Source organism: Lemur catta, chromosome 11, assembly GCF_020740605.2.
Source record: "Lemur catta isolate mLemCat1 chromosome 11, mLemCat1.pri, whole genome shotgun sequence".
Lineage (NCBI taxonomy): Eukaryota > Metazoa > Chordata > Mammalia > Primates > Lemuridae > Lemur > Lemur catta.
In genome coordinates this window covers 39398481-39532320 of record NC_059138.1, presented here as the reverse complement: position 1 = coordinate 39532320, position 133840 = coordinate 39398481, and the positions used below count along the sequence as shown (strand labels likewise).

The following is a 133840-nucleotide window of genomic DNA, read 5'->3' as shown; positions in this document are numbered from 1 at the left end:
GTTTGTTTCTCACTCCCTCACATCTCTGGCAGTCAGCAGGCTTCCGACTGCTGGAGAGCCTTTCTACCCTCATGAGCCCAAAAGCTGCTGCTGACAGTGATCTGGGAGCTTCTTGAGGACAAAGGACCAGCCTGCGGCCCCCGTGCAGCAATTCCTGTCACCACAGACCTGAGCTGAGATGGCAGGTGCCATATTGCTTCTCCACACACTGTACACCATTGTCCTCCCCAGCGGGCATCAGACCCTCAGTTTTCATCTTGTTCATCCTCACACAAACATTTCCCAACTCCAGCCCAGACTTCAGGAGCCACAAGAGCCAGTGGGTCTTGGGGAATCTGCATGACCCCAGACCCTAGGGGGCTGGGTGGGCTGCCTTCTGGAGAGAGGGACAGAGAAAACCAGAGTGCTAGCTTTCCTCCAATCCAACTCTTTTCCTTCCCTTCACCTCCCCCACCTGTGGCTGCTGAGAGATGATTGAGCCAGGGGTCTCAGGAGCTGCTGCTTCCCACCTGTTGGGGCATAGCCCACACCAGGGCTTCCACAGGGAAAGAGGCTCAAACTTTTCCTCTTAAAGACCTGCAGAGGACTAAGGGGTGCTCAGACTGTGAGCTTCCTGCTCGCTGGCCCTCCCGGGTGCCGCTTGCCTGTCTGCTCCATGAGAAGAGAATACACCCTGAAGCAGAGGGACATCAAACCTGCTTGAGCACCCCATGGGCAACTCAGGACCAGCATGCTTCTCCTTGGCATGGTCGGAGATTGATCTTTGGGGGCCCAGGGACAGGCCCTCAAACCAGATCCTGTACCCCCAGGACTCAATTGCATTGCTCGGGGGCACAGAGGGGAGATTTGTGAACTAATCTCAGAAGATGAGTGAGCCCTTGTGGTCAGAACCAAAAAGAGAATGCAGTATGGGTCCCAGGCACAGCACACTCATGGAGCACTCCTTCCCCCACAGGAAGGCCATGCTCTTAGCCCAGGGCCAGATGTGGGACAGAGAAGCTTCCAGCTCCTCAAAGCACCATTACAAAGGAGCTCAGCTAGTTTGAGCTCCTGTCTTCTGGCAGACACTGGAGGGGGACTGCAAAGCAGGGTAAGGGGTAGAAGAGTAAAACTTGCTCCTGACAACTACATTATGAATCTCAGATGGCCCCTACCTCCACAAGCATACTTGCTGGCTGAGTGAGGACACCTCAGCCTGTCCCTGGCAGCTTTCCCCAGAAGGCTGGACAGTCCCACTCAGCCTTACTCCCTCACCCGCCTCTGCTGTGGTGGCGAATAAGGACTCACCTGGATGTTCCAGGGTCCCATCCACCACCTGGGGCATTTGAGTGCTTCTCCTAACAGGCCAGGGCCAGTCACAGGTCCCCAAAATGACACTGCAACTTGTTCCTTTTGGCAAGCGCCACCTATTGGCAGGGAGGTCAATTTGCAGAGCCCTTTATAACATTACTGACTCAATTATACAGGGTGTGGTTGATTCTTACCCCTAATCACCACCTGCTGTTTCAGAGATTAAACTGGTCATGCCAATATAATTCACACTGTTAAGACCACAATGCTGGGGAAAGAGAAAGGATTTCAAAGACCTCTATCCTCCCTCATCAAAGACAGGTGATCTGCCCACACACATAGCTAGCTAACCACTGCTACAGCCTACAAACAACTAGCAACTGAGAAAACCACCACACCAAGAATCTCTATAACCAAGACGTCCATCCAGAACCTAGATCACCATCAAAGCACCCACAAGCAAAGCCAAAGGTTCTTACCCAACATATGCTACACACACTCCTTTATAAGTGAAGGATGTAAAAAGCCCCATCTAAACAAAAAATCTAAAAACAAAGAGTGACAGCTGCCCCAGAAGTGAAGGAATCAGTGAAAGAACTCTGGAAGTATGAAAAATCACAGTGAAAGGATACCTGCAAAAGAGAGCACCAGCATTCTAGCAGTGGATCCCAACCAAAATGGCAATATTGAAATGACAGATAAAGAATTCCAAATACAGATTGTAAGGAAGTTCAATGAAAACCTAGAAAAAATGGAAAACCAATTCAAAGAAATCAGAAAAACAATTCAGGAAATGAATTAAAAATTTACTAAAGATATTGACATATAAAAAAAATACCAAATAGAACTTCTGGAAATGAAAAATTCATTTAAGGAAATACAAAATACAGTGGAAAGTTTTAAGAATAGACTAGACCAGGCAGAAGAAAGAATCTCAGAGCTTGAAGACAACTCTTTCCAAATAAGTCAGTCAGTCAAAAATAAAGAACAGAGAATTAGGAAGAATGAACAAAGCCTACAAGAAATATGGCATTATGTAAAACAGCCAAATATAAGAATCATAGGCTTTGCTGATGATATGATCTTATACCTAGAAAACCCCAAAAGTTCCATAGAAAGACTTCTGGAATTGATAAATAAATTCAGCGAAGCCTCAGGTTACAAAACCAATGTACACAAATCGGTAGCATGCCTATACACCAATAACAGTCAAGCTGAGGGTCAAATCAAAAAGTCAGTATCATTCACAATAACAACAAAGAAAATAAAATACCTAGGAACCTATTTAATCAAGAAAGTAAAAATATCTCTACAAGCAGATCTATGAAACACTGAGGAAAGAAATTGCAGAAGACACAAACAAATGGAAAAACATATCATGCTCATGGATAGGTGGAATCAACATTGTTAAAATGTCCATACTACCCAAAGTGCTTTAAAGATTCAATGCAATCCCCATCAACATACGAATGTTATATTTTACAAATCTAGAAAAAAAATAATTCTATGCTTTGTTTGGAACCAGACAAGAGCCCAAATAGCCAAAGCAATCTTAAGCAAAAAGATTATGAAAATCTGGAGGCATCACATTATCAGACTTAGACCAATGGAACAGAACAGAGAACCCAGATATAAAACCATCCACATTCAGCCAACTGATCTTTGACAAAGCAGACAACAATATACACTGGGGAAAAGAAGCCCTATTCAATAAATGGTGCTGGGAACATCGGATAGCCACATGCAGAAGAATGAAATAGGATCCATATCTCCCACCACTCACAAAAATTAATTCAAGATGGATAAAAGACTTAAATGTAAAGCATGAATCTATAAGAATTCTAGAAGAAAGTGTTGGAAAAACTCTTCTAGATCTCAACCTTGGCAAAGAATTTATGAAGAAGACCCCAGTGGCAATCACAGGAACAATAAAAATAAATAAATTGGAATTGATTAAATCAGAAAGCTTCTTTACAGCTAAGGAAATAATCAACAGAGCAAACAGACAACCTATAGAATTGGAAGAAAAATCACAAGCTATATATCTGATAAAGGGCTAATAACCAGACTCTACAAAGAAACTCAAGCAAATCAGCAAGAAAAAGAAAAAAAACATTAAAAATGGGCAAAAGACATGAACAGAAGCCTTTCAAAAGAAGATAGAAAATTGGCCAACAAACATGAAAAAATCATCAGGGAAATGCAAATTAAAACCACTATTAGATATCACCTTACCCCAATTAGAATGGCTTTTATTTAAAAGACCAAAAACAATAGATGCTGGTGTGGATGCAGAGAGATAGTAACCCTTATACACTGTTGGTGAGACTGCAAATTAGTACAACCTCTATGGAAAACAGTATGGAGATTCCTTAAAGAACTAAAAGTAGATCTAACATTTGATCTAGCAATCCCACTACTGGGGATCTACCCAAAGAAAAAGAACACATTTTATCAAAAAGACACCTGCACTTGAATGTTTATTGCAGTACAATTCACAATTGCAAAGATGTGGAATCAACCCACATCAATTCATGCCCATCAATTCATGAGTGTATTAACAAAATGTGGTATCTGTACACTATGGAATACTACTCAGCCACGAAGAAGAATGAATTAAGGCCTTTGCAACAGTTTGGATGGAACTGGAGGCTATTATCCTAAGTGAAATATCTAAAGAATAGAAAAACAAATACCACATGTACTCACTATTAAACTTGAACTAACAGAGGAGCACACATGTGCAGAGAGGAAAGTAAAACTCAGTGGAAATCAAGCAGGGGGGGTGGGGGAGGAGGGGATTAGCGAAAACCTACCTAACGGGTACAATGAACACTATCTGGGTAATGCGCACAGTTATAACCATGACTCAAGCATTACAAAAGCCATCCATGTAGCCAAAAACATTTGTACCCCTGTAATATTTTGAAACAATACAAAAATAAAGAAAAGAAAAGAAAAGAAAAGAAAAGAAAAGAAAAGAAAAGAAAAGAAAAGAAAAGAAAAGAAAAGAAAAGGAAAGAAAAAGAGTAGTCCTTACATGTCTGGGTTTAAAAAAAAAAGAGTAGTCTTGCTGAAGGCCTGCTCATCTATGCTTGGTCTTTACTTTTAACAAACTCAAAGTCTTTTATAACAGAGAGGTGATGCTTTCCTTAAAATATTGGAAAACAACACTCAGTACAAATCCACCTTCCAGTACTACTGCTAACTAAATGAATATAAGCTCAAGCATAAAACCTTAGGACTAAAACAAATTGAGCAATCTGATGACAGGCCATCAAATTGGCATTCCTATGCTGAGCAGCTTACTTCTATCTTAAAGTAATTGAATACTGTGTACTGTGTTTCCAATGCCTGTCTAATACACAATTACCATAATAGGGTCACTTGGTCCTCTGGCTGCACTGTGACAAACACATCTGATGAGCTTGTGGGAAAATGTTCACAAGCACCATCAGTCATTGTCTGGAAATTTATGATTCACGTATAAGATCAGCAGTCTGGTGCACACTGATTATTTTACTGCTGAGCTGCACCATCTGTCTCAACACAGAAATATTAAAGATTTTTTAAATAATGTTGCTGGATCATCTTTTTAGAGGCCTTATCAGTGGCCTTCCAACCCCTTTTGACTAAAGCAAAATTGATATGAGAGCGTTAGCCAGTCAGTCCCAGAAATTAAAGGGCTCATTACAAATAAATATCTTACCCATTAAAAAATAAGTTTTTACTAACAGTTTTAGAAAGGGCAAAAAAAAAGTATGCTCCACAATATCTGAAGATTAAATTATACATGCTCATACCTACTCTTCTTATAGTTAAGAATATAAAGTGTAGATTATGAATGCAGGTGGGCTGCCTTGTTAAAATAAACTACTATTTATTCAAAGTATGGCCTGCGAGCTATGCTTAGCTACAGCGGCAGAGAATTTGCTTACCAAATACTCATGTGTTCTCTCTATAGTAGTGTCTTTAAAACTCATGCAAGGCACAACATTCTTTGGGTATGTATTTTCTAAAGATCAGCCTACACCTTCATTACGTATTTCCCATTCACCTCTCAGTTAGGTTAGAGCCAGGTGAGTAGATTTGCCAATGGTCTCTGAATGCATCCCTTTCGGGATCAGGCAAGTAGGAGCTGGTACGCTGTCTCCATCACACTCTACCCCGGTGGGGGGCAACCTTGGAGAGCGTGCGTTCCAGATGTCATAGAAGATGGAGGTCTGCCTGGCTAATATTGGGCTGTGACGAGAGTGAGAAATAAACTTTTATCGTGTTAAGCCCCGGAGATTTTTGGGTTGTCTGTCACAATTAATTACTCTGAATAATGCAGCCACAAATATCAGATGGCATTGAGATTTCTCACTACTGAGGACAAATCTCATTTTCACTACCAAATTGGGCATAAATCAGGAAAGAAGTTTTTCTCTTATCAAAGGAGGAAAAGAATTCTGTAGCTATTGCCTTTTAAAATGACACTGGTCACAAGGTTCCTTGGGTATTTATTTCTAAAGATCAGCCTATACCTTAATTATGTTGATGGTGTGCAAAATAAAGACTTCTGCCCATGTATTGTTATTTTGGTCTTATTAGTAGGCTGGAAGGACAACATCTAATTCCCGTACTACCTGTCCCAATGAGCCCCACATGGTGGTGAGCCACCTGTCCTACAAGAGCTTTAATGTCAAATACCTCCTTGATCCATTTTGGAGGGGGTGCATTATATTAACTGCCTGGACTCAAATGCATTGTGGAGAGGGTGGCCAGGAAAGAAGGGGAAAGGAACCCAAGCTTTTTAAACAAGTTTCCGTCATGAGCTATCTGCCCATGAAGAACGACTTTTATGGGGAAATCTCATTGTTATTCCAGAAGGCATCTGTCACATTATCTTAGCCACAATAGGTGAAGCACAGTGAAGCAATCATTTGTGAGAAGTCCTTGGCCATGAGCTACATTTGGTGACCCAGAATTGATTACAGCATTGTGAAGGTTGGAAAAGACTATGGTGTGTATAAGAATACTGCCTGTACCTCATTAAAAGAAATCATCTTCAGTGAGACATGACCAAGAAGTTTTGGTCAGGAACATATGTCAACTTCCTATACCTACTCTAGGTGGAGACATCTCTATTTAAAAAAATGTCTCAAAATGTTTTTCCATTATGAACTGAATTTCTGTGTCTTCTTTTCTTCCCTGAGGCAGGCTTACTACTGCATTAGGGTAGACAAAAGGAGATCCCTGCCTCTGTGTGCATGGAGGACACAGCAATGAATAGGGAATCAGCAGTTTTACCAGGCTCTAGGGGGACTACACAGGGTAGGCTTCGGTCCTAGTAAAGGGAGCTCCATTAGCATAACACTCCTGGACCCTCTCACCTTTTTTTTTTTTTTTTTGCATTTTATTTATTTATTTCAGGATATTATGGGGGTACAAACATTTTGGTTACATGTTATGACCCTTCTCACCCTTTCTTCATCCTCAGGAAAGAAGGACTCTCTTATCTGACTAGTTACTTTAGGAGCAGGGACTGGGACTCTGTAACTTAGTCCATCCTTCCCCTCTTCTGTCTTTAAGATTTGTCTGGTTGGGGAGAGTGTGCGCTTTGGTCCTCTCTCAGCCACAAGGGAAGCTTAGTGGTAAAGACTCCGTCCCTGCAGGGGAGGCTCCAGGTTTCCTGTGCTGCCTGTGATGATGGGTGGTTAAATTGGCTAAATTCTGGTATTTAGCATTAGGAGGTTCTCATCACACCCCTAAATTACTTGCTCCAATTCAACATTAATCAGCAACAATGAGGATACTTTTACCTTCATCTGCTTGACTCCTGTCTCTCAGTTCAGAACTTGGCATGGGGTGAAGGGTGGGCCAACCCAGGCCAGAAATCCACCATCCCAACTATGGGAGTTTGTCTAGCAGACAGTTTAAAAAGTCCCAAATGGGCTGAGAGAGAGAGAGAGAGAGAGAGGAGTTTTGTATGAAGACACAAGGATGTTTCACTGAACTGAAAGCAAAAACAATCTGTTGGAACTCCAGGGGGAACTGAAGTAGGAAACGCGAAGCTAGCTGGATTTGCTCCACCTCTTGCCTTGACATCTCTGTGTGCTTTTTCCATTCTTCTCTTTCTCTGCAGACAAGCTTTCTCTGCTTCTCCAGACCACACGGGGTTTTGTCAGAGGCAGGGCTGGGGTTCTGATTCAATCAATTGTGGTCATGGTGGGAGAGAATCATATAGAGCAATGTATCTCTTGTGTCAAAAGATCAATAATGCAGGGACGGTATCAGCTAAGAGTAAGAAATGGGAAATGGCTGCATGAGGTTTGGGGACTAAGAAGACAGTGTAAAATAGCTGGATGAGGGAGAGAGACTGGAAATTAAGTAAAATAGGATTGGTAGTCTGTGCTGAGGGCACCTGTGAGATTTGTGGTCCTCTATTTAGAGTGAGATCAATTGTCTGAGCTGCAAATGTTTTCCCAGTCACAAACTGCTGATGTCAGACACAGCCTATACAGAGGTTGAGTTTAACCTGCTTTCTTGTCAGGGGAGTAAATCAGAGGAAGCTGTTGATGGTATAAAAAAGGTAGTTATTAGAGAGATGGATGATGAACTACAAGCTGAAGGAAAGTGAGGTGTATGAGGCGGGTGACGGGCAGTGGAAATGTGGTGGAATCAATGGTGTGAAGGTATGAAGGGGACAAAGTTATAAACTATCATTCTACATTGTGGTTTGGTTCATGAGTTGCTTGTACAGTTTTTGGGTGTTTTTCTTTGCCTTGCTTTTGGCCAAGAAAATAAGCATGATTTTTTCACTATATCACTTATGACTTCCAGCTTCTTATTTATTCCGTCTATTGCATGGAACCTATTCTTAAATACATTCCTAATAGGAGCCCCCTGGCTTGCTCTTCTAATTCAGGCCAATTGCTTTTTCTAGGTTTGTTACAGAATTCTCCTCCTGGAATTTCTTTTTAGTGTGCACCTGAGTTAGTGCCACCATTTCCTGCATCCTGCAGCTCTGTCTGCATTACTTTTTATCTTATTTTGTCAAAAGAAAATTCTTTAGAAGGAATATTTTACATGTAACTTTTCTGAGATGTTATATCTATTGATATCTATCTATCTATTTATCGTTATGTTATCATCACTGTTGATTGATAATTTGGCTAGGTGTAGAATTCTAGCTTGAAAATTGTTTTCCTTGGAATTTTGAAGGCATTGCTTCAAGCCAAATTTTTATTCCTTTATAAAGTGATGTCTTTTTCTTCCATAGAAATATTTAGGATATTTTCTGTATCCTTGGAGTTCTAAAATTCACAATATTTTGCTATTTGTGGATTTTTTTTTTTTTTACTCACCTTACTCAAAGTTTGGTGAGTAAATTCAATTTTAATTTAAAATAATCTAGTTCATATTAATTCTAATTTCAATATTCTATAGAAACTTTTCCCCAATACATACCCTTTTCTTCCTTGAGCTATTATTGTCATAAAAATTACAGCTTTACCTGTTAATAAGCCCATCAACATAGTTTTATAATTATGGTTTTAGACAGTTATCTTTTAAAACAGGAGAAGAAAAAAGTTATGAAAAAAGGTAATTTTAATCAAAAGATTTATGTCTCTCTTTAGTTCTGGGAAATTTTCTTTGGTTATTTCTTCAATAATATCCTTTAATTTTTTCCTGTTTCTTTTTTAAGAAGTACAACTAGTGAGATTTGCTGTCTCTTTGTATATTTGCTCTGTTATCCCAACTCTTCTATTATTTCATCAAGAATATTTTTAATTTCCAGGAGCCCTTGGTTCTCTGTTCCTTTTTCATAGTATCCTGTTCTTAATTTATGGATAAATTACATTTGATTAATTTAAATAGTTCCTTGGACAAAACTCCACAGGTAAAAGAATGTATAGTGATGAGTAATCTCTCTCTCCCCAGTTCCCAGCCCTAGAGACAACCTTGTTATTAATCTCTTATGGATCCTTTCAAAGATATTTCATGCATGAACACATACACACACATTTCAGTTTAGCTTTTCTTTTTCTAATGCCCCTATCGTTCCTAAATTACCTCATATTCATTGGGGATCAGATATTTTCTTTATCTTGGACTTTCCATTTCATCATTCTTATTTTACCCACATTTACATTGTTGTCCATTCCAATGTAAAAAGGGACTAGATTACTTTTTCTAGGTATTAGATATAGATTTTCTCCTGATGTGTATGTTAGTAGGTTTTCTTGCTCTTTCTTACCCTTGAGTATAGAAGCTGCCTATTTATGTGTGGCAATGGTGATGGAGAAGGAGTGGAGGGAGTCAACACACAGTATTTATTTTAGAATAAGTGGTGGAGAGTTGGTCTGTATATTGGGCAGATGAATGAATGGAGAGGCCAGAATCTACCCAGCAGCCCTAATCCTCATCAGACAGTTTGTTCTGTCTTCCATTTCCAATTAATGCCTCATTTTCCATCTCCCTGCTCACTCCCGCAATCCACCCCTGCCAACTTCAAGTCCAGAGTCCCTCTGGGGTTTCCCTGGCAGCTTGGCTTTCCCCACACTATAGTCCTTTTTTGCATTTACCCAGGATTATTCAGGACTACGGCTTCCACCAGTTCACAGTAGTTACCAATGTCTCTCATCTGCTGATGGTTCCCCTAGGACATTGTCCTTGCAAAAAGTTTTGGGCATTGGTAGGTAATCTAATGCAAGTACTCCAGACTACCCTTTTATCACATTTGCTTAGTAATTTAAAAAGATATCCCATGGTGGGCAGGAACTTTTCTATGAAGGATTTTATTTTATTTTACTTTTTGAGACAGAGTCTCATTCTGTCACCTAGGCTAGAGTGCACTGGCATCATCATAGCTCACTGAAACCTCAAACTCCTGGGCTCAAGCAATCCTCCTTCTTCAGCCTCCCAAGTAGTTGTGACTACAGGCATGTGCCACCATGCCTGGCTAATTTTTTTTATCTTTTGTAGAGATGGGGTCTTGCTCTTGTTCAGGCTGATCTCAAACTCCTAACCTCCAGCAATTCTCCTGAAGGGTATTTTTTAATGAAAGAAGATTGCCACTGTCTTGCAGGTTTGAAGGAATGATTTTGGGGATCCCTAGGACAGGAGAGAGAGAGGAAATGCTATTTTTACTCATTTATTCTTACATATTCCCCCACTTTCCATCTGTAGGATTGGTATTTCTATGAGAGACATCTGGCAGGGCTTCCCATTAATAGAAACAACAAGGAATATGAGCTGCAGTTATTATTTCTTCCTTAAAAATACAGCATCTTGCAATGGTTGCAGTACCGTGGATATTATCATGGCTTTATCTCCCTGGGATAATTTCTCATTTTCTATTTTGAGCTACATCATTCTCTTCTTCTGATAGAAGGACCTTCACTCATTTTACTTCCAACAACACTATAGAATTAGAAGGAACAAACTTCAGAAGTTCCAAAACAGATGATTAACAGTAATGCTGTGGCCTTATTAAGTAAGGGAGATCACGCTGTTTACCCATTCACACCTGCTTATTGATTTAATGTTTTGTGAATTTAGCTCTCTTCAGTCTCAGCTGATGTGTGGGGGCATATACCAACCAGACTGATATTTATGCCATAAGTGAGAAATAACTTGATAATTTATGAGTGGTGAAACCCAAAGTCAAACAGGTTTTCCCTCAGGAAAGAAAAAAACACATGCAGCACATTTCAGACAACTCGATTCTTTGGCTCTTTCATTTTAAGGAAGAACACACTTACTTAGGGTTGGGGGAGGGAGAAGTATGCACGTTGGTCAGCCCACATTTTCCTCTCTGAACTAGCTCTGAAAGAAATACATCTTAGTAATGGAGTTTTTTTCCTTGCTTTTTCTTTGCATCTGTGCAGAGGTTGGGCCCACACTGAGGACATCCTGGGAATCAATGCCCACCGCGGGATGTCCAGGGGCGACACTAAGTGACTGGCCCACGGAAATGCCCTGCTGAGGGCATAACTAGGAAAGTAGGTTTGTGCAATGTCTGATATGAGCACCTCCCTCTCTTCTATGCCTCTGTGGTTGACAAAACAGTTCTGTTTGCTTTTTGCTTTTAAACAATGGAAACAGATTTTGATTACAAAGGGGCAAAGTTCCAGTGGAGAGAAGGGTATATAAGTTTGGGGAAGATAGGTTAGGGGAAGAGTTGCTTGAATGTCCTCTTGGAAAGACATCCAAACACATATTGTACGCGTGCGTGCGCACACACACACACACACACACACACACACATACACACACACAGAGGCTCACACAGATACTCATTCTCATGTACACAGGCTCAGAGATGAGGATGGGGAATACTAAAGCCAAAAATTGAGGAGACAGCCAGTCAGTCTCTCCCCCTCCCCCTTATGTTCCTCACTCTCCTCACGTTTGCAGACACCTACAGAGCACCAAGGGCACCCCCACATGAATCCCTCAGAGACCGTGGGCTTTGATGCAAGACAGAAACTACTGTTGTTTAGTTTTGCCAGTGGCTTTAATAGAGGAGGGAAAGAATTGGAAATCAGGAAGTTAACTCAAAAGTTGAAGGTAGAAAAAAAGGGAAAACACACAGGATGCCACCCAGCATCCGCTGGTCCATAGCAATTCCAAAACACAACGAGGCACCTGCTGTTAGTTTCTTAATTAAAGCCCAATACTGCTCCTTGGGAACAATGCTCTTTTGTTCTTGGTTCTTTGTTCAAATTGACAGTGTTTCAGCAGAACACTGGTGAAAATATTCTCTTAAATATTCTGTGGATTCTCAATGAATCGTATTAAGGTTTGGTCCTTTTAGGAAAGGACTTTTAAGAATGCCACAACCTCAAATCCTTTCAGGTAAGCTCTCTTCTCCCTTGAGGTCCTTGTGAAGCTGCCGTGTGACAACCCCTCCAAATTCTAAGAAGCCCCATTGCTTAACAGAGAGGCTGTGAGGCATACCCGTAAGATTCTTAGAAGGACTTAGAAGAGTCTGTGAGGTTCCATCTTAAATCATTCCGAGGTCTTAACAAAGAATCTTACAGGCCCACCCTGGATTTAATATTTGCCTGGAAGCCATTTGTTAATTGGAGAATATTTTGCCAATTTTAAGAGACTGAGATAAGAAACACTTTTATTTTCAAATATAAATTCCTGGTTTCTTTATATTTCCTCTAAAGTTTGCTTGCAAATTGAATAGTTGCTGTGTTAGCTTTCTATTTCTGTGTAACAAATTATCACAAACTTAGCAGCTTAAAGCAAATACAAATAAATGTATTATCTCATTGTTTCTGTGGATCAGGAGTCCAGCATGTTTTAGCTGGATCTTCTGTTCAGGGTCTCACAAGGTTGAAAGCACAGTGTCAGCCACCTGCAGCCCCATCTGGAGGCTCAAAGATCTGCTTCCAAGCTCCCTCAGGCTGACAGCAGAGATCATGTCCTTGGACTGTATAACTGAGGCCCCTATTTCTTGCTGCTCTCCTCATCTCGTAGAGGACACTCTCAGGTCCTTGCCATGGCCCCCCTTCATAGGCCCTTCAAATCTCTTCACAAAATGGGACCAGTCCCTTTTAAGGACTCACATGATTGGGTCAAGCCCACCTAGGATAATCCCCTTTTGATAAATCAAAGTTAATGATTAAAGATTTTAATCACATCTGCAAAATCCCTTCTGCCATATAACATAGTCTAATCACAGTTACAACACCAGGGGGTTGAGTTGGTACGGGCCATGTTAGAATTCTGCCTACAACAGTTCCTTTTTTGATAGGGTCTCACTCTGTCCTCCAGGGTGGAGTGCAGTGGCATCGTCATAGCTCACTGTAACCTCAAATTCCTGGACTCAAGCGATCCTCCTGCCTCAGCCTCCCAGGTAGCTGGGACTATAGGCACAGGCGACAACACCAGGCTAATTTTTAAAATTTTTTATAGAGATGGGGTCTTACTATTGCCCAGGCTGGTCTCCAACTGCTGGCCTCAAGTGATCCTCCCACCTCAGCCTCCCAGAGTGCTGGGATCACAGGTGTGAGCCACCACAGCCAGCTGACAGTTCCTTTTGGATTCATTTCTCTTCTCCCATTCTACTACAGGCAGCTAAGAGATCCCAGGCAGCACCATCCATGTTCTACACGGGCACTTCCTTTGCTAGATCATTAGTTTATTATATTTTCTATATTTTACATTCTGCTACTATTTAAGGGCCCCCTTTTCTCCAGCTTCAATAATATTTTCCTTCAGGCCCTTACAGCTTCCCTGGGGCCTTTTGGGCTTCCACTAACACTATTCTCAAGGCCCTTTAAGTTTTCTCTAGCATTCTCCTTGTGTCCCTTCCAGCTTCCACCATCTCTCTGTTCCAAAGGCCAATGATACAGTTTAGTTTTTCCTATGGGACCAGCACCAACATCCGCATATATCCCACTATGCAGCAAGCCACTCTAAAACTTAGTGACTTCAAACAGCAACAATCATTTTTTAGTTTCCAAATCTGTCAGAATTCCAGGCACAAGTCTGTGTTTACTGAGCCAATTACTCTGATAAGAAGATGACATTGCCCTGTTAGGTGACAAATTCTCTGGGGTAGTTCTCCTTTTTAGCTATGGAAGATCAGTTGTTTGGACCAAACTCCCCACTGAGAACTAGAGAAGCTGGAACACACACACATATACAGGCACACATGCACACACATACACACCAAGGGAGTTAAGAATGTGGGGAAAATATCTTAGGGAGAGGAAGAAAGCCCCCAAAAGTGAGTCTGGCATTTGGTGCCACTCTCCTTAGAAGAGAAATGGAATTCTTATAAGCAGTAGCTGAGAAGCCAAGCAGAACTTTCAGCAGAAACTAAAGTTCAGGCCTTGCCAAAGTGAAGGAATCCAGGTCTAGGGGCAAGTTGGGATACACACTAGGAGTAAAGGTAAACTGGAAATAGACCAGCCTCCCTAGACACTGAAATCCAACTTTGAATCATTTTAATTCCTGATTGTAAGGTAATCCGGAGGCCCTAGCTCAATGCCCACTTACAGAAGTAAAAGAAAATTCTCTCTGAAGGAAAATGAAATTATCCAGAGCTTCAATTTCCTCTCTTTTTTTCATATCCAGTGGCTGGTATCCAATAAGAAACATTACATTTGGGTATTTGAGAAGAGAAGACTTAACTGAAAACTGAGATAATTAAATATATGGCAGATATTTATTATTTTATCTGATAGTTATCACACATGAACTTTAAGATCATATGTTCAAGGAACTAAAAGAACAAAATAGAGAATTTCAGCAGAGACATTGACATTTAAAAAGAATGACACAGATATGCTAGTTGGTAAACCATAGTATTAATAATAACTGATATTAAGTATTCAATGATTAACACACTTGATCTAATTGTCATATGTAGAACAGTGCATCCAACTGCACAATCATTTAGTAAAATTCAATATATGCTAGTCTATAAGCTACTTTACCAAAATGTCATAAGATTAAAATTAAAGAGTACCATTCTACTAAGCGAAGTATCCCAAGAATGGAAAAATAAGCACCACATGTACTCACCATCAGATTGGTTTCACTGATCATCACCTAAGAGCACATTTAGGAAGAACATTGATCGGGTGTCGGGCAGATGTGTGGGGGGAGGGATGGGTGTACACATACATAATGAGTGCGATGCGCACTGTCTAGGAGATGGACACGTTTGAAGCTCTGATTCGGGGGTGGGGGGCAAGGGCAATATACGTAACCTAAACTTTTGTACCCCCACAATATGCTGAAATAAGAATAAAAAAAAAAAAAGAAAGTATATTCTCTGACCACAGTGGAATTAAACTAGACATCAATAACAACATCCCAAAAAAAAACTAGAAAATTCACGTATGCTTCAAAATTAAGCAACATACTTCTAAATAATCCATGTGATCCAGAAGAAATGATAATGGAAATTAGAATATACTTAAACTGAATAATAATAAAAATAGTAAGTACTAAATCTTATGTGATTAAACTAAAGCAGTGCTTAGAGGGAAATAGACTTTAACATATATAACATGTATAAGAAAAATAAAGGGGCTTAAAATCAGTGATCCTAGTATACATTTCAAGGAATGGAAAGATATTTAAATGGTCAATAAACATATGAAAAGCTACACAATGTTATTAGCAATTGGGGAAACATACACACTAGAACTCCAGTGAAATACCACTACCCACCCACCAGGATGGCTAAAATTTAAAAAAATTGACAATATCAAGAGTTGATAGACCGAGCGCGGTGGCTCACACCTGTAGTCTTAGCACTCTGGGAGGCCAAGGCGGGTGGATTGCTCGAGGTCAGGAGTTCGAGACCAGCCTGAGCAAGAGCAAGACCCTGTCTCTACCAAAAATAGAAAGAAGTTATATGGACATCTAAAAATATATATAGAAAAAAATTAGCCAGGCATGGTGGCACATGCCTGTAGTCCCAGCTACTCGGGAGGCTGAGGCAGAAGGATTGCTTGAACCCAGGAGTTTGAGGTTGCTGTGAGCTAGGCTGACACCACGGCACTCTGGCCAGGGTGACAGAGCGAGACTCTGTCTCAAAAAAAAAAAAAAGAGTTGATAAATATGTGGGAAACAATGGAACTCTCACTCACTACTGGTGAGAGTAAAATTGGTGCAACCATTCTGGGAAACTGTTTGACAGTATCGAATATTACATGTATTAATTCATGTGTCTTATGACCCAACTACTCCTCTCCAAGGTTTATACTGAAGAAAAATGCTTATAAATATGAACCAAATGTACAAGAATATTCATGGCACCATTATTTTTAATAGCTAAAAATTTTAAAAAATCATAAAAACCAAAGTTCCACTAACTGCGAAATGATAAATACTATATGTAATATTATTATATAAAGGAAGAACATGTAGCAATAACAATGAATGTGCTATTGCCACACATCATGGATAAACCTCATGAATAGAATAAGTCAAACCCCTCAAACACAGTATGATTCCATTTATATAAAGTTCAAAAACAGGTTAAAATAATCATGGGCAGTTATCTTTGGGTAGTATGGAGGAAGTGGAGACTGGAGGGTGGGGTCTTTCCCCAGATTTATGGAGTTTCAACCCACACATAGATCAATCAGTAATCAGCTGAAGGCTTGGGGAATCTTCTGCTAATCTCTAGAGCTTTCCCTGTCTAATTTCCTTCTCTCTGATATTCTACTCCACAAATTCTAGCCACCTTAGCCTCCTGGAAGCCCACAGTGAGACCACTATGGTCTGGATGTTTATGTCTCTCCAAAATTCTTCTGTTGACATTTAACCCCGAAGGTGATGGTATTAAGAGGGCCTTTGGGAGGTGACTAGGTCACCTCTGATTAGGTAATCCCCTGGTGAATGGGATTAGTCACCTTATAAAAGAGGCTCGAGGGAGCCCTTTGCCCCTTCTACCACATGAAGATGCAGGAAGAAGGTACCGTCTGTGAGCAACAGGCCCTCACTAGACATTGAAACTGTTGGTGCCTCAATCTTAGACTTCCCAGCGTCCAGGACTGTGAGAAATAAATTTCTGTTGTGCATAAATTATCCAGTCTAAGATATTTTGTTACAACAGCAGGAATGGACAGAGACAGAGACACTTAGGCTGTGTGGGCCCCTTCCTGAGCAGAGGTCTGGACTAGCCATCAGGCAGTAGCTGGGGAATTGAAGGGCTCACCTCATTTGCCTGCCTTGTTTCACAGATCTCAGTCTCACATGGCCTGTTAGCCAATGTCCAAAAACCATAGTTTGATACCTTTTCCCCAGTTTTCTAGTTGGTTATGGCAGGATGACTATATTAAAAGTGCAAATATTTGGTTCCCATTCCTGGAAATTCTGATTCACTAAGTCCAAGGTGAGGCCCAGGCATCAGCATTTTGAAAAAATATGTAAAGGTGATTCTGCAATGCATTTCTTTAGTTGCCTACAACTAAAAAGAGGCCATTGCCACCAATTGACAGGCCTATATTTCTCTATTTGCAATATTGATGGTTACATTTAGACACATACAATTAGCATATATTATCACTTCAGTTATTACATGTTTGTATTAACTATAAAACATATAGTTATTTTAACTATACTGAGCATTGTGAACCTATGAATTTGAATTCTAAAGTGAACATAAATTTATCATTTCAAGGTACAAAGTCAAGTTGACTTGGTGTGCATGCCTAATTTAAGAAAATAATGTCAGATATCCCTACACAAATGACACCTCTGTTCATGGATTTTAAAGATATATTGGTCTTTTAAGAAAATTGCTGAGCCTACTTGCATCTGGGTTCTGTAATCTGTAGCAGAGTTTTTAGATTATGCAAACACTCACACACCATAATTTGCATCACGTGTATTTTTTTTTAATATTACAACAGCATAGCTAATATTTATTGAGCACTTATGTGCCAGGTACTGAACTAAATTCTTTATATTGATTATATCTTTTGAAACTCCAAGCCAACATAAATTGTAGGCCTTGTCATTAGTTCTTTTAGTAGAGGTTGGTATCTTGCTAAATGTTAGGCAACAAAAAGATGTCAGAGCCACAAATCAGCTCAAGATTTTGTGATTCCAAACTCTGCACTCACATTACCTGTGCTATAAAATCCATGTAGAATCGGGAAATACTTATTTCTAAATATTTTGAAATAAGAAAGTGAAACAATGAAAGAATTTTGGTCAAACTTTCTTTTCATGAATTAATAAGATTTGTAAATAAATCTCCTTTACGGAAAGAAGTAGAGTAAAAAATTTGCAAATGCGAATTTTTCTAATGATAACCCCTTTCCCTCAGGTAAGCAATGACCTTTCAAGTCAATATTTACTATGATTGATTGAAATTTAAACATACAGTAAGTTCAACTGAAAAAGGAAGCTTTGCTGTATCAAGGAACTTTGATGCAGATAAAGAGGAAAATGATTAATCCTGGGGGAGTCAGAACTTTGATCCCATGTTTACCCTCAGGTGAGTGGCAGCAGACACATGGCCAAAGAAGAGTCATTAAAATGAATCAGTGACTTCAGGAATCCCTTGGATCAATACATAGTTTTCACCATGTTTGTAAAAGCTCTTTGTCTCTGTGCAAACTGGATGGGTTCTGTTCAGACATCTCCCAATACCACATGTTCTCTGCTCATTAAAGCCATAAAGGCTGAACTCAAAATAGTTCAGCCATCAGGTAATGTATTATTCCATCTCCAAAATAAATGTTTCTTTTATTAACTTTCACTAAAAACACTAAGGCAGTCTGTGCATAATGTGCTTCAGAGATTACCATTAAAAAGAAAGAGCCGGGGATAGTTTTCCATTACTTCCAGATTTGTTTGTTTGTTTTAAAGATATACTACTTTCCTCTTGCTTGTGCTTCCACACTCAGAAGCGTTTGCCTGTTGCATAAAAACACAGTTATAGCAACTTGGGTTAATGAACTGCACGTGAATATAAATGGTGTCCAAGTTTCTGGAGTGAACATTTAGCGTTGTTCATCTTCTCCATCTCTTACAGCAATTGCAAAGTGAGAGTTACACCAGCCTGGAGGTCTAATGAGCACCTGTTTCATTTACTCGAGCTGCTGCAAAAATTGCTTTTGCAAAAAAGATGAGAAATAATAAACAAGCTCCTCTTCCCAGAGGCATAGTAGCTTATCCATAGCTATCACTTCATAAACAGATTCAATTCAATTCTCATCTCCTGGCATCTCAGAGGAAAGCAGTACCTGCTCTGGAAACAGGAAACACAGACTCTGGCCCAAACTTCTTGGCTTTGGATCCCAACACAAGCCCCTACTAGCTGTGTAATCTTGGGCAAGTCACTGAACCATCCTGTGCCTCATTTCCTTATCTGGAAGGTGAGAAGAAGAATAATATTTAATTTTTAGGGTTGTTGTGAGGATGAGTAGTCATTTTTAAAATAAAATTCAGGTATTATTTGACTATTCCCATGGTCATTGCATGGATAAATTCTCCCAAATATATATCAGTCTAATTTGCAATAGGATAGACAGCATCTGGTAGAGTTAAGAAATCTCTAGATTAACATATCTGCAATATGTCCTAGCTAATTCCATCCTGCCTCAAGATCCTTTACAAATCACTCCTTCATGTAGACTCTTCCATGACTAGCCTTGACCAAAAGGACATCATATATATTCCTCCAAATTCCCCAAAATACCCTAACTGCTGCTTGGCTCACCCTTGTGGATTCAACATACTGGCTTGTATTCTGAACTATACTTCTTTTTATTTATGAATTGTCTTCCTAACAAGACTGTGAGAGACTATGTTTAATTTCCTCCTTTGATTCCTTCCTTATACTTATCAATAGCAGCAGCAGCAACAACAATAATAATACCTCCTCCTTTGATCTCTTCAGCTAAGGCAATCTCCCAAAAGGGCTGACAGCTGAAGGCCATCTGCTGGTAGGACTCCCAACAGATAAATCCTTCATTCGTGAAGTTCTGGTTGGTGAGCTTCCACTATAATATTCAAGTTATTATAGTAGTAGGTATAATAAGCATAGAAGGTAGCACCAGATTTCCCGCATTTGGGCAAAAATTCCCTCTCTGCCCCTTTGTGATAGTGTTGAGTACAGACTTTCCTAGGGGAATAGATGGGATGATCTCTGAAAACTGACCTTGTTTATTATCAGCCCCTAAACAATGGCAGGTGAGGGGCTTCCCTGGGCAAGCAATGATGGTCCTGGCAAATCAGAACACCATTTTGAGAAAAAGATACGCATCTGTGGGAGCAACCATGTCAATTACAAGTCTAGGGAATGCCACTTATGGTTCCCTTCCCCAAACCAGACCCAAGAGAAGCTGAAGAAGAGCTCAGCACTGGCTTGGCAACTTAAAAAATTTTTAAAACTAGGAGAAACTCTTTGAAATATAGAAGGTAGTTGGGTCTGGGGGCGGGGGTAGAAGATGAGGTGTACTCTACAGCCCTGAAGAGGCTGGCAGAGAATTTTGTAGTTGTGTTCTTTTGTCCCCCCAGTATTGCTCTGGGCAGATCACTGCCTGGTCTGCTACAACTACAGGATCAGAGGAGAATATACTGGAAGCTTTGAAAGCTGCAGAGGTAAAGAACAAATTATAAAAGTATAGATGGACTGGCGGGCACCTGAGCATCCCACACCTCCTCAACGCCCCCTATAGTTTAATTGGTGACAATATCCTTGGATAAAACTTTTCTTGGGAAGAGGGACTGAACTCTGGAGGTGGAGAAGATGGATGCAGAGGTGGCCTAATCCTGGATTTCAACACAAGGGCCTCTCCGCCATGAGGCAGTCAGCCAAAATCACTTGGTACAGCACTCTCCATCTCCTAACTCACCTGGGGAGGCACCGGCTAGGGCTGGAGAAGATTTCGCCCCCTCCCCAGGCAGACATTACTAGCTAAGGGTACTATTCAGGGTCCCAGTGGGAAAGGGTGGCACACTCAAACTGACAATTTGAGGAGATTTTAATAAGGTTATTTATATTATGCAGGCAACTTGTTGCAGTATCTAAGTGTTAGTAACAGGTCTGATGGGGAAAGGTGAGGTAGGCATTATGACAATCGAAAGAAGAAAGTCATTTGGGGAAGGCTGTCTTCATTCGAATTCTGATCTTCAGTCAAGGACACAGCTGACAGCATAGGGAGAGAAATGAGAGAATAAAGACTCCTGACCTCACATTCTTCCCTCCCAACATTCTCCTCCTGGGCCTCCCTCGTGGCTGAACCCAGAGAGCAAGGGAGCCTATTGCTGTTGGTACAGGCCAGCTTCCAGGAGCACCGAGCAAGATGGGGAAGAGTGGAGAGGGCATCTCAAGGGTGGGCAGAAGACCTCCAAAACACCAGGTTAGCTGATCATCTCAAGGGACAAATAATGAGACATCTTGTGAGCAGAGATACTATATTGTAAAATGAAGATAAATAATGGAAAACTCGCACCCAAAATAAGCAAAATTAAATAAACAGACACACACTTAAATAAAACTCAGACATAAAAGGAGAAATATTAGAAAGATAAAGCAGAAAAAAGCAATTATGAAAAATAACTGATAGAACATCTGCAATGGAAAATAATACAACAATGGGTTTAGTAGCAGAACAGGTACAGTCAAAGAACAAATTAGTGACCTTGAAGATTAGGTCAAGAAACTCTTCTAAAAGGCGTTGGAAGAGGATAAAAAAATAAAGAGAATGAAAGAGTTATGAGAGAAAGGTCTGCATTGATCTGGTGAGAGCCCCACATGCCGATAAAAACTTAATGGAAACAAAACATGTTTTAAGATGTAATGACCAAGACTCTTCCAGAATTGAAGACACATCCAAGATTCCAGAATGGCATGATTTATAGTGCTTAATAGGGCACAGGAAAAAACAAAAAACAAACAAACAAACAACACCCTAAACATATTATAGTGAAATTTTAAAACATCAAAGAAAATCAGATTTTGCAACAGCAAAACCACTAGGAGACATATATATTTTTAAAGTACTGAAGGAAAACAACTTTCAACCTTGAATTCTATAATTAACTAATCTTTCATTTAAATATAAGAATGGGATATGTAAATGAGGATCCTTCCAGGATTTTGAAATTGTGAGCCGATAAAGAAGCAGTCAATCCCTTAGCAATGTTAGAAGGTGTAAGAATTAAGCCTAAGTTAAAATCAGAAGCTGTTACATACCATGAGAAGGAAGTCTGTCTGCAGTGAGTGGCAAATTAGGCTGCTCTCAGAAGGAGGCAGGAATGCAAAGCAATGAACATGTCCTGAGGACAATTAAGTCCTGATTCCAGAGGTCCTGAACATTAGGTGCACCTGGGACCTTCCCACAGTTTTAGTTGTCCAACCTTTCCTTGGGTTTCAGTAAGTTGCCTCTCTGCCTAAGTAAGTTTATCACTGGCAACCACACTAATATACTTTAACACTGTAAAGTTTATTGTGAATAACAAATAAACTTAAGTTATCAAAAAGAAAATAGAACTAAGAGCTAACATTTATGGAGGCCGTCTTAGTCTGTTTTGTGTTGCTGTAAAGGAATACCCTAGGCTGGATAATTGAAAGAGAAAAGAGGTTTGTTTGGCTCAGGATTTTGCAGACTGTACAAGAAGCATGGCACCAGTACCTGCTTTGGGTGAGGGGCTAGACTGCTTCCACTCATTGCAGAGGCTGAAGGGGAGCAGGTGCCACATGGAAAGAGGAAGGAAGCAAGTGAGAGAGGGGAGGGAGGTGCCAGGCTCTTTTACCAATCAGTTATCATGAGAACTAACAGAGTGAGAACTCACCCATTACCTTGAGAACAGCACCAAGCCATTCACGGGGGATCTCCTCCCATGACCCAAATCCCTCCTATTAGGCCCCATCTCCAACACTGGGGATCAAATTTCAACATGGGATTTGGAGGGGACGAATGTTCAAACTGTATCAGAGGCCTTACTCTTTGTCAGACACCATTTTTAAGTGCTTTATGTGTCTTAACTCACAACAATCTTACAAAGTAGGTGCTATTATTCTCATTTTATAGATGAAGAAATGGAAGCACATAAAGGCTAAGGAATATATTCAAGGTCACAGAGCTAGTGTGACCTTGAATAAGTTAGCAACGTCAGTGTTCTTAATCATTGCACTCAATTGCCTTATGTTGGGCAAAACACTACCTGTGTGTAACATATTTATTATTATTCGGAAGAAACTGACATAGGAAGTTGCCATGTTATTGTGATTAAGTAACTATTCTGAGATGTGGATTTCCTTTACATAGCAATGTCTCATATAGAAACTTTTAAGAATGATTTGATATTTTTAACCTATGATTTCAGTTTTCTGCCTCTAAATACCTGTATTTATTACCTGAATCCAAATTAACTCGTGTAGTGACCCCAAAAATCATGGATAACTGATCACAGTATTTTGGATTATACAGCCACAGAGTTGCAAACATTGTCTCTCTCTGTATGCTTCCAGTGAAAAAAATGTTCATATCCTGATGTTTTTATTATCGGGAGAGTCGGTAAATGATCTACACAGAGTTCACACTTGAGCCTTTGGTTTTGACAGAATATGATCACATCATCTGAAATATATGTGGGGTCTGCTATTGCAGCTGTAAATCAAAAAGACAACATTTGTTCTGCCTCATTCTCCTTGTAAAAGTATCTCTAAATTCATGTTAAACTCATAAGCCACTTTCTCGAGATGATTAGAAAATCGGATTCTGGTGAATCACAAAGCTTACCCAATTTATCCCCAGCAGAGATTGGAAAGTTATGCATTAAATCTTTCCTGTCCTTCCTTTTAGCCCTCCCTGCTGAAGGATGTGTCAACTTCTTGATAAAGGAAGCACTCAAGAGAGAGGCTTTTTCCTCGGGGATGTTCTGTCCCATGTCTGATTTCCTACAGAGTGTTAATTATTGGTGGAAACCTGTTAGATGGAGTTTGTGCATTGGGCATCTTTGTACAAGGAACAGGAAAAGAAATTACCACTTCGTTTCACATAAATATCACATAGTCACCAAGAAGGCAAGAACAGTGCCAACTTCAGATATGAACGGGTGGCTCCCAGGGAGCATGCTGGCTGTAGATAGAAGTTAAGTTGGGTGCTGAGATGGGGAGGAAACCAACCTAACTAGAAAATACCTTTCCTTTATGAAGGATAATACCTGAAATCCCATGATATGAGTTTCACTCTTTTGTTTAAGACTTTCCTAGGTTATCAAATTGTAGTTAACCTAAGGAAAAGAGACATTTTAAATCTTACCAATTGTTTGTATCTTATTGTGAATGAGTTGCAGACCCTGTCCTGTGAGTCCATTTTAGGAATGGAAAGAAGAATGAGAACAACTCCAGGAAGAAGAGACGAGGGGCAGGAACTTAGAACAAACCCAAGCTGTCCAAGTCTTGCCTTGCAGTGCCATCTCTGACCTGTTTTGTTTGTTTGTTTGTTTCAGAGACAGGGTCTCACTCTGTCACTCAGGCTGGAGTGCAGTGGCCCGATCACAGCTCACTGTAATCTCGAACTCCTGCATTCAAGTGAGCCTCCCACCTCCTGAAGAGGTGGCACGTGCCACCATGTCTGGCTATTTTTAAAACTTTTTGTAGGAGACAGGGCCTTACTATGGTGCTCAGGCTGGTCTTGAACTCCAGGCCTCAAGCAATCTTCCTGCCTTGGCCTCACAAAACACTGGGATTAGAGGTATGAGCACCTGGCTGTTTGTTTTACAACTACCCGATATGTATATCTGAAGGTAGATATTGGTTATATGGGCCTCAATTAGCCTGTTAGAGAAGAGGCAATTCTTCAATGAAACAAGCCATTCCTGCTGTAACTGAAAATATTAATATAACTATGGGCTGCAGCTATAGAAAATTTTCTTAATTCTACCTTCCTCTGTGATCTCATAATACCCAATACACATCCCTTCAGTGGCACTTGCAATATTATAATGATCTGTTTATGCCTATTTTCCTCAAGAGTTTGAAACTTCCTTAAGTGCTGGGATCAAGTCTTACTCATCCCAGTAACCCCAATACCTGACATATGGTAGGATACATAGTTACCACTCAATGAGCACCTGTGATGCCAGGTGGGGTGGAGTGGCGAGCAAGACAGATGGACTCTTGCTCTCATAGAGCTTACAGGCAATGCCAGTGAGCGCGTGGGTAGATGGGAGAAGCAGTGATTGGATGTACCCTTGTGTGTTCATGTGTTGCAGATGCTGCTAAGACATTACAAGGTCTATGAGGCCCTTCTTACTTCTTGAAAGGGGTAAAAATTTGTTGAAAACTTCCCTTTGTCATACCAATAAAGGTTCCACGGAGACCAAAAGCTTCTCCCTCTGGGAGAAAGCTCTGTGGTTGGATAGGCCAGAAGGAGGCTGCCAGGGGTAGATGGCCCGGCAGGATGACAGAGTTCAGGACAACCAGTCCCCCAGGGCTTGAGCACCAAGATAGCCTCTTCATCAGTGGTAAGGAGGTTTGCCCACACAATATTTCACCTAAACTCTCTGTATTCTCACCAGTTCCTGACTCAGTAAGCTCATCATTCCTATATTCAAGACATCTACTACTTATGTGCTGTTCCTCTCAACAATCCCATGATGTGTATTTCTAGCTAAGTCTGATGTTTCTGTTTTTACTCTTGGAAGAGTAAAAATGCCCGGATGCATTTTTTCCTCTAGAAGCTTGGAAAACAAAGTTAGCAGCCATCCAAAATAATAAGTGTTAACTATTTGTCATCTAATGCTAAGTGACTCTGAAATTTTTCTAAAAAGAATTTGAATTGGACAGTAAAACATGTCTTAAATTTATAAAATAAAAGAATGAGGGTGGAAATTTGATTCATCCTAAAATAGTGGTTTTGCATTTGCTACAATTTATTGGTGATAGACACTTCAAGCTCTAAAAATGCAGAGTTTTAAAATAGTAATCATTAACATCTGTGTAGCATTTTACAAATTGATTCTCACAACCAACCCATAAGGGAGCTTAGAAGGGTATTCACTATGTGACAAATGACGAAACTTTAGGGAACTTAATATTTTTGTTTGAAATTTATGTTATGAAAAATTTCAAATACAGTAAAGTTGAACAAAAAGAACACTGGACACTCAGGAGCCCATCATCTTAATTGAACTTTGTCAATATTTTGCTAACTTTGCTTTATACATTTATAGAAAATATTTTTTTGCTGAATCATTTAAAAATAATAAAGGAAATATCACTCAAATATATATGCCATGTGAAGTTTGCCAGCTGCAAAATCTCTTTGGAGAATGTCTATTCAAATCCTTTGTTCATCTTAAAATTAGGTTATTTGTCTTTTTATTGTTGAGTTGTAAGAGTACTTCATATATTCTGGATATCAAACCCTTATCAGATATGTGATTTGCAAATATTTTTCCCATTCTGTTAGTTGCATGACATTTTCACTTTATTGATGCTATCCTTTGAGACACAAAAGTTTTTAATTTTGATGAAGGTCAATTATTTTTTCTTTTGTGATTTGTTCTTTTGGTGTCATATCTAAGAAATAATTGTCTAATCCAAGGTCATGAAGATTTACCCCTTTGTTTTCTTCTAATAGTTTTAGAGTTTTAGCTCTTACATTTATGTCTATGATCAATTTTGAATTAATTTTTCTATATAGTGTAAAGTAGGGTCCAACTTCATTCTTTTGCACATGGATATCCAATTATTCCTGCACCATTTGTTGAAAAGATAATTCTTTTCTAATTGAATCCTTGGAGCTTTTACCAAAATCAGTTGACCATAAATGTATGGATTTATTTCTGGGCTTTCAATTCTATTCCATTGATTTCTATGTCTATTCTTATGCCATTTTTATCCTAGTTTTGATTACTGTAGCTTTGCAGTAAGTTTTGAAATTGGAAAGTGTGTGTTCTCCAACTTTGCTCTCTTCTTTTTCAAGATTGTTTTGGCTATTCTGGGGGGCCTGTATTTCCATGGAAATTTTAAAATCAACTTGTCAACTTCTGCAAAACAGACAGCTAGGATTTTGATAAGATTGTGTTTAATTTTTTTTTAACTTACAAAAAGTGACATGGGTGATAGCCAATAAGCTTTTCTAAGGAAAGAGGTTTTGCAAGGACAATCACTTTTAACTATTTTAATTGTTCCAAAGGACTAAATGTAGGGTATCTATTATCATTTTTAAATAACTTCATTCATTTTGAAGTTATTTAATTAAATACATGCAAAACTGAATTGCAAATACATTAAATACATGCAAAACTGAATTTTAAAGGGTGTTCATGAATAAAGATGTGTACTGTCAAGTAATCTACAGTACTCTTACCAAGAACCAGTGTTCTTCAATCAGCAACTTTTTTTAAAAGATAATTTTGCAAAAGGCTTTTTTCCTTTTGAAGAAATCTGATTGCTAATTATTAAAAAGAGTGCTACATAGCTCTAAGAACTAAGAAAGTGAGGAACAGATTGAAAGATGAATTTTCAGTGAATGAAAATTCAAAAAGCAATAACCACACTTCAATCTGTTGGTGTAAGCTCTTAAATGCCTCTTTATAGAAGTCTGATTGCTTAGGATTTCAGTTAGTGATACTGTCAAAGAAAAATATTCCAAAATGCTTCCTCTTCTGAGTTTGTGTGCCTAACCTTTGCAAAGGATTTGTTTTTCCTCACCGTTCTTTCTCCTCAAAGCCTCCTCATCACTTACCTCTACTTCCTCTTCATGGAGTGCTTCCCTTTCTTTTTCTTTTGGAATTTCATGTTTGGATTTTAAAAAGTATCTGAAAATACATTGTTACTTAAATAATTGATTTTCTTACATCAAGGTCACTGCTGACTCTTTCTACACCAAGCTCTTGGGTAACATCCTGAAAAAGTGGCTGGGGAGTGTATGGATCAACTCAGGTGAGTGTGCCTATGTATATCGAGATGTGATACTATCCACTTGTCCGCTGGCTCTACACCAACACAGATGTAGGTGCAAAATTTCCTAATGAATTTTTTTGGTACTTCTTAGACAAATTCATCTTCAATAAGACTTAAGATTGAGTAGACAAATTTTTCTATATGGCAAATACTATATAATAAAGGAAATATTACTCAAATATATATGCCATGTGAAGTTTGCCAGTTCCAAAATCTCTGTAAATAACCATTCTATAGATTACGTAAGGAAAATTTTAATCCCACAGTGGCAACTTTCAATCACTCAGTTTGCTCTGTCCACTGTCAGAGAATCTATTAATGTGTTCAGAGAAGGAAACTAATTTTAAAACAATTGTATATGTGTGGCCGGGCGCGGTGGCTCACGCCTGTAATCCTAGCTCTCTGGGAGGCCGAGGCGGGTGGATCACTCAAGGTCAGGAGTTTGAGACCAGCCTGAGCGAGACCCCGTCTCTACTAAAAATAGAAATAAAAATTATCTGGACAACTAAAAATATATATGGAAAAAATTAGCCGGGCATGGTGGCGCATGCCTGTAGTCCCAGCTACTCGGGAGGCTGAGGCAGGAGGATCGCTTAAGCCCAGGAGTTTGAGGTTGCTGTGAGCTAGGCTGCCGCCACGACACTCACTCTAGCCCGGGCAACAAAGTGAGACTCTGTCTCAAAAAAAAAAACAAAACAAAAACACGATTGTATATGAAATGTAAATAGTAAAGTAAATCTAAGAAAAATGAAGTAGCATTTCCCAAAACAAATACAAGTGATTTTTTTCTTGTCCATTATTTTGAATTCTCTGATCCATTTGTCTCCTATGTATTATCCTAAATTACCAAAAGTTCAACATATGCAGAGTTAATGTGTTTGGGCTTTTTTTAAAAGGTAACATTTTAAGACAAACACCCCCACCCCACCCCCCACAACCACACAGTTACATTCAGTATCACTGGTGTTACTGAAAGATTTAATCTGCTAGTTAGGTATAGTTTCTGAGAATACCTGGGCTCTCCTTGCCACAAAATTCTTGTGGATAATTATTACAATAAAGTATACCTTCCAAAGAATTGGGATTTTTAAGCCTTTCATATTTTTAAATTTGCAATTTGGTATTATTAAAGAGTACACTCTATGACAGAACCTCTGAAACTTTTTTTGGTTCTGACCCACACGAAAAATACATTTTACCTTGCAACTCACTACACACACATAGGGGTGTGTGTGTGAAATAACACAAGTTTTATGAAATAATACTTACCCTTACCACATGTAATGCATGCTGATATTTTCATTATTTTTCTTTTACCTTTTTTTCCCCCCCTCTTCTTTGGGCCCCACCTGTGGGCCTCCCTGCAGGCTGCTGCCAGGAACTGGGGGCAGCAGCAGAAACAGAGGCGAGGCCAGTAGTGCTATTGATCTGGCCTTACAGTGGGGAGCCGGCCTCGGGTACCCCCACTAAGACTGCAGATCCCGCCTATATCCACCACCCCACCACCAGAAGCCAAGGGTCAGACAGCACTGAGTCGCATTCACCTTAGTCTCTCTTCAGCTGGCCATTTTCTATCTCTTTCATTTTGTAAAAATGCTGGGTAATCCACCCCGCTGATTTCACAAGTCAGTAATGGTCCCCAACCTGCAGTTTGATAAACACTGTTGAGGGAAAGATAGTCTTATCAGAGCAGAGTAATGCAAGCACAGGGTCTCAGTTTGTCACCCGATAACCCTAGCTTTGACTCAGCTGCTACCCCACCTTCAGTGATCTCTAAGCCTTGTATTCCTTTCTGTTTTCCCTCTTCTGTGATAGTCTCTGATGCCACCTACCATAGATAAATACCTAATGCAAACAGATAAGACAGCAAACCTGTAGCATCAGTCACAGCCTTTTAAGAAATCCTCATCTTGAATAACAACCTATAAAATTGGTGATTATGTAATCAGCAATCAAGAGAAGGGCAAATATTGACAGAAATAGTCCCATGAGAGTAAAACACATATAGCATTAACATTTCACAATCTTCCTCTCTTTAGAATTGTTTTTTATCCCATCCTCTCTAACATCAATTTTTGCTCAGTGGGTAGAATACGGTTGCCTTCTTTGCCCTAATGTCTGCTTTCTTTCCCATAAAGTTGCTTTTCTGTTAGACTCATGGCAGCCTTCCATGCATCCTCTCCCCATCCTTCTCCAGCGCTCTCTGAATAATGGAAGCTCTTTTATTCAATCCAGGGCACTAGCTCTCACTTGACTCCTCACCCACTAATCAATCACTCATTGGCCAAGGATTCCCAGTAAACTCTGGCTCCCCTTCCTCCCCTTCCTCCCCTGCCAGGACATCTTTTCAGCTTTCACCAAACAAAGGCACATGCTTACATAGCCAACATAGACGAGAATAACACAAAACACAGAGGGATTTTTTAAAAAGTGTTTATTTCATTGCAGATAATATAGGATTCTATTGGGTAGATATTATTCACTGTATCTACCCAGCATAAGATAAGACTTTTATTTAATTTACCTGGGAATTAGGTGAAATTAATTGAGCAACAGGAAATTCCCTGCCCCTGCTCTGGCTAGAGGAAAATTTCCTTGTCCTGGTCTTTCTGTTTAACTGTGCATATGTGGAACTTGCTAGTGACATTGTGCCATTTTTAATCTTCCATCTTATCACTTGTGGATTTTGTTAATTACTTTTCCTTTCCTACAACGAATCTTTCTTTTATGCCCAAACTACATAAGAATTAAACTTCTAACCTAGAGTGGAGAACTATATTATCAACCTCCATTCAAAACATTGTTTCGGCATCTACTATATCATCTTTTGGAAGCTGTATTTTATTATGTCATTCCATCTAAAAAATATTGGTTAGCTAACCTTTAATATCAGGTGGACAAAGTTCACATAGAGAAATAATCTGTTTCACTCTTTTTTCTTTGTTGTTTTTTCCATGATTTTAACTAATAGATATCTATATGTAATTTTTTTCCTATTATTATATAAAGGTATAAAGATAGAGGTGAAAATCAACTATTATTCTGCCACCTAGACATAACCACTGAAAACACTTTGGTATATATTCATGGAAACTTTTTGTATATATGTATATATGTCACACACACATCAATGCAATATTTTAGGAAATCTCAAAAGCAGTTGCCTTTGGGTGACTGCAGTAGGTATAATTTTTTTTTCAACCTCTTCGTTTCTTTTAGAGACAGCGTCTTTCTCTGTTGCCCAGGCCGGAGTGCAGTGGCATAATCATAGCTCACTGCAGCCTCAAACTCCTGGGCTCAATAATTCTCCCACCTCAGCCTCCAGAGTAGCTAGGACTACAGGAATGTGCCTCCATGCCTGGCTAATTTTTTTTATTTTTTGTAGAGATTGGGTCTTGCTATGTCACCTAGGCTGGTCTCAAACTCCTGGCCTCAAGCGATCCTCCCGCCTTGGCCTCCCAAAGTACTGAAATTACAGGCGTGAGACCCAGAGCCTAACTCTTTTCTACTTCTTTACATCTTTCTCTGCTTCCCACATTTTAAATAATGTCCATGCATTGGTTGTAACTCACAATAAAGGTAAGTCAAAAACTAAAAAGACTAACCAAGAAGCCATGGTAAGAAGAGAGGTCATTTGGCTGGCAGGGCAGAGGATGGTGGGGTAGGTAGGATGCTGGAGTGTGGGGAAGGAGTGCTGGTGGGGTTGGGGATTGTCTGCAGAGGAAGGAAGTTCCAACTAATCATACCTAGTTCTCAGTTCCTGCTATTGTTCCCTCAGAACTTTCACACCTTGGAGCACCTTCATAGTCACTTTCAAATATATGTTTATATTTTCCAAGACTTCACTAAGAGATGATTAAAAACAAAAAACACCTAGATCTTTTGCCAGTATCAAGAATTGAGGAATAATTTATAAGTATTTCCTTAACTTCTGCTGTTTGGATTATTATGAAAAATCCCACTCATAGATAGGATGTAGGTGGCAGGAAGGATGTGATTATTATCTGTGTTCTCATTGTCAGATGCAGAGAGGAAGACGTATGCACATCTCTGCAGAGGTAGGACTGCCTCCCCATAGACCACTATTTCAATGCAACTCTGTTAAATTACACTCCTTCACCAATCCCAGGAAACTCCCTTCTTTCCCTAATGAAGCATTTATCACCATCTCCACGCTGAATCTACAGCCCATTCCCTCTCCTGCACCTTCATATCTTTGCCCCATCCATCTCTTCCCTTTGTTTTACTTTGGGAGGGAGGCTTGTTATATATTGCCTGTATAATGCTTTAATCATGGATTATGGGTTGCTTTACAGCTCCCTGAATGCCTTGGCAAGGTCTCTACATAAATAAAATTATTATTATTAAAGTCAATTAATCAAAGGCACAATTCACTTTTCAGCATCTGACATTCCAAACACTTACAGATGCAGAAGTCTTTTTGTTCATCTCCAGTGTAGCAACATTTTGAGGAATCAATAATATAGAACTTGGTACTATAGATTTCTTTAATTAGATTGTAATTTGTATGTACTAATGTACAGATGCATTGACCTCTTAAGGTTCAGTTGTTGATCAGCAGTGAAATAAGATATACTACTGAGTAATTATGTTTAGGAAGTGCGGGTGAGGCTTATCATATAATTTGCAAGCTATTTTAATTCATACTCAACAAAAGAAAAGAAGGGAGAAGCAGCTCCCTGTATAATTAGAATCTCTCGTCCACCTCAATTTCTTTTGATAGGTTCTCTGTCTGGAGTAGCTAATTATTTGATTTTTTTTTTCTTTTAGTAAACTTTTTATTGAAGCACACATAATACTCATACAGAAAAGAGCACAAATCATAAGCGTACAGCTCCATAATTTTCACCAAGGAAACAAACAAAAAAGGACCTCCCAGATCAAGCCACAGAACATTACCATTCCTCAGAGGCCCTCTCATGTCACCTCTCATTTATTACCCCTACGCAAAAGTTATCCTGACTCCTACCCCCAGATTAGCTTTGCCTGTTTTGGAACTTTCTATACATGCAGTCACACAGGATGTATTCTTCTGTGTCTGCCCAGTGATTTGTTTTTTATGGGACTTAGGGTTTGTTAATTTATTATCTACTGAGTACCTGCCATGAGGCAGGAATCATATTAAGAGCAGGGACTACAAAGAGCTGGTGGAGACGATCTACACCCTTGATCATCTTTTATTCCAGGAAGGAGGACAGACATGTAAACAGATGGGGTCAAATAAATGTTAGAGGTTCTGTGAAGAAAGACAGTGGGGCTCTAGGGAGATAACGCTCAGTCCCACTGGGGCTTAGCAGGTGGGTTGAAAGAAAGACTTATACATCCACCCTGATATCTATTATCTATCTTAAAATTCTCTAAGGACTTAAAAAAAAAAGGATAGGAAGGTACAGAGTTGTTGGGACCAAATTATTCTGGAGAGGCTTCCTGGGATGTTGCTGGGACTCTCCTTCCCCTTCCCTTTCAGTTCATTTCCATTCTTCTTCTCTTTTATAGTTTTTCCACACCCTTGACCTCTTCTACTTCCCCTTCTCTCAGCACTCTTTTTCCCTTTCCCCTCCTTCTTGGTCTCCCTCCCACCAGACTCTGCAGGTGCTCCCCACTCCTGACTGGTCCTTGATTCCAGAGTGAGAAGAGACAGGAGATCGAAGCCTCTACAGTCGCGCTGCCCACATGGTCTGCCTACTCACCCTCCCACTTGAATTTTCTTAGGGTTAGACGGCCTACGGCACTCCTGGGGGCTGAGGGCGAGGGCTGAGCAGGTGAAAAGGATCGACAAAAGGAAGGTAGGTGTGGGTGGAGGATGAACAGAGGGGATGAGCAAAACCATTTCAATCAATTCTCCTTGGCGTCCCACTTTGAGTCCTGCGGTCAATTGAGTTTGGCTGATTTAATATTTATTGTGTTCCTGTACCATTGCCAAGAACTATTCAATTTCAGATGTTGAGGTGGGATGGACATGGTTTTGTTTTGTTTTGGCTCCAGCAAATCCATCTTTCTCTCTCAAAACCCAAAAGGTGGTTGGAGTGATTGCTCGTCCGCTGAGAGGATGCTGTTCCTGCATCTCCTGCCAGGGGGGTGCTCTCTGTTCAGTATCAATAGGAGACCATTTAAAACACCAGCAAGGGATCTGGACCTCCTGCTTCATCATTATGCCAGGAATCCCCAGCCTTTATTTCTTTCTCATCTGGTTCCAACAGGGTGGTTTTTGTCTCTTACCCCACTGGCTTCTAAATTAGAGACTTGGCTGAACATGAACTGGCTGAAGTTCAATCCAGACAAGATGAATGCCCAGGGTTGGTAAACTATAGAAATTAGAATAGATAGCCCTTTTTCATGGGATTTTCCACATGGGGATGTGGAGTTTCAAGGGACACAATGTGACTATCATTTGGCAAGTGTTAGGTTACACCAAGAGGCAGAGTGGTGAGATGGTGAACATCCAAGAGCTTCAGATCAACAATCTGAGTTTAGATCCTGGCTACATCAACTAGCTGGATGACCTTGAAGGCTGTTCACCAATCTGTCGTTTGGGGTCGTAACGCAGGCTTCAAAGATGGAATCAGTGAGATCATGCATGAGGAGGGCTTGGTACAGCGCTTGGCACAGCTCCCTCCGTGAACTGTATCTTTATAGCTTCTGGATGGGATTCTGTCTTAAAACCAGAGGATCCTCTAGGGAAAATGCAGAAGTTTGTCAGTGTCAGGGCCCTGTGATAAAAGGCATTTGGGGGTCAGATTTCAGAAGGGGCATGGTTGAAACAAAAATTGTGCTCTCTAGTTTGCAGGCTGACCAACAGATCTTATGGAGTGCCAGGTCAAAAGCCTATTGGTCCCACTGATTCTTCAACAGGTGGTACCTGTGTGAGGATCTTCTGGTATCAATGACCCATTGCCAGGGCCTGGACCCTGAATGATAGAGAGGCTGGCTGCAAGTTCGTTTAGAGACCTAAGGCGTTTATTGCTAAATACAAGGAAAGCTTCATTTATGTTTTCTGGAAGCTCCTGAAGAAGTATCTCTGTATGCTTCTTCGAGCTGGCAAGTCCAATAAAATCAGAAATAACAACATACCCAACATGAAAGCTCAAATATCCATGTCCCATTCAAAGGTAAAAAACACTGAATAAGAATCAATATCAGGCAGATATTGATATAGGTGTATAATAGATGGTAAGTGATGACAGGGTGCTCAGGTTATTTGCTGATTAATAACTCAAAAGATGTATGGGACAATTACCTGCTTGTATCTTGTGTGCAAATGAAAGTATAATATCCTTTTCATGCCATGGCGTAACACATTTATTTAGAGCCTGTTTTGTACCTGGAGGCATGCCTTGTGCTGGAATTAGAGACAGGAAAATACACAGCCTGTCCCAAGGGTGGCCACAATCCACTGTCCAATTCCAGGCTACTCAATGTAGTTTTCACACACAATACAAAAGTTTCTCTGAGAAAGTAATTTCTGAAGTTATCTTGGTAGAAAATAAGATGTGAGACCAATTTGTTCCTCTTTTTCTCTTATGTGCTACCTCCAATGGACCAGGAAATCCTGTTACCTCTATCATGAAAACGTAACTAGACCCTACCCAGCATCTCACCACCTCTCCTCCTACCAGCCGAGACCATGCCACCACCATCTCTCACTGGGGATAGCCTCCTAACCGGTCCCCCAATGTACTCTGAACACAGCAGTCCCAGTGATCCTTCTAAAGAGTGCCACCCCTCTACTCAAGACTCCATGCTCCCTCAGAGTAATAGCCCAAGTCCTTACAATGGCCTTGGAGGCCCCAAGACCTCTAGGCTCCCATTCCTGCCCTGGTCCCATCTCCTCCCAGCTGTCCTTCCCGGCTCTGCTCTACTTCACTGGCTGCCTTGCTGCCCTCAGACGCCCAGCCTCCCAGCGATGCTACCCTGGGGCCTTTGCAGTTCTCTCCTGGGGCCTTTGCAGCAGTTCTCGCCGCCTGGACCACTCTTCCTTCTTAAAGCCCCGTGACTAGCCCCCCATGATCTTCCAACTTTCATTCAGCTGTCACCTTCTCAGTGAGGCTTACCCTTACCACAGCATTTTAAGCCAACACACACACAATCACACACTCTGACTCCTGCACTCTGGTACTCCTAACGTTTGCATTTCTATCATTGACTTCCTGCTCTATGTTTGTGTAATTTACTTTATTATTATGCTTATTGTTTATTCTTTGTCTCCTCCCACTAGGATGTAAACTCCATTTTTGTTGTTTTAGTCCCTAGTCTTTTCTAATCACCTGGAATATTTAACGGCATATATTTATTAAATGAATAAATTTATCACATAATAGGATAGGAAGATATCTTAGAAATAATCTGACCTCCGACCTCATATCTCAGATTTTTCAGAATATATCTAATACACAAACTGAGGACAATTTATTCTTTGATGCTCTGAGTTCAGCTTGGTTAAGAGTGCACAGATTTATTTATAAAGTTCAATTCAACTTTGAATAGTGCTTCTAAAATCATCTGTGGTGAAGTACATTTTTTTAAAAAAAATTCTTATCTGCAATGGTGCAAGACTTTAATTCATTACAATAATGATGAATTTCTAGGAAAATAAAATTTAAAAATATAATAGACAAAATTATTAAATTGATAATAAAATATAATGTATTATTAAGTTCAACAGAAATATAACTACTCTGTCAAATTGCTATAAAAATTTGGAACACTTACTTTTACTTTCTATTCTTATGGCATGGTGGGCAAGTAATGACAGCTGGAGAAACCTGCTTTGAGGGGCATCGGTCTCGACTTGGCTTCAGAGTTCGCTGTTCTCTCCCACCCTTACCAGACTCCCAGCATCTCCACCCTGTTGTGCCCTCAGTTTAACAAGGTTGCCCTATGCTCTTTGCTAATTGTGCCATCCATGATTTCTTTCCTGAGAAGGCCTCCAGAGACTTTCTATGTTCCAGTTGTATAGAAGCCCAGCGAGTTGCCCTTTGGAGTAGGCGGATAAAACCATACCTTTCCAAAGCCATTTATTCTTCTGTTGAAGAACAGTAAGGCCACTGTTTGTAGTTTAGCTTATATTTTATTATGCTCATTGTTATTAATAATTTGTTATTTAATATAATTTATTAACATTATACATATTTCTTAAAAAGCAACATGCTTCATAGAGTTTATATGTATGATACCTAGGGACATCTAAAAATAAATCTGAAATTTTATCAATATATATGAATGCAGTGGGCAATGTATTTCTCTTATTCACAGCAATTGAGTCTAATGCTGGATACAGTAACAATAAGGATTGTATCCATAAAAAAGATGTGCCCATTTAGTGTTTTGGGGGAGAGAGTTGAAATATAAGTTGAAAAATAAAAAAAGAAATAAATTCATATTTCTCTAGACATTTAAAAAATATGATACATGCAACAGAGTTCACATTTTAGGGTGATGTAATTTTTCCTCTTAACAATACAATGATTGAGTTTTTGTAATGTTACCAGACATTTGTTTTCAGTTTATGTACAGGATTCTCCATGGAGATACATCCATAACATGAAGGCATCCAATATAGAAAATGACATGCAATGCCTTTATTCTTCCAGTTTAATTAATGCTGTGACAACCACTTGGCAGAGACTGCAGTGGAGAGGAGGCCTCTGTAGGGAACTGAAGGTTATAAGCAGTAAGGAAACTGTCAAACTGTTACTGGGACCCAACATATCAAAACCCAAATCTTTCTTTGCAGCGTCACTGGAGATAAATTCCAAGGAGAACAAGCAACCTAAAAAATCGAGTTGTTTAGTTTAACAAAAAGAAAGTTTATAATGGTAGAAGTCATAATCTTCAAATGCAATTTGAATTCTAGAAAATGGTTTCTCGTCTTTAGAAAAAAATAATATCCTAAAGTTACCCAAGCTATATGTATTCTTAATTCCTCATGTGCTTTGCTTGAGGAATTCAAGTGATTTACCGAGCTCCAAGTCTGCACTGGGTACAACGGAGTGAGCCAGGGGACACAAAATGCCCAAATCATCAGATACAGAACAGGTGGGTGATGAGAAGGACTAGGGGAAAACTAAAACTCTTAGGGCCAGAGAGTGAAGTGGGGCGCCATTGCAGTTGGGGGATCAGGGAAGGCCTCTCTGGCGTTTGGGCTGAGACCTAAGCAAAGGGAGTGAATGAGCCACCAAGAAACGAGTGTTCCAAGCCAGGGGAGAGTGAGTGCCAAGGACTGAAGCAGAAGCCTGTTTGCTGGGCTTGAGGAGGAGCAAGAGACCAGTGTGGTGGAGCAGAGGGAGCAGGTGGAAGGTGGCAGGGGGGTTGGGGGGAGTGAGCGAGCTAGCTAAGAGCCCACTGTGTAGGGCCTCGTGAGAGATCTCAATTCTATGAAACCAAGGCCCCCTTTATATAACAAATATTTCCTAATGGCCATTTTAGTCTCTTGTACTAAAATTTGTAGATAATTTAACCTTTACCCATAGTTTAAAAAAATTACTATAGTGCCCTAACTCTAGGAAGAAATAGAAGATCTGCAATAAAATAAGTATTTCTCAGCAATACCAGAAAATACAGTGAATTAGTAGGATGCTTGCACTTCTACGTAAAATAACTGTAAATATGACAATGGACTGATACAGGTGTGTTGCTAATTTAAATAGTGTAATGTTAAGCAGAGCATGATGGCACATGCCTGTAGTCCCAGCTACTCAGGAGGCTGAGGTGGGAGGATGGCTCATGCCCAGGAGTTCAAGGCTGTAGTGTACCATGATCACACCTGTGAACAGCCACTGCACTCCAGCCTGGGCAACATGGAGACACCCTGTATCTTAAAAAAAAAAAAAAAAAGGCATAATGTTGCTGTCAGTGTTGAGATTTTCTACAACGGTGACTAGCACTCGAAGAGTTTTGAATAAAACAAAGTATAAGCATCCCTTGAGGTGTACCATAGTTGTATTCTTCGACAATTAGTAAAATCTTATAAAAATTAGTTTGTGTTTATGTGTAAAATGGAGTGAGGATCTTGGCTTAGGTCATAATTAACAGATTTCAGGAGGACTTTCAAAAGTCTAGCTGGACACAAGACGATTTTGCATCGTGTGAAGCTGTCCTGAGCATCGTGCGACAGCTGGCATTCCCAGCCCTGCCCAGGAAATGCCGGGAGCACCTTCGCGGACAGTATCGTCTTGGACAACCATTGCGATTGTCTGTGACCATGACAGACTTTGGGTTTTATGAGAAGGTGTTGGGAAGTTTAGTGCATTTCTATAGACCAGTGCTGTCCCACAGAGCTTTACATGATGATGAAAATGTTCTGTATCTACCCTGTCCAATAAAGTAGCTGCTAGCTACATATTGCTATTAAGCAATTGAAATGTGGCTAGTGAAACTAAGGAACTGAATTTCGAATTTCATTTCATTTCAATTTATTTAAATTTAGGTACATGTGGCTAGTGGCTGCCATGTGGGACAAGGCAGCTATAGACTGGAAGTATAGATGCCTAACAGTTTTTTCTCTTGTAGTTGTCCCCCACCTTTGCCTTCATTGTCATTTCTTTCTGATTCTGCTGACTTACCCACATTTGAAAAGATAACTCCTTGGAAACGCTGGACTTGGAGCATCACACCAACACTTACTTAAGGCCTAACCAAGTAACACATGAATTCCCCACGTGTGGTCACAGCTGTGCTAGACCCCCTCTCAGTCGCTGATGCCCAGTACCTCTTACCCAACACTGGGCTAACAGTGAGCTGGGGCAGCTACCCAGAAAACAGAATGCCTGAAGGCAGAAGTGCATCCCACCTATAAACGGAATTACCTGAGGGACCACAGTGGCCCAGGAACTTGAACTTTAGAAGACAAAGTTGTGGCACAGTGAGGACTGAGCTGGGAGAAGAAATAATAGGGCAAATGAAAAAGGGTTAAAGGGGCCAAGAGAGGATGCAGGAATGATACAAGAGAACAGTTCAACCTGGGGCAGAGAGGACTTAAAGCAACAGGACAGTAGGAGCAAATCCAGGGGACAAAGTCACCTTGCTTCAGGAGTGCTGGAATCCCACTTAGGTGAGGCTCCCCTGCCAACCAGACCCTGCCCTACTCTCCCTGGGGAAGAAAGCATTCCTTGCCCCCCCCCAGGCCTTGCTTGTTATTTTCCCTTAAAATGTTGACAGTTCTTCAGTGCCCAGGCCACAGGTCACCATCTCCCTCAGTACTTCCCATTCCTCTGCCCTGTGTGCCTCTGTCACAGCCCTCACCCCAACCGGGTGCAACGAGCCTCCCCTGACTCCCTAGGGGATGTGACCTTCCCCACTCCTGAACCGCCTCTGCACTTCCTTGGTCATGAAACAATGTGGTGTGTGCATCGTTGTCCTGTCTTCTTCGCTAGGTGAAGCTCCTGCAGGCAAGGACAGGGCCCCACTCATCTGCATATCCCCTGCACAGTGCCTGGCTAAGGGAGGTGCCCGACGAACATGGGTGTATGGGAAACCTAGTTACTTTTCTCTTAAGAAAGAGAGTCCCCATGTGTTAGGCATAATAATGGCCTCCTAAAGATGACCACATCCTATTCCCCCAAATGTGTGACTGTTGTTTCACGTGGAAACCTTGAATACATGGCAGCCACTGGTTGTCCTCCAAGGACCCTTATAACTAAATGGACTGTGAGAAACAAGACATATGCAGCAAGGTTCTAGGGCACAGGTGTCCAGCCCAGGCAGCATAGTAGAACTCCAAGTCCTGAGCTCTGCCCCTAGAGCTCCTAATTCAGTCTCAGTATCATTTTCTTTTAACCCTTCAGATAATTCTGTTTTGTAGTCAAGACTGAGAACCACTCTTCTAGGACAGCACTTCTTAAATCTTAATGTGCACATGAATCAAGTGTGTATCTTGTTAAAACATAGATTTTGATTCAGAAGGTTAGGAGTGGGTCTGCGTTTTCCATTTATCACCAGCTCCCAGGTGATGCTGAAGCTGTGATAAACCACACTTTGGGGTTCTGGGGTTCTAGGGGAAGATAAGTCAATCAAGAACATGGTCTGGCACCTTTCATGGTATATGGAGGGCACAAAAGGAAAATGAGACGTAGTCTCAGATTTCTGCTTGATACAACCCAGAGCACGTAGGGTCAAGCAAAGAGCACTAGGAGCCAAGGACTGGTCACTAAGGAAGACAGAAAAGGACTGGAGACTGGACAAGGGCAGCAGTCATGAGGCTGGTCTAACCCCTTCCAGTAGGGTCACAGTTCTCTGGCCAACAGCTCCTTAGGAGCCAGGACACATACTTGTAGCCAGGTATCTCTTTTTAAAAATTTTGCTCCATTTGTCATTCCCTGCTGCGGCTACTACAAATATTTGCCATTCTCTAGACCTCGTCTACCCACGTCTTCTCCAGGCCCAGCAGCTGAGAATGCTCAGCCTTTCACTTCATGCAAACCTAGCTACATCCACAGGCATCCTTCACACAGCTCTGCTCCAGTGGAAGACAAGGCCCCCTCTTCTGCCCCAGGCTAACCCCTGCCTGTCTTCTGGCACTGTCTTTTTCAAAACATTGTCGACAACTCTGGTTGGTTACAACCAGCATTTTCATTTTTCATTTTGATTTTATATGGTCTATGTTACCTTGTTTTCTAAATAGTATTTAAATATTAATAATACTTGGTATTAACTTCATTATTTTGTATTAATATAATATTTGGTATTAACTTTAGTATTACTTATTATTGTAAATAGTAAGGGAAAGCAAAGCTTTGTTTAAATTATGTGTATGCATGTGTGTACTGAGTCATGTTATAAAATGCCTTTCTTACTACAGGTTGCTAAGAGTTTGAAAAATACCTTCCTAAAGCCCATCTCCTTCAGTATCGTGCCCCATCTATTTTTATTTCTCTGTCCTCTATCTTCTTCCTCTCCTATGCATGTAAACACATTCAATCTTCCCTGACTTTGAAGAGATTAGCTTTCTCCCACCCTGCATTTTTCTGCATAGCTTCTACACTACTGTATTAGTTTCCTAGGGCTGCTGTAACAATACACCACGAATTGGATGACTTCAACAATAGAAATTTATTGTCTTACAGTTCTTAAGGCTACAAGTCTGAAATCAAGGTGTTGGCAGGGTGGGTTCCTTCTGAGGTCTCTGGGGGAGAATCTGTTCCAGGCTTCTCTCCTTGACTTGCAGATGGCCACCTTCATGTTCACCGGGCGTTCTCCCTGAATGCATTTCTGTGTCCAAGTTTCCTCCTTTTATAAGGATGTGAGTCATGTTGGATTTGGGGCCACCCTAATGACCTCATATCAGCTAATTATATCTGCAAAGACCGTATTTCCAAATAACATCACAATCTGAGGTACTGAAGGTTAGGACTTCAGCGTATGACTTTTTGGGAAACACAATTCAATCCGTAACAATTACCTTCTCTCAGAGTCAAGATTCTGGAATGTGAAACCCCTAACATTTACTATCTATTTCCTTATCTGGGATTCACCCTTCAAGTCATTGCAATCTGTTTTCTACCCAACCTGAACTCCAGTGGAATGCTCTTAATAAAGTCATTTAAGCTAATTGTCAAGTGTGATAAATAAGTTTTACCTTATCTACTTTATTAATCTTTGTGATTTGACAGAGTTTATACTCTTTCCAGTGGAAACTTTCTTCATTGGCATCGATGATGCAAACTTCTCTGGTGTCGACCTTGGCCTTCTTCTCTTTTCACTATCGCTTTTTCTAGGCTCTCGTCCATGGTCAGGGCTTCAGCTGCCACCCATAACCAATGACTCTCAAATCTACCTCTCGTTCAGAATTTCTCCGAAGATCCTCACATCTTAGAGATGACTGACTGTTGTAGGGACAAGCCTATAACTTAGGTAGAATAATCTTGAGCAATACAAAATAATAAATCATGAAGTCCTAAATCATTTGATAAAGTCAGATGGTTTTCTGGCCTTTTCACCTAACAAGGATGGCGCTATCACTGATTTTTCAAAATAGTTATTATTTTCCACTGGCTTGCTTTAATTGTATGTCTTGTTTAGGTTTCTGTGAGTATAAACAACTATTAAGTAAGTATTCTCATTTCAAAAATTCTTCATCAAACAATGAGCCAGAAATATAGTTACCTCTTTACCTGATGTGAGAATAGGTAGAGGAAAATTCTGAAGGAATAGGAATCAACTGGAATAATTACATGTCCTCCATACAAAACTCCACAGCCCCGCCCCAGGCATAACCTTCTTAGGCAGCTACTATGCCACCGTATAAGGCCAATTACCTGTTTCCCAGCACCCAGCACTACTTTGGCATTACAGTTTCCTAGGGCTTCTTTCATTTAACAAATAAATATTCAGTAGAACTTGGTTACAAAGATATTATCTATAAGTGACATCCCTGAATTCATCAAGGGCATGGCTCGATGATCCTTAAAGTAAGTGACTCTGTCAGATGGAAAAATACTCCATGCTGGTGCCATCACTTGTTTGTTTTTTAATCCTCATCTTGGTTGTTATTTGTTTGTATTGGTTATTTTATATATATATTCTTCTGTCCTGCCAATTATAATTTAATTTTACTACCACTGACATTGATTTCCAACCAGAATAATTATCAAATGTCATGAATGCTATGAAGCATATTTACAAACCTAGTTGACATGTGAGTCTTAACCTAAACCTCAACCCTCACTGTTCAGTGTGGTATTGTTGAACTGTCCTTTTATGGGCTTAATATTGTCATCAATATACTTTCAGATGTATTAATTTATAAGAAATAGTTTGGGAAAAGCTTTTTTCTGGAGTATTTTATTTTAACATAGACATCTAACAATTCTTCTTGTTCATTAAGTTTGTGAATCTACAGATACAAGGCTATGATAATCTGGAAATAATTTTCAAACCCTTACTGTGTTCTTAGTAAGTCCATTGCATTGTCTCGCCGTCACAAGTCATAGATTTTTAAAGTAGTATGTTATGCTCAATGCATTGTCTTCCTCTCACTGTCAGCATTTAAAAGTCAGGTTCCCATGACAACTGAACCCCACAGGGTCCCCACCGGCTGCTCATGACTTATGAAAGACTGAACACCCAGCTGAGATTGATTGCAGGGTTTCAAGCTTCAGCCACAGCCCCTCTCCATGACCCAAGAACATTTCCAGTGGGGAAGAAGACATAGGCCTGGCTTACACCAGTCAGTACTGCCTGCCTCTTCCCCACACATGAACTTCCTTGGTGGTCCTCCCTCTCTGAGCTAATCAAGGGCAAGCCTTCAAAGGAGAAACAGACCAGCTCCTTACCACAAACATTTTGTGGCCCCTTGGAATACTGTACAGTGTAGTTATGTTGATAATGCATTTGGCAAAGGTAAACTAAGAGACCCTGAATTTGTGTTTGTGGTTCTATGTTCCCACTAAGTAGGATTCCAAGGTTGTTCTCAAAGATTCAACCTAGGATGTATGCTGTTTCTAAAGGACATGGTATTGAAAACACACTGATCAACCTAGCTTTACCAAAATTGTAGCCATGATATAATAGAGTAAAATATAGCTTTGGTTTGAATCCTGGCTCCACATCTTACTTAGCTGGGCCTTGGAGATACCTCTTAAGCCCACCAAGCTTCACCCACCTCATTCATAAAAAGGATGGCTACTATCTTCCTTGCAGTGCTGATGAAAATGTAGCAGGATTTTTAAAAGTGGGGAATTTAAATCTAGAGTTTTCTTTCTCCTTCTTTTTGCCTTTTCTGTTATGTTAAAAAATAATTCCTTTTAATTTTGATAGATTTAGGGGTATAAGTGGTGTTTGGTTACATGGATGAATTGTATAGTGGTGATGTCTGGGTTTTAGTGCACCCGTCACCCGAAGAGTGTACATTACACTTGATAGGTAGTTTTTCTTCCTTCACCCTCCTCCCATCCTTCCCTCTTCGGAGTCTCCAACGCCCACTGTACCACTCCGTATGCCTCTGCATACCCATAGCTTAGCTCCCACTTGTAAAGGAGAATATGTGGTATTTAGTTTTCTATTCCTGGGTTACTTCACTTAGGATAATGGTCTCCAGTTCCATCCTAGTTGCAGTGAAAGACATTATTTCACTCTTTTTTATGGTTGAGTAGTATATTCATGGTATATATACACCACATTTTCTTTAATCACTCCTCAGATGACGGACACTTAAATTCATTCCATATCTTTGCAATTGTGAATTGTGCTGTGATACATGAGTGCATGTGCCTTTTTGATATAATGACTTCTTATCCTTTAGATACCCAGTAGTGGGACTGCTGAATTGAATGTTACATCTACTTTTAGTTCTTTGAGGACTCTCCATACTGATCTCCATAGAGGTTGTACTAATTTACATTCCCACCAACATTGTATAAATGTTCCATTTTCACTGCATCTGCACCAACAGCTGTTGTTTTTTGACTTTTTGGTAATGGCCATTCTGACTGGGATAAGATGGAATCTCATTGTGGGCATCTTTTCATATGCTAATTACCCACTTAGAAATTCTATGCATGATGTGTCTCTTAAAGTTCTTGGCTGTTTTAAAAATTGGGTTGACTTTTTATTATTAATATAGGTGTTATATATTCTGCATACCATGTTCTTTGTCAGATGTATGTAACACAAAAATCATCTCCCAGTCTGACTTGCTTTTTCACTCTCTTGATAGCTTTGATAAATATGACTTCCTAAATATAACTTTGTCCAATTTATCACTCTTTTCCTTTATGAGTTAGTACTTGTGGAAAAAAAATTTTGCCTACACCAAAGTCATAAAGATACTTTCCCTTGTTTCTTCCCCAAGGATCTTCATTGTCTTTACCTTCCTCATTTAGGTCAATAATACATATAGAATTATTTTTGTATATGGTGTGAGAGAGAGGTCAAGATTTGCTCCAGTTTTTTTTTTTTTTAAAGATCATTCTTTCAAAATGAATTGCATTAGTACCCATGTCATCAATCGGGTGGGTGTATATGGGTGGATTTATTACTGGACTCTCTATTTCATTCTGTTGTTGTACATATCTATATCAGTACCACACCACCCTGATTACTGTAGCTTTATAATAAGCTTTGGAATTAGACAGTGTCAGTCTTCCAATTTTATTTTCCTTTTTCAAAATTATTTTGTTAATTTTAGTATCTTTACTTTCCATATAAAATTTCAAATCACTTTGTCAATTCCTACAAAAAACCTGTTGGGATTTTGATTGGGATGACACTGACTAGGTAAATCAGTTTGGAAATAATTAACATTGTAACAATATTGAGTCTTCCAGTTCATGAATATTTATATTTAAGTCTTTGAAAATTTCTCTCAGAAATGGTTTGTGATTTTTTTTCAGGTACTGCACTGTCTTTTGATACCTATTCATTTTTATGCATCTGTAAATTTTTGTTTGTTTGTTTGTTTGTTTGTTTTGAAGACAGGGTCTCACTCTATCACCCAGGCTGGAGTGCAGTGACATGATCATAGCTTACTGCAGCCTCAAACTCCTGGCCTCAAGTGATCCTCCTGCCTCAGCCTCCCAAGTAGCTGAGATTACAGGCATGTGCTACCACGCCTGGCTAATTTTTTTCATCTTCTTAGAGGTGGGCTCGTACTATGTTGCCAAGGCTGGTTTCAAATTCCTGGCCTCAAGCAATTCTCCCACCTTGGCCTCTGAAAGTGCTGGGATTATAGGTATGAGCCACTACACTCAGCCTCTGTAAATATTTTTATTTCATTTTCCAATTGTTTGTTGCTATTATAGGGAAACACAATATTGATTCTAATATTACATTTGTATGTTCTCTTGGATTTTGTACATATACAAAGACATCTTATTCTTGATTTCTAATCTTTAAGCCTTTAATTTCTTTTTCTTGCCTTATTGTTCAATGTTGGTATTATTTCCTCCTTACATGTTTAGCAGAATATACTAGTGAAACCATTTGATCTTGGAATGTACTTTGTTGGAGGGAGTATCTATGAAATGCATTTCTTCAATAGATATTAATTACATTGTTTTTCCTTATTTCTTCTTGTGCCAGTTTTGTGATTTTTAATGAGTTTGTTCAGTTCATCCAAGTTGTTGAATGTATTGGCATTATGTTTTCATGATATGCTCTTATCTTTTTAATGTACGCGGAGTCTATAGTGCTGTCCCCACTTTCATTTCTGATACTACAGGTTTGTGTTTTTCCTTTTTTCTCCATTAGTCTTGCTGGTGGTTTATCAATTTTCATAATTTTTTTCAAAGATTCTATTTGGCTTCTGTTGATTTTTCTCTATTTCTCATTTGCTTACTATTTTATTTATTTCTACTCTTTATTATGTCTTTCTGCTTACTTAGCTTATTCTTCTTTTCCAGCTTCTTGAAAGTTTAGATCATTGATTTAAAATCTTCTTTTTAGTTATATAAACTTAAAGGTTTAAATCTTTCTCTAAGCACTACTTTAGCTAAATCCCTTGAATTTTGTATTTTTAATTTAAAATATTTTCTAATTTCCATTGTGATTTATTTTTTGACCTATAGATTTAGAAGGTTTTGATTAGTGTCCAAACTGGGTGTTTCTAGTTACCTTTCTATTATTGCTTTCTAGTTTAATTCTACAGTGGGCAGAAAACATAGATATTACGATTGCAACAATTTGAAATTTGTGAGACTCACTGTGTTCTATTTTGGTGAATATTCCATATGTACTTGAAAGGAATGTGCATTCTGTAGCTATTGAATATATTACTCTATAAACTTCAATTAGGTCAGATTGGTTAAATGTTTTATTTAAATCTTCTATAAATTTACTGATTTGTGTATGTTAGTGTGTGTATGCTTGTTCTATTAGCTACTGACAGAAGGATGCACAAACCAAACCATTACTGTAGATTTTGGATTATTTTATCTACCTTTATTTATAATGAAATGTCCCTTTTTAAATCTCTTGGCTTAAAGGAAGTTTACCTTGATGTAAATAGAGCTAGACTACCTCTTTTAAATTAGTGTCTTCACGATATATCTCTTTCCAACATTCTATCTGTGCCTTTTTACTTAAATGGTGTTTCTTATAAATTGCATATAGTTGAGTCTTTCTTTAAAAATCAATCATAATGAGATATAATTTACATACAGTGAAATTCATCCATTTTGGGTGTACAGTTCTTCAAATTTTGACAAATGCATAGTCATTTAACTTCTGTCACAATCAAGATATAGGACATTTCAACCTGTACAAAAAAGTTCCGTCATGACCCTTTGTAGTCCATCCAATTGCTCTATCCCCAGGACTTGGCAACAATCTCCTTTTTGTCCCTGTAACTTTGCCTTTTTCAAAGTGTCACACAAATGGAATCATACGGCACAAATCTGGCCTTTTCCCACTTAGCATAATGCATTTGAGTTTCATCCATATTGCTGCACATATTAGTGGTCTGTTCCTTTTTATTGCTTAGTAGTAGATTCCATTGTATGAATGTACCCAGTTTGTTGATCTGTTCACCATTTGATGGGTTGTTTGCATGTTTTTGCTATTATGATTAAACATTCAAGTGCAGTTTCTGTTTTGTGGACAGAGGTTTTCATCTCTCTTGGATAAAATCTTAGACATAGAATTGCTGCGTTGTATGGTAAATGTATGTTTAACTTTTTAAGAAACTGACAAACTTTTCCAAAGTGGCTGTAAAATTTGGCATCCCCACCAACATCAACAACATTAAGAGAGTTCAGGTTGCTCTGCATTCTTGTCAGACCTTGATATTGTCAATTTGTTACTGTCTGTTTGCTTTCTTTAGCCATTTTTATAGGTGTGCAGTGGTATCTCACTGTGGTTTTAATTTGCATTTTCCTGCTGATTAATGATGTTAAGTATCTTTCATGTGTTTATTTGGCATCTTTATATCTTTTTTAATAAGGTATCTGTTGAAATCTTTTATCAAATTTTTAATGGGTTATTATTGAATTGTGTGAGTTCTTTACAAATTCTTTATAAATTTAGCCTGTGTATTTTGCTAATATGTCCCCGAGTTTGTGGCTTGTCTTTTCATTTTCTTAAGTGCTTTTGAAGAAGAAAAAATTTAATTTTGATGAAGAACATAATTTTTTTCCTCACATGGTTTGTGCTTTTGTATCTCACAAGGAATTGGTTCTTTTCAGTTATGAAATGTATGAGCATAGAACCATTTATAATATTCCTTTTTATCCCTTTAACATCTGTGGGGTCAGTGGGTTATTTCCTATCATTCCTTATACTGGCAATTTGTGTTTTCTTTCTTTTTTCTTGGTTAGCTTTACTAGAGATTTATCAATTTTATTGATCTTTTTGAAGAATCAGCTTTTGGTTTTACTATTTTTTTTCTCCTGTTTTGGTTTTAATTTTATTAATTTCTACTCAAAGATTTATTATTCTCTTCCTTCTCCTTGAATTTGCTCTTCTTTCTCTAGTTTCTTAAGGAAGGAACTTAGGTTGAGTTTAGACTTGCATTTACTACTGTGACCCATGCACTTTTCTCCTGCTATTTTCCCCTTTTTAAAAAAAATTTATTTTCGAAGATTTTTAATTTTTTTAATTTTTAAATTTATTTTTTTATTTTTATTTTTTTGGAGACAAAGTCTCACTCTCACCCCAGCTACAGTTCAGTGGCATCATCAGAGCTCACTGCAACCTCAAACTCCTGGGCTCAAGTGATCCTCCTGTCTTAGCCTCCTGAGTAGCTGGGACTACAGGCTCATGCCAGGAAGCATGGCTAATTTTTCTATTTTTTGTAAAGATGGTGTCTTGCTCTTGCTTAGGCTGGTCTCAAACTCCTGAGATCAAGCAATCTTTCCACCTCGGCCTCCTAGTGTGCTAGGATTACAGGCGTGAGCCACTGTGCCCGGCCAATTCTTTTTTTTTTTTTTTTTTGAGACAGAGTGTCGCTTTGTTGCTCTGGCTAAAGTGAGTGCCGTGGCTTCAGCCTAGCTCACAGCAACCTCAAACTCCTGGGCTTAAGCGATCCTACTGCCTCAGCCTCCCGAGTAGCTGGGACTACAGGCATGCGCCACCATGCCTGGCTAATTTTTTCTATATATATTTTAGTTGTCCAGATAATTTCTTTCTATTTTTAGTAGAGACGGGGTCTCGCTCTTGCTCAGGCTGGTCTCGAACTCCTGACCTCGAGCAATCCACCCGCCTCAGCCTCCCAGAGTGCTAGGATTACAGGCGTGAGCCACCGTGCCCGGCCAATTCTTTTATTTTTTTAAATTATTTTATTTTATTTTTTTTAGAGACGAGGTCTTACTATGTTGCCCAGGCTGGATTCAAACTTATGGGCTCCAGTGATCCTCCTGCCTCAGCCTCCTGAGTAGCTGGGACTACAGACTACACTGTGCTTAGCATTTTCCTTTATCTTAATACTGCAAGGGCCATTTGAAATTTTACTATTAAAATTTAGTGTTAGTATTTGAAGTTTTAGTATTTAAAAAAAGAAATCCCAATTGTATCACAAATCCCATCTCCCCATAGAAAAGATTACGAAAAGTCTTTATAATTTAGAAGCAACTCTCCAGGAAGGCAGTCCACCTTCTAGAGGGGCTCTGAGTACTCCTGTGCAAGAGCTCAGCCCTTTCCAGTGAACAGGGGAAGTTTTCTAACCCAGAGGAGCCAGCGATTTATGTATACATTTCCCTTACGTACGATATTTCCATTTACGTACTGACAACTCCCAAGTTTTTATCTCCAGCCTGCTTATACACTTAGACGTCTATCTAACTGTGTACTTGACATCCACTTAGATAGTCTTAGTCCTTTCATGCTGCCATAAGAAAATACCTGACACTGGGTAATTTATAAACAGAAACTTACTGCTCATAGTTCTGGAGGCTGGAAAGTCCAAGATTAATGTGCTAGCAGATTGAGTCTCTGGCAAGGGCTGCTCTCTGCTTTCAAGATGGCTCTTTGTTGCTGCATCCTCCAGAGGGGAGGAGAGCTATGTCCTCAAGTGACGGAAGGCACAGAAGGGCAAAACAACAAAAGGGATGAATGCTGTGTTCTCACATGGCACAAGAGATGGAAGGGCAAAAAGGGATGAACAGCTCCCTCACACCTCTTTTATAAAGTCACTAATCCACTCATGAGGGGAGAGCCCTCATGAACTAATCACCTCTTAATACTATCACATTGGTGATTATGTTTCAACACATAAAGTTTGGGAGGACACATATATTCAAACTATAGTAGATATCTCATAGAAATCTCCAACTTACTATGCTTATACCTGAACCTCTTATACTATCCCTCTTACCCCCCAAATTTTTCCTCCAATCTTCCTCATCTCAGCTAGGGTCAACGCTACCCTTCCAGATGACCAAGTTAAAAACCCTGATGTCATCCTTCACTTTTACAACTGATAATTAATTAGCAAGTCCTGTGGATGTTTCTTTCAAATTATATCAAGAATCTGATAATTTCTCACCACCTCCACTGCTAACCTTATCTGAACCACCATTATTTGTCACCTATATTATTTTAATAATCTTCTAACTGATCTTCCTGTTTCCTCCCTTGGCTGCTACAGCCTATTCTCAATATAGCATTCAGTAATCCTTTACAAAAATCTAAGCTGGATCACATGACTTTTCTGCTCAAGTCTCTCCAGTGCTCCTCAACTTACACAGACTAAGGACCAAGGTCCTTCAATACCCTGCAAGGCCACATGGGACCTAGCCCCCAACACCTCTTTGACCCTACCACAATTGCCCTGCTTGTTTTGTTCTAACTATATCGATCTTCTTGCAGCCAGGGCTCCTGTGCTTTGGAAGAACAGAGGAAAGATATTTGGGGAAAGTGGGGGACGTGTGGGCAACAAGCAATCTCTGCCATACCAATTCAGATTTTGAGATCACATAAAATATATTCCATCTGTATCCCATAGTAACATTTTCAACCTAATATGTTCTGTGTGGTGGTTTAAAGCATGTCTACAAATTCTTTGACACTCCTTTCATCAAGAGGTGGGTCTATTCCCATCGTTTTAAATACAGGTGGGTCTTTATCACTGCCTTGACAAACACAATGCTGCAAAAGTGACGCTATGTGACTTCTGAGGTTAGATAAGGCCATGCAGCACCTGCTGGTTTCTCTTGGGATGCTGGCTTTCAGAACCTAGTTACCATGCCATGAGGAAGTGGAGAGAGCACATGGAAAGACAGTGTGATCTGACATTTTTTATAGAATTAAGATTCTAAGTAGGTTTGATTTTTCCTTTTTGGGCTAGATACTAAATAGGACTTAGCCATCTCTCTTATTGCCTCTTCATATGCTGAAGGGAATGGGGGTTATATAAATAGTAGAGAATTGTTATTTGAAAAAAATAAAAAATTAACTTATAGTTTTTGAACAATGGTGATATCCACCTTCTATATATTTTCTTTAACTCATTTCAAGATAGTTTTTCCCCTCACCATGTTGTAAATACTACTTTAAGGACTAAGACCTATAAATCACCAAATAACCATCTCTATCCTCATGATCCTAGTGTTTGTCCTTCCAGTAACTCTAATTTCCAACCTAGATCCAACGACCTACTTCACATGTCCACTTGGATTTCTCAAAACCACTTCAACGGCAACAGGTCCAAAACTGAGCTCCTAATCTTCTCCACCCCTGCAGACCTGGTCCTCCCCCAGAATATTCTATTTCAGGAATGGCTCTACACTGATAGCACCTATTATCCAGGCCAGAAACCTGTCTCCTTTGTCTACTGCTGTATCCCTTGCACCTAACACAATGTCTGGCATATAACTGGTACTCAGAATTTATTAAATGAATATTGAATACTTTTATGGAAACTGCCATCAAATCAGACCCTCAACTCTTTGAAAGAGCAAAGAAATGGATCCAAAATTCAGGCAAATCTCTAATGCCTCTAAAACCCAGGCTTTTTGCATCATGCCAAAACTACCACTATTTACTCGAACAGTTGAATGCCTTCTAAAATTCCCATCATTACTGTGCATCAACATGCAGTTAAATGAATGAATTGATTATAATTTTCTCTGCTCTACCAAATTTCTGCTTCTCATACTGTGTCTCATAAATGTGTATCACTGCTGGAAAATGAACATTAACTGTGTATTCAGGGCATGTAATGGCAAATTTGAGTGAAATGTTGATATCTTGATAGGAAAAATTTCTTTGAGCTCTACTAAGCATTTTTGAAAGCAAATAGTGTCAGCAGACTGAAATTACATGCAAAATTATCTAAACTATTCATGATAGGCAGTCACACTTTGTAGTAGATGAAGCTTTCAAAATGTAAGAGATGAAGCTGAATAATATCAACCTCTGGTCTAATTATCTCCGATCCAAGTCTCTGTCTATGGCTAAAGGCATAAAATCCAAACAATTGTGGTACACCATAGTGTGAGACTTCAGGTATCAATGGAGAACACTATTACAGCTCTGACTGAACAAGAGACAGTTTCTGAATTTCATCTATTTTTGAGACTTACTGAGCAATTAATGTGGTAAGAGATGCATTATTCCTGGACTTGATCCATTACTTCTTTGGATATTCCAAAGCAGCATGGTACATACTTTGGAGGGAGTGAGTAGGCTTCTTCCTGTCTGGATTTTTCATGCTCCAGACTACCTTAATTACATTAACCAGTTATTGGTTAACTAAATCCATTGGAGGTATACCACTAAGTGTTCAGCCATTACACCCTGAGGGCAAACAATGTAAGTCTTCAGTCACCTGCTCTCTGATTTGATCATTCTCAGCTATACCTTTGATTATTCCACAGGATGCTGAAAAATAAGTAATGAAATCTGCATATGGATTAGAGCTTGGCAGATAACCCTTCAACTCTAAAAATACAAGGTATTGTGCCCATTTGAGTAACTCCAAAATTTAAACAAATTTTTCTAGGTATGGTCAGGCAAGAGTATAATAAAAAAGGGATGTGCCTCTTCTCTTTGCAGTTAGAATGTTGCCACATTTCCTCACTTACCTCCTTTCTAGGCCACAAATACTTCATGATAATAACAATAGCTAACATTTATTGAGCACTTACTTTGTGCCAGGTACCTTACTTAGATTAGGGTTTCTCAACCTCTGCACAATTCACATTTTGGGCCACACAACTGTTAAGAGATATGTACTTTAGTATACAGTAGTCCACCGTTATCTGCCATACATTCCAAGACCCCTAGTGGATGCCTGAAACCTCGGATAGTACTTAACCCAACTGCCGTAATTGGAACATGTTTCTGTTCATGTCTTCCACCCATAAATTTAATGCCTTTTCTACCTTAACTAAGCACTGATCACATAGTGTGGCTCTAGCTATTGCAATTTGAGATGCAAAGCAAAACTAGCACAAATTTCTTTTTCCCTCTTTACAATTCAGATAGAAGATTCATTCTTACCATAGATCTTAGCAACTTTAGCATATAATTTTTTTTTCTGTCCTTATTGAGAACTTTCACCTTTTCACTTAAAGGAAACACTTTATGGCTTCTCTTTGTTATATCCAAATTGCCAGCATCACTACTCTTATGCTTTGGGGTCATTAAGTTAAATACAGTTACGTGAACATAAGCACTGTGAAACTGTGACAGTTGACCTGATCCTAGATGGCTACTGAGGGACTAATAGGTAAGTGGCATATAGGGTGTAGACAGGCTATGCAAAGGTATGATTCACATCCTGGGCGGTACAGGGCTGGATGGCACTCAGTTTAAAACTTATGAATTATTTCTGGAATTTTCTATTATTTTCAGACCATAGTCTGAGGTTGGCTGCAGATAACTGAAACTGAGGAAAGGAAAACCAAAAATAAGGAAGTGCAAATCACTGTATTTAGCAGCATCTCTGGCCTTTCCCCTTCCCACCCTACACCCAGTTGTAACAAACAAAAATGTCTCCAGAAATTGCTAAATGTTCCCTGGTGGGCAAAACTGCCCTCTGTTGAGAACTGTTGCCTTAGATATACCAATTTATTTAATTCTGTAAACAACTCTATGAGGTAAATTCTATTCTCCACTATCTAGAACCACAGACAGGTTAAATAACTCACCACACAGCCAGTATCGATACAGCTGCTACTTGGTCCAAGGTAATCTGACTCCAGAGCCCAGAGTCTCAACTGCTGCCCTGGTATAGAGACTCGATCCCTTGTGACTTTAGGGCCCTAAAGAGATGAGGCTTGGTGCATAAGAATCTCTTCCAGAGTGTTGAAAAGGAATTGCTTCACCAATGAAGACTGGTCCAGGGACTGAAAATAATTTGAAAGTAAGAGGGAAGAAGGAGTAAGGTCTCCACCTATGTATACCTGGCTCATGGTAATTTAAAGATATTTGTAAAATGGAAGATCACCAACGTATGAATAATCTAAAAACCCATAGCTTAGCAAATTTTTTCTTCTGTCACTTAAATAACTTTTAGACCTAAGTGCCTTGTCTCAATAGAAATTTCTGGCCCGCCAGTCAGCATAAGTATCATCACTGGATTCCCTCCTATAATTGGAGATTTGTATCTTCCAATGAGAGAATTCTATTTGCAGATGACCCTTGTTAAAAAGGCTAATATCCATATTAAGCTCTGTTAGTCATCGTTTAAATAAATTAATCAAATTAGTGAATCATTTAGCAAACCATTAGAAAGTAAATTATAAAACAGGAAAGTTCTGATGGCCCAATCAGGAGCAGGGAAAATCTGGTTACAAGGTGTCGTGTGGCAAAGCCACACACCAGGCTGGTAACAAGGATAGCAAACGTGCTGGGCAGGAGACAGGTCACCAGCAGTGAGGTGAAGGCATGGACAGTCACTCGTAGGAAACTTTGCCTCCTTTCTGTCCTTCTCCTTAGCTTCCTATTTGATGATCTCTCCCCCTCTGATAACAGAGTTCTTCCTTTAAAATGCAGACTGGCCCTGTCCCTGACAGGCTGCACAACAGACATGCATTTGCACAGCAAAATACGAGGGGCTAAAACCTACCCCAGGTGGCATTGCTCTTCCTCAAATCAGCTCCCCATAATGCTTTCTACCTTGATGACACGTGGATTTATACGTGCAGGAAACCTAAGCCTGAATCCACACTACACATAGCTTTAACCTCGTTCTGGCTTCTCCACACATCTTGTGAAACACAAAACTTCACCATTTTCTGTGGGACAAGAGAGTGAGGATGTGCTATCACTTGTTGTGGATGCCACCCTTTGGGCAAAAAAATCTTCCCTTGCTGTCTTACGTAGAGAGGCAAAAGGGAATTCTATTCCTTCTCTCCCTAGCCCATCACCTCTAAATAAAATCAAGTAGACAACCACTTGTTTTCTTTGAACCAGTGTCAGCTTATCACTACATAAAAAGGCTTTCTATCCGGGAGTGCCTACTGTGAGAATTTTTCTTCAAAAAAGGAATAAACAAATAAAATAATTAAGCTCTGTAATTAAGTACTTTAAATCTACTCAAAATAATTTTCAAGCATTTCAATGCTAACAGAAAACTTTTTCAAAAATATAAACAGACATGAAAATGAGAACCAAGGTTCATAACTAAAATAATAGGAAAAAATTTTATTGTGGAACTCTTAAAGGCCAATCAATGACTAAAGAAAACCATCATGTTGACAAAAAGCCAGGTTGGGTGGTTAACTGCAAGAGAGTGAGTGACCAGATAAACCTTACACAAGCACAATGTAGTTATCAAGTCGGCTTAGAGATGGAAAGCTGATCTATATCTGATCAAACTAAGTCGGCTTAGAGATGGAAAGCTGATCTATATCTGATCAAACTACCTTGCCTTTTGAGAAAATTGGGTGAAAAAAGATAAGCACACATAAGCTTGGATTTAAAAAAGAACTTGTATTTATTATATTTTGCAACTAAGATCTTTTAAAATGGTGGCCCTAGGAAAATCTGCTTTGGCAAGCAACGGCAGAGGCTCCTGTAGAGAGGAAGTGAAAAGACTGGGCATATAAACAAGGGCTGCTGGCACGTTCAAAGCGCAGGGGATAGTTCACAGAGCAAAACGTAGTCCTAAGTAAATGGGTTTCAGGCAATTTCAGTGTTAAGATAACATCATTAAGAGTAGAACAGATTGTGCTCAAACCCTGCTGTTTATAATTAACACGTTGCTTCCAAATACTCCAGGGTCCCTGGTAAATAGTCTTCTGCTCACATCCACCCAGACCAATCAGAATATTTTCATCAGATTCCATGCTGGGCCAGCACCTGTTTGGACAAATCCAATAGAGCCAAAGAACTCCTCTCCCTGGCCAGCTAAGTAGTTGGATGAACACAGCTTGGCTTAGTCATTGTCACAGTGTCCATATGGCTTTGAAGCTTGTTTTCACAAGAAATCATACAAGTATTTTATTATGTCAAAGTTCACCGTCCTATAAACAAAAACAGATAACATGTTAGCATCCTCACCCCTAGACTGCTCAGCTTTGTATGATTCTGTGAAGCACATGCAAGATAATTCACAATTCATGCTAAACAATCCTATAGTGTTATCAAATGCACCATTACAAGGTTGACACTAATTTTTTAAATGTCACGAGGAACACAGTTTTTTTAAAAAGTTTGTTTTTGCCATGCACAAAGTTTGCTTCTCTAAAAAAAGGAAATGAAGTTAGAGCTATTCAACATTCTGTATTTCAATTGTACTACAGAAAGTTTAGGTTTCATTTGAAAGCTATTTGTTTTTTGTCTAATAGCCAGAATAAAGTAATTAGAGATGCAAAAGTATTTAAATCTTCTTTGCTTCTGAACATTGCTTATCTTCCAAAACACCTGTTTTGTCATTACATAATGCATAGCTCATCTGTCCTCATTTGTAGTTTTCATTCTTTTCAGTCTTTTAACGCTGGCTGACCTGTATGTGTATTGTAACTAAATCTGTATGATCCAAGAATACGATACAATAAACAGACGACGTGAATGTATATTTTTGTACTCTGATGGCAGGCGGAATAAAACAGAGAGAGAGAGACATATAATTATTTTCTTTTCACCAAACTCATTCTTCACTATAAATATTCAGACTTAGAGGTTTATTATTTGAATAAATGGTCAAAATAATTAGATATAATGATAGAGCAATAAGTATAAAATTAAAGCCTTAAGTATTGAATTCTGCAAAAATAATCATCCATGTGAGAACAGCCTTTTAAAGATTCACTAATTGCATGTTCTTATTTATTAAACCATCATCAATTAATGTTTTTTTCCTATCATTTTGTAATAAACTTTCTAAAAAAGTTTCTAAGCAAATGACTGACATCAAATTTTTAAAAAACTTTGGAATGGGAAACTATAGAAACTGCTTATGAAAACACATTTAAAAATAACTATTATAGAAAGAGATGCTATAGTTATTGTGGTACCTAATGCTGGACTAAAGAATGCCTTAATTGTTTCATTATAATAATGCTTCCCCAGAGAACACTAAACTTTTCCAAGTGGTATAAAAATGCTGCTGAAACAATTCTGTTATCATTAGCAGTGATAAAACAACTAAAAATAGTTACTTAAATTTAAAAAGAATCTTATGCATAAAGACACAAATGGTATGGTTATTAAATCATAACGCTATTTTATTTTTATGTGGTTTTCTTTCATTCAACTCTATAACCATCCAAATTTACTGGCAACAGGTACCTCTAACAAATGATTTAAGAAAAAATCATGATGCTGGTTGAAAAGACTTTTTTTAGATTTTAGAAAGGAAACAGATATAGTAGGCTACTTTTAACCACTGACAAAAAAGGGAACTGGAATTTGTACATCTCTCTCTAGGCATATTTCTCCACAATAGCTTTAGGTCTTAAGGTTATAAACCTAAAGTAACAAGGTAAAATAGATTTAATGTTGTTTTATTGGTTTTTGGCCTTGAATGAAAACAAAAGTTTAGAAAAGCTAAGATTAAAACAACTTAAATTCCAACACTAAGGAAATCCCTAAATTACAAGATATTATTTGATGGCATATTACACAGCCATACAAAATGATCACTATGAAGGCATACCTACAATATTAAGGGAGAAAAGGAGAACAGAGAATTGCAAATATGTTGTGATAGCTACAGAGAAATGGTTGTCTAACAGACTAATACTAAAAGAGAACACAAACAAATGAAAATACTGTGATTTGTTTGTGATAGGACTCCTTTATTTTTTAAAAAATTTATTTTCAGAAATCTATTGCGCTTCACTATAGCACAATTTGTGCAATAAAATTTTCTTTAACAGAATAAATGGAGTGATTTAAAAACACTATGCAACTTAAGTGTGTTCATTTATAAAAGCTTCACTATATTCCATTTCTCTGCTTTGTCACTGGGAAGTTCTCAAGCAAACTGAATCATATAGTAAGATTTTAAGATTTTACAAAAAAACTAAATTAATAAGGAATTGAATATAAGATTATTCCTTTAAGCAACATTAACTGTCCAAGATGTGTACCTACCTCTATCATTCTTCCACCCCAATATAAACAGGTGACTTGCCAATTGATCTCACATAAATTCTTCCAAGACATGGCAGAAATTGTTAGAATAACCACAGGAGCAACATCAAAAATTATGTCAGACACAAAACCACTTTAAAGTTTTAACTTACAAAGAGAGTTATGTACTTTGCACTTACTTTCTCTGGCTTTTCATGGATATTAGATTCATGTAAATGCAATTTTAAGAATTTTGGATAACTTTTACATATTACAGGAGATTCTCTCCCACAGAACACAAATGAATTATTTTCTAAAGTAAGCAGCTAGAAAGAAATACAGTAAACAGAAATAGTGTTGGTAGCAATTTTCCTAGGAGTAATTTTTAAATCAGAATGTAGAATACTTTAATAGACGTTAATTATATGGCATGTATTTAAGGATTTAATTTTGCCTTTATCCTTTTGTTTCATTTTTGTCAATTCTTTTACAAGATATTAAAATATCTTTTTTCTCATGGGAAACTATTTTATTTCCTTTTATGTTCTTGTGGGTAGTTTGAGTTTGGGTTCTTTTTTAATTTGGTTCTTCTGACAACTTGCAACCATACAACTTTAAGTTGCAACCTTAGGTTACCTTGTAGTGTTTCCCACCGATTATGGAGAAAAAACAATCATAAACTTGTAACATTCACATTAAGAACAATCCAAGAACAATATTAATAAGCTTCAGTCATCTGTCATCTGCCTTCTTTCACCTTTTCTGGAACCAGCTTCCTATTGCTTCTCTATACAAACCTTTACATTGTTTCTTGATCATTAAAGTTCTCTAAATCCTCTATCTCATCAATGAATGTTGTATTTTTTTTTCCTTCAGGGTTTAACTGAAACTTGGTTCCCAGCAAAGGACACGGTCTTATCTTCACTCCTTCCAAATGAAGGTTCAACTCTCTACTGTACCCCGGATAATTGTCAGGTGTCGTTGGTATTCTTGTGCAAAAGCTCCACTCCGCTGAGATTCAGACCATTCTGTTTGCCACCGTCTATTCCCTTATCACCATATTGTAGTCCCTGAATAATTCCGCAATCAGTTCAGTCTTTATTTCTATCCCGAGACCGGCATCAGCCAGGTGACTTCACTGCATACTTGTCTTTCTCAATAACCTTTACTCATGATCACACTCAGAAAAGCTCTAAAAACATATATTCATACTGGACCCTTTGATCTGCAATTTCTTCCTTTTATGCTGTCAGGAATACCTCGGGACAACCAGTTCACAAACCTCTTCATTTTTTCCTGATCTACAAATACTTAATGAGTACCTATGTGCCAGGCACCGAACTATGAGCCCCTGACTAGATTTACTTCTTTCTTTCCTAGCTTAAACTCCATGCTTCATCACATCAAGTGCTCACTTGCTAGCATCCACTAAACTCACCTGGCAAAACCCCAGTACTATGTGATCTCATTTATAATTCCTTCCTGTCCGAGTATCTAGCATACGGAATGCTGCTGGAGGAGATCACAAGTCTCACAGATTGGTGCCACTGTAAATTCAAGGTCAAGAACCTCAACACTCCCAACAACTTGTTTTCCTTGTCAGTACTTTATTCCATTCTCCACGGCAGGTATTTCAAATATTCCATATTCTGCCGTTAGTCTCAATTTTGCCTCCTTCTTCATAGAGAATATGGAAGTCATCAGATCAGAACTCTCTCAACTTTTTTGCCACCAAACCTCCAAATTCTGCTCTATCTGAATCCATCTTTTTCTCTTGTTATAAGGCAAGAGGATCCCTCTCTCTCATCCAGGGCTCTTTCAACTCATATTCTAAATCCCAAACTTATATAACATTTCAAGGATTTTGTGCTTTTATGTTAATCTCTCTTTTGTATCATTAACTCTGCTCTATCTGCCTCGTCGTATCAGCATTTAAATATGCTCACATCTTTAAAAAATAAATAATAGCCTCCTCTCAACCCTACACCCCCTTTAGCAGGTATAATCCCTTCTCCCTCTGTATGGCAAAAAATCCCAGAATACAGGCTCATGAGGAGAGGATATAGCTATGTTATTCTTGTTGCTGTATCTCCCCAAGGCCTAGCACAGTGTTTTGTTTACAATGGGCAACACAAGTGTTAAGTCAATGAAAAGCATTATCTCTATTTGCTACATCTACTTTCTCATAAATACTATTTAAACTCACTATAATTTGACATATACTTCATCATATCACTGAAAGTGTTCCTGATAGAGTTACCAATGACTGCTTTATCATTAAATCAGAGGCCTCTGCTTGATTTCTTGGTAGCAATTGACTTTTGACCATTACCACCTTCCCTTAAGTTTTCCTAGTTTTCTTGTATATATGACTTTATATGTAACTGCTTTATCCACTTAAGTGTATACCCTGAGTATTTTCCTGTATTATCCTTCAAAAGTATGATTTTCATTAACTGCAGAGTTTTTTTTTTTTTTTACAAGAAACTTGTGAAAAAGTTATTGATTCCCTTATTTTAGACATTTGGACATGTCCTGTGATCTAATCATTTGTTCGCTGCCACAGATGTCTGAAAATTAGGCCAACCTACCCCTTCTTTGGTAACTATCCCTGGGACTTCCTTTCTCCATCAAGTCTTGATTTGGAGTAAGACTGTCTCCTTAGCTCCCTTCCTCTTGTTGCCCCCCAAAACAAGGCCACATGGTTCCCTTTCACCTAAGTTTCACTGTTAATTACTACAGAAAGAGATGCAATATTTATTTAGCACACACTAAGTTTAAAGCACTGTGCTAAGTTTGAGGTTGAGGCAGTGATAGACACAGTGTGTGCTTTGAGCTTCATGGACTTATATTCTAGAAAGAAAGATGAACTCTAATTATTCCAATTAGTTATTTAATTAAAATTATGATAAGCATCCTAAAGAACAAAGTGGGACCTTCCTTATTGTGTGTGGTTGGGGGAGAAGGGAGTGATGGTGGTCATAGTATGTTTGAGAAGGCTTTTTTAGGGAACAGACATTTCAGCTGAAATCTAAAGGTTGTGTAGTAGCTAGATAAAGAGGAGGAGAAGTTGGAAAATGCTGCATATGCAAGAATGGGAAGCAAAGTGGTGAAAATAAAAAAAAACTGAAAGACAGCTAGAGTTGTTAAAGTGCAAATAAAGAGGGAAGAAGGTATGTGTGCCAGACGTGGCCAAGCACCCACAGGGGCCAGATCACTTCGGCCTTGTCGATTTTCAAAAGATTCTGTTACTTATTCCAAGAGTTATGGGAAACTACTGAAGACTTTAAAGTAGAAGGGTGCCATTAAATTTTTATAAAATTATTCTGACATCGTGTGGAGAATAAATTGTAAGGGGGTAAGAGTTAGACAGAAGATCAATTAGCAGGCTACAAGAGAAAACATGACAATGGCTTGGTCTAGAGTAGTAACAGTATAATGATAAGAAATCAATAAGTTTGAGGCATATAGGAGGCGCTTGGTAGGCCTGGTAGGCGCAACAGGACTAGTGATTGGATATTGGGAGTGTGGGAGAGAGAGATGTCAAGAAGGACTCCCCAGTTTCAGGCCTGGGCAACATGGCAGACGGCAGTGCTAATCATTGAAATGGAGAACACTGGTGGAAAACCTGATCTTTCCCTTTCTGTTGGTGGATTGAGGCAGAGGTTAGAATTCCTTGAGTTCAGTTTTGGAAATGTAAAGGTCAAGATTATATTTTTAAAAAGGTCTCATCTTTAAAGAAATATATATTTTTAAAAAGGTTTGATCTTTAAAAACATGGGAGTTATTAATATATAGTTGGTTGTTGAAGTCAAAGGTGTAGCTAAAGTTGCCTTGGAAAAAAGTATAACCTCAAAAGAGAAGGAGCCTAGGACCAAGCCTCAAGAAACTGCTATATTTAAAGGTCAGGTGGGGAGGATAAGTTGGCAGATGAGCCTTATAAAAAAAAAAAAAAAAGCCAAAGAATGAGGAGGAAAAACAGAAGACTGTGGAATCATGGGCTCTAAAAGAAGACAGTTTTCAGAAAGAGAGAGTGGTCAGCAATGTTAGGTGCCACAGACAGGACAAACAGCCTGAGACTCACAAAGGTTTTGGGGAAATGAAAGAGATGGAATTCAGAGCATAGGTGGAAGAATCCACCTTAGATAGGAAAAAGAACCCCACGCTACTGAAAAACGTGAAGAAAGAGAAGATGGGCACCAATGTAGGTAGTTGAAGGAGTCTCAACTGATGGTTTCAATTTTGTTCTGTGAAACAGTGAAAGCTGAACAGAGTGAACACAAATGTTAAGATTTGTGCTTTGAACAGAGTTAAAAATCTAGGTGGAAAAGAAGTCTGTAAACCACATGCTCTATTCTTCAATACACAAGGTGGAATGGCTGGGAGGTTGGTGAAAGGTAATCAGTCACAAGGATAATAGGAAATAGAGCCCGACTGCATGAGTTTCAAAGATGCCCACATTTTTACAAAAAGTTGGGGGCACTAACAGTCTGCAAGTGGCAACAAGAAGGAAAGATGACACAGAAATTACCTCCAACCCTGAGTGATTGGTGTTTGAGAAAATAAGTAGCTACCATCAGGGATAACTCCGAGGAATTTAGCATCCCCAGGAAAGAAGTGGGTTTTAGTTAAGGTAATGAAAAAAAGTATTAGGAGAAGATGGAAGGATATGGGAGGGAGGTCAAGTCAGCAGAAAGCATAAAATGATATGGGCATGACAGAGTGGAAGAGGACAGATGTGGGAAGAAGAGGGTGCTTATAGTTTGGATGCTGCCATGGAAAGTAGGGAACAGTAAAGAAACAAAAGTAACAAAGTAACAGAGTTCCCAAGTTCTAGGGCAAAATTCCAGGTCTATGGTTCTTGCTTCCTTCTGAGGTGATAAACGGAAGTGCACATCCCTGGATTTATTTAACATCTATCACTGTGATGCTATGGACTAAGTGACAACAAATTCAGTCTGATTCAATGTATACTCACTATATTAAGGACTCACAAACATTTGTCTTGTACATAATTATGGTGGGGCACAACCCAACCCATTTGGAATAACAACAAAACCCCTGAAATATATAGGCTTTATCCCAAAGTTTGCCTTAGATAGAGGTTCTTAGTAATGGAGGTTGCAATACCATTGTTTTAAAAAGAAAAGTTATCACTCTATGATCATACTGAATACATTTAAAAAAGTTTCTGCCCAATTTCCTCTGTGTAAAAGTTTGTCTGGTTTTATCATAATGAAACATTAAAATCCTCATTTGATATTTTAGAGTCTATATGCCATCAAAATGTGGCAAATACCTACCATCATAGTATCACAGAACTTTTAGTTAATTTTTTTTTAGAGATGGGATCTCACTCTGTCACCCAGGCTAGAGTGCAGTGGCACTATCATAGCTCACTGCAGCCCTGAACTCCTGGGCTTAGGGGATCCTCCTGCCTCAACCTCCCCAAGTAGCTGGGACTATAGGTGCGCCACTGTGCCTGACTAATTTAAAAAAAACTTTTTTTACAGACAAGGTCTCACTATGTTGCCCAGGCTGGCCTCAAACTCCTAGCCTCAAGTGAATGAATACCCCTTGCCTTGGCCTCCCAAGTAGCTGGGATTATAGGAGTGAGCCACCGTGCCTGGCAGAACTTTTAATTTAGATGATTTCGGGGTGGAGGCTGTGAACCTGTAGACTTCAGATCCTCAAAAAGCTGTAAAATTCACTAGAGGAGATCTGCAAATCCATATCTATGTCAAGCACTATTTTTAGGGTGAACAAATAATGTCTCAGGACTATGTATTATGCATTTTGAAATATATGTTAATGCCCTCATGATTAACTTAAAAAGGATGTTAAAATGGAGTCTTCCTATTCAGAAAGTTTGGGAACTCAGTTTTATGGCTTGTCTTGTTCAACCTACCCGTCAACATATGCATTACCTCTTCTACTACAGTCCTGACAGACTGTTATCCAGCTGCAACCATGAGATGAAGTCATTTATTCATATAAATGGCTTGAACACTTTACGTACACCTCTTTGTGAGGAAACTCATTACATTTTTAGACAGCTCTCATTTTGACAAACATATTTTTCCTCCCTGGAATTTTTAACATTTTAGAATTACTCAGAATGAGTTTCATACACTTTGCTCTTGACAGCCCCTGAAATATTTGAGACAGTTAACATGTCCTTTCTAAGGCTTTTCTCTCACATTCTGTCCTTCAGTCAGGGCTGTGACACAGTTCCTTGCACTACCACTCTCCTCATGCCCCTTCAGCATGTACCTATCTGTCAGTGCCCCTCATAAAACTCTAAGCACAGCACAGCACACCACATTTGATCTGTCTATGGCAAAACACAGAACTATTATATCCCTTGAACTAGACACTATATTTCTATCAGAGTTACCTAAGTCAGGATTTTTAAAGCCTTGTAGTCAGCTAAAAAACTTAGGACTTAAGCCAGGTCTGTCCCATCTTGTTTCAGTTCATATGAGTTTTTTGTAGTCAATTGTCCATTAAATCTCACCTTGCAATACTATGGGACCATTATTCTAGTCTGTGAAGGTCTTTCAGAATCTTGATTTTTGCCATCTAACACATTAGCTGTTTCTCCCAATTTTGTATCACTTGTATATTTGATGAGAGGGTTCATTCTACAGTAGGGCTTAGTCACTGGCACTTAAATGATCTCTTGTTTAAGAAACTAATGATGTTACATTAGGAAGAACATTAATTTTTATATTTAGTATATCATTTACGTAATTCAAGACCTTTTACCTTAATGATTATTCTATCCATACCTTGCAATAGCTCTGATGAAGTCTAGAGACACCGTGCATCTGTATTTTGGTCCATCAAGCTGATCTTCATGGCCAACCTGGGTTAACAGCTGAAGGGTCACTAGAGAAGTAATCTAAAAATGACAACATTTTTATGAGAAACTATTTTAATGAAATTATATGATGTCCTTGTTTCTGAAACATTTTATAGTGCCTTTGATAAAATATATAACTGAATCCACAAAAATACCTACAATATCTGCAAAGAAGAGACTACTTTTAAATTTATATATACACAAATTTGTTCGTATGTTTAAAGTCCTAATTTAACAGCTAGGACAAGTTGTTAAAGAGTCCTAGTTTAACAATTGATTCAAACTAACAATCAGTCCTTAAGGATTTCACTAGAGACAGCTTTGTTTCGTTAATGACTCAAGACACATGAATGCTAAACCTTGAAAACTACAAATACAGCACATTCCTTCACTACAATAAGCATTTTAGGGAGTTTTTATCTAAATGTCTCAGAATATAAAATCTATAGTTTCTTAGGAATCAATCAATTACAATGTGGATTTGGGCCTTTTTTGGAGTGGGTCACTGGTTAAATAAAAGATAAAAAATGAATCCCTTCGACCTGGGCTTGGTCTTGCTTTAAAACTTTGATCAAGTGGTGAGGAAAATAACAGAAGGAGCAATACTGGCAAAAGCAGAAGTGTACTTTGATAGGTCAAAGTCAAAATACAAAATAACTTCACATCCATGAGGCCAAAGTATTAAGTCCTCTGAAATGTAAGAAAGCAAGCTAATCTAAGAGCTGAAATTCTTTGAGCTGCTCATTATCTTCTCCCAATTTTTTATTTGCATCTCATGTAGGCCAGTAGGAAAAGAGCTAGCAACAGCAAGAAGAAAAAATCTGGAAACTTGGTAACCTGCAAGTGCTCTATGGCAATATAAAGGATGAGTTTTCAGTTATAATATCTGTAATACCTAATTATGCATCTTAGAAATTAAAGTGCTCACTTAATTTGGGACTAATACATTACAGATGCTAAGTAAACATTCTATGAATAATAAAAATAATATTAGTAGTGATTTGCTGGGTTCTAAGTACTCTTTACATGTTGTCTCATTTATTCCTCATGACCCTATGAGATAGACATTATGATGCTCATTTTATAGATGAGGCTTAGAAATTTTAAGTAACTTTCCTCAGATCACAGAGCTAGTGGCTTGGCAAGAATTCAAAACAAGAATCCATGCTCACCTTACTACACTTACATGTACTCCGCTAGATTTCCCATTATAATTTTAAAGGGAAAACTGTCATGTGGTGTACAGTCAGCTGTCATTACATTATTAACAAATTAAAGAGTGAACAGATGATAGGTACTACAGTATTTTATATACTGAAAATACTATGTTTAGTAAATTATTCAATTTATTTCAATTAGAAAACAGTTTGTATCAATACATCAAAATACGAAGCTCTGCATTCAAAAGGCTTTAATTTCTAATTCATTATCACTAGTTAGGTTACTTCTTGAAACATTTTTTATAAATGGTCTGCGTGTTTTAGAGAGAGTATGTAATCTGCAGCTGTTATGTGCTCTGTTATATATGTGTCTTATTAGATAAGGCTTGTTATTTGTATTGTTCAAATCTTATATATTTCATTTTTTAAATGACACTGAGAGTGGTACTATGGAAAACAGTATGGAGGTTTCTTGAAGAACTAAAAATAGATTTACTGTTTTATCCAGCAATCCACTACTGGGTATCTACCCACAGGAAAAGAAATCATTATATCAAAATGATACCTGCACATGTATGTTTATTGCAGCACTATTCACAACAGCAAAGATATAGAATCAATCTAACTATCCATCAACCAATGATTGGAAAAAGAAAATGTGGTATACATAAAGAATGGAATACTATACAGCCATAAAAATGAATGAAGTAATGTCCTTAGCAGCAACTTGGATGGAATTGGGGGCCATTATTTTAAGTGAAGTGACTTGGGAATGGAAAATCATATGCCACATGTTCTTACTTATAAGAGGGAACTAAATAATGGGTACACATGGCCATACAGAGTGGAATAACAGACACTGGAAACTCCTAAAGGTGGGAAAGTATGTAAGAGGAGATGATCTCAGCCTAATCTTTTCTGCCAAAGGAATACTGTGTCTGATATCCAGCTCTATGTAATTATTAGCACATAGCACAAACTGTACAATAACAACAACCTTGGTTTAATCTCCTTTATTGCAATACCAAAAAAACCAAACAAACCACATTTACTAACTTTAACTTCCTTATTCTCCCTTTTACCCCAACAACATGCCTTAGCTAATCAGGTAAGGGCAAAATTGTGAGGTCAAAGTCCTTACCAATGGGATGAGACACAGCCCTAGGTCTGCATTAGAGATAAAAAGATGAAAAACTTCCCTGTAACGCGTGCTGCTGGCTGGCTGCTTTTGCTGCTGCCAAGCGCCCTTCTGATCAGAAGTAAAGATTTTGCCTTGCAGAGACAATTTGAAGTGTCTGTTTTCTTAAGGACACCGCGGCAGCTACTTCCAACAAGTGGGAGGGGGATGAGGGATGAAAAATTACCTATTGGGTATAGTGTACACTATTCAGGTGAAAGGCACACTAAAAGCCCAGACTTCATCACTACCCTATATGTCCATGTAACAAAACTGTACGCATACCACCCAAATCTATTTTAAAAAATCAAAAAACAAAAACACTGATTAAAATTATCTCATTATCACAGAGAGTCTGTCTTTCTGTGATTCCATTTGTTTTTGCTTTGTATTTTTGAAGCTCTGTTATCAAATGCATACAGACAAAATTACTATGTTTTGCTGACAAATTAAACAAATTAAACCTTTTCATTATTATATTAATATAAGGATCCCTTTCTTCTCCAGTAATGTCTTTGGCTTACAGTGTATTTTTTAAAATCTTGATATAGCTATATCAGCATTCTTTTATTTGCTATGCCTTTTTTATGTTACTTTTCATGATTTTACTTTCAAGTTTTTTGTTTTCTTAACTTTAGACAGATCTCATGTAAACATCACATAGTGGGATTTTGTTTTCACAGTTTGACAACTTTTACCCTTCATATGGACCACATAATCCATCTGCTTTTAATGTATCTAACGATTTTCTAAAATTTTATTTCTACCATTATGCCAACCTTTCTATTTGTCTCTTCTTCTACATGTCTTTCTCACTCCTTTCTTGCCTTTTACTGTATTGAATTAATATTTTCTCATCCCACTGTTTTACTTTACTATCTTGGAAGTAGTTATATATTTCATTTTAACTCTAATTTCTATTTTGATTTCTTCTCTGGCTCCCAAGCTATGTTAGAAGTTTTTCTTAATTTTCAAGTTACAGAGTTTTTCTAGTCTTTTTGTTTTGTTTTGGGGGGAATCACAGAATGTGGTCTCCATACTAGCAAGCCTTTGAAATCTGCTGAGGCAGTTGGGTTCTCTGGGAGAAAAGAAGGGTGCACGGGGTCCTGGGTGTCACTGTGACGAGAGTGAAACTGACCATGGTGGTCACCCTGCCTGTCCTGCCTGCCAGGCCTCTTCCCCTTTTGTCCCAGCAACGTCTCCTGCTGATGACAACTGAGCACAAAGCATGCCCCACCATCTGGAATGACTCATCCCAGGCAAATGAAGTGGGGTATGACAAGAATTTTGCTCTCTTACTTATATAGGTATGTACATTAAATCCTCCATTTTACCTCTTGGCCTGCAAAATCTAATATTTACTATGTGACCACTTACTGAAAAAGTTTGCTGATCCCTGCATTAGAGACTGTTAGATTCAAATGATTATCCAATGCAGAAACTAAGATGTTCAATGACTTTTGCCCAAAATGATGACTGGATGGTGCCAGAAAGTCACCTGAGTAGGACTTAGGTGTCCTAACTCCAACTCTAAAAAAATTTTTTTTAAGAGACAGGATCTCACTCTGTCACTGAGTCTGGAGGGCAGTGACACAATCACATCTCACTGCAGCCTTGAACTCTTGGCCTCAGGTGATTCTCCCATCTCAGTCTCCAGAGTAGCTAGGACTATAGGCACATGACACCATGCCCAGGTAATTTTTTTTTTTTTCTTTAGAGACAGGATCTTGCTATGTGTGTTTAAGAGTGTGTTAAAAGAATAAAGATGCTCTGTAAAAAAATCATAAAGGGACACTAAGACAAAGGACTTCTTGCTCATTAACTTGGAAGTCTGGTACATGCTACAGGTTTGTGCCCACCATGGAGGTGGAGTTGTCTGGCTGTCACTCAAGGTATTATGATCATCCAATCATCTCTTTCCTACTCCCACACCTGGCCCATTCTGATTCCATGCTTGATCTAATTTCAGAAGAGAGTATATTGGTTGGTGCAAAAGTCATTGCGGCTTTAGCATTGTTGAAATTTGCCATTTGATATTGGAATACATTCTTAAATAAATGTGATTATGTTATACAACATTTTCATGTGCATTTCTCAGTTTATTTTTTTTGTTAATGACTTATTACGTGCTGTTTATTTTATATTTATTTTAGACTATGAAAATGATGTTAGACAAAAAGCAAATTCGAGTGATTTTTTTATTCAAATTCAAAATGGGTCATAAAGCAGCCAAGACAACTCACAACATCAACAACACATTTGGCCCAGGAAATGCTAATGAACATACAGAGCAGTGGTGGTTCAAGAAGTTTTGCAATGGAGACGAGAGCCTTGAAGATGAGGAGTGCAGTGGCCAGCCATCAGAAGTTAACAACCACCAGTCTAGAGCAATCATCGAAGCTGAGCCTCTTAAAACCACACGAGAAGTTGCCAAAGAACTCAACATAGACCATTCTACTCTTGTTCAGCATTTGAAGCAAATTGGAAAGGTAAAAAAGCTCGTTAAGTGGGCACCTCATGAGCTGACCGAAAATCAAAAACATTGTTTTGAAGTGTTGTCTTCTCTTATCATACACAACAACAACAATCCATTTCTCTCTATAAGATGGTGACGTGCGATGAAAAGTGGACCAGCTCAGTAGTTGGACCAAGAAGAACCTCCAAAGCACTTCCCAAATCCTGGCAAAACCATTATATCTGAGAAGTATGCTCAGCAAATCGATGAGATGCACCAAAAACTGCAATGTCTGCAGCCAGCATTGGTCATCAGAAAGGGCCCAATTCTTGTCCACAACAATGCCCGACCACAAGTCGCACAACCCATGCTTCAAAAGTTGAACAAACTGGGCTATGAAGTTTTGTCTCATATTCACCTCACCTCTAGCTAACCGACTACCACAAGCATCTGGACAACTTTTTGCAGGGAAAACACTTCCATGACCAGCATTATACAGAAAATGCTTTCCAAGAGTTCCCCAAATCCAGAAGCATGGATTTTTATGCTACAGGAATAAACAAACTTATTTCTCGCTGGCAAAAATGTGTTGATTGTAATGGTTCCTATTTTGATTAATAAAGATGTGTTTGAGCCTAGTTATAATGACTTAAAATTTGTGGTGCAATTACTTTTGCACCAACGTAATAGTTTAAGAGAAAAAAACCATTCAAAGTTAGGAAGACCTATCAAAAACATTCAAAGTTAGGAAAAGCTATCTTTTGCCACTTACTAACAGTAGACTTCAGATTATTCACTTAAATAATCTGGGCCTTAGTTTTCAAAACTAAAAATTAGAATAATAATATATTAGCCACATAGGGATGTTCTAAATATTTACAAGATAACTAAAAATGAGCATCAAAAAACCATTAGAATAAGTGATTTTATTAAAGTTGCAGGATACAAAAATCAACACACAAAAATCAGTTGCTTGTCTATATACTAATAATGAACTATTCAGAAAAGAAATTAAGAAAACAAGCCCATCTATAACAGTATCAAAAAGAATAAAATACTTAGGAATAAATTTAACCAAGGAGGCGAAAAATTTATACACTGAAAATTAAAAAACACTGGTGAAAGAAATTCAAGAAGATACAAGTAAAAAGATAATCACGTTTCTGGATTGGAAAAATTATTATTAAAATGTCCATAACTATCTAAAGCAATCTACAGATTCAATGTAATCACCACCAAAATCCAATGGCATTTTCCACAGAAACAGATAAAACAATCCTAAAATTCATATGGAACCACTAAAGAATAGCCAAAGTAATCTCAAGAAAGAAGAACAAAGCTAGAGGCATCATAGTTTCTGATTTCAAACTATATTACAAAGCTATGATAATCAAGATACTATAGTACTGGCTTAAAAACAGGGACACAGATCAATGGAACAGAATAGAGAACCCAGAAGTAAAACCATGCATATAAGGTCAAATAATCTTTGACAAGAGTGGCAAGAATACATAATGGGAAAAGAATAGTCTCTTCAATAAATGGCATCAGAGGCCGGGCGCAGTGGCTCACGCCTGTAATCCTAACACTTTGGGAAGCCAAGGTAGGATTGCTTGAGGACAGGAGTTCAAGACCGGCCTGAGCAAGACCAAGACTTATCTCTACAGAAAAATAGAAAAATTAGCTGGTAGTAGTGGCATGCTCCTGCAGTCCTGGCTAACTTGGGAAGCCAAGGTAGGAGGATCGCTTAAGCCCAGGCGTTTGAGGCTGCAATGAGCTATGATGAGGCCACTGCACTCCATCTTGAGCCACATAACAAGACACTGTCTCAAAAAAAAAAAAAAAAAAAGAATGGCATTGGGAAACTGGATATCCATTTGCAAAAGAATAAAATTTTGTGTACACCATACACAAAAATTGACCTGAAATAACCTAAAAACGTAAATGTTAGGCATGAAATCATAAAACTCCTAAAGGAAAATATGGGGAAAAAGTTCCTTGACATTAGTCTTGGCAATGACATTTGGATATGATATCAAAAGCACTGGAAACAAAAGCAAAGATAAGTAAGTGGGACTACATCAAACTCAACAGCTGCACAGCAAAGGAAACAATCAATAAAATGACAAGGTAACCTATGGAATGGGATAAAAAAAGATCAGGTAAGTCAAATAGCATAAACAAGATAACAGATTTAAACAAAATTATATTAGCAATTATATTAAAGGTAAACTAAATGCTTCAAATAAAAGACAAAGATTGACTGAAAAAACAAATCCAACTACATACTACTTAGAAGAGATACATATAAAATAGAAGCATATGTGAAAGCTAAAGGCAAAGGACAGAATGATATACGTCAAGCAAACACTAACTAAAAAGAAAAATGATGAAGGTATATTAACACCAGACAAAACAGACTTAAAAAGCGTTTTAAAGAAAGGTATACTTAATGATAAAATGTAGGCCCTGAGCTCACATCTCTTACAAGATTAGTGGCTTGAGATCTGTTATGAAGGGATGAAACATAGAAATAGGAGGGGCAGCCAAGGGATACAGGGTTCTTTGGGGTAGAGTAAGTGTTGCTGAAAATCAAGACGACTCTATGTTCTTCCCAGTTTAGAAATAGGAAGAAATCCATGAAGAGAGTAGACCTGAAATTTTATGAATGGGAAGATATATAGAAAAGAGTTAACATAGTCTCCTATGGCAGAGTATATTAACTTCAACTCTTCCTATTTTTCTACAAGGGATTCATTTACTAAAATAGGTTAGTAAAGTCATTTGAAAAATCACACATGAAACTCCCTTTATTATTAAAGACAGGTCTCGGTAGTACTCTTCTTTTAATATGGAAGAAAACAGTAAGTACCTTTTACTTTGCCATAGGCATTTCCTTATAACATTTCTTATAACTTCTACTTCCCTGTAACTCAAATACTCTCACATATTTAATTAGATTCTTTAATCCAAATTGTATGCTAAATTATTCTTTTTCCATAATTTTTCCATAGAGAAACACAAAATCTGTCTTTAATCCAGTTAAGACAAAAATATTTTCAGATACCTTATAGTTTTATTACTTTTATCACATTAGTCATGATAAACGTCCAAAGGCAAAAAGTTGGAATAGGTCTTTGAAGTCACTGTCAGCTCTACCAAGATTCCACTGATAAATTAATCATGTAAAGGGTGCAAAGGATAGGTATCATTTCAAGATGCAGCAGCCGAAAGATACTTCTAAAATGTTAATAAGATGATTGTTCAATTTTGCAGGGGTGGGGGATGAGGTGAGTCGTTCTGATTTAGAAAAAGCTAACACAAAAAAATCTAAACCTAAAGAAAGCAATTAAATGAAGATGTGATTTTTCACATTTTAAAAAAATCATTTCACTGACTTTATCATACAAAAATCACTCCAAAACTCAACATACAAAGATATAGTTCAGAAGACACATAAAGCAGTGAACAAATGTACCAACAATTGAAAAATACTTTCCTAGTTTATTAAAATATTGCTAATGTAAAACTGAAAAAAAATCAAGTCCAAAGATTACTTTATGGGGTGTCAACATTTTGAATCTCAAACATATTAATTTATAACTATACTAAATGAAAACTTTTGGAGAAAATACATATGTAACTTACAGAAAATTAGTTCTATACATGCACAAATATAAGAATATCTACCTTCCTCTCCATTATCCAATCCTTAAATTATCTAATTTTTATTTCCAACTGCATATCCATGAAACTCTTGAGGACTTACTCTAGGTACTATGCATTCAAAGATGAGCAGAATCACATAAAATATTTATTTACTTCCTTGCTCAACTTTAAATGTTCATGACAAAATGATGAACCCAGATCTCCAGGCAAGTATTAACATCTAAATAGTCTGATACGGTCAGTGTTGATATAACAGAAGTCTCTAGACAGTGAAGGTATTCAGATTCACAGTGGTGTTTCAGCTTTGTATGTATGCATGTGAATCCATAAATAAGGCAGAGATGGGACCAGAATCTTTCTCATCTAGCTGCTGAGGACTCAGTGACAAATCTGTCACTCAGAGAAAAGAGACACATAACAGTCATTCCAGTTGTTAGGTTCCCAAACGCGGAAAGTGATTTACAGTAAGTTTCAGCAAAGAAGAATAAATTGGAATATTTTGCAGCCAATAAATCAATGCCTTAGAAGGATTTAATCTTTGCTGGGAAAAAGCTCTCTAAATAATAATGGTAAAATTTATTTGATTATTCTGTAATCTCTTTTAGCACTGTCTAATTTACAGAAGGCTTCTCATTCAATTGAACTGTGAATTACCCAGGAACATATTTCAGAAACAAATACTAACAAAGAGTGTAGACAGAGGGTTAGAAAACAGATTAATACAGGAGAACTTCCAGTCCAGAGAAGATGGCATACATTCACATGTGCTGTTCTTCCCTGCTAAGTACGACAATCAACCCTAAAAATAACACACGAGGCAACCACAATAGGATCTTAAAGGTGGAAAGAGAAAAGGACTGCTCAGGGACCGCAGGACTGGAGGAACAATAATAGGGGGAGTCTTATAACTCCCCACCCAACAGAAGAAGGTAAACTAGGCCTTGCACCTCCCAATCAACAATCCCGCCAACAGAAAGTCTACGCAGGTAGGTTCATTCCTTCCCTGGATTGAAGAGGAGTCCTGTCAAAATGAATCGGCAATTTCTATATCTGGCAAAACTCTTCATGAATGAAGTAGAAATAAAAACATACTCAAACAAGGGAAAACTAAAGAATTTATCACTAAGAGACCTTTAAAGAATGGCTACAGGAAGTTCTTCAAACAAAAAGGAAACAATAAAAGAAAGAACTCTGAGTATCAAAAAAAAAAGGAACAATTGACAGAGCAGATATGTGGATTAATACAATAGAGTAGTATCTCCTCATGAGTTTTCTAAAACATATCTGATTAAAAGTTATAAAACCATATGATATTCAAAACAATATTTGAAAAATGGGAAAGTAAAAAGAGCTAAATGGACTTCAATTGAAGTGGTAAAACGTTGACACCACTTATAAAACTAAATATGTAATTGCTATATTACCAAGCAATTGCACACTTAGGCATTTATCCCAGAGAACTACATGTTCACAGAAAAACCTGTACATGAATGTTCACAGTAGCTTTAATACTAATCGCCAAAAAACCGGAAAGAACCCAGATGTCCTTCAATGAGTGGATGGTCAAACTCTAGTATATCCACACTATGGAATACTACTCAGCAATGAAAAAGAATGAAGTACTGACACATGAAAATAATTTGGATGAATCTCAGAGGAATTAATTATGCTGAGTCAAAAAAAAGCCAAATCCCAAATGTTACATACAATATGATTTGCTTATACAAATTCCTAAAATGACAAAATTATAGAGGTGGAGATTAACAGTTGCCAGAATTGGGGAAGGGGAAGGCAATGGAGGAATGGAGGGAAGGAGGTATGGTTATCACTGGGCAACAGAAGGGATCCTTATGATAATAAAACTGGTGTGTATCTTGACTGTGGTGGTAGATAAATGAAACTATACATGGGATAAAATTTCATATTACCAAACATGCACAGACAGACATAAAAATGAATATATGTAGAAGTGGGAAAATTTTAATAAGATCAGTAGATAGTATTAATGTCAGTTTCCTGGTTGTGCTATATCACTATAGTTTTGCAAGAGGTTACCATTGGGGGAAAATAGTGAAGGACACACAGAAAGAGAAAGCCTGTATTATTTTGTTTAACTGCATTTGAATCTATAATTATCTCAAAAATAATTGAGTTAAAAAATAAAAACACTGATAAGTACTCAAAATGTCGAGGGCTTTGAGAAAGACCTTATAAACTGTAAGAATAAATTTTATTCATAAGTACCTATAAAGCTGCAAAAATCTACTTATAAAAATAAAAACATTTTTGACGCTTATATGCAAGACTTTAAAAAAAATACTTGATAAAACATGGCTTAAAGTGGAAAGATTAAAGAATGTTAATCATTTCAATATCGATATATCACTGGGGTGGGTTTTAAAACATTTATAGCTTATAGATTTTTCCTATCTAAAGGCAGATAATTAGTTGTGACTTGCGGCTCAGCCTCAAGCAGAATTTGTAGCTACCAGTTTCATGCTGTGAGCCCATAAAGGTTGCCGCAAACTTACTGCTAGTAAAACTTATTACCTCCCATAGAGCATAGGGTGATGATAACAAAACTGTTGTTATATAAATCTCAACGTGAGTGTTCTATATACTCAAATTCCTTTTATTTTTTTATTTTATTTTTTATTTTATTTTTTTTTTTTTTGAGACAGAGTCTCACTTTGTTACCTGGGCTAGAGTGAGTGCCGTGGCATCAGCCTAGCTCACAGCAACCTCAGACTCCTGGGCTTAAGCGATCCTACTGCCTCAGCCTCCCGAGTAGCTGGGACTACAGGCATGAGCCACCATGCCCGGCTAATTTTTTTGTATATATATTTTTAGTTGGCCAGATAATTTCTTTCTATTTTTAGTAGAGACGGGGTCTCACTCTTGCTCAGGCTGGTCTCGAACTCCTGACTTCGAGCGATCCACCCGCCTCGGCCTCCCAGAGCTAGGATTACAGGCGTGAGCCACCGCGCCCGGCCCCTTTTATTTTTTTAAATAGTGAAAGTTCTATTTTTGTTTGTTTGTTTGTTTGGGGGCTATAAAAGCCAAACACACTTCAAATTTATTAAAAAGTAACATTTTCCAACATAAAAATGATTGCAAAATAAAATTCTGAGCTAGCTCATCAGGAGTGGAAACCTTGGAGATCAATGCCTCACTTAATGGATGAGAACAAAGACATCATAAAAGGATGACTGGCATTATCAGTCCCTAGTCAGTCACCCCAAACAAACTAGTATGTTTCAAAATTACTTAATCCAAAAGCCCCAATGAAAAATAATTCAACACATATGTCATGCTAGAGATTTACTAGAACATATTTCAGAGTGGTAACAATACATTTTAAATTAAGCACTGAATTTTAATACTCAACATACTAAAAATGTTTAGCCAAAACAATGCCTCACTTTGGGTGTTAATGAATGTTAGAAAGTGATTTGCTAAGACTATTACTACTGTGAATAGAGAAACTCAGTATTAGTCTGTGTGCTTTTTTCTTCTACTGTCTTTCAAAATTCCTGAGAATGGCACATATGTAAATTGGTATTCACTCCTTTCCTCAGGTTCTAGCAGAGGATATATACAAAACTTGAGAGAGGGGGAGAAAAAGAGAGCTATGGGAACTAATTGATATTATTAGTGATTAGGAGGAATTAATGGAATAAGGATTAGAATTTATTATTGCATCCCAACTGTATGGCAAACATTGTGGTAGGCACTTTAATTTTTTCAATCCCCACAACTCTCCCATGATTAGATACTAGAAATAAAACTCTTTTTTCCAGATGAGGAAACAACCTTAGGTTAGTAAATTGCTCAAGGTCACTGAGTTAACAGTGGTAAGAAGAGCACTGAATTTGAATATCATCTCAATCCAAAACCCATATTCTTTACATAATCCCAAACAGGGAGCTGCAGAATACAAGCAAGAGGCAACTTTGTTGATATAGATTAAGGAAAGTTTTATGAAAGAAGGAAAAATGAGTAAAATGACAACTCTGGCAGCACGCCACACTGAATGAGTATGCTGGAAGTTAGAAACCAGGTAAAATAGAGAAAAAACCTTAAATGAAATTGTAGCAACAAGGACAAAGAAATATCTCAATATTGTATAGGCAAATGTCCTGCCCCAGAAAAAATAGCTTTGAGAAGTAGCAACCAACAATCCTATGAACAAAATTGTTAAATGTAGGGGGTTTGATGTCACAAAAGTAAAATATTAATGTGGAATTCATTTAACCTAATGATATGTTAATTCTTCATAAATCAGATTACATATTATATTAGACATAAATTACTATTTTTGAGGTTTAATTTTTAAAAGATAATTTAAGGTAGAGGAGAAAAGCATGAGTTCTTAAAATCTGAAATTATTAGATAACACTGAAAATGGTATCCCAAAGTTTCTTATACATCTGTGGATTAAAGATCATTTACAAAAAGATTCACAACACAAATCATACAAAATATATAATGGCTGAATATACTAAAGATGAGGAGAAACACTAAAATCTTCAAAAAGCAAAGGTAATAAAAAGGTCTTTCCTGAAACACTAGAATCATTTTCAAGAAAAGTCATTTCAATTAGTTAAGTAAACTTAATAGTTGTGGGGAAATTATTATCCCCTTTCTGGATTTCTATAACCTATGAAGACATATTCTTTTCCTAATAACATTCAGATTTTAGGGGAGTATATACTGTTTTCCACAGCTATTTTTCTTGTCTATTTTGTCAAGCTCAAAGTCAAATGAATAAAATTCAAATGAATAGCCTAGGGAGTGGATTTTCTTTTTCAAAGTCAGGATTTAGATTTAATGCTAGAATATACAGAACAAAGTTTTGTTGTTTTTTTAAAAACTAAACTAAAAGTCAGTGATTTTACCTCTAAGCTTTTAGTCATGTTTCTACTGATGTTTTTCCTCAAAATAAAAATTCTGGTTTTCTGTCCTAGGTTTAAGAATAAATGAACCCTCTAAAAATCTGCAGCATCCTACTATCAAAGACAATAGTATTTTCCCGGCTTCCATACATTAGCAGCATTTTGACACTGTTTAAAGAATTTTATTTTACCTTAGCTTAAAATAATCTGCCTGCTTAAAAAACCAAAGCATATATTCCTTTTCCTTTGACTAGCTCCTATGTTCTGACAGGCATTCACAAAGAAAAATAAAAAATGAAAACCTCCTTATATGTGCAATATTTTTAGATTTACATCTTAAATGGGGTTATGCAAAATTTGTTTAATCTTTGCTCTGTGTACTATTATGTTCTTTGTTCTCATCCATGTAGGGGATGAGCTGATTATTTGTGTCTTAACAATAGGAGTTCATGTACCACAGTGAGGACCTTTTTTTCTTAATCTGAGAGGCAGTCACTAACAAGCTTCAGCTGGAAATGCTTGATGTAAAAACAGTGTGAACCTGTTCCTGGGCTAATAAACTGTTCTTTCTGCCAACAAAAGGAAATCAATTTACAACTGTAATTAATTTTTAACATGCTCATTATTTTTATACTTTCATAGGTTGGGATATATGTCAATTGATTTATGAAATACCCTATCCTGCTTGTCCTAGAGAGCTTTACAATCTGAAACATATTATTTAAATAAACAAATTTAACATGGGAAATGTGTGTATGAGTTCCATACAACCCAGCAAGTACCACATATGATCTGATTTCAGGAGATGTGATGGTTCATGGCATATATCAAGAGAGTTCAACTGACATTTGTATACACACAAAGTAAAGGTGGTGAATGTAGCACATGGAAAAGACAGGCAAATGGTGTTAAAGCAGTTCAACTTTAAGTCACCACCATGAATTTTTGTCCTCCCCAGCAAAAGGAGGGTGCATTGTTAGTCTTCAAATATGCTCAGATAAACAAAAAGTGGCATGTATGTTTATACACAGATGAACTAAAGATAGCACCTCTAATCTCTGCAACTTTTTAGCATGCAAAAGACTGCAAACATTTAGCAACCAGGAAGACCATAAATGCATGCTAGGAAAATGGGAAGTCATTTAGTGAGCAAATCCCATGTTCATGGCATTGTGGCAAGAGATTTAAAAAAATGAAAAGACAAGGTCTATGCCCTCAAAGAATTCAAGGTAGTAGGAGATGAAACATATAAGATGATAATGACACAATATGAGTGCCATGTTAGTGATATGTGTAAACACAATTGTCTGATTATAGAGAAGGAAATGAACTAATAGAAAAGGAGTCAAAGTGCAGATTCACTGAAAAATGGCATTTGGGGGATGGACCACATAAAAGAGAGCTCAGTGGTGGTAGGGAGACAGTACACATAGTAATACAAAATCGTGAAAAATTTATTTGCTTTCAGAAAGAAAATAGCTTATTATGAATGGTTTATAGGGTTATAAGGAAAGTAGCAGAAATTGGGGACAGAGTGTTAAGGGCCTTACAAGAAATGGTATGGAATGTAGAGTTGGTTTCTGTAGGTAATATAATTAAAAAGTGTAAGCAGAAAAGAAAGACCAAATTTATTTTTTAAGATTTATGCTGATAGCTGTAGGGAAGATGAACCATAAAGTGTCTGGTGACAGAAAGACCAGATAAGAAGCTGGTGTAGTAGTCTAAGAAATACGAATTTAAGGCAATGGCAGTGGAGGTGAAAAGAAAGGAAATGTTCAAGAGACATCTGTATTTAGGAGGAAAAATAGACTGGATTTGTTAACCAACTAAATGGAGGGGAGAAAAAGAGAGGATTCAGAGATAATTTCTCCATTTAGCTAAGCTAAAAACTAGAAACTGTATATTATCTGTTTTTCCAGCACCTAACAATGTGCATGCCATACAGTATGTACTTATTTTAGTAAAGGAAGAATGAATAAATGACTAGTTTTGAAATCTAGGTGAAGCTGAAAACCCAGGGAAAGGTTTAGGCAATGAGATTTGATTTGGGGTATACCACTGTGGTATATATATAGAACATTAAGGTGAAGTTCTGGTTCAGTTGGCAATTTGGGTCGAGAACTAGAAAATAAGGGCTAAAATGGGCTAGAACTCAGAATTCAAAAGCTATCAACATACAAACAGCATTTGAAGCCAGAGGAATAGATAAGACAGTTCTGGGTAAGCCTAGTTCCCCTTCCTTATAATGTCTCACTTAGGGAAAAAGACAAGGACTATTCTTCAGCACCAGCAACTGCAGTATATCTACAGATGGGCACATGTGACCAGTCTCCTCAAAAGAACTCTAATTTGTTCTGTGCTGACAAGGAATCAAGACAATTTCTCAACAAAAACTCCCTTAAGCATCACCATCTCTTTTAATCGTCTTTTTATAGAAGTATTTTCAAATGTAGTGTACATTTCCATAATGGAGACTTTTTCCAAATCATTTATCTTCTAACCTGTTATTATGAAAACTCATTTGTCATTAAAACAATCTGGTCATAAAGCTCTATATTACTATAATATACGGATCTGCCTATATAGTCACTATATTAACAGTATGGTGTCTCTTAAATATGCATTTGCAAGCACATATCCATACAAACATTTTTGGGCTTTCATCAAAAAATGTGCCAAGTCAAATAGAATTTATTGGTGTTAAATATACTTTCCCAAAAAATGTGAATAAAAGATATACAGTTGGTATACTTATTGGAATCAATACTAGATTTTGAGAAAGGTAGTTGTAAAATATTGCCTACAGAAGTAAAGAACCAATGTATTATTTTATAAAAAAGTAGAGAGCATAATTTATACAAAATTTTAAAATCCCTTAGGCAGTATTTCACATGTCACCCTTAAGCAATGGTTCCATTTTTCTATAGTTCAGTAAAAATGTCTACTGCTGGACTGATATATTCACAAAGACAATGTGGTTACACTAAGAAATTTAACACCAGATTCAGGGAAGACAACAAGTAGGGGAAAACATTGTTCTTACAAATAAGAACAAGAAAAACCACCTTTTACCCCTGGGCAGCATAATAAAATGTGCCATGCTTTTTATAATTCCTGGTAATGATTAATATTAGTATTCTTACAACAATGGAGCAGCTAGTGAAAATCATAGATCAACTTTACACTTTTTCAAACATGAAGCATCCCAAAACACTTTTGTAAAAAATCTCCTGAAATGGACACCTACTGCAGAGTGGTCTGATGGCAGAACAGTAATATATCCACACCAGGGGTAGTGGGAGATTTCAGAATCTCATTTACTGCACCAGCGGAGACTGAGCATCATGGCGGTGATGCTCTTAGCTGTTAGAGAAGAGGCAGCCTCTATCAAACAGCATCCCTGCTGACCTATTCATCAGCGAAGTAGGCATTAAGTAAGGCTCCTTTACCATCTTTGGAACGGAATGCTTCACAATCTCATTCATGGTTAAGAAAAAAACATAGTAAGATTATTAGAAAATGTTAGCATTCGAGCTATTTTCTGTGATTTACATAATTTAACTTAACAGCATCAAGTATTTCAGTTGTATATTACTGAAACACTGGAATGCTGGTATAAGACAGCACACAGAAAAATTGCAAAAGAATAGCTCTTCACATTTCTAATACTCCAGTATTCATGGAATTGTTTTAAGGAAAAAAGTCCCTTGTAGTCCCAAGTTTAATATCTATCAAGACAATGCCCAGACTCAAATCACTTTATGTAAATATCTTATAGTTAGATTTTAGAATATTAAACTTTATGTTTACAAGGTTCAAATTCTAACCTCATCAATAGATGTTGTATATACTATTTTTATCAACTATGATTTCTAGTGCTATGTGACTAGCACTTAATAAATATAATTACTTTTTGTAGAAATAGGAATAGAACTATAGTATGCAATATGCAAATTAATTTTTAAGGTTAAAGAGGTTTTATAATTATAAGTAACATCTTTATAAAATCAATACATTGGGTTAAAGTGCTTTTGGTTAAAAATCTATAAAAGCAGCTTGAAATACTGTATATAAAACAGTGATATAATGAGCATATTAAAAATGAGTATAAAGTATTTGAAATATAGCCATATAACCTTTTGTGTTTTGAGACAGAATCTCAATCTGTTGCGCTGGCTAGAGTACAATGATGTCATCATAGCTCACTGCAACATCAAACTCAAGCGATCCTCCTGCCTCAGCCTCCCAAGTAGCTGGGACTAGAGGCACGCACCACCATTCCTGGCTAAGTTTTTTATATTTTGTAGAGACAAGATCTCACTATGTTGCCAAGCTGGTCTCAAACTCCTGGCCTCAAGCGATCCTCCTGCCTCAGCCTCCCAGAGCGTTAGGATTATAGGCGTAAGCCACTGCACCCAGTCTATTTTTTAAGAAAGCCACTCAGACAGTTCCTAATAGGCCATACACAATACACTGTTTACTTGTCCATAACCTTAGTTGCAAGTTTCAACTGAGATTGTTTGATACCAACATAACTAAATTTAATTGGGTATTAACAAAATTTGGTTATAAGTATTAATATCAAACAATCACTGCTCCAAACATCAAGTTCATGTAAGTTATGTCAGAAAGGAACATTCAACAAGCAGGTACGCTATCACTTGGTAGAAGACATTTAAGTATCTAAGTCATCAAATATCAACGACTACTGGCCAAATGCAATGGCTCGTGCCTGTAATCCTAACACTTTGGGAGGCCGAGGCTGGGGGATGGCTTGAGCTCAGGAGCTCAAGACCACCCTGAGTAAGAGCAAAACTCTGTCTCTACAAAAAAATAGAAAAATCAGCCAGGCATGGTGGCATGTACCTGTAGTCCCAGCTACTCAGGAAGCCACATGAGCCCAGGAGTTTGAGGTCGCAGTGAGCTACGATGATGCCACTGTCTCAAAAAAAAAAAAATTCAAGTACCGGTGTAAAAAAATCTTATTTTTATTTATTCACTTTAAGTATTTAAGTATTAGTTCTTTCAGCATGTATTAATGTATGTTCTCCCAGTAAATACAAATGTACATCCAAGGTAGAATCTGGGTAGCTGCACCAGTACAAATGAAGGGCTGTGGAAGCCACAGACACAATTTCTTCACTTTGGTACTCTCTTTACCCAATCCAGTGTCTGAAACATAATGGGCACCTAGTAAATAGTTGTTAAACAAAATCTTAGAGAAAGAAAAATTTAATTCCAACTATGGAAAAAAGATAAATACTGATTTTGAATTTAAAGCTTGAATGAGAATAAAGTATTTTTAAAGTTTTATAATTAAATAAATATTAACGAAATCCTGGCCAGGCACAGTGGCTCACACCTGTAATCCCAGCATTTTCAGAGGCTGAGGTGGGAGGGTCACTTGAGGTCAGCAGTTCAAGACCAGCCTGGGTGACATAGCAAGACCCTGTCTCTATTAAGAAATGATAAAAGAAAAAGTTAGCCAGGCATGGTGATGTGTGCTTGTAGTCCCAGCTACTTGGGAGGCTGAGGTGGGAAGATTGCTTGAGCCTGGGAGGTCAAGGCTGCAGTAAGCTATGTTAATGTTAACGCCACTACATTCCAGCCTGTGAGAAAAGATTAAGTTGATTGATGACTGAAAAGTTAAACTGATGTAACGAATAAGCCCAAATATATCCCAATACATAATATCATGATGTGAGTTCACAAGCAGAGAAAGTAGAAATGGAAATATATATTTAAAAAATATATATGTTGATACATTAAACTATGCTCCAAAATGCTTTTTATTCATGCTCATATAAAAATAAATTTATAAGAATATTTTAATTTTTTCTTGTTAAATTATGTATAATATGAAACCAATCATAAATGAGGTATTAGTTACTGAAAAATTCCAGCTGTCAATATGACACATAGAACTATTAATATTTTTAAAAGAACTGTGCTCTTACCTTTCAGTTGTTTCTTGATATTAATTTAGATACATTGGTTTTTATAATACAGTAATAACGGTATCATTTGAAAACTTTTAAATGGCAGAATTCTAGTGAATTACTTTCTAAAATTGTTTTTCAAAATACTAATTGATCAAATAAAATGAATGATAAGATACAATGTAAATATACATATACATATGATTAAATGTCTCTACTTTTTAAAATGTAATTTCCCTTTTACAAGTCACATTAGAAACCTATACCAGTGATGTTACAAATAAACTCTTTAGTAATTTCATTCTCTGGGGGGAAAAAGCAATATGGCTTAATATTTTAAAATAAGTGATATATCTGACATCTTACAGAACTGTACTCCTACTGCCTTCACCTAACTACAAGACTACAGAGGGAGTGGGTAAGATTGAATAAGAGAAGATAAAGAACTATCAAAAGAATAAAAAAGATCATTAAAAAATCTCCAAACAAATCATCACTTTTTCTCAAGGAAAAAAAAAGATAAGAAAGTATAACCTGGATTTAATACACTTCTGGAAAAAGATATTAATGATTCAATAGTATTCTTTTAAAGATGGTCTTCAAGACTATATCTAATCAAATTAAAAATTTGGAAATAATACCTATAAACTTACCCATTTACTGCATGTAAATGGGCAGTTTATCCATTCTATGATGAGAGGAGAAATTAAAAAAAAAAAAAAAAAAACCACTAGAATTAATGCTTTGTCACCCATAAAGTTCAGGCATACACAGAAAGGCTACATTTATCTTCTTTGAATAAAAACAACCCATGATAATAGCTATAATATTGTACTAGGGTAAAAACTGGATAAGACTGAAATGATCTTAAAAGTCTAAAAAAATTTTAAAACTGTATTTAAGTTCAATAAACTTGAGCATTTACATAATTTAAAATGTTAAATGTGCTACTATCTCTTTACTTATGAGACTGAAGCGTTAATGAGCAGAATTTTATATAAAATTCAATAATGAAGAAATTCAGAAGAATGTCAACCATATTACTAATACTGCTATTATAAGTTTGATTATTAACTGAAATTTTAATAAACTTTAAAGATTCTTTAAGTTACTATTTTTATAACTTCATTATACAATATATTTAAATAAAATGCAATGAAAACAGACTTTTGCTTCAAGAGAATTCTGAATGTATATATCACTTATCAACTTATTATGTGAAAAAATTTTAAATAATTGTGTAAGTGGTAAATCCAGCTATAAAAATAACACATCACTATAAAAGAAATCCTTAAAACAGTTGTATATGGATTAAATAAATAGAAAAATAATACATTATCTCATATAGATACATTATAATCAATAAAAAATAATTTATTTCCAGGTAGAAAATATACATGCAATATAATTCATTACAAATTTTATTTAAATTTTTATGAATGTGTACATACACACACACCTATATCATTAAATATTTTCAGGCAATTTTATTTTTATTCAAATGAACTAAATAAAGTGTAAAATCAAAGACACTATCAACAGGTAAAAAGATGTTTTCCTAGGCCGCCTTAAAGCTAGAATGTAACAATATTGCCATCTAGCGTTCAAATCAAATAATCACTTCTAATACAAATGTGATCATATTTTTTTCACTTAAAAAATTGTGTGTAGGTTAAGTACAAATTGACATTCCTATAGGTAAGAGTATAGTTTTGATGGATTAATAAACAGAGAAAGAAGAAAAATAGAAAAGGTAACTTGGAGTCAATGGGATGAAAAAATACATAAGGCATATGGGAGAAATACCCTTCTATAGGATGTGATTCCTGCCACATTTTGTTCTTGAACACATATACATGTTATTTGATTTTCTTGAATACTTTATTGACCAAGCAAAAGTAAAGGTCAATTCCCTAGGGCTAGTTGCATCTATCCCTATATACTCTCCAATCTTCCCACCTCAAATGGGAATGGTTTAGATCAAGTTCCTAAATGATTTGTTATTAAATGAACGTAACCAAATTCATTTATAACAATGTTTTAAATACGCAAAATTTAGCATTTTGACTATTAAATGTTAATTAGAAGAGATAAAGAATAAAAAGATCAACTGCCAAGATTGAAAAAAATTTAACTTCATTAACAGATAAAGATACATTTGGGGCCAAGTTGTACATCACTGGCATTGCTGAAAACAAAGACATTGTTCATCTTAGTCAAAGCCTCAGAGCAGCTAGTAAATCTCTAAATCAGAAACTTTCCTTAACCTGCTTAATTTTTTTCCCAGAGGATAAAACTGCTGAACAGTTTGTTTCTAAAAAAGCAATATGCTCTACCAACGTAAGGTACCAACAGCAAGATGTGACATGGTGGTGGCAGTATGTCTGTGACTACTAGTACTATTGGCACTACTACTACAATCACAACTACGACAACCACTATCACTACAGTACAGTTCCACCCCATTCAGTTCCAACCAAACCAGAGAGACAGTTCACAAATGTGTCTTTACTTTTTCCTAGCTCTATATCTTTGATCATATTATCCTCTTTTCTTAATCTCTTATCTAAATGCTATCCTTTGGAAATATGAGGTCAGGTGATTTTAAGCTACTATTTTTCCTTATTCATCCATTTTCTCATTTTCATACAACAAACATGTATCACTTATGTAAATCAGAAATATTTAAAGAACAAAAACTACTATTGATTCTCCACAGCCAAGCTCTATTTTTCAACTTCTATGAATTCTTTCTTTCATCCTGCCCAATCCCTCCAGAAGTAATTTCTTTCTGCTCTAAACATCTCAGCAGCATTATCTAGCATTCATTTGCAGCCTTAAAACATTATTTTAATATGTTTTATTCCCCAGAATAAATTACAAGCTTTCTAAAATTAAAAAAAAAACATTTATTATCCTTCCTTGTGCCCCTCACAAAGGTAATTTTTGGATATCTAAGAAGTACAATCACATGTGATGCAAAGACCTTCCTGCTCTGTTCAGAAGCACCATCTACCTCACTTCCCTAGGATTTAATTCTCAAAAATTTATTCATTGTGTCATATTGTGAAAGCTGAACTGCTGGCAATAAAGATCATAAATACCTAATATTTCAGAGTTATAACAGCAAAAACTAAACAAAAATTTTACATATTGTAAGACGCTATTAATAAATAAAATGTAAAGTTTGATTAAAAACTACTTTAATTCCAAAGCATTTTAAAAAATGGAAAACAATCCCTATAACACCAATGAAAACTAAATTAAATTTTTAAAATTATGAGCATTAGGGATCTACCTATCTATAGAGTTAGCTACCTACCTATCAAACTATGTAGCCTAACAACTGGGTGGATGACCTTTCTTTAAGATGTACACAATAAATGTGGATACAATTTTGTATGAATGCTGACTTTTATAAAAATTATCTAAATTCAATGTTGAGAACACTGAGATTACATATTTTTTTGTTACTCAAACTCTTCTTTAAATGAAGAAGTAAAAGTTACCACCACACATTAGATTATAAGGTCTGACGTCCATTCTGGGACCAGATTTATTTAGTCTATGAATTAATTAAAATGTAAATTTTATTATTTACATATTTCTCAACCTAAAAATACATACACAAAACAAAATGTTCATTGCAATATCTGACATGATTTTGCTTTTAAATAAATACTAGTTACATCATTCTGCTTTTTCTTCTATCTACCTATACCTAGTGCTAAGTATTGCTTTCTGAACTATTTAAGAAATCTAATATAGCTATAATCTTAATGACTAGGCTTTTCTTAAAATGTCAACTAAAAAAAACTAACTTCATTTTTTAAAACAGCTATATTTTCTATATTTATGCTTTGCTGCCACCTAGTGAAATCTTGAGAACTTGATTTTTCCAGAAAATAGATTACTTAAAAAAAGCATAATGCCAACCTACAAAGTACATATATGAGGAATAAGGACATTGTCGATTACTTTCTTTTTTTTTTTTAAGCCTTTTAATTTTTATTACTCAAGAAAGCTTCATTTTCTTATTTAGCTTTCTGGCTCTGTGCTTATGCCTTCAACACCTTCACAACAATTTTCTGTTCCTCGATGAGGAAAGCACGCTTGATCCTGTCACAAACACATTTAGCACACGTGGAACCACCATAGGCCCTGCAGCCATGTTTTTTTGTTTTAGACAACCTCGTAAGAACTTTAGGTCTCACAGCACAAACCCCTCGAAGGCTCCCTGGGCACACGCCACATGCAGATTTTGGTGCTTTCCCAACCTTCTTGGTATAAAGGTAAACAATTCTATTACCAGGGGTTCGGGACAGCCTAGTTTTGTTAGAGGCTGTATCGTAGGAAAGCCTACGCCGGTATGTCAGACGCTGGACCATTCTGAGTGCCTGCAGACAGCGACCCTGGAAGAGCTCTTGATTACTTTCTTACAAATAAATATTTAAAAATGTTTTCTTCATTAAGCTACATTCATATTATAATTCATCAATTTAATCATCAAGTAACTTGTTTAATCTGCAAGACAATTATGATCATTAAATTTTAAAAAGTCCTTTGTTAAAAAGAACCAGAAACATTGTTTTTCCCATGAGGTTATACTTGTAAATATATGCAAATTCAATGGTACCTCCAAAGATTCTGTATTTTTAATTTCCAATTACTCACCAAGAAAATTGTTCATTATATAGTTAAAACAGTAACATATGCTGACCAAAAATCTAAACCCCTGAAACTCTATCAATTATACTATCCGAAGAATTCCACAAAGATGATAGATAACAACCTATGACTGAACTTACCTGGGAAAAGATATTTGCTGTTGGAGCAACTCTGCTGTCCACGATACTATATAGTATTGCTAATAATCTGTCTAATGGAAATGGTTTTGGTCCAAGGAGATGATTGCTTGTCTGTTACAAAAAAAAAAAAAACATAGATTTTCTGGATTTTCTTCCTATATAACAGCACTTACTTTCTGTACTATTAATTCCCAATAACAATATATTTATACTTTACATAGTTCCTCTAAAGATGCTAACAAATCTAACCTTTAGTCTCTAAGGTAAACATTTACTTGGTAGATCATGATTTATCTTTTGACATATTTCTCAAATTTCTGACTTAGTACCAACAAATACTTATTAAAGAACTTGCAGTCATCCAGCCCAGTCCTGAACATCACACCTATTTCGCTGTTATGATCAGATGGTAAGCGAATTCACCAAGCGCTTTGTCAGGATAATCCATAATCCATAACTAAAATGAGGTTCCTAACTCCTAGACCAGAGCTTAACTACTTACTTCTCACCATTCCACTTTGTACCACTGACTGGAACATGTATTTGTTTAACATTAATAGTTCTAAACAGATCAATTATAGTAAATAGTAGCTTAGCTTAGAAATCTAATAAAATATTTGATAAAGTGAATGAGCTGTCAGCCTGAAACAAAGTAAAATTTAAAAAAATGTTTTGAAGATTGTAAAATGTTCACACTTGCATACAGACTCATATGATACAATTATATGCCATTAGAAAATTGTAGTGCTCAAGTCCTGTTACACTAGCACATAATTTTAATAGCAATGTAAGGATTTAAGTACTCTATTTTAGCAATGGCAAAAAAAACCTGGAAACTATATATACATGCATGGGAATAACTACTTAAAAGAAGAATGACTGTAAAGAAAAATACCTGCTCAGAATTACAAAATAATGTATTTACCTCAGCTATTTATATCCAGGGATAGTTTAGAAATCATTTTCCAGGTCTTAAATTTTGTATGCTTTTCTCATTAAAATACTTCATACATTCAGAAAAGTGCAGAGGTTAATTCAATAAATACCAATATACTCATCACCCAAGTTTATCAAATCCTAATATTGTGCTATATGTGCAAAGAATAAAACATTGTATCATATTACAGATAAACAGAAGCTGCCTTGAACACTCTTCCATCCCATTCTCCCTTTACTTTCCTAAAAAGAACTATTATCTAGAATTTGATGTACTCTCATGGTTTTTATCCTATTATGGCATAAGTATCCACAAACAATATATAGTATTGTTTGCATGATTTAAAATTTTATACCAATGGTATCATTTTGAACACATATACAAAATTGTTTTTTACCTTCAAAATTATGTTTTTTAAGGTTTATCCATATAGATATATGTATCTCTCTACTGCATTTTTAAACTACCCTACAGAATTCCATTTTATTTATGATTATCTGCTTTTAAAACCCTATCATTATTACAAATAATAATGTGACTGACAATCTTGCACATTTCTCCTTGTACACATGTGTGTGTTTCTCTAAGTGGGATTGCTAGGTTAAAGCATAGGGCAGAAACAATGCTGTGTTTGCCAACATGGTTTCTTCTTGGGCACACAGGAAGACTACCTTTCTCAGTCACGCCTGCAGTTAGAGGAAGGTCATTTAACTGAGTTCTGGCCAATGGAATATAAATAGAAGTGATGGGAGCTACTTCCAAGTATGGCCTTTCAAATCACTGGATCCCTTCATCCTCTTTCCCTCTGGTAGCGACTTTAGAAGCCACCATGTTTCACTTAACATCACTAAGATAAAAAAGGACCACCTAACTCACATTCTGTTATGTTGTGAGCAATGTAAAAACTTCAGTTGTGGTAAGCCACTGAGGGTTCTGCAGTTTTTTACTGCAGCATAGTCCAACCTATCCTGACCAATACAAAGTACATTCACAAATTAACTTTGTTAGATACTGTCAACCTGTAGAACAGGCAAGCTCTTATTCTTCTTCATTATCAGCAGCCCTTGGAATCACCAGACTTTTTTAGTTTTGTCAATCCAAGAGTGTGAAATACCTCACTGTTGTCATAATTTGCATTTCTTTCATCAGTGAATGAAGCTGATAATTGTGTTGTTTAAAATTAGATATTCAGGTCCCTTTTTGTATCATTTACCCATTTTTGTATTGAATTTTATCTTTTTCTTATTGGTTTGCATGAGTCTTTAAAAATTCTAGATATTAATTATTTGTCTATTGTATGAGTTCAAGGATGGTGGTAAAGATCCTAGGTTTGGAGTTAGACAGTCCTGGAATTGGATCCTGGTTTTACCATATATTAACTATGTAATCTTGGGCAAGTTACTTAATTTCTCTTGAATCCTTACCTAGAATATGAGGAAAATGACAGTAACCACATGCATTAAGTCACTGTGAGAATTAAAATGAAATCATATGCAGAGCTTAACAATGTTTGGCTCAGAGTTGCTCAACAGCTTTTACTATAATTATCATAACACATGTGTTTATGTGTTTTTCTTTTCTAGACAAACCCGTCTTGAAAACAGGACAAACTTTATTCACCTTTTTATGGATGAATGGATTTGGTAAGGTCACTTCCCTGCCAAACCTTGGCATTGTGTGAAGGGAGAAGAAAGCTTTCCCTGAGCATTTTTAACTAGAAGCTAGGGGGGCAGAATTCACAATATCTTTGTGGTCTGAAAACCACAAATGATCCCAGGTTACTGGCGGTCCTAAGTAACTGTACAGAAGTAAAATGTAAGAGAACACATTTCAGACTTCAAAAATTTCAAAAATTAAGTTCAGTCAACAATTAAAAATTAAACATGTCCACGAAACAAGGCATCATGAGCACAATCCAGTAAAAACAGAAAATGTGAAATGTGACCAACAAGGACTTCTGATACTGTGATGTAAAATATAGAACATCAAATAGCTATGTTTTATATTAAAGAAAAATATGACTAAGAAAAATGTATGTGACCAAATAGACTTGAAATGAACTAGAACTTCTAAAAATTACAAATAAGATTTTTAAATTACAAAGTTGATATAAATAACAGAATAGACACAGCTGAAGATAAAATCAGAAGACAGAATTGAAGAAATTATCCAGAACATACTGCAGCACACAGAGACCAAAAAGAATGAAGAATGTAAAAGATTTAAGAGACAAAGAGAACAGAGTGAGAAATTATAACATCTATCTAATCAGTGTCTCAGGAAGACATGTTAGAAAGAATGGGGAAGAGGTAATATTTGAAAACTGAATAAGAATTTATCAGAATTGAATAAAGGTACCATTGTTCAAATTCAGAAAGCAAAACTAATCCCAAATTTTAAAAAATTCAATCCCAGATGTATCAGTGAAACTAAAAATATCGAAGGAAAGGAACTTAAAACCAGCTAGAGAATACAAGGATACCAAAAGAGGAATAATAAACTACCAGCAGAATTTTTAGCAGCAACAATGAAAGCAAGGAGGCAATAAAATAATGTCTTCAAAGTCCCAAGAAAACTCTATGAATTTAGAAGTGACTGAGCAAAAGTGCTTGAGAGTAAGAGTGAGAAACAAAACTCATGGCTATAGTGTACAGTCTATTGTTCAAAATTCTCTATCTTCTGCCAAGAGAAGCAGCAGCGGTTTGGATGTACAAAGTGGAACAAGTGATCTAAACAGTCCAAATGCTCGTCTTAACAATTTCAACCTTGCCCTGCTCTTAACCTTCAAAAGTACTCAGTGCCTGTAATGCCTAAGCTTTCTCAGATTCTTCAGGCCACATCAGCTTGGTTTGGGACTTATATTTTAGCTTTCTCTGATCTTAGTCACCTGAAATATTTACCTACTATGCAATTACAAATTTTCAGGGTCTCCCATCTACTTAGTCTTTATGAGTTTACCTTTTTTATTTCTTCAATGTCATTTTTATGGGTATTTCAAAGGGGAAAGGAAGGAAATATCTGCTTTTAATCAGTTGTGTAAAACTAATTCAGGGTGATCTTTTTCATCTACTAAATCACTAAAAAAACTTTAGCAACTCAGTTTTATCACCAGGACTACCACATTTGAATGTGCCTTCAATCACTGTTTTCAACATGAAAACTATTACAATATTATAATGGCATCATATCAACACAAACAAGATCTTATATCCAACGTGACCAATACAATTACACATTTATCCATTTCCTGTATTATCTTCAATTCCTAGATTTCTTCCATTAGAGACATTAAAATGTAAATACCTTTTCATGTTTCTTTAGAAAGTTGGTTTTCTTGATTTTCCCATGATGCTGCAATTAAGGAAAATAAACTTTAAGATGAAAAGAAGATACTACTCCATAACATAAAATAAAAAAATTTTGTTTAAAACACAACACACATAATAATAATTTACATATTTTACGGTCTTAAAAATTTTATTCTTCTTATCACCTTGTATATATTAAACTTCAACATATTTTAGGATGATTTGACTTAGATATGGACTGGATGCAAGATTACTTTTGCACATAAAGAGTTTTTAACATAAAACAGTGACACTTATTAAAAGAATTTATTATATTTAGTACAGCATATTTACTGCAATAAAAATAGAACTTCCAAAGAGAAATGGGTTTTTATTCAGCCCATAAAAGACTGGCAATTCACATAACAAACACTGAGAGCATTTAATTAGACACCCAAAATTCAATAGTGGGGGAAAAAACAGATGTAGTCCTTGCCTTCATGTAACTAAAGAACAGTGGAAGAAATGACCAAAACAAAACCAAAACCAAAAACAAAAACAAACTACCCACACAAATTTATTACACATTGTTGTAAGTCCAAAGAAGAAAACAAACATCATGTGAAATAGGAAACAATAAAGAGGACCTACTTAAGACAGGTTGTACAAGGAGGACTGCTATGAGAAAGTAACATTTAAACTGAAACCTGAAGGACGAAAAGGGAAGATTTCCAGAAAGAACATAGACAAAGACCTTAAGGTAGGAAAGAGATTGGAAAGTTCTCAGGAAGTTAAAAGGCAAATGTGACGAGAAGAAAAAAAGAAAAGCAATTCTAAAATGGGATTTCTCCAACTAATGTCCATGCAGAAGAGGACTGTGAGTGTTCTTGATAATAATTCATTACAATAAGAACTTTAGAATAAAGAGTTACCATCCTTAAAATTATTTGTATCTTTCATACTTGAAACAAAATCTTATTTATGTATTTTTTAAATCTAGTATTATCACCTAAAGTATACCTGATTTCCTCTCTTCTGTGAAACTACCTACCTTCTCTCAAATTTCAGGTTGTGCTATTAATTTAAAGCCTTTAGAGCAGCGGTCCCCAACCTTTTTGGCACCAGGGACCGGTTTCATGGAAGACAATTTTTCCACAGACCCGGGGAAGGGATAGAGGGTGGGGATATGGTTTCAGGACGATTCAAGCGCATTCTATTTACATTTATTGTGTACTTTATTTCTATTATTATTACATTGTAATATATACTATAAGCCTGCCACCAGATGCAGCTTAATTGTCACTTGCCACTCACTGTTAGGGTTTTGATATAAGTCTGCAAACAACTGATTTATTATGGTCTCTGTGCAGTCAAACCTCTCTCCTAATGTTAATCTGTATTTGTGGCTGCTCCCCAGCACTAGCATCACGGCCTCAACTCCACCTCAGATCATCAGGCATTAGATTCTCATAAAGAGTGCACAACCTGCACCCCTTGCAGGCGCAGTTTACAATAGGGTTCGCACTCCTGTGAGAATCCAACGCTGCCACTGATCTGAAAGGAGGCGGAGCTTATGCAGTGATGCAGGCAATGGGGAGTGGCTGTAAATACAGATGAGGCTTCCCTAGTTCACTTGCCCACTGCTCACCTCCTGCTGTGCCGCCTGGTTCCTAACAGGCCATGGACTGGTACCAGTCTGCGGCCCGGGGACTGGGGACCGCAGCTTTAGAGAGTGAGTTCTAAATATATATTTAGCAATCTCTTATTCTACTCTCTGCCCCTTAGAAATTTATAAGTGTTAAGAAATTTCAAAATATTCCTGGGATCCTCAAAAATAAAGCAAAAAGAAATATGTTTCTATTACCTTAAGAAAGAACCTCTTGTCAGTTCTTGCTGGATTGTATGAAGCGAGGTACGCAGCAATTAGAATAAACTTAGAGTAATATGGAAGTTCCACATGAGTATGTGCTGAGAGACCTACACGATAAAATACTTTTATGAAGATATTTATTAGGCTACCATTAGGTTTTGAGTATCTCTTCTGACTTACATAGGGTATTCTCTAGTAAAAATGACTTGCTCCTTGTGCTTAAAGTGCCATGATGATGCTGCTGGTAGTGATGAACATTAATGATATGCTTTGCTCAATCTATCATTCTTGCTTGGCTCCTCCCATTCTGAAATCTAAATCCTACCCATTCTTCCCTTCATGACCATGTTCTCCATTAAACCCTCCCTGACGTTCCCTTACCACATCAAAATAGAAAAATCTGTCTCTACTATGAATTCCTACTCTGTATATTTCACTTATGTCCCATACAACATTATGCCTTATGCTAACAGTTAATTATACAGGCTGATTATACCTGATCCAAAATGCTTGAGACCCAGAAGTGTTTGATTTCAGTTTTTTTCAGATTTTGAAGCATTTTAGTTTTCAGATTTTTGGAATAGGGATGCTCAGCCTGTATATAAATCATATTCTCAACTAGGCACGGTGGCTCACGCCTGTGATCTCAGCACTTTGGGAGGCTAAGGTGGCAGGGACTGCTTGAGGCCAGGAGTTTGAGATCAGCCTGGGCAACACAGAGAGACCATCTCTCTAAAAATAAAAAATTAAAAAACTAGAGCAGGCTGTGATGGCACATGCCTGTAGTTCTGGGCCACTGCACTCCAGCCTGGGCAACAGAGCAAAACCTTCTCTAAAAAAAATAATATTATTAATAATAATATTCTCTAGTAAGTGCTACTGTTTGTTGATGGAGCCACATCTAGTGTTTTTTTGCACCCCTAGAATGTCTTGTATAGTGAATAATTGATGAATGGATAAATAAAACAATGGAATCAGTCAAGCAATACTGATTCTTAAGGGAAATAATCTAATATTTACTGAATATCTGTGTGTCACTGTGCAAGGTTCTTCCCTTTAAACCTTTGCAATAACTTAAAGCTAGGTATTTTTCCCATTTTACAAACAAAAGACTGAGCTGGGTTCGGAGTCACAAAGTTAGAAGGCATTGCAGACCAATTATTGTAGATTTTTCTAATTCTAGCATATGTCTCTTTCCCTTACAACACACAACTGGAAATCATTTGTAAAGCATCTGTAGCATTTAGAAACCAAAAAAGACAAAACAGAATCTCAGCATCACCATTTCACACCATTTTCTCCAACCCAACAACCATTTTAAAAAAATAAGGACATGTTAGATATTTCCTTATTTTTTAAAGTAAAGGGTAGTTCCATTTGGAATAAATCCAAAACAATAGTTTTCTTAAAGAAAACAAAAGCACAAAGCTTTCAAAACATCATCAAATAAGTGAATCTTCTAAATTGAGTTAACATCAAATTGGTTTTTATTCCATAAAATTCATGAAATATATACACAAGATAAAATTGTGTCATATAATTGGATTTAAAAAAACATTTAAAGAAATACAAATTGTTTGATTTTCACATGATATAATCTAACATTTAGAAAACACAAAACTGACTTTCAAACTTTATTTCCTCCCATTAAATTGTAGCTTTAGTTAAAGAAAATGATTAATGAAAATATAGTTAGAGCTTGAAAAGTAAATTCTCTTTTATAACACTATTTACTGAGTAAATGCTCTTTAGTATTACTTTAGCATCTTGACAATTAGTTTAAAAAGTGTCTATAGAACTATCTCAGTGTTTCTTCTGATACCTTTCAGCTGTCCTGGATCTGTGTCATCTTTCTGTAGCTTTTCCCACTGGGAACTGAAAGAATATAGAAGAACAAAACTGGATTGAAAATATATGAAATCAATATGCTGTACTTAAAACAGGGTCTTAGTAAAACTGAAAAATTTTAATTTATTGATAAAATAGAAAACAAGAAAAGTAATATACAGGTTTATACCTGTACAAAATCATTTAGTGTATTTTAGAATATAAACTTACAAAGCAATACCCAGACGTTAATTATTTAATAATCTTTTACTATGATCACAATTGTAAAGCTATCAAAAAGCATCAACCAATAAATAATACCAACCACCATTCAGTAAAATTCCCAATATTGTAGTTACTAATTAGATACAATTGTTATACACTATTTCTCAACTCCCTAACAATCCTTCGAAGTAGCTATTACATCAGAAAACTGAGGCCCAAACGTTAAGTTGCCAGAAGACATCCAGCCAGTCAACAGTAGAATTAAGAGCTAAATCTATCATGTATAGGATGTCTACAGAATTCATGCTATTTTAATTGCCCCACTCTAGTCTTACTTGCAATTAAAACTATTAAACAGCCAAAATACTATTGAGAATATGAAATGATTATATGACAGATCAAATTCATAGGAAAACACACTATGGTATAAACAGAAAAAAGACTGCCCAAGACAGAGGTTTTAGTTGTGTGACTTTGAAAAAAGCAATAACCTTCTCCCCCCAAAATAAGGCAGTTAGATATAATAGATACAATGATCAGCAAGGACACTCAGCAACTCTAAAATTATCTTACAGGGTTAAATGCTAATTTAAATGCTAATTTAAAAATAATGTCAGATTAGAACAATTAAATACCCAGCAGCACATACTTTCAAAGTCTGCAAAGTTGGTTGAAAATTCTGGGAACACAGCAATATGGGAAATTTTAATGGGCTACTAGTAACCTATGTGGAAAGCAGACCTGGTACCACAAGCTGCCTTTAAAAATAGATTGTTTCCTCCACCTTTTAGCTGAACAATGCTTCACAAATTATAAGGCATTTTTGCATTTATTACTTCTAATAAATGCAAGTAAAAATAAATTTTTATCAGTTACAATGTTACAACCCCAACTTCTAAACAGTTTAAATTGATAAGATTTTCTTACATAACAACTGCCCAGTGAATGTTGTAATTAAAACTCTCAAAGGACAACTAGGGTAAAACCATCTTTAACTGAGAAGGGGGAGACCAATATTTATGAACCCAGTTAAACACTGTATTTAATCCTCATAAATTTATGAGAAAATGTCATTTTTTTTCCAAATAACAAAACTGAGGGTCTAACTAATTTGACTAAGATTAAAAAGTGTCAAAATGGTGGAGGCAGCATTTCAACTGAGATCTCTGATTAAAAAGGTCATGAATATTCTAAATAAATATATATATGGACTATCTATTTCCAGAGGTGATTCAGAGTCATAGTAGTTATATTAAGAAAGGTTGAATAGATTAGAATTTTAAGATGAATCAGGAAGCATGATTGGGGTCTTTTTCATAGCTTATCCAAACTGCTTATAAAAGCTATAAAAATCAACATATTCCCAACAACACCTTACTGAGTCAGGTTCTAGCCTTCTACGTTTTCACTCTCCTTTTTCTTTATTCTGTTTATCCCAATTGTTCAACTCACTTAGGAAATATGAAATATGTGATTATTTTTATTTTTTAATTTAGTAAATTTTATTATGCATGGATGAAGTAGGACATGAAGCAAGATCACCTTTGGAAGGAATCAGTGGTTCTTAGAACTGGTGTGCAGCAGTCATTTGAGCCCTTTGAGCTATCTTCCATGGCTTGCCTTTTCTGCCCTGGTGAGGCCTCCTTCAGGCCAACCAAGCCTCCCTCCTTTTGGTAGAAGCTCTTGACTTTATTCAGGATCTGATTTGGATATGGATATGGATGCCTTAATAAAGGACCTTGCACCCCTCCTGGGATGTGGGATGTTAAAAGATTTTTTTTTTTTTTCCTTTCCTGGTAAGCTCTTTTTGGTATAAGGACAAGTGTCCTTCTGGTTTGAATACTCTGGTTTCTACAGAATTTATGTTCTGTCTGTGAAGCATGTCTTTTCTGGTGAATTCACTTTTGATTCTGTACGCCTAACTTAATATTTTGTTGGATCTGCCTTAAAAATTTTTGTGAACACTCTTATCTTTAGTTACACATGACTGTAAACGATTTGGCTCTCTTCCCTTGCTTGTTTCTGAAAATCTTCTGAGAGCAAAAATAAACATTCTAAATGGTGGACACCAGAAGGCTAATTAAAAGTTACTAGGACAGTTGCCACCATCTGAAACACTAGTTCAGACCCCTGACATTATCTAACTGGATTTATAGGATTTTCTTTGCCCTTGAAAGATTAATAAGAAATAGAATAGAATCCTCAAATTTTAAAGGCATACCAAAACAACCTTCCTTCAGAGATTCTAGTCAGCTATTCTCTTCTCAGGCTCATTCTCGGGTACATTTTTAAACTGATGGGCAAATTATATCAAGGATAAACCAGAGATCAATGGCCATTATTTGAACTCTCTAAGCTTGTTAAAAAGCTGCAACCAATTACAGAGTAACATGTAGTGCCTTCTAATTTCAATATTTTTTTTTCTCTCTCTGTATTTAAAAATCTGCTAACTTTTCTGCTGGTGTTGAAATAAACTCACTACTTATGGCATCCCAGCCAAAATAGAAAGAAAGAAAGGAAAAAAGTCTAAAAGGCTTTCAAATTAATGGCTTTACAAATTAAAACAGCTTTATGGCAACTGACAACTTAGACACCTTTGGTAATGCAAATTTAGGTTTGCCTGGCTTACAAGTGTTTTCAGTGATGGAACAGTTAAAGGATGGATATTCTAAAAAAAAAAAAAAAAAAAAGAGCTAGATAAATGTTTATAAAAGTTAGGCTCTCATATTGAACAGGTTAAAATCTAGAGCTCAGAATAATAATATATCTCTTTCTGGCATAAAAATTGCTTTGTCTGCCATGCAGGGGACTAGAAAAAGGGGGAAAAAAGAAAGAAAGAAAAAAAAACCCTGCTAAAATGCTTTTCCATCCATTTTGACTAATTAAACAAACTAGATCAACAAACAAAAGATAGATAAGTACATCTGTTATTAATTCAAGGTCACTTAGAGATTTTGGTTTTTTTATACAATTCAGCTAGTCCTAGCTAAAATATAAACATTTGAATATTTAAACTCATTTGAAACTAAAAAGAGTTTTGTTTTTTTTTAATCAAACTGCTATGAAAACTGCCTTACCCAAAATTTTGGTCCATAGCCTTCATAAATTACCTATCAGGGCAAATAAAGTTTAGCCATGTGAACAGGTCCTATTTTTACAAGATATATAATTTGGATTCAACTGTCTTTTTATAAACTGGTGAGTTTATATTACTATGTTCTGCTACTCATGACTAAAATTCTACAATGAGAGCTACAAGGTCTTTGTTGTTATGTGCTATGTCTACATGGTAAAATCTGGCATAGTCAGCCAGAAACTCCCTTAAGGAATTTTCCTACTCAGATTGGCTTAAATAAGAAAGCACTCATAAAAATTGTTAAAATGCATAGCAATTAATCCAAATATCTTTTAGTTCATGTGCCTTAAATAAATCTTTGATAAATAACCTGGTTTTAAACTTGTTGATAAAATAGAACTATGTCTTCAAAATTGTCAGCATACCTTTTTGGCTGGGTTTACTGGCAGACAGTTTTATATTTCTCTCTACTAGATGTTTTTGCCAGGGTTTGACACAAAGGTTATAAAACTATAAACCCAGCCTACAAACAGAAATGATCCCTCTTTGTGTAACTCTTTGATAGATAAGACTATAGCTGCTTCTTCTGAGTTACTGACAAAATACCCATATATTTAACTTAAGGTAGATATTCACAAGCTATAAAAATGGTTAACATGAAAATAGCTTGAACTAATGACGACCCTTGTCTAATATCTCAGTTTTCATAAGTTATCTAATTATAACTGTTAAAAATAAATAAGGTGAATGTAAATGACAAGTGTTTATAAATGAACATTTACACATAGTTTCAAAACTATTAAGGTTATATTAAATTAAGTAATGATACTCAACAAACATCTGGGTCATTTCCAAATAAGATAAAATACTGAAAAATAAATTGGTAAACACAAATATAAGTTTGTTCTTGGCTCCTTAAATTTTATAAAAAGACTAAATATACTTGGGTTTACTAATAAATATTGTTATCTTACGGTGAATTATTTCTAAAGTTATAAAATGTTTCTTCTCTATAAAGTACTTACATGTGACAGTTCAAAGTTTCTTGCTTCCTAGGTTTTCACTAGAAATTACAGTTATCAAGAGTTAAAAATGCCAATTAATATATACATAATTCTGTATCCCCAAAATGCATTTTTGATGACAAAAATTATGAGAAATGCATAAAAATGCATATTTTTAAGAAAAAATAATTTTGCATAAATTTGGAAGGTTATTTAAGGTTGCTTCAAAAAGTAAATTAAAGAAGAAAACAACAAGTAGCAGAGAGACGGATGTGAAGAAAGTTACGAGTATAAAGATGTATTTTTGGTAAGGAAGGTTAAAACGAAAAGGAAATAATTTTGTATGAGAAAGAATCTTGTGTGGTAAATTTTTTGTCCTAAAATAAAATGACTGGTTATTTCTTAAAAATAAAGTATAGAGCAAAACTAAAGATCTAAGCATGCCATGGAAGGTCTGTGTTAAGTTGTGATATGGTTTGTGAAGGGCAAATTTATTAAAAAAAAAAAATGTGTGATCAAAATGGATATAATTATAAATCTTTCTAAAGATTGACTTTAATTTTATACACACACAATACAAAATACCCCAATACAAAACAAATACAATACAAAAATTTGGTCCACTATGTTAGAACATGTTTTGTTTTTTCTTCAGTATTGACCTGCTCTTGGTAAAAATTGCAAGAGGTTTTAATTTTTAATTCTAAAATCTGTTTCTTTAACAGCCATATTCTAAACTGCAGCTTCTTCCTCCTGTTTTTACAGACTTCATTTAATTCCCTAGTTTTAGGTTAGAAATGCTGTCTTCTTCATTTAGAATGATAATTTCATTCCTCAAGGTAGAATTTTCCTCCTAAAGCTTCTCAGATTCACACCTTGAAAGTTCAGCTTTTGCTATATCTTATTGCACATGATTTGCAGGTAATATTCATTTCCTTCAGCTTCTGCTGGTAACTTGACAGAGTGTGATCTAAAAGAGTCTTTAGTCTACCTAGTGGGTAACTTTGGCAACATCCCTAATACATCTATTGCTTACTCTCTGCTTTATTTTAAACGAGTCATGAGATACTAGAGGATAAAATTACTCTATCTATTGGTTAAATAAAAAAATGTCTGTGCTATTCCTAATATAGTACATGCTGTACCTGCATAAATTCCTCTGGGGAAGTTGAGACTCATACATACAAAATAAGAAAACTGACCACATGGTTACAACATGTCTCATCTAATCATCCATGGTCATTTGATTTATTCAACTGGTTGCCTTTAAGCCTACATTCATGGATCAAAAGCATTATGCAAACTGGGATTGTCACATTACTATAAAGTTTACTTTGTATTTTCCTTTTAAAACTTTGTACCTGTTGCCTGTCAAATTTATGCAGGAGTACAACTCCTAACAAAATAATGCTGGCCCAGTGCTTTGCCATGATAGCCAATGCTTATGGATGGGTAAAACTGAACTTAACTCCTAGCCGCCATTCACTCCCTCCAATATGCAACCAGACCAATAACCCAGAACAGGTCCATCCCAGCACCAAGGGATAATAAAAACCTAACTACAGCATGATGGATGAGCAATGCTTCTGGAGAAAGATCTTGATCAAAAAGGGAAATGAGAAAGTTGTCAAAATAAAAATGGAGTCACTTGTGTTAAAAACCCTAACAAATACAGCCAGGGAAGGCCATGAAGGGAGGGTTCTCATGCATAAATGCCTGATAATAAGAACTATCACAAAAGACTACAAAAACCACAACCTTGCACAAAGGCCATCAGAATCTTACACAAAAAATACTTCTACAAGAACATCTACCTACCAACTGTTCGTCCAGCCTCAGACTGGCACCACCCTCGTTACTGATTCTTATAGCCAAGGATAACTATCTCAAAACAATTATGCAATCTTCCTCATTTTTCCTTTAAAAACCTTTGTCTTCTTTACCTCCTGAATATGCACATACTTTACTATGGCATGTGTATTCTCATTGCAATCCCTATTCCTGAATAAATATTTTCTTTTGGAGAGCCTCTAAAAGAGTCTGTCAGTTAGGTTAACAGAGTAAATATCCCAAATAAAGATACAGAAATAATACATATACTAAAGGAAAATTACCTTGATATTTCCCTGAGATAAACAGTCTGCATGGCTTTCTTCAAATGAGGTTCAATATTTCTCCACAGTTTGCGAGTATCACGTTCACTTGCTAACACAAGGGGAAGAAAGTTTTAAAAATTTGTATCTTATAAAAATTTTTCTCAAAAGAAATATTGGTAAGTAAAATTACATAAGTACCTTCTCCTTTAACCACGGGTTCACAATATTTAGGAAAATTAAGTATTGCCTGTAAGTAAAGAAAAAGAGAAGGAAAAAAAGCACTCAATTATCATAATTAGGAATTTATTTTTCAAGTAAAATTTTTTTTACAATTCAGGCAATTTTATTTAAATACAACTTATCAAATAAAATGTAATTATATGAGCTGGGCATGGTGGCACACTCCTATAGTCTTAGCTACTCAAGAGGCTAAGGCAGGAGGATCACTTGAGCCCAGGAATTCAAGGCTGTAGTGAGCTATAATCATGCCTGTAATTAGCCACTGCCCTCTAGCCTGGTCTCCGTTATTACATTATTTTATACCTAAAGGCTAATATTTTAGGCAGGATTTAGCCAATTAAAGAATATTTTGTATGTTATACTATCACTGATATTTTTAAAGCTATAATTACATTTTTTTAAGACACAAACTCGGAAACAAATAACAGTATTCATTTGAAGAAAAAAAGGAAATATCTTTATTCTATGTTCTAAATATGGAGAAAAATAACATTATGCTATTTTTTCTCCAATGCTCAAAGATCATTTTTATATTTATTAGTATTACCAGTAATAGTAAAGACTTAAACCATACTTCACATTTATGAATATGATATTAAAAAAAAGCTATAACCCCACCTTAAATAAAACCATTCTTCAAGTGAAACCCAAAAGACTTTTAAAAATACCATATTTGAATATATATTTTCTACCTTTACATTTTCTTTTCCTAGAAACATTTTCCCTAAATAATTTTTCCTTCTTGTACTTCATAATCTACTTTGAAATGACTGCCAGCACAGATTTCCACAGGATTTAAGTGGTAACTGCAAGTTATTTCCCAGAAAAGACAGAAGAGACTTTGCTCCTTACTCCATCTCACCTAGGTGGCTTTTACTGACCTTTTTCTCTCTCTAAGTCCCCTCTGTTATCATTTCCCTTGGGTGCCAGAGAACCCAAACTATTCAACTTCTGGAGGGATGTCAGTGATGAGCTTGAGCTGGAAAAGCTTGCTTTTTGTTTCTGCCCTAAATGACAGGATGCCTGAAATCTACACGTAAATCAGAAGTTCCCTGAAATCTAAAACTTCCAAAAACATAATAAATGTGAGCACAATTTTAACTGGTTACCTTCTATGTCCTGTCATAAAAACATATTCACACACAGTGAATATCTTTCAAATAACACTTTTCAGAGTAAAGAAAAGAACAAAGAAAATTTGCTAAGAAATATAGACTCTGTTACTCTGAAAGTAACTGTTTTCCAACCTTAGATATATTACTATTTTCCATTACATGGAGATAGATCTTAAGTATTAATTGAAAGTTTCTAAAAGGGAAACCAGACATTCTTGTCACTTTCCTTTCCCATACCGACAATTAAAGAAAATAGGTCAAAAAAATTAAACGTGATCATTTTCCAAACTGTGGAATATAAATAGCTTTTCTATTAAAAAAAAAAATTTCTAAGAAATCTTTTATATCAAGATTATTAGGTCAAGGTCAATGGCTAATGATAAGACCTGCAATTGGAGCTTCTGACCATACTAAAATTCATCTAGATTCTAGACCACAATACACACATAGAACCTGAAAGAAATCTGTTACTAAAAATTAACAAAGATTTATAAAATTGCCTAAGTTTTTACACCTTTCTCTTATTCTTCATTGTGATTTTAATGGAGTTCTACATTTTCTGCAATTAGAGAAAAGAGATAAAAAAGAGGAAAAAGCCACAATACTAAGGAAGAGTAAAAAGACATGACTAAAAATGAATGAAAGTTTTCTGATCAGGACAAAGTTTATATGATACTAACCCACAGATATCTACTTTTATATGGCACATTAGCCTCCAAAGGCCATACCTAAATTTCTAGAGTAAAATTTCTCTTTTAGCCTATCTTATATCATTTCTACATGGATAAATATGAAAAGATATATATTTCTTAAAGCAAAATGCTCACTCACCAGATGTCTGAGCTCTTTCAAATCCCGACAAACTGTGTAGAAAACTCCAAGAAGAATATTAATGTAGGCGGCATAGAAGTCAGCTGAATACTCTGGAGGATGATCATGGGACAGGATCTTTTGAAGGTTCCCTGTTCACAGGACACAAAATAACTTGTAATGATGAACACAGCACCCTAATCATATCTTACAGAATTTTATAACGAAGATTTTAAAAAAATTCATACCCAGACACAACAATAATTAGGGAATAAAAAAACTGTTACAAGATTAGAATAGAAAAATATGATTTTGTGATATAAAGAGAAATATATATTTGGTCTTTGCCCAGGTTCTGGGCACAGAGCTTCTAAAACCCTTGAAATTTCCTGAGTGAGAGGGCTGGGAGGAGCATCTTTTGTTATTCATAAGCCCCTTTCAACCATATCAGAGTTTAAACTAATGAGGTAACTCTTAGTGGGCCCCTAGATAGCTTCAGGATAGAGACTAGTTGCCAGAGAAACCAACCATGTGATTAGAGGACCCATTCCCTGTCCTCCAGGAAAAAGAGAAGGCCTAGAGATTGAGCTCATCACCAATGGCCAAAGATTTAATCAATCATGCCTATATAATGGAACCTCCATAAGACATCCTAAATGGTAGAGTTCAGACAGCTTCCAGGTTGGTAAATGCATCCACGTGTTGGGAGGGTAGCACACCCCAACTCCCCAGGGATAGAAGCTCCTGTGCTTGGGACCCCTCTGGACCTATATACCTCTTCATCTGGCTGTTCATTTGTATCCTTTATATCCTTTATAATAAACTGACAATAGTTAAGTTTCCAGAGTTCTATGAATCATTCTAGCAAATTATCGAACCCGAGGAGGGGACGTGGGAACCCCCAATTTACAGCCAGTTTTCAAAAGTACAGGTGGAAACCTAGGACTTAGACTGGCATGTGAAGTGGGAACAGACTTGTGGGACTAAGCCCTCAACCTGTGAGTTTGCACTAACTCCTGGTAGTGTCAGAATTGAATTGAATTGTAGGACACCCACTTGATGTCTGGATAATTGCATGATTGGTTGTTGGGTGGAGGAAACACCACTACATATTTGGCGTCAGAAGTGTTTTGAGGAGAAACAATTCACAAAAAGTAATCAAAATTTTGAAACTAAAGTTAAAATGTTCTAAAAAAAAAAAACTGTTAAATATTAGTTAAGACATATAAAACAATGACATCTAAAGAAAATCTCAAGAAACTTATTATTGGCAAAGTCAATATCAAGGGTAAAAAATAACAGATTGTAATTTATTTTTCTGCATATTAAGTAAATCAACTAGGAAAAAAAGGGAAGGAGAGTAATACATAAACCACCAAAAAATCAGAAAATGCTCTTTATTTTTTGTGAAATGAAAAAAATTCATTAAATTTTTTTATGATAATGATCACCTGATCCCAATCCTTACTTTGTCATTCCCCCTTTTACAAACCATGTTTTCATCCTATAACTTTGTATCTTTATTTCTGTTCTATTATATCTCAAACTCTTTATATATAATATCACATGTTTAGAGTCCTAACCTTATATTTTATCCTGCTGGAAATATCATATTATAGTAGAGGTACAGTTAAAATTAAAGAGAAACAACCATCTATTATTCAAAATTTTCTAGCCATAATACATGAATCAATTAGATTCATTCCTATTGCAATATCCTCTGACTTCCTGGTACAACGGTCTCCTTAAACTTCTCAGTTAAGAGCTCTCTGCATATGACTCATACTTTAAACCTAGTTCCAGAAGGTTCAAGTCTTTGGCAATAATTAGAGGTAAAAAAACTCTTGTAGGATGTTCTGATCGTGTCTATTTTCTTTTGTTTGAGATTTCCATTAAGTAAGCATTTTTAACCATGGCATTTATCATTAGTTCTTGATTTTAACCACTCTCTCATCCCTGACAATTAGTTAGATATAGGTGCAAGATCAAACAATATATATTGACTATCAATGGAAATTTACAAACAGAAGTTTAGAAATAACTATATTAATAGGATATTTTATACACAGTAGTTGACCAAAAAAAACATTTTCAAAGCCTAGTTTCATACTTGAATATTATTCTGAAGAAACACTAGATGGGAAACTGTTGTTAGATATGCATTTTTATATTGAAACTACTAAAAAAAAATATGCAAAGCCAAAACTTGAACTTGGAGTCTATTTACTTTTCATTCTAGTAGAAAACTCTAGACACAATGTCACTTAAGTTTTTTTAAGCTGTGCATGGCAAAATATTTGACATACTGAAAATTCCTAAAAGGTACCTTAAAACTTAGAAATGAAGACATTTATACATAGAATCCACCAAACAATTGAATGAATGGAAAGAAAGAGGGAGAGAAGAGATGATCAGACAGATGAACATGCATAGGCAACAAAGATGGTCTATAAATGCATGGATGAGAAAATCTGGAAAACAGTTGCATCTCCAACTCATACTGTACTCCTGAGTGCCCCATGAACATCTCTACCTAAATATCCCTTATAGGTATCCCCTGTTACCCGATAAGGAAGCTGATTAGATGTAACTTCCCATTTCAGCTGTGATGAAAGTCTTGTAAGAATCAGACCTCTCACCGCATTGCTGTAAAAGTAGCCTAGCTGCTTGGTTACAGACTACAGACAAAAATCTCAGAGTATAAGCAAGTCATACCAGCTCTAAATGTTTAGGACTATTCAAACTCATGGGAATAAAATCTCATCTTTAAAAGAAAGCTGAAAACAATGCATCACTAGGTAGTAAATAAAGGGGAGGAGAAACCCCTGGTATCTTAAAATTTTGCTAACCAAGTATGGTCTAACACACAAAGAAAAGCCATTCCTAACTTGGAGAGGGACTTTTGCTTTCAGTTGTGAGGGAGTAAGAGGATCCAGAAATATTCTCTTGTAATAAACAATTAAAAACCAAACAATATAGAAAACAACTATTTTCAGATACAGAACAACAGGCAGTAAATAACCATGATACCTGAAAAAAGGGAAACAAATGAGGTGAGTCCTACTACCAGCCAGGCTTTCTAACTAGAAGTAATTTTAAGGCTGTGGTGCAAGAAGAGTTCCAAAAGGAGCTTGTTAATTTCACTGAGTTGAGCAGACAGAGGCCAGAGTAGAGGGAGCTAAGGCAGCTAGAATTTGCAGGGCAGAGTACCCAAAGGGAAGCAGCTATGCAGAAAAAGAGCTCCAGAAATCTGCACACGGGTTCCCCCTCAAGTGTTAGGTGAACACCAATCTGTGTATATATATAGTAAAACTCCATAAAGCCAAACAAGAACTTTAATGGAAAAAACAACTATTGGACACCTATAAGTCAACTAATTCCCAGAGCTCACACATGGCTGTGGATCTTTCATGCCACCAGTCAGAATGCAGAGACCATGCTGAATACATGGAGCATTCAGTAGGACGATGTCTTAGAAATGAAGCTAAAATTAGACCCGGAATAAAGGATACTCTAGACAGTCTCTCCAAAAAAGCTTAAAAATAGCCTCAAAAGGGTCAAATATACCTACAAGTAATTATAAATGCTTACCAGAAAAAAGTCTAAAAACAAAAACACAATGTCTACAATTAAATAAAAGAATTACTAGACACATGAAAAAGTATAATGGATACCCCAAATGGAGAAAAATTAGTCAGTACAAACAAACCCCAAATGAAAGAAGTAATAAAATTGGTGGACAAGAAGACTTAAACAATTATTATAAATATGCTCATATGCTCGAGGATATAAAGGAGAACAAAAGCATAATAAGATGTGTAATGAAAAATTCCACAGGATGAGATTAATTACAGATTAGATATTTGTAGAAAAAAGGTCAGTGAATTTAAAGACAGAGAAACAAAAAACTATCTCAAAATACGGGAAAAAAAGATTTAAAATTTAAATAGAGACTTTCAGTAGGACAATATCAAGTGGTTTAATATATCTATAATGCAGTCCCACAAAAAAAAAAAAAAGAAGAAGAAAATGAAAGGGCAGACAAAATATTTGAAGAAATAATGGCTGAAATTTTTCCAAAGTTGAAGAAAGTATACACCCACAGATCCAAGATACTCAACAAATCCCAACCAGGATAAACAATAAAAGATATTTTCTTTTTTGTCATTTCTTTAAAACTAAAATAATAATATAATGAGATTTATAGTAAATGTAGAAGTCAAATGCAAGATAACAATAGTACAAAGGTCATGACACAGGAAATTACAGGCCACTAAAATTTCAGAGTTATCAGAGCATACTTAACCTATCCTCACTGATAAAATCACTAAACCAAAAACCTGATCAAGTGCATTATAATTCTTCTGAAGAAAAAAATACATCATCAAAAGATGAATACTCTGCATATGGTAAAGACCCGAAAACAAGACTTCCAAATTAGGTCCCTAGCCATAACTGCTAAGAGGAGGTGTCCTTAACATCAGATACCATATTACTGAAGATGACATTTGTATCAAATTACAAATAGATGACATTAACCATTAAGATAATCCCTTTGTCCTGGTTCTATGCTTACTTACTCCAATCATAATAATTTTAGCCTATCAATTCATGTTCCCTTTTTGAATGGCTTTTTGCCTGATTAAAATAAACTTGATGGCCAGGCACGGTGGCTCACGCCTGTAATCCTAGCACTCTGGGAGGCCGAGGCGGGTGGATTGTTGGAGCTCAGGAGTTTGAGACCAGCCTGAGCAAGAGCGAGACCCCATCTTTACCAAAAAAATAGAAAGAAATTATATGGACAGCTAAAAATATATATAGAAAAATTAGCCGGGCATGGTGGCTCATGCCTGTAGTCCCAGCTACTCGGGAGGCTGAGGCAGGAGGATCCCTTGAGCCCAGGAGTTTGAGGTTGCTGTGAGCTAGGCTGACGCCACAGCACTCTAGCCCGGGCAACAGAGTGAGACTCTGTCTCTAAAAAAAATAAATAAATGAATAAACTTGATATGTAAGAGGACCCACAATTTAATAATCAGATTTAACCTGGCTCCATTATATACTTTTCAAAAATCTATCATCCTACACTCTCTAAAATTAACAAGACCACTTTAATTTTGTCCTCAAACTCTCTAGTATTATGCTTTGTATTTTTACTTTTTAAAAATTTTAGTCAAATTCTATAATTAATTACATAATACTTCAATTGAACTTCACTAAGATGTAGAAAATCAGCATTTTTAAATCATTTTCTTAAATTCTAAATAATTTTTCAGTACTTAAATCTAAGTAATGAAAAATAAACCTAAACCTAGAATGGGTCATGAAAAAACTGAACTACAAACAGTGATGATATAGGTACAAAGCAATTTTTTTAATGAAATCTTTTGATTTATTCCTTTTCTTCCTACCCTTTTCTCTTTTCCTTACTTTGTGATTTTCATGGAGAAGAAGCAATTGAAAATAAGGACTCCCTTCATCTATTTTCGGTTGCTTTTTTAAAAGTCTCAGTTAATTAGCTAAGGCAGGGGGTGTTATTTGTTCCTGTGGAAACAGGCAAAAATGTGTTAATCTTAACAATGAATGCTTACAGTTGATTAGTTCAGAGGGATAGTGTTAATGAGGCCAAGGTCATGGAATGCTATTTTTTTCATTGCTTGGTAACTGTTACCTTATGCTTCACAGTTACAGTCTTTGAATCAGAAGTATTATCTTTGTATAGCGACAGCCTAGTATTAGTCTACAAAGCTACTTAACAACACAAAAAACTCTTGTGTTCTTTCAAAGACAAAGATCATCAAGATCTATGAAATTTAACATTAAATACAACCTCTAAGAAAATAAGACACACGAGGGCGAGCAGTTGGTACTTTAACAGTTACATTAATGAAAAATGAGATTTACAAAGTTAAAAGATGTAAACCCAATACGATACTCAACCTAAGTATGTGGCAAATAAAGATTTCAATACAATTTTAATATGCTTTGCCAATCTTGTCTGATTCTTATTTGTAGGGATGTTATAATAAAATATATATACATCTTAATCTTAATGTGCTGACTAAAAAAATGATGAAAATAAACTATTAGCACAGATATGTGAGAGCTGTTCATTAAAAAAAAATAGTAATTATACAACAATAACCCCTCAGTTCCAAAATAAAAATTTTATAAATGTAGAAATATAAACATTTTATTTGAGATTGGCAGCCAACCTTAACAGTTTAAGATACAAAAGTATTCCAATTTGAACATGCTAGCTGAATCTTTCTAACAACACAAACTATTTTACTGAATATCATTTGCCAAAACAATGTTTTAAAATTTACCTATGCTATAATCAGGGAAATACAAGACAAATGGCTCAAAGCATCCAGCATTTGGACGAAATTTTTCCCAAATAATTTCACTGAGAAAGATAACAGTCACATTTCTGTCAGTCTGTAAAAGAAAGAGAAATAAAAGTAACTTTGCATTTAAAAATCTTAAAGCAGTAATTACATTTGGAATTTTCTTTCAAATAAACCCCATAAAGTTCTAACATATAACATATTATTTGCATATTAATAAACCATATTTAGAAAACCTAATCAAGGAGCTAATCCATTTGTAAATTTTCATACATAATTACTTGGAATTTCCATTAAACTTGTAGGTTAATCGACACTTCAGTTACTCATAAATGCTAGGACAGTCACGCAAGGACTTATTTTACAGAAATTAAGAAACACATTTTCTTGAATAATTAAGACACCTATACTTTTGTACCCCCATAATATGCTGAAATAAAAAAAAAGAAAAAAAAAGACAAAACCCTTTTATGGGAATTAAAAAAAAATCATAAACTTTCAATCAATCAATAAACAAAACAGGGCAAAACTCAGCACTTCCCATCATTAAAATAACTACAGCAAGCTAGAGTAAAAGAAATATGGAGTTGAAGAAAAACAGTTAGGCCATACTATATAACCTCATAATACTACCAGGAAAATTTAAAGTTTTATTTAAAGGTTATTTCTACACAAATTATTAAGTAAAATTGATACTGAATATACCTTAAAAATATAAACTGTGAGTATTGGTATCTAAAACACCACTGATAAGTAAAACAGATGTCTTTTGAAGCATATTTAGAAATTACAATTAAAAAGAACATTATATTAAGAGAATAAGCTTAACCTGTCTGTATCCTTCTACACAGTATGCACAAATGCCCCATGAATTGTTAGCTAGAATTTATCTGTACACACCTTCTGCATTCTCCAGAAAATTTTTAATTTTTTAATATTCTTTTTGACATTTCCTAAGCTGACAAAGCAGATGTGACAGCTGTTTTGGTATACAAGTATTCTTAGGACCCAATCTCACACATACTTGGCTCTATACTTTTATTGTCATTTACTATTTATAGATTCCTAACTTGTAGGAATATGCCAATTGTCATTATGTAGAAAAACTTTCTTTTGGTTAACAAAGACAGCTGAGTTCAATAAATAAAAAATTCCATAGAAAATCTAGCATCTTTATGAAAGAAGAGGAAAAAATTTTGACTTTCAAATGCTTTTTCTGTCTTATAAATTCATTGATTTTTAAGAATCTGAGTTTATTTCCATGGGGGTAAAACAGTATGCTCTAACCATAATCCTAATTACAAAACATTGAGTTGTTTTTGCTTTAAAATATGATTCATGTTAGGTTTGTTCAGAGTGGGAACCCGCAAAGTATGTATAGGACAAAATGCAGTTAATGCAAAACACAGACAGTGACCATAAAGCCTGTGAAAATAGCTGCTACAGTCTGGAGAGTCTGGAGGTTGTAAATCTAACTCTGACCACACAGAGACAGTTACCAGGACCCCGACATTCCTATCCTCCCTAATAAGGACAAAGCTACTCCTCTCCCCTACTCTGTAGGATGAGACCAACGCAGGGGTCCCAGAAATTGGTTGTTTGAAAAAAAATTTATTACAGCAGCTATTCTGGCCCAGTTACTCACTCCCCCTGGAAAAACCCTCTATAAAACCCAAGGCTCTCCCCTTTTCACTCATGGATGCTCTTTTCACCTCCACCCATCTACACCCAGGTGCTCAAAATAAAGAGTATTTTGCTACACATGAGGGCGGGAGCCTAGAGGGAGACATACAAAGCCTAACAATTATCTAAAAGCATTTTATAAAATCAGTTAAAAATATATTAAGAGGTTAAAAAAAGGATATTTATTAGTCTGAAGGGATTTTAAATTGGTAATGTTCTCAACTGTTCATCTTGAAGTACTTTCAGTATACAACAATATCTATCATACTTTAAATTTCCTTTGACTCAGATAAATGCTTAATACAAAAAATGGGAAATGCTTTCGCCAGATTTCTCTTAAATGAAATACATTTTTAAAACTCAAGCATGTTTTCAGAAATGTCAAAACAATTCTCTTTACTGGTGGAGCTGAGATTACTGCTAACTATTGTGAAGGGACACATTATCAACATTACTGGGCATACAGAGGAAAAAATAGGGTTATCTACACTGAGAGGGCAAGTCAACAAGAATGTACTCTGAATACCAGATGGGGAGGCCTCCAGCAAAGCAATGGGAAATAGTGGATGAGGCTATGCAAAAAAACCCACAAAGGAAACACATAAATAAAAGGAAACAAAGCAGGAGACATCTACGCAAAGCCAGGTCTCTGGTCTCAGTAATAAAATGTGAAGAGTTAATGAAACCAAAAAAGGCTACACTGTGTGAGGTTAACTTCCAGGATAGGCCACCAACAGCTACACTCACTCTCCGCCTGTCCTCTCTACAACTCCTCTCCCTGGCTGTTACTAAAAGTGAACTTTAGGAGTTGGCCTTGGCCATACAATGATTTCAATGGCACCTGGAAGGCCTTTCTAAACTTCTAGCAGTTTCTCAAATTTGAATAATGTATTTAACTTTGAAAAGGGAGAAACGCTCTAGGCACTTCTACCCAAGTATTTGCTTAATTTTCATTATAATGTTACTTAACACTTTAATGCATATAGACATAAAACTATAGGTATAAATGCCTTATGCTCAAAGCACTTACAAAATTATAAAACCAAAATAAATTTGTAAATTAAACGTATACTATAAAACCAATAAAATTTAAATTAGTATTAACTGAATATAATGAATGGTACCATTTTGCTTAACCTACATCATTGCTCCCTTTCTGAATATGGTCCTAACAGGAAATAGCAATGCTTTTTTGAGTTAAGCATTCCTATACTAATTGATATTGGTAAAGACTGAATTCTCTCACCAATTTTCTTTATTCAAAGTACTACAAAATCCTGTTTTTTCCATGATAGTATTATTTGGTTTTCACCCATGCATACTAAGTCCATTCCTGTTCTTTTTTCATTGGGCCATAACAATCACAGTAGTGTATTAACACAGTTAAGTTTCAGGCCTCATTTAATGCTCTTGATAGTTCCCTGGAACCTATAACTCTAAGTGAAAGGACATGTAACAAAACCAATTTTTTTCTCAACATTATAATGACACGATGTTGAAGGAAATAATGTTACTCAACGATCTTCTGTACTTCAGTTCACTTAAAATTGCAGTTTCCAAGAACCTACTGACAATGATAAGTGAGGACTTACTGTACTATTTGCTACCAACACAGTTATAAATTGAAATACAAAGCTGAGTTCTGACATTGTGTGGCCATAAGATAGAAATCTAGATGGTCCAAAATAGCTATATCACTCTTATTTTAGATTACTGAAATAAAAACGAAATTTAAAAATCCTTTTGAAAGTTCAAAGTCTGGCCTCCTGCTATTTATTCTAATGACAACTAAATTCTTTTAATAGAAACCTGTTAATCACTTCATAATTAGAGATAAAAAGCTAAAATAATCGAAGAATAAATGTTATCAAATCACAAATTGCTTTTACTATGAAAAAATAGTACTTTACTCATAATAGAGAAATGCAAATTAAATTATACTAAAATATTAATTCTCACCTATCAGATGGCAAATGAAAAAAATCTGACAGCACAATCTATTGATTAGGTTGTGTGGAAAAACCACTCTCATACATTACTTACCAATTCTTGTAACCTAAGAAACCCAGGCAAAAGATTTGCTTCCATGTCTCTTAGATACTCTGCTTTATCTAGAACCTTAAAACAAAAAAAGTACAGCATTAAAATCAATTTACAAAACCCTTTACCAAATGATATGGTTTGAATGTGTCCCCTAAAGTTAACGGAAACTTAACCTCCCAATGCAATAGTGTTGGAAGGTGGGGCCTCATAAGAGGTGCTGCCCTCATGAATGGATTAATGTTATCAAGGGAATGGGTTAGTTATTGAGAGTGATTTTGTTATAAAAAGGACTTTAGCCTCCTTTTGCTCTCTCACTCTTGCCCTCCCACCTTTTACCATGGGCAGAAAGAAGGCCCTCGCCAGATGTGGACTCCTCAACCTTGGACTTCCCAGTGTCCAGAACTGTGAGAAATAAAAGTCTTTTCTTTATAAATTACTCAATCTGTGGTATTCTACTATAGCAACACAAAATAGACTAACATAAAAAACTTACATAATATACTGCAAAATTCAAAACTTGAACTTTACATGTTATAAAGAAAAACTGTAACTTCTGAATTAACTTTTAAAATGTTATTTACATTTGTAGAAAGACAAAGGTTTATTTTATGGGCACACTACGAAAACACTGATGATGTAAGGTGTCCTGTGAACATTTCTCTAGATAGATAAGAAATAAAGCCGTGTGCATTCTTCATTCCACTTGATGAAAGATAAATGTCCACAATGTACTGAAAATTAAAGGTCTTTCTGATCCAAGAGAGACAGAAGTTGGTTCTAATTTCATCATGTAGATCTTTTCTTGCTTGAACTTTGTAAATGCTTGATAAATCTTATTTAACTAACTGGATAACTGATTTTAAGAAAGATGAAATTTTTGTTCAGTGTAATGATAATACTATTGGGGTTATGTTTTTTTTAAACATCCTATCTTTTAGAGATAAATAGTGAAGCATTTACAGAAACATGATACAATGCAGAGAATAGCGTGACTGGAGTAGAGGTGTCCTAAGTTTGGCTACATGTTAATAATTATTATAACTGGGTGATAGGTACATTACACTATTCTCTTGACTTTACATATGTTTGAGATTTCCATAATAAAAATGTAAAACAAGGTTTTAAGAGGTCATCACCAGCCTGTAAAAAAAATCTGGGTCTCAACACTATCTAAAATATTTAATCCAACCTTCGTTTTTACCTTTTATTATGGAAATTTTTAAATACACAGAAAAGTAGGAAGACTAGTACCATGAACTCACATATATATTAATAACTCACCCAACCCCAACAAACATCAACATAAGGCCAATCTTTTTTCTTCTATACCATCTACCTTTCCCCTCTACCATCTTGCTGGATTATTTTAATTTCTTTTTTTTTCTTTAGAGACGGGGTCTCACTGTGCTCAGGCTAGCGTCGAACCCCTGAGCTGCAGCAATCCTCCTGCCTCGGCCTCCCAGGAAGCTAGGACTATAGGCATGAGCCACAGCACCCGGCCCTGCTGGATTATTTTAAAACAAATCCCAGACATTACATCATCCCATGCATAAATATGTCAGTATGCAGCTCTAAGAGAAGACGGCTCTTTTTTTAAACATAACCACAGTACCATTATCATACCTTTAAAAATTAAAAATATTCCTTAATGTCATCTAATAAACAGTATTCGAATTTTCCCATTTCTTCCATAAATTTCTTATAGCCAAGTGTGTTTAATTCAAGATCCAAAAAGGTCCACATACTGCAGCTCATTACATTTAGTTTGTCTTCTAAGTCCTTTAAAATTGTAAGTTTCTCCCATTCCTTCTTTATTTCCTTGTTATTTATTTAAGAAACCAGGTCATCTGTCATACAGAATTTTCCATATTTTGGCTTGGCTGATTGCATCTCTGTGATGACATTTAACATGTTTCTATATCCCTATATTTCCTGTAAAATAGTCAATAGATCTAGAGGTTTGATCAGATTCAGATTCAAATTTGGGGCAAGAATACTTCACAAGTGGTGCTGTATATTTTTTATTGCATTACATCAGCAGGCATACAATACCTGGTTGTCTCTCTTGTGATGTTATGACTGATTGATAGATTCAAATGTTGTTAGCCTCATCTATCAATTATAAAGTAGCCTTCCACACATTGATTTTTACATCAATTGATGATCACTGCCTGTATCTATTATTTCATTAGGGACTACAAAATTTTAATCTTCTATCATTCTTTCTATATTTATTGGTGGATATTTTTCTAGAAAGAAATTTCCCTCATCCATGATACAGCTACCAAGAAACAGAGTTCACTTAGGACAAGAGGGATAAATGTTTGATTCCTCCTCTTTATTTACCAATTTTCAGAATAATGAGTTCGTGTCTGTATTAGTTTCCTGTGGTGGTTGTAACATTGTCACAACCTTGCTGGCTTAAAACAGACTTAAAATTTATTCTCTCACAGTTCTGGAAGCCAGAAGTCCACAGTCAAGGTGTCAGGAGGGCCACACTCCTTCCAGCAGCTCTAGGAGAGAATCCACTCCTAGCCTTGCATTTCTTGGCTTTGGCTACATCACTCCAATCTCCAAAGGCCAGATTCTTCAAACTGCTCACTGACCCAACTTCCTGCTGTTTCTGTTACCTGGCCTTCTCCTCTGTGTGTGCTGGTGTAGTTAAATCTTCCTCTGCTCCCCTCCTATACAGACACTCGTGAATGCATTTCCGGTCTACCCAGATAATCAGGTAAATCTTCCCCACCTTAAGTTCCTTTACCTAATCACATGTGCAGACCCTTTTTCCAAATAAGTAACATTTACAAGTTCCTGATATCTTTGGGGGCCATTATTCAGCCTACTGCAATGCCCTAGTAAATTAAACTCCTAAGATAACCAATGAGTTGAGGGTTATGATTTTTGTTTAGTATTGTTATGAATTTATGGATTTTAAGATATCTAATACTTGTTTCCATCTACTGAATTCATTATTCTTTTTGATGGTAAAATTGTCCTATCTTTGGCCAATGGAAGCCCCTTTAAATTGGCTTCCGTGTCTTTTTTAAATGACCCTAGAAGTTATCAATATTTTCCTAGCTTTCCAGAATGGCAAGACGTTCTAGATTCATCTTGTACATTTTCTGCCCAGAACTAAAATTACTCTTTCCCCAAAGAAATTTGTTTTTTCCCTAAACATTTATACTTTATTAATAAATCTTATTGTAATAATCAATTAAATTGGGAATAAAGTTAAAATGTAGTAAATATATTTCTCTGAATAATTCAAATGTTTTATATCTATTTTATTAATACCTTGAAGCAATGTATAAGAAAAATAATAATTAAGATAGTTCATTCCTAATTTAGACAAAATAAATCTAAAGTTATTTGGTACTGCAAAGATATAAATTAGTTTCTCCACTATGCATTCCCATTATGAAATTTCCTATTAATCTCCACATAAATAACTCTTTAATTCAGAACAGAGATTAATTCAAATAAATGGGTCCATTTTTTATGCCCACTTTAATGGTAAATGCAAAGCTAAACAGTAAATTAATAGTTCACTCTTCTGATTTGATAATAGTTAACCCACTGTAATTAATTATTTTATGGTATTCTAATGAATGATCCTTCTTCAGAAACAATTATCAGATAACTAATATTCAGAGAAGTAAAAATTCTAATTCAAACCCAAATATTTTTCTTAATAATTTATGCTAAGGCATTCTAAGACTCTCAATCTGTAAGCTAGTTTACTGAATAAAAAACATTTTTAGCCACCTTTCTCTATCATTTCCTAAGTATTCAAGCTTACCAATTTAAATATTAGCTGAATATTCTATGGACTTATTCTACAAAATGGTCTACACCAAATACCTGCAAACGTTTCTACCTTTAACATTTAGTCAACTAGCAAATACTTATTGAACACCTACTTTGATTCATTGGGCCTAAAAAATGAATAGGACTGAGAACTGAACTCTGATCTTTTTTTCCTGCCCAAATTCCTTTCTAAGAAGCCTGATGAGTCATGCCTTACAAACCATAAAATTTCATTAAACAGGGTTTTTTTATTAATATTAAACCCAGTATAACGTGGCTTATGTTCCAACCTGCTTCTGGTACAGCATCACAGGACAGAAGATCCCCTTATCTTAGTTCAAGCATTCCTTTCTACTGATTCCAAGTCTTTAGACAAAGCTTAACTCTTTCAACCAATTGTCAACTAAAGAATCCCTTTTGGGCCAAACCAACATATACCTATACCTTCCATGTACTGATTTATGATTTTACCTGTAATTCCTGTCTTCATGAATGTGTAAAACCAAACTGTAACCGGGTCACCTTAGGGGTACTTTTTCAAGACCTCTCAGACAATGCTCCTCAGGCCATGGTCACTTACATTAGCTCAGAATAAACCTCTTTAAATATTTTGGCAGAGTCTGGTTTTTCCATCAACAGGGCCCTATTTATTCCTCCCAGCTATTTCTAGAATATTGACTCTCCCTCTTTCCTAAAGATACTCAGCATTGGAACTCTACATGTTGGAGACAGCCACATATTTTGGGATCATTTCTCCTCACTCTTCAAAAATTGCAGTTTTTGACTACCACTTCCCTAATACAACTCCTATATTTTTTGGATATTTCAAAATCTACAGAGATGATCCCCTGCAGACACACCAGACTCTTTAGTTCCTTAAATCCTTCTCCACCAATGATCTTATCACCTACCCTACCTCAGTGAAACTCAACTGATTTCCTAGGTCACTGGTTTTTGAAGTGTGGTCTGTAGCCCCTGAGAAGCCCCTGACACCCTCTCAAGGGGTTAGCAAGTTCAAAACTATTTTCGTAATACTAAAATATTATTTATCTTTTTCACCATGTTGACATTGGCACTGATGGTACAAAAGCAATGGTGGGTTAAAACAGAGTCACCTTAGCATAAATAAAGGTAATGGTGGCAAACTGCACTAGTAGTTATTGTATTCTTCACTATGCACTTGGATTAAAAACAAAATTAGACTTCTACTTCTGAGAAGATGGAGCAGATGTACAAGCATCTGACAGATGGAAAGAAAAAGACAGACCATCTAGGGACCTTGGGACCAGAATGACAACTCACCTCAAGGGGTGACTAGGGCTATGTTTTTGCCTCACATTATCTCAAGACATGGAGCTGAAGAAGTCAGCAACACAGAAAGACCAATGGGTGTAGAACAAAAAAGCCCCAAAATAACCTACTCTCCCTAGCCAAAGGATCAATGAAAGGGCAGCCTAGCAAGACTTTCAGGACACTGCACTCTCCAAGTTTTCTTTATACGTCACTGATTTATTCTCAGTCTCTATCCTTTCTCAACTTCTTGTGAAAAAAAGAAATTCAAAGTCTAAGCTGTTGGAAACTTCAAGTATTTTGAGCTTTAAAGGAATATGATTATGGGGCCTGAGTCACAAGTGACAGGTAGCTGCAACTTTTGTTTGATTATAAATTAGCTTTCTCTCTCACCTACATTGTACTATAAAATGTTATAAATGACTAAAGGGTACCAGGAAAGACCCCTTCCCTCTTCACTGTTGATCTTCGTTATAGATTAACTTACCTCTCACCTTTCTCACACAAAGACTTCATGGCTATCACATTGTCCTAACATGGAATGTTAAATACATTCTTTTAAATTGGAAAGGAAATGAAAACAAGCCTTAGGAAAAACAAACTATAATTAAATTGTTGTAACTCATAAACTAGCCTTGCATAGAAAATGTTGTAATCCTATTAAATTTGTTTTCTGCCTTTATGAGCAAGAATTTTTGCCTGCAGAACACTGACCCCGTTTCTCCGGAGTCTGTGTTTCCCAAATGGTTATTCCCAGCTTTTCACTTGAGATTCTGATCCTTTCGATTATTTCAGCTTGACATTCTCATCTGCTAAACACTGGAATGCCACAGAACTCAGTCACTGGACTCATCTCTTTTCTAATTCATTTACTCTTTCGGTGACCTAATTCAGTCTCACAGGTTTAAGTACTACCTGTATGCTCTCAACTCCAAAATAATATCACCATATTGGACCTCTCTTGAACTCCAAGCTCATGTGTGCAACTGCAAACTCAGCATCTCCATGTTAACATGCCCCAAACCAATCTCCTGATCACTCATATCCCATCTGCTGTCTTCTCCACTCAGATAATGACAACTCCATCCTTTTAGTGGTCAAACACTTGAGTCATCCTTAACTTCCTTTTGGGTCCTCCATACAGACTCTATCAGGAATTCTGTCAACCCTACTCTCAAAATACATCCAATCCACTTCTTACCACCTCCACCACTACTACCCTGGTCCAAGCCAACATGATGTTTTGCCTAGGTTATCACAAAAGCTTCATAAAAAGTTGTATTAGTTTTCCAAGGGCTGTCTAAGAAAACTGTTTCTCTAAATTCTCACACTTCTAACACCAAATATGTGGGTTTTTTCCACAGAAGGCAAGCCTCCAATTCTCTGCAGATACCAACTGAGTGTCCTACAATTCAATTCAATTCTGACACTATCTACCTGAAGTTAGTGTCAGATCCCACAAGTTAAAGGCTCAGTCCCACAAGACTGCCGCACTTCAGGTGCCCAGGACAATTCAGGCCACCCTTCTGACTTCTGACAGATTGGCTATATATCGCAGGTTCTCATGACCCTCTCCTCAGGTTCAATAATTTGCTAGATCAGCTCACAAAACTCAGGGAAACGTTTACTTATATGTTTCTGTTTATTATAAAGGATACAACTCAGAGCCAAATGGAAGAGATGCACAGAGCTAGGTATGGGGGCAGGGCACAGAGCTTCCATCCCCTTTCTAGGTGTGCTATCCTCCCAGCACCTCCAAGTGTTCAGCCACCCAGAAGCTCTCTGAACCCCATCCTTTTGGGTTTTTATGAAAGCTTCACCACATAGACATCATTGATCAAATCATTGTCAGCTGGTGATTAAGTCAATATCCAGTCTCTCTCTCTCCTCATTAGAGGTCAGGTTATGGGACTGAAAGTTCCAACCCTCTAATCTCACCTTTGGTTAAGCTGATACGCAGCCCCCATCCTGAGGCTATCCAGGAGCCTCCAGCCACTATTCAGCTTATTAGTATACAAAAAGACACATCATTCCAGAGATTCCAAGGGTTTTAGAAGCTGGGCCTGCTCCAGTTTCCTTTGCACTCTCTCATGTAAATCTCTTTGCCTAAAATACTCCGTTTTACAGATAGCCTCATGGCTTGGCCCCTCACTTTCTTCAGGTTTTAGCTCAGGTATTATCATCTTGGAGAAGGAATCCTATCTCCCCTAATTAGGAAAATAACTACTGTCCCCCACCGTGAGTGTCCCTTTATTAATGTATCCCTTTATTAGTTCTCTACTTTATTAATATATCACACCTGACATACTACATATTAACTTGCTTGTTATCTTCCTCAACTAGACTGTAAGCTGCAAGTGGACAGAGACTGTTTTGTTCCTTGTTCTACGTCCAATACCCAGCATAGTGGCCCTGGCATATAGGAAGTCCTCAATAAGTATTTGTTGAATACATAAATGAATGAAGCTAAAATGTAGAAGGAAATGTATAAAATGTAGTATACATTTTAGGAGATGCAAGAATGCCTAAGATTTGGTCCCTTCAGTGAATTTATAACTTAGCTGTTACAAGGTATTATATTAAAATTTAATTCCAATTCCAAAGAGAATCATTTTTTTAAAAAGTAAAGTATTATGAAAAATTAACTAATGTGAAACACATTATATATTTTCAATTGTCTGCTAGTCACTTTCACATTGATGTTAACTACTATCCAAATTTAACCAACCTAAAAATCAAATAATTTATCTTTCCCTACAAACTAACCCCATTCAAAATGGACAAGTTTGACCTTTGCTGTTTCTTCCATTTCTTTCTTTCTGCAGCTTCTGCCCCAATGCTAGTACAGGCCAAAATTTCCTCTCATATTTGAGTCAGAACAGCCTCAAAACCATTCTTCTATCCTTCAGACTTTCACCCCTCTCCAATCCATCTATTTAACATGCCTTAAGAGTAATCTTCCTAAGGCCCATTTCTTGCTCCAAAATCTTCACTACCTCCTTTCAATGCCTAGGAAATGAAATACAGCACTTTAATATAGTTTTGAAGACCCTCCATGATCTGCCCCAACCTATCTTCTACTTTTCTTTTTCTCCCTTTATACATTATAATCCACTACAACTAAACTATCTGGCACTCTCTGGCCTCCATTCCCACCTGCATGCTTTAGCTTACATAATTCTCTGAAATTCCTCTTCTTCAGTTTCTTCCTATAATACCCTGATCATTCTTTCAGGTGTATCTCAAATACTATCACCTCATGAAGTTGTATTGGATACACATAAATCAGAACTTTGCATCTTGTGGCTACCATTTATCACATTCTGCATGTAGTCATATGTGTGTATGTGTCATAATTCTTGACGCTTCCTTTGGATAAAGAATACATCTAACACATTTTTGCATCCCAAAAATACCTTGCAGAGCACTGTACATAATAGGACTCAAAACAAATATACAAAAAGTGATATAATAAACAATCAGTTTTCAAATAAGAGATGATATAATCAAATTAAATTACTTACAATATATACAGTCTGATCCTTGAGATTTTCAGCTTTGGTTATTTGCTTAAACAAGCGAACAAAATCATTTAATGTCTCACACATTATTTCAGTAGAAAATTCATCCTTTGAAGAACTAAAATGATTCAACTTGTTTAAAATTTGTTCCAAAAGCAGCCTCAAGGTAAAGCATTCAACACAATTCACAAAGACATGTGGGAGCTGAAAACAAAAACAAAAACAAAAACATATAAATAAAAAAGAAAACACGTGTATAATAATGGTTCTGCTGAGTATTCTGCATCTGCCTTTCTAAATCTGTACCCCACCATTCTCCAACCCGTACTGTGCCCCAAGAGACTGACGGCTACAGACTGCATCACCTAGACTCTCTTATTTTCTGGCTCTGGATGGAGAAGCCAAGGGGAAGAACCTGCAGCAGAAAGAAGGAGAATGGTAGGAGAGAAAAATTTGATATTTGACCCTCATCCAAACCCCCACCCCAAGTGGCCCACAGTTTGGTAGTAGATACACTCTTCAACCAAAGGCCACGGCTCCAGTTGGTCAGTTCCTCTTCGAAGGCTACAGCTCTTGTTGGGTTCTCACAACAGTTCCTTTCTAAGGCCCCTCCAGGTCTGGGGGTGGTAAAGGCCTCAGCTTTTCTAAACAGTCCCTTCATTAAACTCACTTCAGCTATTTCTTTGAGTCTGCCATTTGTTTCTCACAGAGATTTAAAGCAAATTTTTATTTCCCTCTAAAGAATTCTTATAAAGAAACCCAAGTACATTTGAATATTAAAATTCTTAATGGGAACTTCGTATTTATAACTTTAAGATAATATCCTTAATGATAAATGAACCTAGGTCAAAAAAGAAATTTTAGGAGTTAGAAACAACAGTAATCTTCTATGAGGATCTTAAGAACTCTTTTCATTTAAAGAATTATCAAAATTAGGTAGCTCCAGAAGTAAAAAGGAAACAAAAGACTTGCTCACAAATAAAGTCTGCTTTCAAAATGAAATTACAAAAACAGTACTAATCATTCGGAGGAAGATAACTTGTGGCTTCTGGCACAAATAATGGAACGTGTAACTATTTTTAGTAATATTTTATAAACCTCATCCAATAAGGAGACTTTTCTTTCTCTCTCTGTAACTAAGGCCACATTAAACTTACTTGGGCACAGTTTCACCAGTATTTGCTAACCCCCTGCACTCCCATTCTTTTATGTACAAGAGTCCACAACATCTCTGTTATGTATGAGTGTCTTGTTTATGGCATTTATACTACTTATGACCTTTAATGGCATCATGTTCTAAGTGCCTGTTTGTATACCTTTATCAGAAGTAGTGATAACCATCACATATTATACTAATTAAACAGTAGCAAAAATTATAATGTGCTTAAAAATGGAATATGGCCTTTAAATATGGAACTTCCTTATTATGTTTTCATGCTTTTATTCAATATATATTTTTTGGACACTTCTTACAGAAGGTTCTCAAATGCAAATGCCTGGACCAGGACCTAGTACACTCAGATTCTGAAGTCTAGTATACAGCCCAGACATCTGTGTTTTTAAAATGCACAGCTGATTTTCAGGATCAAAGGCTGAAATCCACAAGTTAATATGTGCCAAGCACTGTGCTTGGTGCTAGGGATAATCTCAAGAAATTCACCGTCTAAAGCCAGGGAAATGAAAACACAAAATCACAGCTCAGGGCTAAATATTATGACAGAATTAATTAAGCACAGGGTGCTGAGGTTACAAAACAGAGGGGCATCTAACATAGCTTAGAGAATCAGGAAAGACTTCCCAGAGTATATATAGAAGGAAACCCGGCAAAATAAATGAGCATTTGCTAAGGGTAGTAGAGGAAAAGTGAGTAAATACCAACCAGAGGGAGCAGCACAGGCCAAAGCTTAAAAGTAAGCAAGCAGGAACTGTAAGTAGATCAGTAGCCATACTAAACATGCATCCTCAGAGCTAGAGTAGGACTGGCATTAACAAACCGAAGCCTGTGGACTGGCCACATGTTTTCGTATATAGAGTTGCTTTTGAACATAGCCATGCTCATTCAGATAGAGATTGTCCATGGCTGTTTTCATGCTACAGCAGAGTTACGTAGTTGAGACAGAAACTATATGGCCCAGGAGCCCAAAATGTTTACCATATGGCCCTTAAGAAAAGTTAGCCTATCCCTGATTTAGGACATGAAAGAAGGTGTGGCAATACTCATAAATAATAGCAGCTAAACTACATTGAGAGTTTACTATGCACTAAGTACTATAGGAAGCATTGTTCATGTATTAACAACTCTCATAACAATCCAAATGTTGTCACTATTAGACCTACTTTGACAGCTGGGGAAAGCACTAAGTGGTGGATCTAGAAGAGGAACAGGAGTCTGCCAGTCTTTACAGCCCAAACTCTTAACCATTACATTATGAAAGATAAATTGAATTCAGCTCATGAAAAGTCTTAACATGTCAGGCAAATCAAACACTGCCCTGAAGGTCTTAAGTAAGATTTGCATGGGCTAGATGCAGGGTGAAGAATGGACTGCAATTAAGAAACTTAAAGAAATACATGGAAAAAACAATGGTAAATGAAACTGAGATAGCAGCAATGGCTATGTCTAAAGGTAAAGTCATGACTCTAAGGATGTAGAATGAATAGAACATATTCATTGGTTTGACTTACTGAATAAGTAAAGATAAGGAAAGAGTTAAGAAGGTACAACTTTAAACAACTGTGTCAATAGTGAGATCATGGAGAGTTAACACAGGGAGAAGAGTAGTGTAAAGGTGACATGTTCAGTTTTGTATTTGTAGAGATATGAAATTATCAGTAAAAATATTATAAATCAAACAATGGAAAAGAAACAGATTTTAATATTTTTATTCTTACCTCTAAAGTTTTCAACAAAGTCTGTGTTACGTAAGTCTTGCCACTGGCAGTATGTCCATAAATAAAAATGGATGGAAAGCTGAAATGATGTCTCTAGTGGAGAAAAGACAAAGACAAATGTCAGCCTGCCCATACAAAATAGAAAATAAACATTTATCAACTTGTGAGAAAGTTTTATGTGGTAAAGTAAAATATTCAATCCAAATTACTTCAACAGTGAGCACAGAGTGGATTCATCATCACCCTTTGAACTTACTCAAATTCAACTCTAAGTACTTTCTGTTATGAAATTTAAATTTCTGTAAAATTGTATTTGACAAATTTTATTATAAACCATATATTATCTATTTATACTTTTTATTATTATACAGGTTTATAAATACAAACTCTTGCATTTTCAACTTTATAGACGATTTAAGGGATTTTTCAAGGTTAATTTTGTCCATATTCCATTTTGTTATTAGCGTCACGCTCTAACCAACTGAGCTAACCGGTCATCACGCTCATATTCCATTTTGATCTCAATCCTTTCTAAAGAATCTAATTCCCTTGCAGGCTGCAACTTCACTGTACATTTTAATGTTTTGTAATTGAGCAGATATAATCACAGTATTAGAAAGAATTTCAAAAGTCTTCATTCTTACAAAAACTTATAGAATACTTCTGAATTATGCATACTCATTGACCCTGGCATAAATGCATACATTTCACCAAATAAAATGCTGATAAAATCTGCACAGTACATATTGAAAAATACATATTAGTAAGATCCTCCTGCAGTACATTAAGTTAGCAGCCTAGAGAGAAGTAAAAATTGTCAAAGGCCCCTCTAATGGTCTAGTATTTACGTCTCATTCATGCAATGAACACTTACTAGAAACCTACTAAATGCTGCAACCACAAGGCACTGAAGAGTGCGAATATCAGTAAAAGACAATATAGAGGAGGAGATTATAGTCTGGTATGGAGACATACATTTTAAAAATAATTGCAAGAAAATTGGATCATGCAATTTCCATGAGTATATTGAGTTCTTAATGATCATCATCTACCACAGCAATAGCAGTCACAAGCATTTATTACATTTTAGTCACTAAGTAAAACATTTCCTTTTACAAGACAAATTAGGAAGTCAGATTTACATAGGAAAAAAGCTTTCTAAATGGTATGTAACTATGGCAAAAGCAGCCCAACTGCTAAATATAGACTAAAACTTTACTGAATGGGTATTTTATTTTATTTATTTTTCTTTTTTTTTTTACTCTGAGTTACCAATTGACTGGACAGGTATTTTAATATATGAATCCTTTTTTTAAAGTTTATATGTAATAATCTTATAAATTAACTGACTCAAAAACTGTCTCAATAATTAAATGCAGTGCAGGTTACTGAGCATCTCTGCTATCTAACTACTACATTTCACCTTGGAAGAGCTCAAGCCCATGCTTCAGTCGTTTTTTCCAAGCTATACTAAATTTCTCCTTTTCTGGAATCCTGCCACACTTGCCTCAAACCATTATTTGGTGCCTATAATATCTTACAACATTATTTCTATTGTTACCTAGAATTATATTGAACTCTTCCGCCATTATTTAACATTTCAACTCTATAAATTTCCCGAACACATTGTAATAAGCCAGGATCTAGCTCAGGGCCTGATACAAAAAAGGTGTCCAGTAAATACTTATTTGTTGAACAAATAATCTTCTTAGAAACATAAAGCAGTTTTACAGTTCTTTGTTATAGTCCGTTGTATTTCCCACATGTACAGCACCTTGTAGAAAACTGATCATTAATATTGTTAAACGTGATTTACATTAACAGCAAAGGTCACAATACTTTCTGTGATCTACCACCATGTCAATACTACTCATTCTTATTTCCCATTATTTTTTTCAGGAGGACCATTTATGGTTGGGGTCATCTGGGTTTATCAATTCTAGGGAAGAAATGCATACAACATAACCAAGAAAATGTTTTAGTTATAACTAAAAAATTGACAGAGGATGCAGTCACAGACATCTTACTTCCCTAACTAGTTTGCCCCTTTAGATGAAGGGTGGGACTTTTCCACTAATACTTTACAAGCCACCTGAGACTGTCTTCCAACATTCGGTCAACAATGGACAACATATACAAGAGTGGTGTCATAACATTATAATACCGTATTTTTACTGTATCTTTTCTATATTTAGATATGTTTACACATGCAAATACATACCACTGTGTTACAATTGCCTACAGTATTCAGTACAGTAGCACGCTGTGCAGGTTTGTAGTCTAGGAGCAAGAGGCCATACCATATAGCCTAGGTGTGTGTAGTATACAACCTAGGTTTGTGTAAGTCCAGCCTATGTACTCACACAACAATGAAATTGACTAATAATGCATTTCTCAGAACATATCCCTTTCATTAAGTGATGTGTGACTGTTCTTAAAACAGCAAATCAGAAGATGAGGGGATGAGAATGACCCTGAACTCTCATTCACTCTTTTTACCAGTAAAATCCAAGTTCGATTAATTCCAAATCTTTTAGAGGCTGAAGCAAAAGACACACCAAAGGCCACCAAAAAATATTAAAAAATAGATTAATTTTTGAATTGGTGAATGCTACCTGCTGCCTATGTAAAGAACTTCATAGCTGTGTTCATTCAGAATAGACAAATTCCTCTCTATGGCAGCATGTGAACTGCCAGTCAGGGGAGAAGGCCTCAGAGACCTCTTCAGGGGTTTTACAATTCTGGGGAAAAAAAATTGAATTTTTAACGCTTTGGCCCTTAACAGCCTTGAAAATAAACACCTCTCCACATTTGACTTACACCAAGTACCACGCTGAAACCTGTCAACTTACATTTGAATAAGTATCACTCTGCAAACACACCTGTTCTACAAAATCCTGTTCAGCTAGGGTAAGATGATAAGCAACTTCTAGTAGCTACTTTGGGCTAATACCTTAAAAGTGTGGTGTGTGTAAAAGAACACGTCCTGGGCCAACATCCTGCAGTGTGGGCTGGTCCTTCCTTACCTTTAAGCTTCCTCTCACAGGTACTAACCACAAGTTACTTTGCGGGGAGGTGTAGGGTAGACCTACAACACTCCTATCTCAACGTAAAAATGGCCCAATTCAAACACACAAAAAAATGGAATTGCCTCCGGGATTTGGAAAAGACAGTTTAACCACAATACCTCTCCAAACAGGGACTGTAAGGTGGACACCTGGGACTCGCGACAAAGCACCACGTTTTCCAAGTGAGGCATTCTGGCGGGCAAACGTGGAGACGACAGAGCAGACTGCTAAAAGCTCCGCGCCACAAGCCGCAGCGTCACCTCCGCGGGCAGGTCGCGCTCCCGCCGGAAACCAGACCTGCCGCGCCGAGGGCGGAGCCAGCGCGGCCGTGCGTCGGCGTGACGTCAGCGCGTACGGGGATCGTCGCCACCGCTCTAGTCCTCCAGTGCCGAGGCGCCGCTCTGTGGTTTGTCTTCTTCGTTCCTGGGCTTTGCTCCTTAGTGAGGAGTTCTCGAGTCGGGGCATTTTCCACCCAGAGGCCTAGAGGACTACGCAGGGATAGGCGAACAGACAAGGAGTGTAAGGACCTAAGGGGACCTGCGCTCCCAGTGACCCATGGACCTGTGGCTTCATTTTTCCTGCCTGGAGGCCCCAAGTTTAAAAACCTTGAGCACCAGGGAAAGCGGCCAGGAGCCGAGGCCCTTACAGGGACGTGGGGAAGGCGGACTCCGATGATGACTAACATTCTGAAAAGATGGGACTTTTGTCTGACGAGGTTGTGATAAATTTGTGGCATCCAGTACAAGAGAGGTTATAATGGGATTGAAAAAATAATTTGGCATTACTATTTTTCGTGCAAGCCTGAAACCAGATCTGGAAGGCCTCTCACGCCCAAGGGTAGGGAGTTGTGCGTGTTGGTGAGAGTGACAGGAGTAAAAATAATGCTACCTTTAGCATAAGGTTTTCACTTGTCTTTATCCTTGGAACACCTACTAGAAACCAAACACTAGAAGATTCTGGGACTTAAAGGCTATAGAAGTTAACAAATGAGTGAAAAGAGAGCTTGGGGTTCTGAAAGCCAAAGGTGAGGACCACTGACTCAGCTGTTAATACTTCTGAACAGTGAGACCTTGGAAGAATTGTTGGACCATTCATTTTGAACCTCAACTTCCTTATCTAGAAAATAGGGATAATAATTGCTGGGTTATTGCTAGGAGTAAATGTATAGTAAAAGTTCTATACATAGTGCCTGCTGCACAGAATTAAATTGTAGACTTCAATCTTCCATAGATTGTGGATCAGACTCATTGTGATAGTCAAAAGGATCTTTTGAGAATCGTAGTCTCCTGTAACTAATTAGCTAGTCAGAATCATAATTTGAAAGCAATAATTCAAAAGTCCCTCTCCCAAAACTAGCTTATACTTTCTCATACTGTTACAGCCCAACCAGGTTTATTGCCTGCTGCTCAAGAGGAAGCCAATACACTGAGACGGCAAGGATTACAGCAGAGAAAGAGTTTAATATCCCAGGTACCATGGAAGGAGATGGGAGGAATTTCTTACATCCATGTCTCCAAGAATTTGGGAGAAAGGGTTTGTAAAGATAGTATGATGGGCAAAGGGTTAGGCAGTTGGGTCTACTGATTGGGTGGGTTCTGGGTGGAATCACAGGAGTGTAGAAATTGTCTTCTTGTGCTAAGTCAGTTCCTGGGTGGAGGTTGTAAGACCAGTTGAGCCAGTTCCTTGGACCACTGGTCTGGATGGGTCAGCCATTCCTCTGGAATGCATGGCCTGGAAGATGTCTCAAAAACTGGCCTTAAGTTTCACAAGGGTGATGTTATATATGCGAGCAATAAAGAAAGCCAGTCTCCCTTTCTAAATGCTTTATGAGGGGAGGAAACCCTGTCTTCATAGCTTCATTTCCAGCATAAACCATATTGCCTAGCACATACATAATAAACAGGCAATGAATAATTGTTGACCTGAGAGAAATGCCTTACTTTCAGGACAGATTTAGGATAGTTTTTTGGAGAAGAGAAACTGGAAGCTGAGGCTTAAGAATAAGGGTTCACCTGTGAGACAAAGAAGGAAATTCTCAGGAAAGCAATGTAAAGGCAAAGACAAAAAGGGACAAGTGGGCAATCTCATACCAGGGACTGGCAAGTAGTTTTTAAGAGGAAACCTAGAGGGTGGCAGGAAGTTATGTTGGGGACAAGTGTATGTCATGCTAAGAGAATTGGACCTTATGTAAGCCACAGGGAACCAGAGAAGACTTATAGGCAGAGAAGCAAATGATGAGACTTGACTCTGAGGAAGATCCCTTTGGCTACAGTATGGAGAGTGGAATCAATTTGACTTGTCAAAAAGACTATTGCAATGTTCCAAACAATAAATAATAATGGCCTAAACAAGCAATGGGAATAGGAAGAGGGAAATGGCAACTAAGGTTTATTAAACACAACGTGGCAGACACTGTAATAGATATATTATTCCCATTTTGACAGTATTATAATAGAGATGCTATTCTTATTTCACAAATGGAAAAAACAGTTGAAGTTAAGTAATTTATCCAAAGCTTTACATTTAGTATGTATTTGAACTTAGATCTAGTTGACTCCAAAGCTGTTAATGTTTTCACTACCCTCTACTGGGAAAGGGCTAAATCTGGGAGAGATTTAAAAGTATATTTTATA

At 36.7% G+C, this 133840-nt stretch overlaps 2 protein-coding genes and 1 non-coding gene across 3 annotated transcripts; all 3 read right to left on the bottom strand.

The window, feature by feature from the left end:
- Window positions 1-28963: 28963 nt before the first annotated feature.
- Window positions 28964-29255, bottom strand: LOC123647911. The gene has a single exon (XR_006738435.1). It is a non-coding gene; the product is annotated as a small nucleolar RNA U89 (small nucleolar RNA).
- Window positions 29256-56495: 27240 nt separating this feature from the next.
- Window positions 56496-131539, bottom strand: ORC5 (origin recognition complex subunit 5). Its single transcript, XM_045565241.1, has 14 exons — window positions 131327-131539; window positions 128140-128232; window positions 125251-125451; window positions 116630-116704; window positions 112883-112994; window positions 106578-106708; window positions 104590-104638; window positions 104410-104500; window positions 97986-98038; window positions 96158-96270; window positions 94310-94357; window positions 90070-90180; window positions 65893-66005; window positions 56496-57048 (listed from the first exon to the last, which is right to left on the bottom strand). The coding sequence occupies exons 1-14, from the start codon at window positions 131396-131398 to the stop codon at window positions 57003-57005; spliced, it is 1308 nt and encodes a 435-aa protein (XP_045421197.1). The 5' UTR covers window positions 131399-131539; the 3' UTR covers window positions 56496-57002.
- On the bottom strand, window positions 89260-89695 carry LOC123647633 (60S ribosomal protein L34-like). Its single transcript, XM_045565242.1, has one exon. The coding sequence runs from the start codon at window positions 89647-89649 to the stop codon at window positions 89320-89322; it is 330 nt and encodes a 109-aa protein (XP_045421198.1). The 5' UTR covers window positions 89650-89695; the 3' UTR covers window positions 89260-89319.
- Window positions 131540-133840: the final 2301 nt, after the last annotated feature.

Coding starts and splice junctions, on each gene's coding strand:
- LOC123647633 (XM_045565242.1), bottom strand. CDS start 89,649: ATGGTCCAGCGTCTGACATACCGGCGTAGGCTTTCCTACGATACAGCC.
- ORC5 (XM_045565241.1), bottom strand. CDS start 131,398: ATGCCTCACTTGGAAAACGTGGTGCTTTGTCGCGAGTCCCAGGTGTCC. Junction 128,233..131,326: donor TACAGTCCCTGTTTGGAGAG/GTATTGTGGTTA, acceptor TTTCTCCACTAG/AGACATCATTTCAGCTTTCC. Junction 96,271..97,985: donor AGATCCAGGACAGCTGAAAG/GTATCAGAAGAA, acceptor TTTATCGTGTAG/GTCTCTCAGCACATACTCAT.